Source organism: Salmo salar, chromosome 09 (assembly GCF_965601325.2).
Source record: "Salmo salar chromosome 09, fSalSal1, whole genome shotgun sequence".
In the NCBI taxonomy this organism is placed as follows: Eukaryota; Metazoa; Chordata; class Actinopteri; order Salmoniformes; family Salmonidae; genus Salmo; species Salmo salar.
The window spans coordinates 31,986,309-32,130,487 of NC_138299.1; the positions used below are offsets into that span (position 1 = coordinate 31,986,309).

A 144,179-nucleotide genomic window follows, 5' to 3' on the forward strand; every position below is an offset into this window, starting at 1 on the left:
ACTGCTATACTCATTTCATATGTATATACTGTACTCTACTGTATTTTAGTCAATGCCACTCCGACATTGCTCATCCTAATATTTATATATTTCTTAATTCCATTCTTTTACTTTTAGACTTGTGTTTATTGTTGTGAATTGTTAGATACAACTGCACTGTTGGAGCTAGGAACACAAGCATTTCGAGACAGTTTGTGATGTTCTGTGAAGTGAGTAGTACACAGCGTTGTAAAAGATCTTCCCTTTCTTGGCAATTCTCGCATGAAATAGTCTTAATTTCTCAGAACCAGATTAGACTGACGAGTTTCAGAAGAAAGTCTTTGTTGTTGGCCATTTTGAGACTGATGCTCCAGATACTCGACTAGTCTAACGTACGCCAGTTTTATTGCTTCATTAATCGACAGATGTTCCGCTAGCGGAACCCCTAGCCAACAGCCAATGGCATCGCACGGTGCGAAATACAAAACCAACTAAAATACCACAATTCAATTTTCTCAAACAATCAACTATTTTACACCTTTTTAAAGATACGACTCTCGTTAATCTAACCACATTGTCCGATTTCCAAAAGGCTTTACAGCGAAAGCAAAACATTAGATTATGTCAGGAGAGTAGCCAGCCAAAAATACTCACACAGCCATTTTCAAAGCAAGCATATATGTCACAAAAACCCAAACCAAAGCTAAATGCAGCACTAACCTTTGATCTTCATCAGATGACACTCCTAGGACATTATGTTATACAATACATGCATGTTTTGTTCATTCAAGTTCATATTTATATCAAAAAACAGCTTTTTACATTAGTGATATGAATACAGTCTTTAATTGATATGAATACATTTGTAATGTTGTAAAGGACTATTGTAGCTGGAAATAGCTGCTATTTCCAGCTACAATAGTCCTTTACAACATTAAAAATGTCTACACTTGTAACGCCCTGGCCATAGAGAGGGGTTTTTTGTTCTTTATTTTGGTTAGGCCAGGGTGTTACATTGGGTGGGCGTTCTATGTTCCTTTCTCTGTGTTTTTGTATTTCTTTGTTTTGGGCCGTGTGTGGCTCCCAATCAGGCACAGCTGAAGCTCGTTGTTGCTGATTGGGAGTCACACATAAGGAGCATGTTTTTCCTTTGGGTTTTGTGGGTAATTGTTTCTGTTTAGTGTTTGCACCTGACAGGACTGTTTGGCTGTCGGTTTCTTGTTTTTTGTCTAACGTGTTCTTTCTTTAATAAATTCCTGAAGATGAACACATCCTCCGCTGCACCTTGGTCTCATTTGAACGACGGCCGTTACAACACTGTACTTATGATCAATTTGATGTTATTTTAATTGACAAAAAATTTGTTTTTCTTTGAAAAACAAGGACATTTCTAAGCGACCCCAAACTTTTTGAACAGTAGTGTGTGTATGTATGTATATACACACGTATGCATATATTCTTTTTTACACATACAGTATTTAAAAAAATTTTTTTTAGTTAGGCACAAAACTACTGACACACTTCCATACATGTTTTAAACCGGTACCGGTTACCTCCATGACACTTGTGAGAGCAATCTCCTCTTTCTATAGAGTGGTCATAGTAGTTTGTAGGTCAAACCGTTCGGACGCTACAGACGTTTTTGTTAGAAGAATAATTTTTGGGACGTCTCATGGTCTGACAAACACCGCTGTAGATCTACCACCTTACACCGCAGATGTGAAAGGCCAACAAAGGCAGATGTGGTGGATTGAAATGCAGCCCCCGCAAATCTATTATCTCTAGCTTGAATTGACGGATTTTGATTGGGATTTTTTAAATTATGTTACTTAGATTGACGCACCCATTTATTAATAGACTCTTAAGGATTAAACCACTAAGACAGAGCTGGCAATCAATACATTTCTGATGTTTTGCAACTGTCATTAGAATCTGGACGTGTGACTGTGTGGAGACTTTTTGGTCTAAATCCAGTCAGTCACTGTGTGGGTTTGCAGAATGTGATTTGTATTCAGAAGTGATGAGCACATCAAAGTTAAGTCCCAAGGTCTGCCGTTTCAGTGACGACGCCACTACTCCTGAGAGAACTGGCTTCATCACAAAACACTGTGTAATCAAAAGCTCAGTAATGTTGCTTAGATTGACGCACCGGTGCGTCAATTGACTCTTCGGGGTTAGTGTTGTTCAGCAAATCTAGGTTATATAATAGATTCAATTAAATGTGCCAATGAGGAAGACTGAGTATGTAGATAATCTAATACTGTATATTGCTTATGATATTTTGTTCATCTACAAAAAAATATAGCTTGAAAACCTCTTCTTGTACGGTCTAACAATGTTTTTACTGTTAAATAGCACCTTGTGTGCCCATGCAGCAATGCCTGTATATCTACTTCACTCCTTTTTTCCTTGTTAACTAACTCCAAGGTCAACTCCTGTCATAAAGAAGATATTAGCTAGCCCCCAGTCTTGCAGTAACACAGAACAATGTAGTAATCCCATTTTCTATGCTCTTTAAGCCCCTCAGAGACAAACAGAGCCTCCAGCTCCTAACTTGGAAACAAACCTGGCTGTTCTTTCTTGGAAATTCTGTTAAGAGACATTCAGAGCCGGTGTGCTGTGAACCACTGATAGATAAACCTTCAACCTTCCTTCTCAGAGGCAGCCCTGCTTTGAAGAAATCAAAATAGTTTGTCAGGCATTTGAACCAACCAATTCAAATGTCCCATATTGACAAGTGCTTTGGTTTTCTCGATGGACCACCCTGAGGATGTCCTTTGTGAACAAGAGAAAGGGGAGAAAGACCAAATATGGCTAACAGATAATATTTCACTCTTCAGAGGCTTAGGGTAGAGAATGACAGGCCTTTAATATCCTCCACGGAAAGTGTGTGGAGACATCCAGTCACTATTTCATCTCCCACAAATACTAGAATGCTGTTTGTTTTCTAATGACTCTGGACATTTAGCGAATACCAACGAAGCCGTCCTCTCCCAGCCTCTTCCAGGCGAAGGTTATATGAGTTAAGTACACTAATTATTTTTTCCATGCCAGAGTTTCAGAGCAAAACAAGTTGATCGTTGCTGCTGTTATTTCTGTTTGATTTCAAGGGACATCAATATGTAATTTGAAATAACATAGTTGCCAAATGTGAATACAAGGTAAAATCTTGTTACTTGATAACTTTGTGCATGACTTAGATTCCTCTGACATTTTTTCAAATCAAGTAGACATCAGAATGGTTATTTAATGGTTCCCATCACTCAAATATGAATTTACTTCCCACGGACAAAATTAACTCGCTAACTTATTTGAACTCGCTGGTCTCCAGTAAAGTCACCAAACTCAAAGTGGTAAGTTTGCAAGACTTTCTCATTGAATGTTACAAAATAGATACAGCATCCTACATTCACACTGAGTCAGTAGATACAGTTGAGAAGCAAGACTGTTATAATAACATTTCTGAAAATAGTGATAGGTCAAGTTTTGAGAAAGGCCACTTATTGTTCAGGTAGTGTGGAAACAGCACTTTTACTAGCACAGTCAGACAAATATTGCATGACATTAAGCGACTTTACATAGGGAAGCTATTGCAAAGGACAGTTGTGTCTGGCCCTACATTACACAGGAATGGAACAGCTATGGGATAAGCGATGGGAACAGCTATTGCTGCCAATGGATGGGTCCCACATGACTGATCTGTTCACAGCCTAATGTGTGTGTGCAAAGAACCTCACACATGCATGATTGCACATGCACACACAAACACACACATACACACACACAGACAAGAGAGAAGCACATAAGAGAGAAACACAGACAAGAGAGAAACATAGAGAGAAACACAGACAGATAGATACACAGACAGATAGATACACAGACAGATAGATACACAGTCAGAGAGAAACACACACTCACACACACTTCATAGAAACTAAACTCCATAAACAATGTTATTCCGGTAGTCCTGCCAAGCCAAATGCCAAGCTGCCTGCCTCCAACTGCAGGTTACTTACTGTATGTCACATCATGCTGTGCTCTATACACTCACACCCTTAACATTTAGCAGCATTTGTATAGTGTTCAGTTCAATGGCCCATTAAATGCAGAATTTACAGCTCAGTCATTGAAGGCATCATAATGTTCTTCTTCCAGGAATGGTATGGGGCTCTGACGGTTAGACATACAAACACAATCAATAGAATAGTCAAAGTAAGTTAATAAAAGTAAGTTGCATGATATGTCAGTACTTGTTGACTTTACAATGGCTACAAAAAGATGAGAAAATCCTTGTTGAAACATCCACTATCAAGCCCACTACCGCTGTCTGGAGAGAATACCCAGCACACCACTACACAAGATAAAGATGGTTTAACAACCATTCACTCCCCTCAGCATTGGTTTGCTAAGACACTAAACATTGACAAAATCCCACTAATTTGTTTGTGTTCGCTAAATGTGCAAATATTTCTGCATAAATGCACACATATTTCTGGCCAATTTATTTGTGTTTACATGTTTGTGTCACAAGCTATGTGTACAAAAGCCCTCAGAGCGAACCAGCATACTGCTGACTGAGACACTAGCGGTTCTGGGGGGGGGGGGGGGGGGGGGGGCAGTGCCCCTGTGACAACAATTTTGGACCCCCTTGTGGCCCCCCTAAATGTGGAATATGAAATAATTTTTACATAACAAATTTTTGCTATCATTCTTTTTTTACATCCGTTATTAGACAGTGGCAACGATGATATATGAACATGGTCTTTTGCCTGCTAATGCCTGCAATGCAGTGAAGAAAACGATATGACAACAATAACGTCTAATGTAACTGGCCCCTCTAACAGTACAACTGGTCCCAGCTTGGCCCCCCCAATTGAAATGGTCTAGAACCGCACTGGACTGAGATGGACTTGATCAAGCAAGTGGATTTCACCTTTTGACTCTTTCCTTGCAATCACACACCTGCCACTAATGATCAGGACTGCCCTGATAGGCTCATTCACACCTTTAGTTTGTATTTAAAGCCATTTCTCAGTTTCCCCCCATATTTCACTGTACTTGTGCACATTACATTACATCTTGAAGCTGAAAATTAACACCTTTTATGTTATGCAACTTGCTCATGTTGTCTCTCCTTTGTTGCAGAACCACACACCAACCTTTACCATGTCCAACTGCCAGTCCTAAATAAATATTTGAGTTTTGGCACTGTCTCTGTCGTCTGCTTGCTCTCTGACTGGAGCAGAGTACCCTGGTGGCATCTATCCAACCAGTTACCCATCTCGGTTCTTAAGCCTATTTTTAACTGTTTTGCTTTCTGCTGTAAACATTCCGGTTAATATGTAGGGAGCATTCCCCTGATGGATAAAGCACTTTATCGACCCTGAACACACCAATTAATAACAGTACTGTAAATACATGTTTGTGTGTATATTGTACTGCTGATTTGACATGGCTTTATTAAGGATTAGCAGTACTGTGTTGTGCCAGCTCCAGGATGCTAAATTGAATAACATACAAATCATAAAATCTGCACATCCTGTTATCGCATTAGTCAAAAATAGCAGTAGAAAGGCTATTGGGCACTGTATACAGTGTAAACTAATGAAACTCATGGGCTAAACAGCAGTTTATTTCCCCCCGAAATAGGGCCTTGTTAAACATTTATTCATTTGTTGGCCTAATACTTTGTGAAAAATAATTTGTGTTCAGCATTTTTCTGATATTCTCTATCTGGTTTAAGAATGCAATTTCCTGTTTGTATTGGCAACAGGCTTTCATCAATGAGCAACTTTGGTTCACTTTATCATTTGTAATTTAAATGTACTCTTAATGGATTTGTCAAACTGTTGATACCAAAAATACACTAGATGTCTCAACATTTTAATTAGCAGACCATTATTAGCTCACTAAAAATGTGAATGTTTACTGACATATTCAATCTCCCCCTATCCCAGTGTGCTGTCCTGACTTGCTTAAAGATGTCCACCATTGTCCCTGTACCCACGAAAGCAAAGTTAACTAAACTAGAAGACTATCGCCCTGTAGCACTCACTTCTGTCATCATGAAGTGCTTTGAGAGGCTAGTTAAGGATCATATCACCTCCACCTATACCTGACACCCTAGACCCACTTCAATTTGCATACCGCCCCAATAGATCCACAGATGATGCAATCTCACTGCACACTGCCCTATCCCATCTGGACAAGAGGAATACCTATGTAAGAATGCTGTTCATTGACTATAGCTCAGCCTTTAACACCATAGTGCCCTCCAAGCTCATCATTAATCTCGAGGTCCTGGGTCTGAACCCCGCCCTGTCTGAACCCCGCCCCCAGGTGGTGAAGGTAGGAAACAACACCTCCACTATGCTGATCTTCAACATAGGGGCCCCACAAGGATGTGTGCTCAGCCCCCTCCTGTACTCCTTGTTCACCCATGCCTGCATGTTGAAGATCAGCGTAGTGGAGGTGTTGTTTCCTACCTTTACCACCTGGAGGCGGGGTTCAGACAGGGCGGGGTTCAGACCAAGGGCCTCGAGCTTAATGATGAGCTTGGAGGGCACTATGTTGTTAAAGACTGAGCTATAGTCAATGGCCACGCATGCCTCCAACTCCATAATCAAGTTTGCAGACAACACAACAGTAGTAGGCCTGATTACCAATAAGGGAGGAGGTGAGGGTCCTGGCGGAGTGGTGCCAGGAAAATAACTTCTCCCTCAACGTCAACAAAACAAAGTGATCGTGGACTTCAGGAGACAGCAGAGGGAGCACGCCCCTATTCACATCAACGGGACAGCAGTGGAGAAGGTGAAAAGCTTCAAGCTCTTTAGCGTACACATCACTGAAAATCTGAAATGGTCCACCCACACAGACAGTGTTGTGAAGAATGCGCAACAGAGCCTCTTCAATCTCAGGATGCAGAAGAAATTTGGCTTGGCCCCTAAGACCCTCACAAACTTTTAGAGATGCACAATTGAGACCATCCTGTTGGGCTGTATCACCACCTAGTACAGCAACTGCACCATCCACAACCACAGAGCTCTCTAGATCTAAATTACCGGGGGCACACTGCCTTCCCTCCAGGACACCTACAGCACCCAATGTCACAGGAAGGCCAAAAGGATCATCAAGGACATCAAGCACCCGAGCCGGGTTCACCCTGCTATCATCCAGAAGGTGAGGTCAGTGCATCAAAGCTGGGACTGAGAAACTGAAAAACAGCTTCTATCTCAAGGCCACCTGATTACTCAACCCTGCACCTTAGAGGCTGCTGCCCTATATACATAGTTATGGAATCACTGGTCACTTTAATAAAGGAACACTAGTCACTTTAATAATGTTTACATACTGCTATACTCATTTCATATGTATAGACTGTATTCTACTGTATTTTAGTCAATGCCAATCCGCCATTGCTCATCCTAATGTTTCTTTCTTAATTCCATTAATTTACTTTTTAGATGTGTGTGTATTGTTGTGAATTGTTAGATACTACTGCACTGTTGGAGCTTGGAACACAAGCATTTAGTTACACCCGCAATAACATCTGCTAAATCTGTTTATGTGACCAATACATTTGATTTGTCTCAGTAAATTCACACTCCACTGGGAAGCATTGTGTCTCAACAATTTCACTTACTAAAGATCTGTCATTTCTTATGCACCATAAAGCTCATAAACAAAGGCTCATAGAGATACCTAAAATTGTTACTTTCTGTTATTTTTAAAACACCAGCAACCATTCCACCTACAACAGGAGAGTGTTGTCCTATACAGAGCTGATAAATGTTTATCACTCAACATATCTGCAGTATGGTTTGACTGAACTCCAAGCAGTTTACCTGCACGGCCAGATAATCCCTGCTCAATTACTCACTTGAAACTCCAGGCAAGCAATATCAAAGATCCACAAGGATTACATATGCAAATAAAACAAGAGTTTAGCTATAAGAGCTCCATCCCTCAATCTCCTCCCCCCATACCTACTTCCACACTGTGAATCCCATTGTGAGAAAAGCTTTGAACTGAACTCCATTTAGCTCTGTGAAAATGAAGATGTATCTGACTGACTTCAGCTGCAACCACCAGTACCTCATCTAGGTCACGGTGATAAGAGAACATGTTTGTTTAAAATAATAAAAGTAGAGTTATGGGATGAAAGAGAGCGAGGTGGATTGTTTGTGCAAATGTAAAGTTCAATTTAATTAGTAGGAGACAGGAGGTAGATACAAAATGTAATGGCTGGTAGACAACTACTGTTCCATAAAACCATACGTTTCCTGACCTGACTGTCAACCACAAAAAGCAGAACAAAAGGGAAATGCTAGAGAATTGTTATGTTTGGTTAAATGGAGTCAACACTGTGGACCGTGCAGAGACCCTTGTCGTTTTGGCCCCAGTGTGGCACCAAGGGACAGGCTGACAGCAGTGGCAGGTCTTCTGTTTCAGCTCAGTGAGGTAGCCTCTGCTGTGAACAGCTCAGAGCGCCTTACAATACTTGGCCCAGTTTTGTGGACCAATGAATTGCTCTGAGTGAAGTGTGTGACTAGTACATAATGAATACATTTTGGATGTCGGCATGCTTAAAAAAATATTTAAGGAAATAAGGGTCCATCAGTAATATGTCAATAATAAGTCAATAATATGTCCCTGTGATTATGTATGTATGTTATTTCTACATAAACAACATCTTTACAGAGTATACTTGCAGTGTGTAGTGGGGTGTGACTTGTGTGTATCTACTACTTAAATAACTACTTGCTATTCTTTCCTTTCTGCAGTTTGTGACACAATCACATTCTGGCGAAATCAAACCCAGTACAGGATGCAAAACTAATTTGAGGTTGTTTATTCTGTCAAAGTTTACATTTCAAATAGGGTAATGTAGGAGGAAAATCACTGCAAGGTGAAGTCACCATAAAGTAAAGTTCAGTCTGAATCACCATCAAGTGAAATAAACCTGTTAGTAAAGTGCATTAAACAATTTTTACAATAAGTTAAAAGTTAAATGCATAAACGGTAGTGGCTCTGCTTTCTATAAAATAAAACAGAAAATACAAAGACCACAATGTTCACAGTTAGAATAGACTTTCTAACATTTCAAACGTCTGAGTACAAGATGACAATAAACAAAATGACTTCTTGCATTAAGTCTAAATAAATGAAGTCATAAAACACAGCATGAATACTTACAAACACACTGTCCAGGAGATACCCTAACCCCACAGGGAACAGTAGATCCTCATCTCACCCATACAGCACTGAGGGAAATGACATTTCAACAATATAAATATGTTTATATTTTGAAAAAGAAACAAAATAATAAACACGGACGCTTCATTAATAGAATATGTAAATAGAATAATTACAAACCCTTCAAATAATATTATTAACTCAACAATGTGATTCCCGAGAGCACCAGTATTCAGCTAGCAAGAAGCTAACATCCTCATGTCAATCTGAAAGTATTAACATGACCATCTGGCATAAATATTAGAAAACAAACTCTTATACATTGCAGATGATTACAACAGCTCTCCAATTTAATTGCTTGATCTCACTCTTACACACTGTGCTGGCTCAATCCCATAACACTTTGCACACATTATTTACTGTTCTCTTAAAGGTACACTGCCATCTAGTGGATATAAATGAATACAGCTATGTGCTTTTACCACTTGGCTACATACACTATATATAAGAAAGTATGTGGACACCCCTTCAAATTAGTGGATTCGGCTATTTTAGCCACACCCGTTGCTGACAAGTGTATAAAATAAAGTACACAGCCATACAATCTCCATTAAAAAAAACATTGGCAGTAGAATGGCCTTACTAAAGAGCTCAGTGACTTTCAACATCATAGGATGTCACCATTCCAACAAGTCAGTTTGTCAAATGGAAATGTCTAGGAGCTACAACGGCTCAGACGCAGAGTGTTAGGCCACACAAGCTCACAGAACGGGTCCGCTGAAAATTGTCTGTCCTCAGTTGCAACACTCACTACCGAGTTCCAAACTGCCTCTGGAAGCAACGTCAGCACAATAACTGTTTTTCAGAAAGCATCATGGGTTTTCATGGCCGAGCAGCCACACACAAGCCTAAGATTACAATGCTCAATGCCATGCGTCGGGTGGAGTGGTGTAAAGCTCGCCGCCATTGGACTCTGGAGCAGTGGACAACATTCTCTGGAGTGATGAGAATGTGTTTCACGCTTCACCATCTGGCAGTCCGACGGATGAATCTGGATTTTGCAGATGCCAGGAGAATGCTACCTGCCCCAATGCATGGTGCCAACTGTAAAGTTTGGTGGAGGAGGAATAATGGTCTGGGGCTGTTTTTCATGGTTTGGGCTAAGCCCCTTAGTTCCAGTGAAGGAAAATGTTAACGCTACAGTATACAATGACATTTTAGATGATTCTTTGCTTCCAGCCTTGTGGCAACAGTTTGGGGGAAGGCCCTTTCCTATTTCAGCACGACAATGCCCCTGTGCACAAAGCGAGGTCGATACAGAAATGGTTTGTTGAGATCGGTGTAGAAGAACTTGACTGGCCTGTACAGAGCCCTGACCTCAACCCCATCGGACACCTTTGGGATGAATTGGATCTCCAACTGAGATCCAGGCCTAATCGCCCAAGATCGTCTGTGCCCGAAATCACTAATGCTCTTGCGGCTGAATGGAAGCAAGTCCCCGGCAGCAATGTTCCAACATCTAGTGGAAAGCCTTCCCAGAGGAGTGGATGCTGTTATAGCAGCAAAGGGGGGACCAAATCAATATTAATGCCCATGATTTTGCAGTGAGATGTTCAACATGCAGGTGTCCACATACTTTTGGTAATGTAGTGTATATAACCCTCTGTTTCTTCAAGTTATTAAATATGTATTCTCAGTAGGATGCCTCGCTCTTCCGGAATGCATCTCGATTAATATCAAAACACAGTGAGACCTTTTTCAAATTTCAAACTATATTAAATTATTTTAAGGGAAATTATATTTCTCTTTTGCAGACTGGTGGTATAATTACACTCCAAATTAAATCATGTTTTCTTAATCATGGTCTTAGTGGTGTGCAGGTGTATCATGCATGAGTTATTTCCCTGGACCAAGGAGTCTAGACTCCCTTGGTTCAAGTCAGACAACCAATGCTTATTACTGCTGTTCCCACCCTGTCTTAAAGGATCACTCTCATAAAGCTCAATGAAATGAGAGGAGAATTATAAGCCTTTAAACAAGATGGATGCTGGCCACAAAAGACCTTAACAGAGCTTGTATAAGAAAATGTTATACAGTAGGTTAGACATCATACCTGTGTTTGTGTGTAAATGAATACAAGCAAGTGACTGATGTGTTTTTGATCCCTGTAGCAGTTAGGAACTGGTACCATTCCTAGGACCCAATTAAAACAAAATAATAAGAATCACACTGTGCATATAACTGGTAAGGCCCTGATTTAAAATTAGCACATGTACCCACAAGACAGGGATGAGGAAATTAACCGATAATGTATGGCATTTTGAAAACAACTATGACAATTTCATGGAATGCACAATAGCCAATCAGCCAGTAGGAAAGGAAATGACAATTTAATGGATTTTTCAATATCTATAAATTGGCATAAAAGTGGTGGTCTCAACTACAGGTAACTGCCAAAATAAAGGAAATACCAACATAAAATGTCTTAATAGGGCATTGGGCCACCACAAGCCAGACCAGCGTTAATGCACTTTGGCATAGATTCTACAAGTGTCTTGAACTCTATTGGAGGCATGAGACAAGATTATTCAGCGAGAAATTCCATAATTTGGTTTTTTGTTGATGTTGGTGGATGTTTTGTTGATGTTGGTGTCTCTGGCACCGCTCCAGAATCTCCCATAAGTGTTCAATTGTGTTAAGATCTTGTGACTGAGACTGACATGGCATATGGTTTATGTTGTTTTCATGCTCACCAAACCATTCAGTAACCACTCTTGCCCTTTGGTTGGGAGCATTCTCATCCTATGAGGGCGTTGCCATTGTAGCCAAAATAATGGCCAGCCCAGCATTTTTATACATGACCCTAAGCATGATGGGATGTTAATTGCTTAAATACCTTAGGAATCACACCTGTGTGGAAACACCTGGTTTCAATATACTTTATATCCCTAATTTACTCAAGTGCTTCCATTATATTGGCAGTTACCTTTACATAATAAGTACTATTTTACAAACCACACACTTTGCTAACGTGATGTTCACAGAGGCTTGGTTGAATCACTTTGACGTCATGGCTTTAGCTAGTGTTTGGTGGCCTATAGTCCTGAACATTATTGATGAAATCTCGATTGAAAGTGTGTTTTAGTCCAGTACTACTTTTAATGTGGGTCCTTGAAACCTGACATATGATCCAAAGGTTTCTTGTTGAGCCTTCTCTTCTGACAGAGAGGAGAGAAGAAAACAGGGTGGCACTTTATTTGGACAGCCCCTAATAGATGGTCTATAGGGGACTTTCCAAATACAGTGGAACTGTAAACAGATATTTTGACCGAAGCAAGGACACCCTCTCATCAGAATCAGTGTTTGTTTTCTCTGTCAATTAGAACAGCCAGCACATGGATGCAGGCGTGTTAAAACAAAATCTCGTATCAGAATTCTTAGAACCTGTGGATATAGATACCCAGCCATGACTTTGTATCTAGACTCACTGATGTGTGATATCCCCAAGGGGAGAATCAAGATCTCCATTATGTTTGTGTGATTGTGTGTGCCACTATCACCACCAGTCGAAATGTGACCCGTTTCAGGAAACTAGACGTATGTCGTGAGTCACTACTTCACAGGAGAGCCGTTTGAAAGTAAACTTTTTTTTTTTATCAAAATGTGTTTTTTGCCAGAAATGCCTTCTCGAACATGTGAACTTTCATGTGCCTTAATAACAAACTTGTTTGCCATCTGTAAATACCAATAAAATTGTTAAATTACGAGCATAGTTGGTTTAGCCACAGAAAAAGTCAGCAACCTTCCTGCTAGCCATGATTGGCTGAGATAATGAGTGGGCTGGACATGCCGAGAGATGAATTTGTATTGGTCTGCCGTATAGGATGCTTCTGTCTATTTGAGCTGGTCAGTACATGTAAGTAATACTGTGTAACGCAGCTTTTTTTAAATGTGTTGCGTAGTAAAACTGCATAAACCTAATGTCAAGTTAAAGTGTACTGTTAGCTAGCTAACATTAGCTGGCTGGCTCGCTAGCTAACGTCACGTGTATGATCTCCACTTTCTGGAAGACCGAGTTTTGAAATCAGTGGAATTCGAGTATGATAGTTAAGGAGATGGAGAAAACACCTGTCTCCGGATTACTTCTTCAAGCTAAGGGGAAACATGGCATCTGACAGGAGGCGTGTCCATCCATGATCTATATGGGTAAGATAGTCTAGCTAGCTATATTTTCAGATATTACACTTTTCTAATTTTGACAGAAAGTGGTTTCATTTCAAGTTAAAGTTTACTGTTAGCTAACGCTAGCTGGCTGGCTCGCTAGCTAATGTTATGTGTATGATCTTATTATTTGTATCTCAGAACCATTTGCTGGACTAGTTATAGCCTAATGTTAGCTAGCTAACATTGAACCTGGTTGGTTAGATACCTGCAGATTCCTGCAGGGTAGTAACATCATGAGTTGGGATTATGGTTTAGCTAGCTAGCTAGCTAGCTAAACATGAGTTGTGATTATGGTTCATTGTTTACCTACCTAGCTAGCTAGCTACATGTCTTAACAAAATACTCTGGTCTGAGTGTGCCAGAACGCAGAATAGCTGATGAATTTACGAATGCTCAACACCCATTGAATCTGGCCAGTGTTTGTAAACGTCATGAAACAAACGTAATTAAATTGTTGCCAGCAGCACAGTTACAGTCACCAACGCTCTGGATAACATGAAAACAGCCTATGTTCAGTGAGCATTTGTGTCTGGAAGTAGCTAGCAAGTTAGCTTGGGTGCTTGACTGTTTTTTTATTATTATGAACAAAACAAATACAAAAACAGACATATACAAACAACAGTACATAGACAGGGGTATTACATATTGAGATACATTTTCAATTTGTCAAAGTTTAATGGTATGTATTGCTTTTTTGTTTTTACACTTACTGATCATTTCAAAATATGATTTAAATTCTATCTTAAACTGTGTGAAGAGGATTTTATTCTCCACCCACTTTTTTACAACGAACGTTAAATCAGGATCAATATAATTTGGATAAAAATAAAAACATAAATATCAGAGTCTTTCAATTTAACATTAATAGTAGATTCTTGACTTTTAACTCACTCCAAAATCTTCTGACATAAGAACTCCCAAAATAAATGGCCAAGAGTCTCTGGGTCACAACCACAAAATACACATTTGTTATCAATAGCTATTTTGAATCTGTGTATAATAAAGGTCTTTACAGGGGTGCTTGACTGCTGTTGTTAGTACAGAATGCTCAGATCAACCCTTAAAGAGATGGGTGGGGCTAAAGCTTAAGAGTGTGTGAACAATGTTGAATGGGTGTAGAGAAAGGGCTCTCCAGCAGCAGTACCAAAACATTCAAAGGCCATTTTCTCAAAAGTGAGTTTACAAGTTTATCAACTTTAAAAGCAAAATTTCTTTCCCATTGTTCCTCAACTGTAGTGTATAATATACCATTTTGTTGCTCTGAGTCTCTACTTTTATCCAATGTTAAAGACACATTTCAAATGTTGCTACATAAGACAGATTAGAGCCGGTCGGTCACAAATATGGTGTCACCTTAGCCAGAAATGCAGGCACTGCTACCCAAACTATACCAACCATAAATGGAACTCATATAAGGTCATTCAGTATGTCACTTTATTAAGATGTCTTCAATACTGTTGTAACGTTGTAGGTATAGATAACCCTGAAGCAGATCTAGCACACTAATCCTACAGAAATCACTCAAAGCACTTTGCTGTAACATTGAACCCTGTGGCTCAGTTGGTAGAGCATGGTGTTTGCAACGCCAGCATGGTGTGTGCAACACCAGGGTTGTGGGTTTGATTCCCAAGGTGAGGCCAGTACAAACATTTTATTTTTTTAAATGCATGTAATGAAATGTATGCATTCACTACTGTAAGTCACTCTGGATAAGAGAGTCTGCTAAATGACTAAAATGTAATGAATGAACATGTCCACTGGACATTACAAGCATACATGGGATTGGGGAGATAATGTTCCTCATGACCTTTTGAAGGTGATCCTCATAGAAACTAACCTATCCACAGAGCTTCCATGCCTCCTAACAGATGTTTAATGCAGTAATAACATACAGTACCAGTTAAGATTTTGGACACACCTACTAATTCAACGGTTTTTCTTTATTTTTACATTACTGAATAATTGTGAATACATCCAAACTATGAAAGAACACATATGGAATCATGTTGTAATCAAAAAAAGTGTAAAGCAAATCAAAATATATGTATATTTTAGATTCTTCAAAGTAGCCACCTTTTGTCTTGATGACAGCTTTGCACACTCTTGGCATTCTCTCAACCAGCTTAACCTGCAATGCCTTTCCAACAGTCTTGAAGGAGTTCCCACATATGCTGAGCACTTGTTGGCTGCTCTTCCTTCACTCTGTGGTCCAACTCATCCCAAACCATCTCAATTGGGTTGAGGTCAGGTGATTGTGAAGGCCAGGTCATCTGACGCAGCACTCCATCACTCTCCTTCTTGGTCAAATAGCCCTTACAAATCCTGGAGGTGTGTTGAGTCATTGTCCTGTTGATAAACGAATGATGGTCACACTAAGTGAAAACCAGATGGGAGGGTGTAATGCTGCAGAATGCTGTGGTAGCCATGCTGGTTAAGTGTGCCTTGAATTCTAAATAAATCATTGACAGTGTCACCAGCAAAGCACCCACACACCATCACACCTCCTCCTCCATGCTTCACATTGGGAACCACACATGCGGAGATCATCCGTTCACCTACTCTGCGTCTCACAAAGACACGGCGGTTGGAAACAAAAATCTCAAAGTTGGACTCATCAGATCAAAGGACAGATTTCCACTGGTCTAATGTCCGTTGCTCGTGTTTTTGTTGGCCCAAGCATGTCTCTTCTTCTTACTGGTGTCCTTTTGTAGTGATTTGACCATGAAGTTCTGATTCCCGCAGTCTCCTCTGAACAGTTGATGTTGAGATGTGTCTGTTTTTTGAACTCTGTGAAGCATTTATTTGGGCTGCAATTTCTGAGGACAATTAACTTAACTCTGGGTCTTCCTTTCCTGTGTCAGTCCTCATGAGAGCCAGTTTCATCATAGCGCTTAATGATTTTTGCAACTGTACTTGAAATGTTCCATATTGACTGACCTTCATGTCTTAAAGTAATGATGGACTGTCGTTTCTCTTTGCTTATTTGAGATGTTCTTGCCATAATATTGACTTGGTCTTTTACCAAATAGGGCTATCTTCTGTATACCATCCCTACCTTGTCACAACACAACTGACTGGCTGAAATGCATTAAGAAGACAATAAATTCTACAAATTAACAAGGCACACCTGCTAATTTAGATGTATTATGATCCTGTGTGGCTCAGTAGGTAGAGCATGGTGTTTGCAACGCCAGGGTTGTGGGTTTGAGTCCCACGGGGGACCTGTACGGGAAAACATTTTTATGAAATGTATTCACTACTGTAAGTCGCTCTGGATAAGAGCGTCTGCTAAATGACAAAAAATCCAAGTGACTACCTCATGAAGCTGGTTGAGAGAATGCCTAGAGTGTGAAAAGCTGTCATCAAGGCAAAGGGTGGCTACTTTGAAGATTCTGAAATATAAAATATATTTGTTTAACACATTTTTGGTTGATTGAAATCAAATAAATTGCAAATCAATTTATAACATTTTTGACCTGCGTTTTTCTGGATATTTTTGTTGTTATTCTGTCTCTCACTGTTCAAATAAACCTACCATTAAAATTATAGACTGATCCTTTCTTTATCAGTGGGCAAACGTACAAAATCAGCAGGGGATCAAATACTTTTTTCCCCCACTGTATAACACAGGGTAGACTCACCTTTCCCTTCCACTGCTGTACCTACAGTATATGTCGCTTCAGTACTGTGGGCCTTCATCTCCTATCACTATGTCCTTCAGTGAGGAAATCTACTGAAACTCCCATGAAAATTTTTAATTCTGGCCCTTAACTTCAAAGCTCCATGTGTTCCTAGACAGAGGAGGTCCAAGCCTAATGTTAAACAGCACTCGGTTAAATGTTCACACAGCAGACAGGCTATGTGAACTATGTATGCCATATTCACATTGACAGAGCATTGTAAATGTGCTCATTTATTTTTGTCACTGCAGGGTGCTAGTAGGTAAAATATTTTGTTTTCCCGCTTCAGATGGGCAGAATACATTATGGTGCATCATTCACTATGCTTGGGCGAGCCCCTTGCCTCAATATAGTCTTAAAACTGAGTGGCAATGGTCTTCACATTATGCATTCCTCAATAAAACTCTCCAGCAGCCAGGAAAACTGTGGAAGACTTGAGAAATGTGGACCATGTGGAGATATTGTTATTTCTAAGCATGTCTGTCTGCATTTGAAAAAGTATTGGCTAAAATAAAGACAAGTACTAGAGAAAATCTGTACCTACCTTCAGTTTTCTTTGAGCTCTTGGATAGATTTCTTACATTTCATCTCTCACACCCAAAATTAAAAAATAATTGGAAATGTGAATGTCATTGTTCTAAGTGCAAAAATATGCTGGAGGTGAACAATAAAATATGTATTTCAAATCTGGTTTAAATAAATGCATTAACTTCCCAAAAGGCACAAAAAAGAGCTGTCTCTTCTTTGATGGGTTAGTAATGAATGTTACCGCTTGGCAGGGGTACGGCATGTACTGTTCCTCTGTGAATATACTATTTACACTTTGATTCTTGATGTCATTTTGAAAATGAAAGAAATAAATCTTGATTGGACCTTGATATGGAGGAAATTTCTTAGACCTCTAACAACAGCATTAGGTGTAACTGAAAAGTCTGACCTCTAAAATGTGCTGGTTATGTTCAACATAAGTTTAAAGGGATAATTATGTATTTTGGCAATGAAGCCCTTTATTTTCTTCCCCAGAGTTAGATGAACTCGGATATCATTTTTATGTCTCTGCGTTTAGCTTGAACTCACAAAACTACCTCCAACTTCCTTCATACTGGACGCAGAGACATAAACATGGTATCCACGAGTTCATCTCACTCTGGGGAAGTAGATAAAGGGCTTCATTACCAATTTCCCGAACTATCCCTTTAACAAAAAGAAATCCTTCTCTGTAGTAAAACACAAACTCCTTGAGGGCAAAGGAACCTTCAGAAACAGTGAGTCATTCTGACAACACCTGGGACACCTCGTTCACTTTCACATCAAGCCAGTAAATGTAATTCCTTTATGTGATACTGGGAACTGTACTGTGAGGAAATGCAACAGTCGTGTAGGTGTTAATCTACAGAAGACAATGTAAAAGTTTCTGTATTTCCCTCTGGTGTGCGTGTGCATTTGTGTGTGTACATGCTTGCATGCGAGGCCCCCCTGTACCTTGCATTATTCGCTAGTATCCCCAGATCCATCAAAGTGTGAAAAGGCACCAGATGGGACCTAACCACCTTAATTGTATCTGAGTTTTTGAAGTTTTAAATTAAACCCTGAGAGTCACACACAGGCTGTTGAGTGATTGTTTAGATGGCCTGCTTAATTTAGCATGGCTGATTAAGTGCATACATCAGGGAAAAGGCAGGAAGGAGCGCAGTGTGAGAGGTGGATGCAGCATTAAACAACGCCTCTGCTCTCTGCTCCCAATGGCACGTCAACAGACCAGAGTTTCCCCCGACAACATCTCTCAGAATAGATCCCCATTGATGATGATGACTCTGTGGTCCAGCTTTTCTCAGTGAGAGACTCAGAGAGCCACGTACAAAGAAAGGTGTTATGAGGAAAGATGCATCCTACACCTTGTGTTAAATTTCCATCAAAGTCCTCTCTGTCTACATTCAGAGGTCTACAGGGCTGTACATATGAAAGATGAGTAACACATTATTATATACTGCTTTTGAATGTGAGGTGTATATCTTATGAATGTGTTATGAAGTACCGAAGATAGCCTTCAAATGAAGTGTTATCGAAAGCTACACCAGGCATCTTGTATCCAATTCACATACAAATAACCCTTAAATTGTTTTTAATAATGGCAACACTGATATTATCCACATTCACGCCTCTTCACAGAGAGATCTACACTTAAAAGAAATATAAATGCAACATGTAAAGTGTTGGTCCCATGTTTCATGAGCTGAAATAAAAGATCCCAGAAATGTTCCATATGCACCAAAACCTTTTTCTCTCAAATTAGGTGCACAAATTTGTTTACATCCCTGTTAGTGAGCATTTCACCTTTGCCAAGATAATCCATCCACCTGACAGATGTGGTATATCAAGAACCTGATTAAACAGCATGATCATTACACAGGTGCACCTTGTGCTGGGGACAATAAAATGCACCTCTAAACACACAACACAATGCCTCAGATGTCTAAAGTTTTGAAGGAGCATGCAATTGGCATGCTGACTGCAGGAATGCCCACCAGAGCTGTTGCCAGAGAATTTAATTTAATTTCTCTAACATAATTCTCAAAGTCATTTTAGAGAATTTGGCAGTAAATCCAATCAGCCTCACAATTGCAGACCACGTGTAACCACGCCAGCCCCGGACCTCCACACCCAGCTTCTTCACCAGCGGGATTGTTTGAGACCAGCCACCCGCACAGCTGATGAAACTGTGGGTTTGCACAACAAAGAATTTCTGCACAAACTGTCAGAAACCATCTTAGTGAAGCTCATCTGCGTGCTCGTTGTCCTCACCAGGGTCTTGACCTGACTGTAGTTCGTTGTTGTGACCAACTTCAGTGGGCAAATGCTCACCTTCGATGGCCATCAAGGATGTCATCTGCGCCTGGACCGGGTGTCGTGTGTGTGCAAGCGGTTTGCTGATTTCAACGTGTGCCCCATGGTGGTGGCGGGGTTATGGTATAGGCAAGCATAAGCTACAGACAACGAAAACAATTGCATTTGTCATTGGCAATTTGAATTGTCAGAGATACTGCGACGAAATCCGGAGGCCCATTGTCGTGCCATTCATCCACCACCATCACCTAATTTTTCAGCATGAATATGCACGGCCTCATGTCGCAAGGATCTGTACACAATTCCTGGAAGCTGAAAATGTCCCAGTTCTTCCATGGCCTGCATAATCACCAGACATGTCACCCATTGAGCATGTTTTTGGGATGCTCTGGATTGACGTGTACAACAGCAATTTCCAGTTCCCGCCAATATCCATCAACTTCCCACAGCCATTAAAGAGGAGTGGGACAACATTCCACAGGCCACAATTAACAGCCTGATCAACTATGTGAAGGAGATGTGTTGAGCTGCATGAGGCAAATGGTGGTCACACCAGACACTGACTGGTTTTCAGATCCATGCCCCTAAATCTTTTAAGGTATCTGTGACCAACAAATGCATATCTGCAGTGGTGGAAAAAGTACCCAATTGTCATACTTAAGTAAAAGTGAAGATACCTTAAAACCTGTTTGGGATAGGGGGCAGTATTTTCACGGCCGGATAAAAAACGTACCCGATTTAATCTAGTTACTACTCCTGCCCAGAAACTAGAATATGCATATAATTAGTAGATTTGGATAGAAACCACTCTAAAGTTTCTAAAACTGTTTGAATGGTGTCTGTGAGTATAACAGAACTCATATGGCAGGCCAAAACCTGAGAAGATTCTATACAGGAAGTGCCCTGTCTGACCATTTCTTGTCCTTCTAGGGCATCTCTATCAAAAATACAGCATCTCTGCTGTAACGTGACATTTTCTAAGGCTTTCATTGGCTCTAGGAAGGCGCCAGAAAGTGGAATGAGAGCTCTGCAGTCTCTGGGCGAAAAACAGCAGGGGTTTTTGTGAGTGGTCCTTCTGGGAACAATGACAGTGAGGCGCGTGTGCACGAGACGACTCCATTTTTTTCTTTCAGTGTTTGAACGAATACATCGTCGCCCGGTTGGAATATTATCGCTATTTTATGAGAAAAATAGCATAAAAATGTATTTTAAACAGCGTTTGACATGCTTCGAAGTACAGTAATGGAATATTTTGAAATTTTTTGTCACAAAATGCGCCGGCGCGTCACCCTTCGGATAGTGACTTGAACGCACGAACAAAACGGAGCTATTTGGATATAACTATGGATTATTTCGAACCAAAACAACATTTGTTGTTGAAGTAGAACTCCTGGGAGTGCATTCTGACGAAGAACAGCAAAGGTAATCCAATTGTTCTTATAGTAAATCTGAGTTTGGTGAGGGCCAAACTTGGTGGGTGTCAAATTAGCTAGCCGTGATGGCCGGGCTATCTACTCAGAATATTGCAAAATGTGCTTTCACCGAAAAGCTATTTTAAAATCTGACACCGCGATTGCATAAAGGAGTTCTGTATCTATAATTCTTAAAATAATTATGTATTTTGTGAACGTTAATCGTGAGTAATTTAGTAAATTCACCGGAAGTTTTCAGTGGGTATGCTAGTTCTGAACAAAACATGCTAATGTAAAAAGCTGGTTTTTGATATAAATATGAACTTGATTGAAGAAACCATGCATGTATTGTATAACATAATGTCCTAGGAGTGTCATCTGATGAAGATCAAAGGTTAGTGCTGCATTTAGCTGTGGTTTTAGTTTTTGTGACATATATGCTAGCTTGAAAAATGGGTGTGTGATTATTTCTGGCTGGGTACTCTGACAATGTAATGTTTTGCTTTCGCTGTAAAGCCTTTTTGAAATCGGACAATGTGGTTAGATAAAAGGAGAGTCTTATCTTTCAAATGGTGTAAAATAGTCATATGTTTGAGAAATTGAAATTATAGCATTTTTAAGGTTTTTCGTATTACGCGCCAGGCGCTACCATTGGATATTGGTGAGGCGTTCCGCTAGCGGAATGTCTGTCCATAAGAGGTTAATAAAAAAAATGACTCAAGTAAAAGTCAACCTGTAAAATACTACTTGAGTAAATGTCAGAAAGTATTTGGTTTTAAATATACCGAAGTATCAAAAGTATATGTAATTGCTAAAATATACTTGTGTCAAAAGTAAAAGTATAAATCATTTCAAATTCCTTATATTAACCTCTCTTGGGGAGGTGGGACGCCCACGGTTCACACTATTCAACAGCCAGTGCAAAATCAGAGCGCCAAATTCAAAACCACAAAATGTCATAATTCAAAGTTCTCAAACATACGACTATTTTACACCATTTTAAAGATACACGTCTCCTTAATGTAACCACATTGTCCGATTTCAAAAAGGCTTTACGGCGAAAGCATAAAGTTAGATTATGTTAGGACAGTTCCAACACAAGAAAAACCACACAGCCATTTTCCTAGCAAGGACAGGTGTCACCAAAACCAGAAAACCAGCTAAAATTATGCTCTAACCTTTGACGATTTTCATCAGATGACACTCCTAGGACATCATGTTACACAATACATGCATTTTTTGTTCGATCAAGTTCATATTTATATCCAAAAACAGCATTTTACATTGCCGCGTGATGTTTAGAAAATATTTTGCCTCCAATACTACCGGTGAATCAGCACAACAATTTACAAAAATACTCACCATAAATGTTGATAAAATATTAAAACTGTTATTCAAAGAATTATAGATGAACATCTCCTTTATGCAACTGCTGTGACAGATTTCAAAAAAGCTTCACGGGGAAAGCACACTTTGCAATAATCTGAGTACTGCGCTTAGAAAAAGACATCAAGCAATACAGATACCCGCCATTTTGGAGTCATCTAAAATCATAAATAGCATTAGAAATATTCACTTACCTTTGAGTGCCTTCATCAGAAGGCACTTCCAGGAATCCCAGGTCCACAATAAATGTTGTTTTGTTCGATAAAGTCCACAATTTATGTCCAAATATCTCCTTGTTGTTTGCGCGTTCAGTAAGCTACTCCAAATGTAGGAAGCGCGGCCCAAATGTCACGACGAAAAGTTTTAAAAAGTTGTATTTACGTTTGTTGAAACATGTCAAACGTTGTATAGCATCAATCTTTAGGGCCTTTTTAACATAACACTTCAATAATATTCCAACCGGACGATTCCAATGTCTTGAAAAATGTTTTGGAACACAGCTACCTCCTATCGTGAATGCGCGCCACAAAACTCATGTCCTTCCCTGAGTCACCAACTTCCCGGCCTTCTTGTTCGCTCTCTGTTCACTGCAAAAGCCTGAAACAAGGTTCTAAAGACTGTTGACATCTAGTGGAAGCCTTGGGAAGTGTAAAATGAACCCTAAGTCACTGTGTTAGATAGGCAAAGACTTGAATAGACAACCAGCATCAGATTTCCCACTTCCTGGTAGGATTTTCCTCAGGTTTTTGCCTGCCATATGAGTTCTGTTATACTCACAGACATCATTCAAACAGTTTTAGAAACGTCAGAGTGTTTTCTATCCAAAACTACTAATAATATTCTAGTTCCTGGGCCCGAGTAGTAGGCCGTTTAATTTGGGTACGTTTTTCAACCGGCCATGAAAATACGGCCCCCTACCCAAGAGAGCAAACCAGACAACATGATTTTCTTGTTTCCTAAATGTACAGCTAGTCAGGTACAGCTAGCTCCAACACTCAGACATCATTTACAAACAAAGAGGCTGTAGGAATGACCAGGGATGTTCTTTTGATAAGTGTGTGAATTGGACCATTTTCCTGTCCTGCTAAGCATTCAAAATGTAACAAGTACTTTTGGGGGTCAGGGGAAAAGTATATTATTATTATATTATTTTCTGTAGGAATGTAGTAGAGTAAAACTATAATCTGTCAAAAATATCAATGGTAGAGTAAAGTACAGATTAGGGCTGTCACGAATCATTATGGCAGTCAAATTCCATGTGACCGTTTTGTCACGGTAATTAGGCTTCTCCAAGCTCTGATGGTCATTAGTAGCCTACCAAACGTGCTAACTGCCTGGTACTCCGCACTCTATTGTCCCTCTAATCACACTGACATCAATGCAAATGTGATCAAACACTTCATGAGCTCATGCTGCGCCACATTTCTATAGGCCATGCAATTGAGTGAGAAAACAGAGTGATGGCCACTAATAAAAATAGGAGGATCCCATCAGCATTCTACAGGCTAGGCCTACTATATTTATTTCTCAACCTTCCTAATATTAAGCACATCACTTCTCTTTAAAACAGGAGTATAGCCTACCTGGCTGGCATGAAAATGAACCATGGGAAAACGTCTTCAATTCACTATTTAAGTGCATAGATGACATGTATTTTTTTCCTCTGGCCCTGCTTCGAGACAGGTGTATAATAATGGTGCATTCTAAATCAAAACAAATTTCACACATATTATTTAGTATATGTCACGACTTCCGCCGAAGTCGGTCCCTCTCCTTGTTCGGGCAGCGTTTTCATTTTCCATTTGTTTTGTCTTTGTCTTACACACCTGGTTTCAATCCCCCACTTACTTGTTCATTATTTAACCCTCTGTTCCCCCATGTTTGGAGAAAATCAGGACAGAAGAAAAAGGATATCAAAGTGAAACAGTTCTCTAAAGACACAAGAGACAATAATACAAGAAACAACACTTCTGTAGCTTGTCAACTATGTGTCTGTCTATCCCTGTTCTCTCCTCTCTGCACAGGCCATACAAACGCTTCACACCGCGTGGCCGCTGCCACTCTAACCTGGTGGTCCCAGCGCGCACGACCCACGTGGAGTTCCAGGTCTCCGGCAGCCTCTGGAACTGCAGGTCTGCAGCCAACAAGGCTGAGTTCATCTCAGCCTATGCTACCCTCCAGTCCCTAGACTTCCTGGCGCTGACGGAAACATGGATTACCACAGATAACACTGCTACTCCTACTGCTCTCTCTTCGTCTGCCCACGTGTTCTCGCATACCCATAGAGCATCGAGCCAGCGGGGTGGTGGCACTGGAATCCTCATCTCTCCCAATTGGACATTCTCTCTTTCTCCCCTGACCCATCTGTCTATCTCCTCATTTGAATTCCATGCTGTCACAGTTACCAGCCCTTTCAAGCTTAACATCCTTATCATTTATCGCCCTCCAGGTTCCCTTGGAGAGTTCATCAATGAGCTTGACGCCTTGATAAGTTCCTTTCCTGAGGATGGCTCAACTCTCACAGTTCTGGGTGACTTTAACCTCCCCACGTCTACCTTTAACTCATTCCTCTCTGCCTCCTTCTTTCCACTCCTCTCCTCTTTTGACCTCACCCTCTCACCTTCCCCCCCTACTCACAAGGCAGGCAATACGCTTGACCTCATCTTTACTAGATGCTGTTCTTCCACTAATCTCATTGCAACTCCCCTCCAAATCTCCGACCACTACCTTGTATCCTTTTCCCTCTTGCTCTCATCCAACACTTCTCACTCTGCCCCTACTCGGATGGTATTGCACCGTCCCAACCTTCGCTCTCTCTCTCCCGCTACTCTCTCCTCTTCCATCCTATCAACTCTTCCCTCTGCTCAAACCTTCTCCAACCTATCTCCTGATTCTGCCTCCTCAACCCTCCTCTCCTCCCTTTCTGCATCCTTTGATTTTCTCTGTCCCCTATCCTCCAGGCCGGCTCGGTCCTCCCCTCCAGCTCCGTGGCTCGACGACTCACTACGAGCTCACAGAACAGGGCTCCGGGCAGCCGAGCGGAAATGGAGGAAAACTCGCCTCCCTGCGGACCTGGCATCCTTTCACTCCCTCCTCTCTACATTCTCCTCTTCTGTCTCTGCTGCTAAAGCCACTTTCTACCACTCTAAATTCCAAGCATCTGCCTCTAACCCTAGGAAGCTCTTTGCTACCTTCTCCTCCCTCCTGAATCCTCCTCCCCCTCCCCCCCTCCTCCCTCTCTGCGGATGACTTCGTCAACCATTTTGAAAAGAAGGTCGACGATATCCGATCCTCGTTTGCTAAGTCAAACGACACCGCTGGTCCTGCTCACACTGCCCTACCCTGTGCTTTGACCTCTTTCTCCCCTCTCTCTCCAGATGAAATCTCGCGTCTTGTGACGGCCGGCCGCCCAACAACCTGCCCACTTGACCCTATCCCCTCCTCTCTTCTCCAGACCATTTCCGGAGACCTTCTCACCTCGCTCATCAACTCATCCTTGACCGCTGGCTACGTCCCTTCCGTCTTCAAGAGAGCGAGAGTTGCACCCCTTCTGAAAAAACCTACACTCGATCCCTCCGATGTCAACAACTACAGACCAGTATCCCTTCTTTCTTTTCTCTCCAAAACTCTTGAACGTGCCGTCCTTGGCCAGCTCTCCTGCTATCTCTCTCAGAATGACCTTCTTGATCCTAATCAGTCAGGTTTCAAGACTGGGCATTCAACTGAGACTGCTCTTCTCTGTGTCACGGAGGCTCTCCGCACTGCTAAAGCTAACTCTCTCTCCTCTGCTCTCATCCTTCTAGACCTATCTGCTGCCTTTGATATTGTGAACCATCAGATCCTCCTCTCCACCCTCTCCGAGTTGGGCATCTCCGGCGCGGCCCACGCTTGGATTGCGTCCTACCTGACAGGTCGCTCCTACCAGGTGGCGTGGCGAGAATCTGTCTCTGCACCATGCGCTCTCACCACTGGTGTCCCCCAGGGCTCTGTTCTAGGCCCTCTCCTATTCTCGCTATACACCAAGTCACTTGGCTCTGTCATATCCTCACATGGTCTCTCCTATCATTGCTATGCAGACGACACACAATTAATCTTCTCCTTTCCCCCTTCTGATAACCAGGCAGCGAATCACATCTCTGCATGTCTGTCAGACATATCAGTGTGGATGACGGATCACCAGCTCAAGCTGAACCTCGGCAAGACGGAGCTGCTCTTCCTCCCGGGGAAGGACTGCCCGTTCCATGATCTCGCCATCACGGTTGACAACTCCCTTGTGTCCTCCTCCCAGAGTGCTAAGAACCTTGGCGTGATCCTGGACAACACCCTGTCGTTCTCCACTAACATCAAGGCGGTGACCCGATCCTGTAGGTTCATGCTCTACAATATTCGCAGAGTACGACCCTGCCTCACACAGGAAGCGGCGCAGGTCCTAATCCAGGCACTTGTCATCTCCCGTCTGGATTACTGCAACTCGCTGTTGGCTGGGCTCCCTGCCTGTGCCATTAAACCCCTACAACTCATCCAGAACGCCGCAGCCCGTCTGGTGTTCAACCTTCCCAAGTTCTCTCACGTCACCCCGCTCCTCCGCTCTCTCCACTGGCTTCCAGTTGAAGCTCGCATCCGCTACAAGACCATGGTGATTGCCTACGGAGCTGTGAAGGGAACGGCACCTCCATACCTTCAGGCTCTGATCAGGCCCTACACCCAAACAAGGGCACTGCGTTCATCCACCTCTGGCCTGCTGGCCCCCCTCCCTCTGAGGAAGCACAGTTCCCGCTCAGCCCAGTCAAAACTGTTCGCTGCTCTGGCACCCCAATGGTGGAACAAGCTCCCTCACGACGCCAGGACAGCGGAGTCAATCACCACCTTCCGGAGACACCTGAAACCCCACCTCTTTAAGGAATACCTATGATAGGATAAAGTAATCCTTCTAACCCCCCCCCCCCTTAAAAGATTTAGATGCACTATTGTAAAGTGGTTGTTCCACTGGATATCATAAGGTGAATGCACCAATTTGTAAGTCGCTCTGGATAAGATCGTCTGCTAAATGACTTAAATGTAATGTAAATGTAATGTTTGTTTGTGAGTAATTGTTTGTATGTAAGACGGTCCGTTATGTGGGCTCGCTTTATTGTATTTTATTTGTCTATTTTGAGTAAATTACGTTTATTTACTCATATATGCTGTCCTGCGCCTGACTCCTCTACACAAGCTACACACAGACCACATTACAGAATTACTCACCAAGAATGGAGTCAGCAGGAGCAGACGCCCTCCCTGTGGCGATAGAGGAGTGCGTCCAGCAGCACGCGACCATATTGCAACATCTGGGCAAGCCATGGATCGCGTGCTGCAGACGATGGATCGTTGGGAGAGAGGAGGAAGTCGTCCAGCGCCTCCACCAGGCCCACTACAGCAGGCCCCACTGTCCACTCCTCCTTCACCCGGTCCCAGCTCGCAATCCCGAGGGAGTATGATGGGACGGCTGCCGGATGCCAGGGGTTCCTCCTCCAGCTTGAGCTCTACTTGGCGACCGTCCACCTGGCCTGCCTCTCAGGCAAAGCCCTGGAGTGGGCCAACGCCGTATGGAGTGAAGGAGATGCGGCGTTGGACCATTACGCAGAGGTCACCCGCCGCTTTCAGGCAGGTTTCGACCACCCGCCTGAGGGTCGAGCGGCAGGTGAACATCTGTTCCACCTGAGGCAGGGGACGAGGAGCGCGTAGGATTTCGCTTTGGACTTCCGGACCCTGGCCGCCAGCACAGGATGGAATGACAGGGCCCTGATCGATCACTGCCGCTGCAGTCTGCGCGTAGACGTCCATTGGGAGTTGGCCTGCCAAGACACCACCCTCATGTTGGACCAGTGCTATCTAGAACCTAAAAGGGTTCTTCAGCTGTCCCCATAGGAGAACCCTTTGAAGAACCCTTTTTCGATCTAAGTAGAACCTTTTTGGTTCCAAGTAGAGCCCTTTTGGGTTCCATGTAAAACCGGAAAACAAAAATGTTTTTTTAAAGGGTTCTCCTATGTGGACAGTCGAAGAACCCTTTTGGATCCCTTTTTTCTACGAGCGTACACAGATATACACTTGTATGATCTACACTAATGCAAGTGATGCACAGCATCAATGACAATAACTAATCATTGCTGATAATGGATTATGATGCACCAATCAAACCTGTGGCAGCCTCCTCTGATTACGAGATGTGTTTGTGGATAGTGCTGATAACTATGGAAATCAACTCATTGTTATTCTCTCTGACGAATGGCATGTGTCATTGAGCAAGGTGAACAGAAAATAATTTTAAAAGAATTATGCATTCATACTTGTGTGCAGCGCATTGTATAGCTATTTGTTGGCTTGGCTTTGTTGTTTATGGGATATAGAGAATCGCTGGCTGCATAGCCACAGGTAATAACACCACCATCCCACTGTATTATGATGACTAATGAGCTTCTTTTAAAAGCTCTAACTATTACAGGTAATTTTGTCTGCGCTCGGATGTTCTTTGGTTTGTTTTGCGGAAGGCAGCTGTCCAGTCTGTGCATTGGGCTTGAATTTACTAACAGTTTGCTAGATTGCACTAACTCCTAAGAAAGGAATTTGATCCAGGGGGTTTATTTCCTTGATAAAAAAAAAATATGTTTCATTTGTTTGGAGGCTGCTAACCTGGCATAGCAGGAGTAAAATACAATTCTGAAAGTAGATCCCCTACATACTGGTCTTGACGAGAAGAAAAAAAACTGTCTAGGGAGGTTCTCTTCTGCACTGTTCAACCATCCAATAAATGTGGAGGAGGAGTTAAGATGGAGTGTTGCCTTGCTAATGTCCAAAAGTGGAAGTCGTGTTGCGTCACAGGCTCTTTTCCCATTTCCCCTGAAAATCGTGACATCTGGTTGTTGGAGACTCAGTATCCAAGATTAAACACATTCTGGTGCCTGGTGATGGAAAGATACAAACCAGTAGTCCTATGAAGTCATAGTTTAATTTTGTGTGTTATTGAAGTTCAAACACACCCTCCTCTAAAGTGTTCTTGTAACTTTTGACACATTCTATTTTAATGGATGGTATAACAGTGTGCAGTGCAGCCAATCTCAAACACCCTCTCTCTGTGAAATGGAAAACAGATAATGCATTGTTCCTCTTCTGCCTACATTAACATTTTATTCTTATTCCAGAAACGAAAGGGGGATTTATTGTGGATTCTTTCACTTTTTTTAGTCACATCTCTTCATTTTCCTCCAAACAAGAAAAATAATCTTTATGCAAGAGCTGGAACACAACAACAAAGGTAAATTGAAATGTCATTTTTTTATTCATGTGAAGCCGCTGTATGAGGATATTGCAGCACAAATGAAGGCTGACAGTACCAGCCGTCCCTGGCATCCATGCAAGGTCTTGTGAGGCTTTTTTGTTAGATGAATATATACACTGAGTATATAAAACATTAAGAACACCTGCTCTCCATGACAAACTGACCATGTGAATCCAGGTGAAAGAAGATCCCTTATTGATGGCACCTGTTAAATCCACTTCAATTAGTGTAGATGAAGGGGAGGAGACAGGTTAAAGAAGGGTTTTTAAGCCTTGAGACATATACGTAGATTGTCTGTGTGTGTGTCATTCAGAGGGTCAATGGGAAAGACAAAAGATTGAAGTACCTTTGAACGGGGTGTGGTAATAGGTGCCAGGCGCACTGGTTTGAGTGTGTCAATAACTGTTCTGAGGACAGAAGGGGGTGCAACTCAATAATAGGAAGGTGTTCAAATGCTTGCAAATCAAATAACATTTCATTGGTCGCATACACATATTTAGCAGATGTTATTGAGGGTGTAGCTAAATGCTTGTGTTCCTAGCTCCAGCAGTGCAGTAATATCTAACAATTCACAACAATACACACAGATCTAAAAGTAAAAGAATGGAATTAAGAAATATATAAATATCAGGATGAGCAATGTCAGAGTCCGGAGTATAAATATACACAATCATTCAAATTTTGGGGTCACATAGAAATGTCCTTGTTTTTGAAAGAAAAGCAAAAATGTTTGTCCATTAAAATAACATCAAATTGATCAGAAATACAGTGTAGACATTGTTAATGTTGTAAATGACTGTTGTAGCTGGAAACTGAAGATTTGTTATGGAATATCTACATAGGCGTACAGAGGCCTATTATCAGGAACCATGACCCCTGTGTTCCAATGACGTGTTGTGTTAGCTAATCCAAGTTTATAAATTTTAAAAAGGCTAATTGATCATTAGAAAGCCCCTTTGTAATTATGTTAGCACAGCTGAAAACTGTGGCCCTGATTAAATAAGCAATAAAACTGTCCTACTTTAGACTAGTTCAGTATCTGGAACATCAGCATTTGTGGGTTCAATTACAGACTCAAAATGGTAAGAAACAAAGAACTTTCTTCTGAAACTCATCAGTCTATTCTTGTTCTGAGAAATTATGGATATTCCATGCGAGAAATTGCCAAGAAACTGAAGATCTCATACAATGCTGTGTACTACTCCCTTCACAGAACAGCGCAAACTGGCTCTAACCAGAATAGAAAGAGGAATGGGAGGCACAGGTACACAACTGAGCAAGAGGATAAGCAGATTGGAGTGCCTAGTTTGAGAAACAGACGCCTCACAAGTCCTCAACTGGCAGCTTCATTAAATAGTACCCACAAAACGCCAGTCTCAACGTAAACAGCCAAGTGGCGACTCCGGGATGCTGGCCTTCTAGGCAGAGTTCCCCTGTCCAGTGTCTGTGTTCTTTTGCCCATCTCAATCTTTTATTTTTATTGGCCATTCTGAGATATGGCTTTTTCTTTGCAACTCTGCCTAGAAGGCCAGCATCCCGGCCTTCTAAAAAAATTTTTTTCTTTCCAAAACAAGGACATTTCTATCTGACCCCAAACTTTTGAACGATATAGATATATATATATATATATATATATATATGATGTATAGAAATTATAGACATTATGAACAGTATGTGGATAAAATATTTAATATATAACATATATATGTATGTGGATCGAATACTATATATATGCACTAAAATTTGAATAGGTTGGCATTGACTAGAATACAGTATATACATATAAAATGAATAAAACAGTATGTAAACATTATTAAAGTGACCAGTGTTCCTTTATTAAAGTGACCATTGATACCATGTCAACGTATATAGGGCAGCAGCCTCTAAGGTACAGGGTTGAGTAACCGGGTGCTAGCCGGCTATTGACTTAGTTTAGGGCAGGGTACTGGGTGGAGGCCGGGTAGTGATGGCTATTTAAGAGTGTGTGTGTGCGCTTGGGTGCGTGTGTGTGTGTCTGCGCTTGTGTGAATGTACCTGGTGTTGGCATTATGTATGACAGAGACACAAACACTCACAAAGGGATGCATGCAAACAACCACACCCAATGATGAAGTGGTAAAACAAATCGGTGGGTAAACTGTCGCGCAAAATAAAAGTGGGGAAACTGCGTCTACTTGCGCTTATCCTCCACTATACACCACTGCTCACACACACACACACACACACACACACACACACACACACACACACACACCACACACACACACACACACACACACACACCACAGGACAACAACCTCTCCACATCACCAACAAATGGTTCTACAGCTGCACCATCGAGAGCATCCTGACTGGTTGCATCACTGCCTGGTATGGCAACTGCTAGGCCTTCGACCGCAAGGCACTACAGAGGGTAGTGTGAATGGCCCAGTAAATCCCTGGGGCCACCCCCCACCCCCTCTTTACACCACTGCTACTCTCTGTTGTCATCTATGCATAGTCACTTTAATTACTCTACCTACTACCTTAAATAACCGGTTCCCCCGCACATTGACTCTGTATCGGTACCCCCTTGTACTATTGAAGTCGGAAGTTTACGTACACCTTAGCCAAATAAACTGAGTTTAAATGTTTCACAATTCCTGACATTTAATCCTACTAAAAATTCCCTGTCTTAGGTCAGTTAGGATCACCACTTTATTTTAAGAATGTGAAATGTCAGAATAATAGTAGAGCAAATTATTTATTTCAGCACATTCCCAGTGGGTCAAAAGTTTACATACACTCAATTAGTATTTGGTAGCATTGCCTTTAAATTGTTTAACCCCCGTGCTTTACGGTTGGGATGGTGTTCTTCGGCTTGCAAGCATCCCCCTTTTTCCTCCAAACATAACGATGGTCATTATGGCCAAACAGTTCTGTTTTTGTTTCATCAGACCAGAGGACATTTCTCCAAAAAGTACGATCTTTGTCCACATGTGCAGTTGCAAACCTTAGTCTGGCTTTTTTTATGGCGATTTTGGAGCAGTGGCTTCTTCCTTGCTGAGCTGCCTTTCAGATTACGTCGATATAGGACTCGTTTTATTGTGGATATAAATACTTTTGCACCGGTTTCCTCCAGCATCTTCACACGGTCCTTTGCTGTTGTTCTGGCATTGATTTGCACTTTTCGCACCAAAGTACCCCTCATCTCTAGGAGACAGAACGCGTCTCCTTCCTGAGCAGTATGACGGCTGCGTGGTCCCATGGTGTTTATACTTGCGTACTATTGTTTGTACAGATGAACGTGGTACCTTCAGGCATTTGGAAATTGCTCCCAAGGATGAACCAGACTTGTGGAGGCCTTCAATTTTCTTTCTGAGGTCTTGGCTGATTTCTTTTGATTTTCCCATGATGTCATCAGAGGCGCTGAGTTTGAAGGTAGGCCTTGAAATACATCCACAGGTACACCTCCAATTGACTCAAATGATGTCAATTAGCCTATCAGAAGCTTCTGAAGTCATATCATTTTCTGGAATTTTCCAAGCTGTTTAAAGGCACAGTCAAATTAGCGTATGTAAATTTCTGACCCACTGGAATTGTGATACAGTGAATTTTATGTGAAAAAAATCTGTCTGTAAACAATTGTTGGAAAAATGACTTATAAACTAAATAAAGTAGATGTCCTAACCGACTTGACAAAACTATAGTTTGTTCATTAAGAAATGTGTGGTGTGGTTGAAAACGAGTTTTAATGACTCCAACCTAAGTGTATGTAAACTTCAGACTTCAACTGTACATAGTCTCACTATTTTTACTTCACTGTTGCTCTTTAATTACTTGTTACTTTTCTCTTATTCTTATCTGTATTTTTTTAAACTGCATTGTTGGTTAGGTGCTCATAAGTAAGCATTTCACTGTAAGGTCTACACCTGTTGTATTCGGTGCATGTGACTAATGAAATTTGATTTAACTACTACCAGGCATTCCATCTCAATCTTGGCATGAAGTTCAAAGCTTAGAATTCTAAACACAGATAATCCACCAAATACCAAATATTTCTCAGCAACTGGCAGACTAATAAAAGAGATGAAATTATAAAACATATTGATAATTCATTCATTTATCCATTCTGATGTAGAATTTCTGTCATTCTGTCACAAACGTAGAGAGTTTTAACCTTCATTTGCAAGCATTTTAGAGAGCTGTGATGTTTAGAAAATGTCTGAGGCGACTGTGCCACACTGTGATCCACCAGCATGGTCTGCCTGACAGCTCATGCTTGGTCAGGACATCAGCTCCAGGAGACCTCACCACTTCAGCCAACCCCCTGCCAATTACCCGTGTAGGAAGCTACCCTGGATCGCCTACAGGCAGAAGGACGGACATCAACTAAAAGGCAGAGGAGATTGTGTCTCTAATCCTGTTTATACGTGGTGGGAACATGTTTCCTGTGTCTGGGTTATGGCCATATTCTGGAATTTGCCCACATTTTCAGGTATAGATGACGCAGAGTTTAATCAGAGTTTACCCAGACTCATTGTGAACTGATTTTGATCAGATCCTATAAATGTAAACGCACACGATCAGGACAAGATCAGCGCCAAGGACGCATGTTACCGCCAGGTATAAACGGGGCTTCTGTGAGCGTGTCTGGCTAAACTCAAAAGCATTCAGGCATCAGTCGCACCAGGTGAAGAGAAAGAAACAGCAGGCAGGCGGGTCGCAGAGGGAGGGGTCCAGGAAGTGCCAAGTGGCAGGCTGATCTGACTGACAAACAGTCTGCAACTCACTGATATTCCTTTTTATCTCTGTCAGTTTGCAGCACAAAAGATACTTAAAAATGTCATACTATTTGAAATAATGATAATTTGATTTGTCATTGTTGATAGAGGCAGGTTTTATGTGGAATTGATTCTGATCTATCACAGAGCAATAACAGTGGAACTTTCAAGAGTACTCAAATTACTGTAGCCCTTGCTGTACTGTAAATTCATGGGATTGGCATTTCCGTGTGCAGGGTTGGTAGGTTCCCCTCTTATCACCCCTTGCCTTCTTCGACTCAAGTCCAGTCATGCACTCGATATTCACCAATTAAAGCCATCTGATAAAAACTGTTTATAATGGCAGCGGCCGCACCAGTGTGTGCTGGACTCAGACTCACAGAGCAAAACCAATAGAGATAAGCCCCATTAATTAAACAACAATGTTTGCCCAGGCACTGATCTATACACTTCTGACTGCTGACCTTTAAAAGTTTGACGGCAGGAGCTTGCTCTTTATTTATTTTTTGACTGCCTCAAAGCTATTATGCCAGGATAAACCCTCACATCCTCCAGAGGGGTGGAATTATCGCTTGTCACAGCAGCATATGGAGCCCGGTGTGTTCACTGAGAATTCTTACTTAGGGCTGGGCAGCTGCTGTGTATATCCAGGGTTGGGTAGGTTACCTTCTAAATGTAATTCATTAAAGTTACTAGTTACCTATCCAAAATGATAATCAGTAAAGTAACTTTTGAATTACCCGAACTCAGTAACGTAATCTGATTACATTCAGTTACTTTTAGATTACTTTCCCCTTAAGAGGCATTAGAAGAAGACAAAAATGTGTGTTACCAATTGAACAACATTTACATAGCTGGCCATATATGGATGTTAAATGTTACTTTATTGGTTGGTTATGTAGGCTTCTTCTAACTCATTGCTTTCTACTACATATAATAACACGATTAAACTATCTTTATATTAATATATATATAATTTATAAGTAAAAAAAGGGATGTAGCAACTACAGATTGCCCATTTAAGTCAATCAAAAGTGTGTGAGTTTGAGCATGTGTCCATTAGGCCTATGGATGAATAAATGTTTTATCAGCATGAATTAGATTGAGCAATAAAAGCCCCACTTCTATTCCATAGGCAGGGATCCGCACTATGTAGATGTTGCAAGAGCACGTTTTTCACTGGCTGTCCACTAGTTTCAAAAAACAATGATTGACAGGCAGCTTAAACTTCTTGAATTCGGCCGTTATTGTGTTCAAATACACATTTAGATTTGTGAACAGCCATAATCTATAAGGCGCAAATAGCTAAGTGAGAAAGCAGCAGTGTGATTCTCATGTAAATATCAATAAATGGTATCCGTATTGCCGCAGACTACACCACTGATGTCATCCTTACCTCCAAGCGTTTATTCAAGTTGGATAATCTTTGGATGCCGACAGCAGTCACAACATTGGAAGACATAGCTTGGACTGTAGCCTACAAAAGCCTATTCCTGCTCTTTTTCGCAATCCATCAAAACACATTTGGTGTGTCATCATACTGGTCTCGGACTTGTGGTTAAACTCGCTCAGGTGGAACCATCTTAAACTTGCGCCTTTTTTCAATACTGATTTGAATGTCATTGAGAAAACAGTGTCCATTTTTTTTCTTCCCGCCAGCATCCTTTCTGAATTTAAAAGTAATCCTCGAAGTAATCATCTAGTTTTTCAAAAGCATCTGTAATCTGATTACAATATTTTTACTGTTTTAAAAAAAATCCTTTACATGTAACGGATATGTAATCCGTTACTCCACAACCCTGTGTATAACTTAATTAAAAGCTGAGGCAAAGCAGAGCATTGAGAGCAAAAAAATAAACACCTGTTGTCAGCAATTATATATATTTCACTGTTTCTGAACCATCAGTAGCAAAGTGCTAGCCGGCCTGACAACAAATGAGTGCATCAGCGAGCAAAGCATCAAGCAGCGAGCTAGCTCACCAATGATAATTTAGTGTTTTGCTTTAATTATGTATTAGTAGTTATTTTCCAACTAGCGAGCAGTTGTAATTAATTTTCTTGATTTATTCATTCTGAAGGTAAATGCTGTAATGGGTGGAGAGGTATGAGTGAATGGAGGATGTTTTCTAATGGAGGGAATCATTTAGCTTCACCTGCTGTTTCTCTACAAAAACTGTCAGCCCTTGGCTAGGCAGGATACAGATGAAACCATTATGGCTTTTGTGGGCAATGATACATAGGTAATCACTGCCTCTGATTGGAAACCATACTCGGCCAAACATGGAAAACGAAGCATAGAAAATGAAAACTAGAACAAATTCCCCTTGAACCAAAAAACCCCAAAACACACAAAACAACCCCCCCCGCCACGCCCTGACCATTCTGTGGCAAATGACCCTTTTCACTGGTCAGGACGTGACAGTACCCCCCCCCCCGAAAGGTGCAGACCCCGACTGCACCCCAAACAAAAACCCACAAAAACAACCCCAAACCAAAACAGAGGGAAGGGAGGGTGGCCACCGTCTACGACGGTTCCTGTGCTACACCCCAAGCCCTTCCGCCAATCCTCCAGCTACGGAGGTGGCTCTGGCTCCGGGCGTAGCCCCTGTTCTGTGCTGCAGACTGTCGCCGGAGGCCCCGGGCTGAGAGGCGTCGCCGGAGGCCCCGGGCTGAGAGGCGTCGCCGGAGGCCCCGGGCTGAGAGGCGTCGCCGGAGGCCCCGGGCTGAGAGGCGTCGCCGGAGGCCCCGGGCTGAGAGGCGTCGCCGGAGGCTCCAGACTGGAGAGCGTTGCTGGAGGGTCCAGACTGGGGACCTTCGCTGCAGGCTCCGTGACATGGATCATCACTACTGGTTCCGTGCCATGGATCGTCACTGGAGGCTCCGGGCCATGGGTTATCACTGGAGGCTTCGTGCCATGGATCATCCCTACAGGCCATGGATCATCACTGGAGGCTTCGTGCCATGGATCCGGGCCATGGATCATCACTGGAGGCTTCGTGCCATGGATTATCGCTGGAGGCTTCGGACCGTTGATCATTACTGGAGGCCTCCTACGGGGGGCTGGAACCGGTCTCACCAGACTGGGGAGACGCACAGGAGACTGGGTGCGCAGAGCAGGCACAAGGCACACTGGGCCATGGAGGCGCACCGGAGGTCTGGCGCTCAGGGCTGCCACACCCCGTCCTGGCTGGATGGTCACTGAAGCCCGGCACGGGCGGAGTGCTGGCACAGGGTGAACTGGGCTGTGCTGGGGAATGAGGGCTGCCATGCGTAGAGCAGGCGCAGGATAAACTGGGCTGAGGAGACGCACTGGAGACCAGATGTGGTGAGCCGGCACACTTCTTCCTGCCAACTCTCGCATGGCAATGCTGCGGAGCCCGTACTGACCGCACCGGACTGTGCGTGCGGATAAGCGAGAGTACGCATCACACCGTAATGCATTTCTCGCCCCTCTGCACGCCCGCTCCGCAGTGCCCATTCCACCAGTACCATTTCCCGGAATCTCGCGTCGAACTCAGCGCTTGACTCCTTAACTGGCTCCGGTTTGCTCCACGGCTCTCTCCTATACGCCCTGGAAGTTAGGTCAGGGCTCCCCCCTGACCTAGCCAAACTACCCGTATGCCGCCCCACATTTTTTTGGGGGGGGGGCTGCCTCTCAGCCTCCTCTTGCCGTTCCAGCCATTCCTCCCAGTAACGCCGTTCCGCCTTCGCTGCCTCTATCTCCTCCGGCGGGCGGCGATACTCTCCCGACCTTGTCCACAGTCCTGCCCCATCCAGGATTTCCTCCCAGGACCATGACTACACGTACCTCCTCCCACGCTGCTTGGTTTTCTTTTGGTCGGTGGTTCTGTCACAGGCGTCGAAAGGATTAGACCAAGGCGCAGCGTGTTGAGTACTCATTCTTAAATCTTTAATGAGTAACACTAACAAATAACAAACACGGCCGACAGTTCCGTCAGGTACAATAACTAAAACGGAAAACAACCACCCACAAAACCCAAAGGAAAACAGGCTGCCTAAGAATGGCTTCCAATCAGAGACAACGAAAGACACTTGCCTCTGATTGGAAACCATACTCGGCCAAACATGGAAAACGAAGCATAGAAAATGAAAACTAGAACATATTCCCCTTGAACCAAAAAAACCCAAAACAATCCCCCCTGCCACGCCCTGACCATTCTATTATGGCAAATGACCCTTTTCACTGGTCAGGACATGACAGATTATTTCACTGTATAACAATTCCAGTGGGTCAGAAGTTTACATACACCAAGTCGACTGTGCCTTTAAACAGCTTGGAAAATTCCAGAAATGTATATCATGTCAATTTTCTTATCAGAAGCTTCTAAAGACATCATTTGTGCCAATTGGAGGTGTACCTGTGGATGTATTTCAAGGCCTACCTTCAAAGTCAGTGCTTCCTTGCTTGACATCATGGGAAAATCAAAAGAAATCAGCCAAGACCTCAGAAAATAAATTGTAGACCTCCACAAGTCTGGTTCATCCTTGGGAGCAATTTCCAAACGCCTGAAGGTACCACGTTCATCTGTACAAACAATAGTACACAAGTATAAACACCATGGGACCACGCAGCCGTCAAACAGCTCAAGAATCGGTCTCCTAGAGATGAACGTACTTTGGTGCAAAAAGTGCAAATCAATCTCAGAACAACAGCAAAGGACCTTGTGAAGATGCTGGAGGAAACTGGTACAAAAGTATCTATGTCCACAGTAAAAACAAGTCCTATGTCGACATAACCTGAAAAGGTCAGCAAGGATGAAGGAAGAAGCCACTGCTCCAAAACCGCCATAAAAAAAGCCAGACTGTGTTTGCAACTGAACATGGGGACAAAGATCGTACTTTTTGGAGAAATGTCCTCTGGTCTGATGAAACAAAAATAGAACTGTTTGGTCATAATGATCATCGTTATGTTTGGAGGAAAAAGGGGGAGGTTTGCAAGCTGAAGAACACCATCGCAACTGTGAAGCACAGGGGTGGCAGCATCATGTTGTGGGGGTGCTTTGCTGCAGGAGGGACGGGTGCACTTCACAAAATAGATGGCCTCATGAGATAGGAAAATGATGTGGGTATATTGAAGCAACATCTCAAGGCATCAGTCAGGAAGTTAAAGTTTGGTCGCAAATGAGTCTTCCAAATGGACAATGACCCCAAGCATACTTCCAAAATTGTGGCAAAATGGCTTAAGGACAACAAAGTCAAGGTATTGGAGTGGTCATCACAAAGCCCTGACCTCAATCCTATAGAACATTTGTGGGCAGAACTGAAAAAGCGTGTGCGAGCAAGGAGGCCTACAAACCGGACTCAGTTACACCAGCTCTATCAGGAGGAATGGGTCAAAATTCACCCAACTTATTGTGGGAAGCTTGTGGAAGGCTACCCGAAACGTTTGACCCAAGTTAAACAATTTAACCCCTGTGCGGCCTCCGTCCCGTAACAAAATTTAATATTTTATTTTTTTCAAATATAGGACTATGTTATATCGTTTTATAGATACACCTCTCCTGAATCGAACCACGCTGTCCGATTTCAAAAAGGCTTTATAGCAAAAGCAAAACATTAGATTATGTTAGAGGAGTATATCGTAAAAGTAGCCACATAGCCATTTTCCGACCAACCACATGCATCACAAATAACCAAAAAACTGCTAAATGCAGCACTAACCTTTGACAATCTTCATCAGATGACACACCTAGGACATCATGTTACACAATACATGCATTCTTTTGTTCGATAAAGTTCATATATATATATATATATATATATATATATATATATATATAAACAGCATTTTACATCGGTGCATAACGTTGACTAACTATTTTTCCTCAAATGCATCTGATGAAACAGCGCTACAATTTACTAAATTACTATTCGAAAACATTTTAAAAATGTAATATTGTCATTCTAAGATTTAGAGATGAATATCTCTTGAAAGCACCTGTAATGCCAGATTTAAAAATAACTTTACTGGGTAATCACACTTTGCGATAAAAGGGGATGCGATACTCAGAACAATAGGCTACCGTTACAGGTCAGCGCCATCTTGGAACAATCGCATATCAAATCAAATCAAATTTATTTATATAGCCCTTCGTACATCAGCTGATATTCTCAAAGTGCTGTACAGAAACCCAGCCTAAAACCCCAAACAGCAAGCAAAGCATGTGAAAGAAGCACGGTGGCTAGGAAAAACTCCCTAGGAAAAACTCCCTAGAAAGGCCAAAAACCTAGGAAGAAACCTAGAGAGGAACCAGGCTATGAGGGGTGGCCAGTCCTCTTCTGGCTGTGCAGGGTGGATATTATAACAGAACATGGTCAAAATGTTAAAATGTTCATAAATGACCAGCATGGTCAAATAATAATAATCATAGTAGTTGTCGAGGGTGCAACAAGCACGTCCGGTGAACAGGTCAGGGTTCCATAGCCGCAGGCAGAACAGTTGAAACTGGAGCAGCAGCACGGCCAGGTGGACTGGGGACAGCAAGGAGTCATCATACCAGGTAGTCCTGAGGCATGGTCCTAGGGCTCAGGTCCTCCGAGAGAAAGACAGAAAGAGAGAAAGAGAGAATTAGAGAGAGCATATTTAAATACACACAGGACACCGGATAAGACAAGAGAAATACTCCAGATGTAACAGACTGACCCTAGCCCCCCGACACAAACTACTGCAGCATAAATACTGGAGGCTGAGACAGGAGGGATCAGAAGACACTGTGGCCCCATCCGATGATACCCCCGGACAGGGTTAAACAGGCAGGATATAACCCCACCCACTTTGCCAAAGCACAGCCCCCACACCACTAGAGGGATGTCTCCAGCCACCAACTTACCGTCCTAAGACAAGGCCAAGTATAGCCCACAACGATCTCCGCCATGGCACAACCCAAGGGGGGGGCGCCAACCCAGACAGGAAGACCACGTCAGTGACTCAACCCACTCAAGTGACGCACCCCTCCCATGGACGGCATGGAAGAACATCAGTAGGCCAGTGACTCAGCCCCTGTAAAAGGGTTAGAGGCAGAGAATCCCAGTGGAAAGAGGGGAACCAGCAAGGCAGAGACAGCAAGGGCGGTTCGTTGCTCCATATCAAATCTACTCTTGTATACTATTGTCAATAATCCCTTACCTTTGATTATCTTCATCCTTAGGCACTTCCAGGAATCCCAGGTCCACAACAAATGTATTTTCGTTCGAAAAAGTTCATCCTTTATGTTCCATTAGCTTGTTGTTGTTAGCGCGTTCTGAAGGCTGCACCAAAAGTTCCGACATGCGCGGGGCTACTCTTTCAACAAAATGCATTTTTTTCCTATTTAGGTTCGTTCAAACATGTCAAACGTTGTATAACATAAATCTTTAGGGCCTTTTTCAACCAGAGCTCCAATAAGATTCGAGGGGGACGATTGCATTGTGTTTCAAAACGTTTCGAAAGGGGAGGGTAGCTAGGGGCGCCGGCGTCATAATGGTGATGGCCCTCTCCGTGTGACCACGTTCCACAGCGTGTCATTCTGTCAATTTTCACAGTAGGAGACTCAAATCACTTTGTAAAGACTAGGGACATCTAGTGGAAGCAATAGGAAGTGCTCAATGAACCATAGCTCACGGTGTGATTAATAGGCAACGTGATGAAGTTGAGTCCGCAATTCAGAATTCCACTTCCTGTTTCGATCTGTCTCGGGGTTTTGAATGCCATATGAGTTCTGTTATACTCACAGACACCATTCAAACACTTTTAGGAACTTTAGGGTGTTTTCTATCCACAAGTATTAATTATATGCATATCCTAGCTTCTGAGTTTGAGTAGTAGGCCGTTTAAAATGGGCACAATTTTTTTTCAAAATGCGCTGTGGCGCCCCCTATCCTAGGCGACCGTCAAGAGGTTAAAGGCAATGCTACCAAATACTAATTGAGTGTATGTAAACTTCTGACCCACAGGGAATGTGATTAAAGAAATAAAAGCTGAAATAAATCATTTGCTCTACTATTATTCTGACATTTCACATTCTTAAAATAAAGTGGTGATCCTAACTGACCGAAGACAGGGAATCTTTACTAGGATTAAATGTCAAGAATTGTGAAAAACTGAGTTTAAATGTATTTGGCTAAGGTGTATGTAAACTTCCGACTTCAACTGCATACAGTTATACAAAGCTAGATAGATAGCCAATGAGCTGGGCTTTACAGGAATATCCAGAAACCCCGTATCTGTCACAATATGTAGCTGCTAACCTTGTGCGACAACAAGACTTTTCCTTTTGGGCAAAAATTATAAGAATATGGAGAGTTATGAAGTTAATGAAACTGGTTGTTTTGCAAATGTTGAACTTACAATATGGCTACTAATAATGGAAAAGCTAAATCAATGTCCAAGTATACAGATTTGACACTTTTCTTGCAAAAAAAATGTAATGTACCAAATCGTACCTGGGTGACTTCACACTAAATGTCATGTAGTTTGCTCATACTTCAAGTTATCCGTCTGAAACTTTGCACATACACTGCTGCCATCTTGTGGACACCATCGAAATTGCAAGCAGAGTGATGGCTAGACGTCGAACCTTTCTGTTGCATTTCAAAGATGAAAAAAATATATATTTATTTCTTCTTTGTATTTTCGTCTACCAGATCTATTGTGTTATATTCTCCTACATTCAATTCACATTTCCACAAACTTCAAAGTGTTTCCCTCCAAATGGTACCAAGAATATGCATATCCCTGCTTCAGGGCCTGAGCTACAGGCAGTTAGATTTGTGTATGTCATTTTAGGCAAAAATTGAAAAAAAGAGGGCTATCCCTAAGAAGATGGGTATAGGCTGCAGTAGAACAGTCAGAACAGTAGGTGAAATGAAGAGGGGTAAATAGACCAAATTATTAGGGTGGCACATGGGCTACTAACATCTTACTACACAACATACACTTAGTATTACTTTCTTAGCTACAGTATACATATCTCCCTGGCATGTTACGTAATTTATGAAGCATCATAGAATACATTTTTGGACTCACATTGTTTATGCTGTTCCTCACTTGAACAGGAAGGTGGCTCGGCGGTCCCCTGAGTGGACAGTTGTCTTGGGCATGGTACAAATCATGCTTTATGACAGCATGGCCAATGTTGAATGTTTATCAGATTTGGGACCACACAGCTGTCACTGATTCCTTCCAAACCACTCGTTGAATTTGCGATTTCCAACTTGTTGTGTAATGTTTATGTCCAATTGCCAATGAGCAACGAAATATTTTCTCTTATCTCTCTACATTATTTCTCTTCATATGACAAGGATTAAAAACGATTTGCCAGTAGATTGTCGACTTGATTCATGATGATGACTGCTAGCTAAGATTATGAAAGTATGATGTTGACATGATCAGTCCAATCAAAGCTACTGTACATATAACGTGATTTTACAATTTTATCTGTGGCCAATGACCTTGAACCTTCTTGAATGGGCACTTCTATCGCAGCAGCCGAAGGGCAAAAATGTTCAAGGTCTCAGCTTACACTTGGCAGTGATGTGAAGTCCCCATGAGTGACAGAACACTGAGCCAATCACAGTGCAATGCTCCATATTTTCTGCTGGCTTGCCCCACCTCCACAAAAAGCACTGATCTAGGCTGAAACACCTGTATTTTGGAGCTGCTTTACTCAAGAAAACAAATAAGAGACCATGTTTGTATGCGGCTTTATTAACTCAATTGTCACGTCCTGACCCTAGTAAGATTACATTTTTTATAGTAGAGTAGGGCAGGGCGTGACAGGGGTGTTTTTGGGTTGTTCTATGTTTTCTATTTCTATGTTGAATTCTATTTTATTTTTTTTCTATGTTGGGATTGTTTTTGTTGATCTCTAATTGGAGGCAGCTGTTCCTCGTTGCCTCTGATTAGAGATCATATTTAAGTAGGGGTTTTTCTCTTCCTGTTTTCTGGGTTATTATCTTTTGAGTAGTGTGTTTTCCTCTCTGCGTCATGGTTTGTTGTTTTTGTGTATTCAAGTATTTTTCGTGTATTGCATTTAGTTTCACAATAAAGAAAATATGTGGAACTACCAACACGCTGCATTTTGGTCTGATCCTTAAGACAACCGTGACAGAATAACCCACCACCAAAGGACCAAGCAGCGTGGAATGGAGCAGCAGGACAAATGGACTTGGGAGGAGATATTGGATGGGAAAGGACCCTGGAGGCAGGCTGGGGAGTATCGCCGTCCGAAGGAGAAGATCGAGGCAGCAAGAGCGGAGCGGCGATACTACGAGGCGCTACATCCACCAAGAGGCAAGGACGAGAGGCAGCACCAAAAAACTTTTTTTGGGGGGGGGGCACACGGGCAGATTGGCTAAGGCGGTTTTAAGACCTGAGCCAACTCCCCGTGCTTACCGCGGGGAGTGAGTGACCGAGCAAGCACCGTGTTATGCGGTGAGGCACACTGTGTCGCCAGTGCGCACTCACAGCCCGGTGCGCTCGGTGCAAGCTCCTCCCCGTTGCCGTGCAAGAGTTGGCTGTCAGCCAGGAAGAAGTGCGCCGGCTCAGCGTATCTGGTCTCCAGTGCGTCTCTTCGGTCCAGGTTATCCTGCGCCTGCTCTACGCACGGTACCCCCCGTTCACCAGCACAGCCCAGTGCGTCCTGTGCCGGCGCTCCGCCCTTGCTGGGCTCAAATAACCATCCAGCCAGGACAGGGTGTGCCAGCCCTAAGCTCCAGACCTCCGGTGTGCCTCCGGAGCCCAGTACGTCCTGTGCCTCCTCCTGGCACTCGCCCTGAGGTGCGTGTTATTAGTCTGGCGCCTCCTATGCCAGCTCCACGCATCAGGCCTCCAGTGCGCCTGCCCAGTCGGGGGTGTCCTGTTCCTGCTCCCCGCACTCGACCTGAGGTGCGTGTTACCAGGCTGGTGCCACCTATGCCAGTCCCACGCATCGAACCTTCAGTGCGCATCCCTAGTCCGGAGCCTCCGGCGGCGGCCCGTGGTCCGAAGCCTCCGGCGGCGGCCCGCGGTCCGAAGCCTCTGGCGATGATCCATGGTCTGGTTCCTCCGGACACACAGAAGCGGGGGGATTGGCAGGCGGTGGGGGTACTACGCCTGGAAACAGAGCCGCCGCCATAGACATTAGTCACCCACCCTACCCTCCCTGTGTTTTGTGGTTGTTTTTTTTTGTTTTTTTGCATTCGGAGTCTGCACCTTTTGGGGGGGGGGGGGGTACTGTCACGTCCTGACCTTAGTAAGATGTCATTTTCTATAGTAGAGTAGGGCAGGTCGTGACAGGTGTTTTTGGGTTGTTCTGTTGAATTCTAGTTTTTCTATTTCTATGTTGGGATTGTTTGGGTTGATCTCTAATTGGAGGCAGCTGTTCCTCGTTGCCTCTGATTAGAGATCATATTTAAGTAGGGGTTTCTCTTCCTGTTTTGTGGGTTATTATCTTTTGAGTAGTGCGTTTTCCTCTCTGCGTCACGGTTTGTTTTTTGTGTATTCAAGTATTTTTTGTGTATTGCATTTAGTTTCACAATGAAAGAAAATGTGGAACTACGAATACGCTGCATTTTGGTCCGATCCTTCAGACAACCGTGACATCAATGATATTATTTTTACATCATTTGCAAACTGATAAGTGACACGTCTTAATGCCAAAATAACATGCAAAACCGTCAAGCCCAAAATATATATATTTAGATATATATTATTTTTATTCTAAAAATGTGGGGCTTAAAACAGGTGGGGCTCTGCCGTGAATAATGGTCGCCACTGGTCTCAGCCAAAAACAAATATGCTTTTAAATATTAAATGCTCTATTCTTTCGGATTCACGTGTGCTGTCACCTGGATGAGCTATTTGTATCAAAGGTCAACGCATGAGTCAGTTACATTTCGAATCATAAAAACCTAAATATGTTTCAAATGTTATAATACTCGATTTTTATCTCAAAACTAAATTCAGTATTTTAAGCTTGACATATCAGGGCTACCTCTCTACTACTTTGAAAAGCCATGTTTTCTGATCTCTCCCTCTGCTAAAACTCTGTTTTGACAGTTTCTCCTATTCTCTCAGCAGACACACACACAGAGTTCTGTATCACTGCTGTAAAACAGTTTTGGTTCTGCATTACAGTGCCTTGCAAAAGTATTCATCCCCTTGGCATTGTTCCTATTTTGTTGCATTACAATGTGTAATTTATGTGGAATTTTATTTGGATTTTGTCACGTCCTGGCCAGTATATAAAGTTAATTGTTTTGTAGTTTGGTCAGGGCGTGGCAGAGGGTATTTGTTTTATGTGGTTCGGGGTGGTGTGTTTGTTAAAAGGGTGTTTGGTTTAGTATTTCCGGGTTTTGGTTTATGTCTAGGTAGTTCTATGTGGAGTCTAGTGAGTGTATGTCTATGTTTGGTTAATTGGGGTTGGGACTCTCAGTTGAAGGCAGGTGTTGTCTATCTGCCTTTGATTGAGAGTCCCATATATTAGGGTGTGTTTGTGTTTGTGATTTGTGGGTGATTGTTCTGTGTTGAGCTTTGCTTTGCCAGACTGTTTGTTAGTTGTTCGTGTTTTCGGTTTTGTTATTTTGTATGTTCATTTTTGAAGATAATTAAAAATCAAGATGAGCATTCACGTACCTGCTGCGTTTTGGTCCTCATTCACCGACAACAACTGTGACAGAATCACCCACCACTCAAGGACCAAGCAGCAGAAGAAGGAGCAGAGGGAATTCGAGTTGGACTGGCGGGAGAAATGGACCTGGGAGGAAGTTCTGGACGGGGCCGGACCTTGGCACCAGGCTGGGGATTATCGACGCCCGCAGTGGGAAATTGAGGCAGCCAAGGCAGAGAGGCGGTGGTACGAGGCCAAGTACGCGCTGAAGGAGAAGCACGAGAGGCACCCCCAAGAAAATTTTTTTGGGGGGGCACACGGGTAGTTTGGCTAGGCGTAAGAAGAGCCGGAAGCCAGCTACCCGTGGTTATATGGAGGAGCGTATGGGGTGGAGAGCGCTATGTTTCGCTGAGGAGCGCACTATCTCACCCATACGCACGCACAGTACGGTGCGCGTTATTCCAGCCCCTTGCAGGTGCCGTGCTAGAGCGGGCATCCAGCCTGGTAGGAGGATGCCTGCGCAGCGCATCTGGTCGCCGGTACGCCTCCGAGGACCAGGCTACCCAACTCCCGCTCTACGCACGGCTACCATCAGGCCCCTGCACAGCCCAGTCTGCCCTGTACGAGCACCCCGCTCGTACAGGGCTACTAGTTCCATCCAGCCAAGGCGGGTTGTGCAGGAGGTAAGATCTAGACCGGCTGTGCGCCTCCATAGCCCTGGGTTTCCAGCTCCTGTCTCTCGTGCGGACCCGGAAGTGCGTCAACCCAGTCCGACTCGTCCTGTTCCCGCTCCCCGCACTAGCCTAGAGGTGCGTGTTCATAAACTGGTATATCCGGTACCAGCACCACGCACCAGGATTATAGTGCGTCAGCCCGCCAGTCAACAGTCATCATCAGAGCTGCCCGCCAGTCAACAGTCATCATCAGAGCTGCCCGCCAGTCAACAGTCATCATCAGAGCTGCCCGCCAGTCAACAGTCTTCATCAGAGCTGCCCGCCAGTCAACAGTCATCGTCAGAGCTGCCCGCCAGTCAACGTCATCGTCAGAGCGGCCCGCCAGTCAACAGTCATCGTCAGAGCTGCCCGCCAGTCAACAGTCATCGTCAGAGCTGCCCGCCAGTCAACAGTCATCGTCAGAGCTGCCCGCCAGTCAACAGTCATCGTCAGAGCTGCCCGCCAGTCAACAGTCATCGTCAGAGCTGCCCGCCAGTCAACAGTCATCGTCAGAGCTGCCCGCCAGTCAACAGTCGCCGGAGCTGCCCGCCAGTCAACAGTCGCCGGAGCTGCCAGACTGCGCTGAACTGCCGGAGTGGCCAGACTGCGCTGAACTGCCGGAGTGGCCAGACTGCGCTGAACTGCCGGAGTGGCCAGACTGCGCTGAACTGCCGGAGTGGCCAGACTGCCCTGAACTGCCGGAGTGGCCAGACTGCCCTGAACTGCCGGAGTGGCCAGACTGCCCTGAACTGCCGGAGTGGCCAGACTGCCCTGAACTGCCGGAGTGGCCTGAACTGCCGGAGTGGCCAGACTGCCCTGAACTGCCAGAGTGGCCAGACTGCCCTGAACTGCCGGAGTGGCCAGACTGCCCTGAACTGCCGGAGTGGCCAGACTGCCCAGACGGTCCCGAGTTGCCAGACGGTCCCGAGTTGCCAGACTGTCCAGACTGTCCCGAGCTGCCAGACTGCCCAGACTGTCCCGAGCTGCCAGACTGCCCAGACTGTCCCGAGCTGCCAGACTGCCCAGACAGCCTGGAACGGCCTGAGCCGGAGCCACCTCCAAAAAATAGGTGGGTTGGGGAGGGGGGGTGTAGCACAGTGCCGTCGTTGACGACAGCCACCCTCCCTTCCCTCCCTTTAGTAAGGGGGAATTTTTCTTTTGGGTATTGTTTGGGGTTATTTTTTTTTGTTAAGGTGCTTCCGGGGTAGCACCTTTAAGGGGGGGGGGGGGGGGTACTGTCACGTCCTGGCCAGTATATAAAGTTAATTGTTTTGTAGTTTGGTCAGGGCGTGGCAGAGGGTATTTGTTTTATGTGGTTCGGGGTGGTGTGTTTGTTAAAAGGGTGTTTGGTTTAGTATTTCCGGGTTTTGGTTTATGTCTAGGTAGTTCTATGTGGAGTCTAGTGAGTGTATGTCTATGTTTGGTTAATTGGGGTTGGGACTCTCAGTTGAAGGCAGGTGTTGTCTATCTGCCTTTGATTGAGAGTCCCATATATTAGGGTGTGTTTGTGTTTGTGATTTGTGGGTGATTGTTCTGTGTTGAGCTTTGCTTTGCCAGACTGTTTGTTAGTTGTTCGTTTTTTCGGTTTTGTTATTTTGTATGTTCATTTTTGAAGATAATTAAAAATCAAGATGAGCATTCACGTACCTGCTGCGTTTTGGTCCTCATTCACCGACAACAACTGTGACAGATTTCATGTAATGAACACACACAAAATAGTCCAAATTGGTGAAGTGAAATTAAAAAAATTACTTGTTTCAAAAAATTTTACGGAAAAGTGGTGTGTGCATAGTATCTATTCACCCCCTTTGCTATGAAGCCCCTAAATAACATCTGGTGCAACCAATTACCTTCAGAAGTCACATTATTTAACAAATAAAGTCCACCTGTGTGCAATCTAAGTGTCACATGATCTCAGTATATATATATATACACACACACACACACACCCCTGTTCTGAAAGGCCCCAGAGTCTGCAACACCACTAAGCAAGGGGCACCACCAAGCTAGTGGCACCATGAAGACCAAGGAGCTCTCCAAACAGGTCAGGGATGAAGTTGTGGAGAAGTACAGATCAGGGTTGGGTTATAAAAAAATATCAGAAACTTTGAACATCCCACAGAGCACCATTAAATCCCTTATTAAAAAAATTGAAAGAATATGGCACCACAACAAACCTGCCAAGAAAGGGCCGCCCACCAGAACTCACAGACCAGGCAAGGAGGGCATTAATCAGAGAGGCAACAAAGAGACCAAAGATAAAACTGAAGGAGCTGCAAAGCTCCACAGTGGAGAATGGAGTATCTGTTCATAGGACCACTTTAAGCCGTACACTCCACAGAGCTGGGCTTTACAGAAGAGTGGCCAGAAAAAAGCCATTGCTTAAAGAAAAAAATAAGCAAACATGTTTGGTGTTCGCCAAAAGGCATGTGGGAGACTCCCCAAACATATGGAAGAAGGTACTCTGGTCAGATGAGACAAAACTGTAGCTTTTTGGCCATCAAGGAAAACGCTATGTCTGGTGCAAACCCAACACCTCTCATTGCCCAAAGAACACCATCCCCACAGTGAAGCATGGTGGTGGCAGCATCATGCTGTGGGGATGTTTTTCTGGTCAGAATTGAAGGAATGATGGATGGCGCTAAATACAGGGAAATTCTTGAGGGAAACCTGTTTCAGTCTTCCAGAGATTTGAGACTGGATCAGGGGTTCACCTTCCAGCAGGACAATGACCCTAAGCATACTGCTAAAGCAATACTCAAGTGGTTTAAGGGGAAACATTTAAATGTCTTGGAATGGCCTAGTCAAAGCCCAGAACTCAATCCAATTGAGAATCTGTGGTATGACTTAAAGATTTCTGTACACCAGCGGAAGCTGGAGCAGTTTTGCCTTGAAGAATGGGTAAAAATCTCAGTGGCTAGATCTGCCAGGCTTATATAGACATATCACAAGAGACTTGCAGCTGTAATTGCTGCAAAAGGTGGCTCTACAAAGTATTGACTTTGGGGGGGTGAATAGTTATGCATGCTCGTTTATTTCTTTTGTCTTATTTCACAAGAAAAAATATTTTGCATCTTCAAAGTTGTAGGCATGTTGTGTAAATCAAATGATACAAATCCCCCCAAAATCTATTTTAATTGCAGGTTGTAAGGCAACAAAATAGGAAAAATGCCAAGGTGGTAAATACTTTCGCAAGCCACTGTACACATGGAAGGTGAACTATGACATTAAAGCTTCCTCTCAAATTCCTCTGGTGATTATTCTTCCCCTGCAGGTAGGTAGATGCATCTGTATTCCACATACCCCTCCTCTCCAGGCATAAGTAATCACAGTAATAACAGTGGTAGTAAAATGACGTGTGCTTGTTCTCAAAGGGAAGAAATAAAACATTCACTGTTCACTTCACGCATCACAGCATCCTCTCTCTCACAGACCACCCTAGGTGTAGAATACAAAAGCAGGTAGGTTCTTTAATCTGAAGATTACGCGTTTGTGCGCGTGTGCATGTGTGGCGCAACAGCCTCATCCAGATCAGCTGTCCAGTCTAAAACAGCATGTAACTCATCTCCCAACCCTGGGAACTTTACCTGAGTGTATTCTACCTGTTCACAAGGGAGAGGAATACCAAATATGTGAAACATGTACCTTGACTCTGTGGGGGAGGATCTGACAACCACACGTCATTAGCCTATAGCGACAAATGTCAAATAGGCTGTCTTAGTTAAGCCCTCACACTGACAGACAGGCCGTCAACACACACACACACACACACACACACACACGCACGCCAGGGACTGACTGATATTACAGAGATTCTTTGCCAATCCAGAGTTATTACCTTTGGTATGCCCTGAAGGCAGCGTTTGACCCCACAGTAAATTAAATGTTATTTTAACTCCTAAGAGAAAGTTCACCCCCACCAATAAATAATACATTACATTTAGCAGACATTTACATTTTACGTATGGGTGGCCCTGGGAATCAAACCCATAACCCTGGAATTGCTAACGCCATGCTTTACCAACTGAGGCATACAGAACCAGAAATAGTAAGTACATTACCCCCTTATTTCAATGCATTACTTGTCTAATATGACAAATTTTTTAGGCTTAGATCCAATAAGATCAAGCGTTAACCTGCGATGTCAGAGGTGGAACTGCATTGGAGCCATCATGTCATATCAGTGAGAACCTGCTCTTGCAATCATTTGTTACAATCCACACCTACCCACTCCTGTTAAAAGTTCAAAATGAGAAAGTGTAGGCTATATAGAAATAATTACGCTCAAATTGAAAAATCATCCTTATTGAGGTGTAGATTACATCTTGCATTCCAGTGTTCGAACTTGTAAACAAGGCAGTATGGGATTTCTGTTAATGCTACTCTGTGCAGCTAATGGCAATGTCCGCTTTAGGTATAATACCGGGAGGCATTTGTGGATTTGACAGCTCTAACAACACTATCAAACAATCGCTATGCGCATGTTGACTAAAGCGGATCTGATTGAATCTAGCCCTTAGTCTAACTGAGACAAGAATAGAAGAGGTAGTTGACTGAAGAGAGTGTCTGTTTCCACAGCTTCCCCCGTCATTTGGTGCATTTCATTACAGGATTTACTCCATAGTTTTCAGGCAAAAGGCTCAGACTTTTCTGTTACCATCTACGCGGGATGGCACACTTGTCTCACTGGACCTGCTCTTACTTGGCACCAAAGCTGTCATTTACATAACAATGGCTGTGAACTTCAACACCTTTTCACAAAGCAACTGTTTTGATAATGCAGAGGTTGTTGATTCTGCGCTTCACAAGTCCTCACTGTCAGCCCTAGCTATGGAAACACAAGTTCCCTAGTATAACATTTATTTTATTTTACCAGTTAGGTCAGTTGAGAACAAGTTCTCATTTACAACTGCGACCTGGCCAAGATAAAGCAAAGCAGTGCGACCCAAACAACAACACAGAATTACACATGGGATAAACAAAACGTACAGTCAATAATAAGATAGATTTTTCTATGTATAGTGTGTGCAAATGTAGTAAGATTAGGGAGGTGAGGCAATACAATAGGCCATAGAGGCGATATAATTACAATTTAGTAATAACACTGGAGTGAAAGATGTGCAGATGATGGCCTCCCCTGTGGCTCAGTTGGTAGAGCATGGTGTTTGCAACGCCAGGGTTGTGGGTTCGATTCCCACGGGGGGCCAGAATGGGAAGAAAAAAAAAATGTATAAATTGAAATATATGCATTCACTACTGTAAGTTGCTCTGGGTAAGAGCGTCTGCTAAATGACTAAAATGTAATGATGATGTGCAAGTAGAGATGCTGGAGTGCAAGTAGAGCAAAAAAACTAAAACAATATGGTGATGAGGTAGTTGGGTGTGCTATTTACAGATGGGCTGTGTACAGGTACAGTGATCAGTAAGCTGCTCTGACAGCTGATGCTTAAAGTTAGAGAGGGAGATATAAGTCTCCAGCTTCCGTGATTTTTGCAATTCGTTCCAGTCATTGGCAGCAGAGAACTGGAAGGAAAGGTGGCCAAAGGAGGTGTTGGCTTTGGGGATGACCAGTGAAATATACCTGCTGGAGCGTGTGCTACGGGTGGGTGCTGCTATGGTGACCAGTGAGCTGAGATAAGGTGGGGCTTTACCTAGCAAAGACTTATAGATGACCTGGAGCCAGTGGGTTTGGCGACGAATATATAGCGAGGGCCAGCCAACGAGAGCATACAGGTTTCAGTGGTGGGTAGCATATGGGGCTTTGGTGACAAAACGGATGGCACTGTGATAGACTACATCCAGTTTGCTGAGTAGAGTGTTGGGGGCTATTTTGTAAATTACATCGCCGAAGTCAAGGATCGGTAGGATAGTCAGTTTTACGAGGGTATGTTTGGCAGCATGAGTGAAGGAGGCTTTGTTGCGAAATAGGATTGGTGATGCTTAATGTGAGTCTGGAAGGAGAGTTTACAGTCTAACCAGACACCTAGGTATTTGTAGTTGTCCACAGATTCTCAATCAGAACCGTGCAGAGCAGTGATGCTGGACACGCGGGCAGGTAAGGGCAGCGATCGGTTAAAGAGCATGCATTTAGGTGGAAAGCATGGCCAGCCGTAGAGAAATGCTTATTGAAATTATCGATTATCGTAGATTTACCGTTGGTGACAATGTTTCCTAGCCGCAGTGCAGTGGGCAGCTGGGAGGAGATGCTCTTATTCTCCATGGACTTTACAGTGTCCCACAACTTTTTGGAATTAGTGCTGCAGGATGCAAATTTCTGTTTGAAAAAGGTAGCCTTAGCTTTCCTAACTGACTATGTATATTGGTTCCTGACTTCCCTGAAAAGTTGCATTTCGCGGGGGCTATTCGATGCAAATGCAGTACGCCACAAGATGTTTGTGCTGGTCAAGGGCAGTCAGGTCTGGGGTGAACCAAGGGCTGTATCTGTTCTTAGTTCTACATTTCTTTAAAATGGGGCATACTTACTTAAGATGGTGAGGAAAACACTTAAAGAGCAACCAGGCATCCTCTCCTGACAGGATGAGGTCAATATCCTTCCAGGATGTAGGTGAGTGATCATAGGTTCCAATGAGCAGCAATAGGTGAGTCAGGGAGCCATTTGGTAGTTGCTATTACGATAGGCGAGCTGGAGACATGGCGATTCAGAAAGCTAGGGGGCCAGGGCTAGCAGATGGGTCTTTGGCGACGTCGCAACGGAAAAGCCTGTTGAAACCACCTCGGACGATTACGTTGGCAGACCAGTTGTGATGGATCGGCGGGGCTCCGTGTCAGCAATAAAGGGTCCAGGCCAATTGGCAAAAGAGGTATTGTAGCCCAATAATTAGCTGGTAGACCTTTTCAGCTAGCCAGGAGATGGGCCTAGCTTGAGGCTAGCTCAAGGCTAACTGGTGCTTGCTTCGGGATAGAGGTGTTAGCCAGCAGTAGCCACTTGGTTGCAGCTAGCTAGCTGCGATCATCCGGCGTAATGGTCCAGAGCTTGCGGCAGGAATCCGATGATGTGCTAAATGACTAAAATGTAGTGAAAAAGCAGTCCGATATTCTCTGGGTTGATATCGCGTTGTGCAGACTGGCAGGTATTGACTGAGATGATACTGGCTGGTGTCTGAGTTAACGGTGAAGACAACTAGCAGTGGCTAACTGACTACTAGCTAGTTAGCTGGCTAGCTCCTGATGGAGGTTCTGGTTCGAAAGTATAAAAATAGCAGATCCGTACCACATTGGGTGAGGCGGATTGCAGGAAAGTATATTCAGTTCATAGATGGAAAGTGAGATTAAAATAGATACAAAATATATACAAAAGAAACGTGGAAAGCGACTATTTACATGAGACAAGACAAACACACGTCCGACTGCTACGCCATCTTGGGTTCTGGCCCAAGGTGTATACATAAAGGTGTATACAAGAGATCACCATGATGTCCCAATAGCAAGAAAATGTTGTTCCGGGTGGAGAAAGTTGCATTCTGTGCATGGTTCTCTGCATGGCTGTGCTCTGTATTTGCAAATCAGTAATTATGTAATGTAGTTGAAAGTACAGTAAGGAGCTGGCAAAATCAACTTTCCAATAACATGATTCATTGTCAGTGTCGTGGTGCTATCTCAATTATCCAGCAGGTGACGGTAGTGAGCCACTACCTACATTACCTGCCTTTGTGAGGTTAGTGCGGCATGTCAAACGGTTTGTTCACAATAAATGTTCTGTTTAACATTAACTCTCAAATTGCAATGATTAACTTTACATGTTGACATGTAGGCTATGGCTTATGCCAAACAAGTAGCTAGCTAGTACACTTCCTGATCACTTCATTGCTCCAGCTCAGCAACTAACACATGGCAGTGTATGGAATCAACGCTATCAGGTGAGGAAATATTTGTGTGCAGTTGTAGCTACCAAGCCAGCTTATTCATTGAAAATGAGGGTTGTCTTTGCCTGCTAATGTGACATGACCGACATCCGCATTCATCCATGCCTGCAAGATAGTCAAGGTAATGCCAATGGTTGAGGTAGGGATAGCCAGGTAGCGCACCCACTGGCAGGCAGCTTGTGGTCATTCAGTGTTCAAACAAGATAGCTGAAAATCATTTGGGGGCTACATAAATGGAACAGAATAGCTGTCTATCCAACGTTGCAATTAGAGCTAGCTGGCTACAGTACTAGTTTGGACACACCTACTCATTCAAGGGTTTTTCTTTATTTTTACTATTTTCTACATTGTAGAAAAATAGTGAAGACATCAAAACTATGAAATAACATATGAAATCATGTAGTAACAAAACAAATCAAAATGTATTTCATATTCTTCAAAGTAGCCACCCTTTGCCTTTGACAGCTTTGCACACCCTTGGCATTCCCTCAACCAGCTTCACCTGGAATGCTTTTCCAACCATCTTGAAGGAGTTCCCACATATGCTGAGCACTTGTTGGCTGATTTTTCTACACTCTGCAGTCCAACTCATCCCAAACCATCTGAATTGGGTTGAGGTCGGGTGATTGTGGAGTCCAGGTCATCTGATGCAGCACTCCATCACTCCCCTTCTTGGTCAAATAGCCCTTACACAGCCTGGAGGTGTGTTGGGTAATTGTTCTGTTAACAAAAAAAAAAGTTAGTCCCACTAAGCGCAAACCAGATAGGTTGGCGTATCACTGCAGAATGCTGTGATAACCGTGTTGGTTAAGTGTGCCTTGAATTAAAAATAATAATTACAGACAGTGTCACCAGCAAAGCACCCCCACACCTCCTCCATGCTTCACGGGGGGAACCACACATGCAGAGATCATCTGTTCACCTACTCTGCGTCTCACAAAGACACGGCGGTTGGAACCAGAAATCTCAAAGTTGGACTCATCAGATCAAAGGACAGATTTCCACCGGTCTAATGTCCATTGCTCATGTTTCTTGGCCCAAGCAAGTCTCTTCTTATTATTGTTGTCCTTTATTAGTGGTTTCTTTGCACCAATTCGACCATGAAGGCCTGATTCACGCAGTCTCCTCTGAACAGTTCATGTTGAGATGTGTCTGTTACTTGAACTCTGAAGCATTTATTTGGGCTGCAATTTCTGAAGCTGGTAACTATAATGAATTCATCCTCAGCAAGAGAGCTAGTTCCATCATAGTGCTTGATGGTTTTTGCGACTGCACTTGAAGAAACTTTCAAAGTTCTTGACATTCGTATTGACTGACCTTCATGTCTTAATGTAATGAGAAATTGTCGTTTCTCTTTCCTTATTTTGGCCTGTACTTGGCATAATATGGACTTGGTCTTTTACGAAAAAGGGCTATCTTCTGTATACCACCCCTACCTTGTCACAACACAACTGATTGGCTCAAAAGCAAGGAAAGAAATTCCACAAATGATCTATTGACAAAGCACACCTGTTAATTTAAATGCATTCCAGGTGACTACCTCGAATCTGGTTGAGAGAATGCCAAGAGTGTGCAAAAATATATTTTGATTTGTTTAACACTTTTTTGGTTACTGCATGATTCCATATGTGCTATTTCATAGTTTTGATGTCTTCCCTTGTCACGTCCTGGCCAGTATAAGGGTTAATTATTATTGTAGTTTGGTCAGGACGTGGCAGAGGGTATTTGTTTTATGTGGCTCGGGGTGGTGTTTTTTCTAAAAAGGGCATTTGATTTAGTATTCCGGGGTTTTTGGGCACTGTTCCTTGTCTACGTATTTCTATGTTGATCTAGTTGGTTGTATGTCTATGTTTGGTTAATTGGGGTGGACTTCCAATTGAAGGCAGCTGTGTGGTGTTGCCTTTGATTGGAAGTCCTATATTAGTTGGGTGTGTTTGTCTGTGTATTTGTGGGAGATTGTTTCTTGTCTAGCATGTATGAGCCTGAGAAGACTGTCGGTATATCGTGAGTTCGTTTTGTTGTTTTTGTGTTCATTTTGTTGTTTTTGTGTTCATTTTGTTGTTTTTGTGTTCATTTTGTTGTTTTTGTGTTCATTTTGTTGTTTTTGTGTTCATTTTGATTTAATAAATGTTCAAAATGAACAAACACAGTCCTGCTGCATGTTGGTCCTCCTTCACCGACGATAACCGTGACATCCCTATTATTCTACAACGTAGAAAATAGTAAAAATAAAAACCCTTGAATGAGTAGGTGTCCAAACTTTTGACTTGTACTGTATATATCATTTATAAGTACAAAAATGGATGTAGCAACTACAGATTGCCCCTTTAACTATATCAAAAGTGTGCGAGTTTGAGCATGTGTCCATTAGGCCTATGGATTTGTACTTTTTATCAGCATGAATTAGATTGAGCAATAAAAGCCGCACTTTTATTCCATAGGCTGGGATCCACACAATGCAACTGTTGCAAGAGCACATTTTTCATTTGCCAGCCACTGTTTTCAAAAACATTGATTGAAAGGCAGCTTAAACTTCTTGAATTCAACAATCATTGGGTTCAAATACACATTTAGATTTGTGAACAGCCATCCACAACAACCACAATCCGTAAGGCGCAAACAGCTAAATTAGACAGCAGCAGTGTGATTCACTCCAATGCGCTATGTAAACTCAGCAAAAAAAGAAACGTCCCTTTTTCAGGACCCTGTCTTTCAAAGATAATTCGTAAAAATCCAAATAACTTCACAGATCTTCATTGCAAAGGGTTTAAACACTGTTTAAAGGCAGGGGGACTGCAGATATGGCCAGGGCAATAAATTGTTATGTCCGTACTGTGAGATGCTTCAGACAGCGCTACAGGGACAGCTGATAATCCTTGCAGTGGCAGACCACGTGTAACAACACCTGCACAGGATCAGTACATCCGAACATCACACCTGCAGGACAGGTACAGGATGGCAACAACAACTGCCCGAGTTACACCAGGAACACACAATCCCTCCATCAGTGCTCAGACTGTCCGCAATAGGCTGAGAGAGGCTGGACTGAGGGCTTGTAGGCCTGTTGTAAGGCAGGTCCTCACCAGACATCACCGGCAACAACATCGCCTATGGGCACAAACCCACCATCACTGGACCAGACAGGACTGGCAAAAAAGTTCTCTTCACTGACGAGTCGCAGTTTTGTCTCACCAGGGGTGATGGTCGGATTCACTTTTATCGTCGAAGGAATGAGTGTTACACCGAGGCCTGTACTCTGGAGCGGGATCGATATGGAGGTGGAGGGTCCGTCATGGTCTGGGGCGGTGTGTCACAGCATCATCGGACTGAGCTTGTTGTCATTGCAGGCAATCTTAACACTGTGTTACAGGGAAGATATCCTCTTCCCTCATGTGGTAGCCTTCCTGCAGGCTCATCCTGACATGACCCTCCAGCATGACCATGCCACCAGCCATACTGCTCGTTCTGTGTGTGATTTCCTGCAAGACAGGAATGTCAGTGTTCTGCCATGGCCAGCAAAGAGCCCAGATCTCAATCCCATTGAGCACGTCTGGGACCTATTGGATCGGAGGGTGAGGGCTAGGGCCATTCCCCCCAGAAATGTCCGGTAACTTGCAGGTGCCTTGGTGGAAGAGTGGGGTAACATCTCATAGCAAGAACTGGCAAATCTGGTGCAGTACATGAGGAGATGCACTGCAGTACTTAATGCAGCTGGTGGCCACACCAGATACTGACTGTTACGTTTGATTTTGACCCCCCCCCCCCCCTCCCAGTTAGAGGACGTTTCTTTTTTTGCTGAGTTTAGATATCATTAAAAGTGATATCCGTATCACAGTAGACTACACTGCCTACTGTCATCCTTACCTCCAAGTTTGTTTTCAAGTTGGATAATCTTTGGATTCCGACAGCAGTCGCACCATTGGAAGACATAGCTTGGACTGTAGGCTACAAAAGCCTATCCTGCTCCTTTCCCACGATCCATCAAACATATTTGGTGTGTCATCATAGTTGTCTCTGACTTGTGGTCAGACTCGCTCAGCTGGAACAAACTTAAACCTGCTGTAACGAGGGTCGTCTAAAGGAGACCAAGGCGCATGTAGAGTGCTCATATTTACTTTTTAATGAAACACGTAACAAAAACAACAAACTGACCGACAACAGTTCCATCATACACTAAACAGAAAACAACTACCCACAAAACCCAGGAAGAAAAACCCCTACTTAATAAATATGATCTCTAATCAGAGGCAACGAGGATCAGCTGCCTCCAATTAGAGATCAACCCAAACAATCCCAACATAGAAATAGAAAAACTAGAACTAAAACATAGAAATAGAAAACATAGAACAACCCAAAAACACCCCCTGTCACACCCTGACCTACTCTACTATAGAAAATGACATCTTACTAGGGTCAGGACGTGACACCTGCTTCTTTTTTCAATGCTGATTTGAATGTCATTGAGAAAACAGAGATTTTTTTTCACAATCATCCTTTCTGAATTTAAAAGTAATCATATCGTTTTTCAAAAGCATCTGTAATCTGATTTTTGAAATCCTTACATGTAACAGATTACATGTAATCCGTTACTCCCCAAGCCAGTGTCACATCAAGCCTCTCGCCACGATGACTGGATAACTGATAGCTGTCTCTCAACTGATAGGCTATTTGTAGATAGCCTCTCCCTGGTTTAGCACTGCATGGCCTGGGCTCTGGAATAGCATTGAGACAGCTAGCTGGCACTGTTCTTCAGTATTGAGGAGTAGTGAACTACATGTAGTTCAACTGGTAATACATTTTGCAGGAGCTTGGTGGTAGTTGAACAAATCTAGGTACTGTTTTCAGTAGTTAAATACTTTTTTGCCAGGTAGAGTTGAAGCTAACTACTGGAACTACACACAATCCTTTTTTTTGTAATTTTTTTTATTAAATATGAGACAAGTATGCAATAATTTCCTGACATACTGTTGGCCTTTTTGTCAAGCCCCTGTTGAGACGGGAAGGCATCTTTACCGGCCCTCTGAGCCCTCTGTCACGAATAGAAAATGCAGGCTGCTAACTTACCATGAAATAGGCATTAACAGGGAGCTGAGGGAGGAAGTGGACAAATAGGAGTTTGATCCATGTAAATAGAAGCTATACAACCATACACTCTTAGAAAAAAGTGGGGTCTAAAAAAGGTTCCTTGGCTGTCCCCATAGGAAAACCCTTTTTGGTTCCAGGTAAAACTATTTTGGGTTCCGTGTAGACCCCTCTATAAAGGGTTCTACATGGAACTCAAAAGGGTTCTTCTACATGGAATTCAAAGGGTTCTACGTGGAACCAAAAGGGTTTTACCTGGAACCAATCTAGATAACACCTTTGTTTTCTGAATGTAGTGTATCGGTCAGTTCCAGGAACTGGCCTCCCACTGGTTGAATCAAATCAAACTTGATTTGTCACATGCGCTAAATACAACAAGTGTAGACCTTACCGTGAAATGCTTACTTACAAGCCCTTAACCAATAGTGCAGTTCAAGAAGAGTTAAGAAAATATTTACCAAATAAACTAAAGTAAAAAATAATAAAAAGTAACACAATAACATAACAATAACGAGGCTATATACAGGGAGTACCGGTAACGTGTGAGGGGATACAGGTTAGAGGTAATTTGTACATGTAGGTAGGGGTAAAGTGACTATTCATAGATAATAAACAGCGAGTGTACAAAACAAATGGGGGGGGGGGGGGGGGTCAATGTAATAGTCCGGTGGCCATTTGATTAATTGTTCAGCAGTCTTATGGCTTGGGGGTAGAAGCTGTTAAGGAAACTTTTGGTCCTAGAGTTGGCGCTCCGGTACCGCTTGCCGTGCGGTAGCAGAGAAAATAGCGACTGGAGTCTGACAATTTTATGGGCTTTCCTCTGACACTGTCTATTATATTAGGTCCTGGATTGCAGGAAGCTTGGCCCCAGTGATGTACTGGGTCGTACGCATTACCCTCTGTAGCGCCCTTATGGTCAGATGCCGAGCAGTTGCCATACCAGGCGGTGACGTTACCGGTCAAGATGCTCTCGATGGTGCAGCTGTGTAACTTTTTTTAAAGTGGCAGCTCAACATCTGCTCGATGTGGATGTTGCCTGTAATCCATGGTCACTGCGGGGAAAACATCGTCGATGCACTTATTTATGAAGCCGATGACTGAGGTGATGTACTCCTAGATGCCATTGGATGAATCCCAGAACATATTCCAGCCTGTACTAGCAAAACAGTCCTGTAGTGTAGCATCCGCGCCATCTGACCATTTCCATACTGAGCGAGTCACTGGTACTTCCTGCTTTAGTTTTTGCTTGTAAGCAGGAATCAGGAGGATAGAATTATCTCAAGCGAGCAATACCTCAAGACTTTTTTAATAATAAACATCGTGCACCAGCTGTTATTGACAAAAAGACACACCCCCACCCCTCGTCTTACCAGATGTAGCTTCTCTGTTCTGCCGGTGCATTGAAAATCCCTCCAGCTCTATATTGTCCGTGTCGTCGTTTAGCTACTACTCTGTGAGATATAGGATATTACAGATGGTAGGATAATTCAGTTAGTAGGATAATTCTAATCGTTGTTCATCCATTTTATTTTCCAATGATTGCATGTTAGCAAGTACATATGATGGCAATGGGAGTTTACTCGCTCCCCTACGGATTCTCAAAAGGCAGCTTGATCTGCATCCTCTTTTCCTCTGTCTTTTCTTCACGCAAATGACATGGATCTGTTTCCTGGAGAGCAGTATATCTTTCTCGTCGGACTCGTTAATGGAAAAAGCTTCTTTCAGTCCGTGGTGTGTAATCCCAGTTCTGATGTCCAAAAGTTATTTTCAGTCATAAGAGACGGTAGCAGCAACATTATGTACAAAGTAAGTTCAAAAATAATAATAAAACAAACAAAATGGCACAATTGATTATTGACGTCTGTGCCCAGTGGGTTGATTCCATGAGGGTGCAGTGTATCATCACCATTCCAACCGTGAGCCATCGTAATCATTGCCATGGCATCCAGTATATAATGTACTTAATGTTCTAATCTAATTAGAATAAGTTGCCATGAGTCTCTGAAGGTATCAAGACACAAGGCGAGACCCAAATGCAGACACAGGAGGCAGATGGTTGGAGTCTTACAATGTTTATTAATCCAAAGAGGTAGGCAAGAGAATGGTAGTGGACAGGCAAAAAGGTCAAAACCAGATCAGAGTCCAGGAGGTACAGAGTGGCAGACAGGCTCGTGGTCAAGACAGGCAGAATGGTCAGGCAGGCGAGTACAAATTCCAGAAAACAAGCAAGGGCCAAAACCGGGAGGCCTAGAAAAAGGAGAATGCACAAAGCAGGAGAACGGGAAAAACGCTGGTTGACGAACTGGCACAGAGAGACAGGAAGCAGGGATAAATACACTGGGGAAAACAAGCGACACCTGGAGGGGGTGGAGACAATAACCAGGACAGGTGAAACTGATCAGGGTGTGACAGAAGGATTAAGTTTTGAGCTTAATTTAATATTCAAAGCCACACAGTATCTGCCCATCTTTATTATTTAGGGAGCCTGGTTATTGTCAGAGGCATATTCAGTAAAATCAACAGAAAATATCTGTTCTATAAATGGAGCGACATCATAGGAGCCAAACACCTAGATAACGGCTGAGCTAGCTGGTAATGCCACACCTGAAACACAACAAGGGTTTGTGTGTGTGTGTGTGCGTGTGTGTGTGTGTGAGCGTGTGTGTACTCATGGTTTGTGTGGGAGAGGAGAGCTCACTGTATTCAAGGGTCCAGCTGGAGAGGGTGATAGGAACAGTGATGATGCTGACCTCTGACATTATAGTCCATACTGAGCCATCTTGCTCTCTGCCGCCCTGACTGCACACAACTCCTACTCCCACTCCCTGCGTGCCAATGGACGTGACACAGCCCTGTGAGGCTCTAACCTTTAGGAGCATCTGCTTTGACGAACCCTGACTCTGGCATTGCGTTCTCAGCCCTAACACGGCCCACCAGGCTGGTAGAGCAGATCAGAACAAAGGGGGACAGCCTTGAGTGTCTGTGCCCTCTGCAATCTGGTTGAACTTTGACCTGGCACCTTACACTCCACTTGGTTCAGTGCCTCCAGCCTGGCCTTGAACAAACTCCCTGTTAACGAGTCTGCAGCGCTGCACATGATGTGGGTCCGCCGCCCGCACGAGCCTATTGTCATACAAACAGATCTGTTTAAGCTGTTCAAAGCATTGTTTAATTGCACCCAGTTAAGTGGCTAGGGAAGGTCTCTGTAGTAGAGAAGCCTCCTACAAATAGAGTGTGTGTGTGTGTGTGTGTGTGTGTGTGTGTGTGTGTGTGTGTGTGTGTGTGTGTGTGTGTGTGTGTGTGTGTGTGTGTGTGTGTGTGTGTGTGTGTGTATTTGCATGTGTGTGCATATGTGGGAGGCCAGATGTCCAGAGCATCTGAATTAACAGTGGACAGTTAATTCAGTGAGGAGAATAATCTGAGAGATGAGGGGCTGATCGCACTGGGAAGCCTATCGACTGGCTTTGGCTTAGAAGTAGAAAAGGGGATTTGCGGTGCAGTTCAGTGCCTGTGTGCCAAAGCCCTAAGATAGACACGGCTCAGTGGAAATATCATTGCATTAAACACCCTGAGTGGAGTGTCCGATCTCTGGTTTTAATGAAATTCTCTGAATTATTTGGCCACATTATAATGGTATAACTGGAAGCTGTTACAACAGCTGTTACTGGTGCACATAACAATGTCAACATGGTGAATTCTATTAAATGCTAGATCACCTTGCAGATGCTTTGAAGGCTGAGGCAGCCCAGCATATACTAAATGGTTATCTTAAAACTGTTCTTAGAATTGTTTTCTATACGTCAATTGACCTCTCTTGTTAATCAATATGGTACTACTGTTAATGGTCAGACAAAGCTCTTGTTATATAGCCTATAGTCTATTGGCCATATGTCAGATGACTTGAGGCTGGTAATAAACTCACTAAACCATGCCCTTCATTGTGTCCACACAGGTCTGTTTTAATATTTAGAGACCACCCGTTTATGATGATGCTATGATCAGATGAATGATCTGCCGTGATATCTGCTGCATCTCTTTCTCAGTGGCGTTCTCAGTGCATCTCAGTGGTGGCTAATGGGCCAACAGGCTACAGTCATTATCACGCTGGGTTCTCAGGGTTTCGGTACTTAGTATCAGAAATTCTGCTCCAGATCATATCTGTCTGACCACAACGGATTCATCACCAAACCACTCGACCGGAAAAGCCAGCGGTGAAGGTTTGTTTCAGATGTACCATCAGTACCGGCTGTTTCAGGCTGTTCCTGGTACCCATCCTCACCCTGAAAGGCATGCGCCAGGCTAGCAGTGCCACAGCAGTGTATCTGCCTGCCTTCCTTCCAGTACATATGCCAGTATGGACCTCAGCAGGCATAGACACACACAGCCTACTGCACAAACCAAATGGCTGGGAGACAGATTGGGATTAAACGCTCCATTAACTCCATAATATTGCATATTTCTCTCTCTCACTGTGAAGGCGGTAGGCGAGGGAGGGCAACATTGTGTTGTGGTGCATATGCAAAGGAGAGAAAATGTTTTTGTCACCATAATCATTCCCCACATTGACAAGCCAATAACATGACCTCAATAGCTATATCCAATTGCATAGTTTTTTATATTTCTACTGAGGGGCCAAATGAGAATGGGGTTAAATCCCATTATGATAGAGCAAAACCAAAATGGCAGCACTTCATGGCACAGTGACTTGTAACATTTGTTTTGCTATTTTTCATAAAATGTCCTCAAAGGCTTGCGATTCCGGCATTCTTTAAGCTGTTCCCTTTCATTTATTGTTTCTGATGTTTTCCTTTCTTCCTTTCACTCCTATTTTAGAGTCTGTTTCTGTATATGCAGACAGGGAAACAACAACTGCCATTTTATCTTTGATGAGCCTTGGCTAAAGCCAAGAAGCTGTGCTCCTTGACAGTCTGAGGGCAAGCCGGTTGTTTTATCTTCCACCCTTAGAGAGACCAGCCCACTAAACAACACTAAGACTAAAATACAGGGAGTCAGTGGAGGGGCTGTGGGATGCCCTCTTCTTTCAGAGGTTTAGGGGCAGTGAACAGATACACTCCAAAGGCGACAGAACATTTCAGAATGATGAATAATACAGGCTCAGCTCCAGAGGAGAGAAGGGACTTTGCTTGACATTCTCCATGAGACTAGCTTGGAGCAAATGGCCTATTCACCATCCTTAAGTTGACGATTCAAATGTAATTAGAGGGAATCGAAACATCTCGACAACAAGAGGTTGAGTCGACTGTAGGCCTAAGCAGCAGGCTGCCACTGACCTCGGTTGATTTCTTTGTTTTCAGACAACAATGTTTCCCATTAGCCTTAAGTCTTGTTTTTAACTCAACACACTGAACTATGCAAATGGGATACACAAGGGTCCATGGTTAAAATAAGCACAATATTCATCAGCAAAACAAATGCACTTTCTTTATAATTTATAAGAAACAGTGGCCAGTTCTGAAAAATGCAGAACTATAGGGACAGTGTGTGTCTTTAGTGGGAGCACAGAGTAGTCAGAACCACAAAGACATGAGGAACGCAACTGAGATAATGGATCAATTCTCAGAGGAACTGTAAGATGAACATGCTTACGACAGAGCCCATTATAAACCCACTTGTACTTTCATGTTTATCCAACAATGCAGTCGTATATTAGAAGTTTGAAAAGCATCTAACATTCTCTAACTGTCGACATGATTTGTAAACACCAATGCTTTTGAACCCAAACTTTTCTGATCAATAAAGCAATTGGTTGCGTGCTATTTTTCATTCAATTCAATATTTTCCCTTTTCAGACAGCAGTGCAATGAATCCTAAAGTACCATGACACCATAATCAGTTTTAACTGAATATATAAAGCAAGACTGCATATTTTCTTAGACCTATTCACTGCACGTTGGCCATCACTTTAATGTGTTCCAATTAGATCTGCATTTAGAGTTGCCCTGACCTAAGAAGTCATTGAAAAAGCCTAAATACTGAGATTTTGAGGACATTTACTGAACTAATTCCATTAAATTATGTATCTGGATTACAGTGTATTCATTTTGGGCAGACCTTTGAATGGAAGTTGGAATTGAATTTAGCATCTTCTCCTCTGAAAAGTTCATGATGTCAGAAGGGGAGGAATTTGTTTTGAGTCTGTGCAAGAAACCCATAGGGATGAAAGAAGTCTCCTTTCAACAACACGTTTTGTGATAGGCCAGGATACAAACATAGCAATAACAACAATTCAGAAAATACGCTGGAAAGAAAGTATGGTGGCTCTAATGAGCAAACTAAGAAAGGCCTATCAAGCAGACAAGTCATTACTCATCTTGAAGACAAGATAGAACTATTTGTTTTACTTAGAAAGATAAGTCAAAAGGGATAATGTAGCCAGTATTATTTCTACAAAATGGCATCACTAAGTACATAAATGTCTTGCTTTGAGGCTTATTTAAATAGACAAAACAAACACCACACAGCTAAGCAACACTGTATTATTAATACTGCTTATCTTATTCTGAGCCGTTAGTCACCCACCACGGCATTACCATCGTTTTGTCTCATTTAGCTAGTAAGAGGGGCACAGCAGTGTTTTCCATTGTTGATAAGGTCACAGCCTTTATAAATCCTTCAGTGTTGGCAGGAACAGAGAGTTGATGAGTGCCAGAGAGAGCTAGCATCGACACGGCATCGACACGGGACAACCTAAAAACAAGCCACTTCAATACAGCAACTAACCAAAATGCGTTTTTTGTCAAAAATGCCTTCTTGAACATGTGAACTTTCATGTGCCTTAATATCAAACGTGTATGTCATCTGTAAATACAAATACAATTGTTAAATTATGAGCCTAGTTGGTTTAGCCACAGAAAAAGTAAGCAAACCTTCCCGCAAGTCATGATTGGCTGAGATAATGAGTGGGCTGGACATGCCGAGAGATTAGTTTGGATTGGTCTGCAGTGTTGCATCTTGTGTCTATAAAATGAGCTGCTCATAATGCCTCAATAATCCTTTCTACTGCAGTTTTTTTCAAACGATACTATGTTAGCCATGGAGGACTGCAAATATGTTGCTATTGCTCTCAATAACATTGCTGCCTTGAATTTATCAGGCGCTATCCACAAAGGTCAGTGGGAAAAAGTTGTGATGGACTACTTTCTGGACGAAGATCGTGCCATGCAATGCTGACTCTCTCATTTCATAACACGTTTTGAAATCAGTGGAACACAACGGGCCAAACAAGCTGTGCAAACTAAACGGAAACAGCACAGGATGTCTTATAAAAGGGGTTGCAGTCTGCCGTGAAGCTTTCATCCATGTATACGGGTGGGAATCATTTGTGGAACGTTCCAACAGGAATCTGTTCCAAAAACTTTGTAAATAACAAGGATGCCAACAAACGCATACAACTTAGCATGATCAATTCACCTAGATAACTAGCTGCCGAATAGGCATAAACTCACCACGTAGCTTATTCTTAATGTTTGTCCATAGGCTACCTGGGTGAGGACAGACATTTTTCAGAATAAACGTGGTGAGTGAAAAATTTAACAAAATTGCCCACTCCCTATCCGGTGTCTTACTCTGCCGCTATACAACATTTTATGCGTTGTTTGTTGGCAACCTTGTTATTTATGAAGTTTTGGAACAGATTCCTGTTGGAACGTTCCACAAATTATGCCCACCCCATGTATACAGCCAGGTAAGAATCTAGCTACAGATTAAGATATTATACGTTTCTAATTGTCAGAAAGTTTTTTTCATTGCAAGCTAAAGCTTGCTAGCTGGAGTTTGATAGGTGGTTTGCTAACTAACAATGAAGTAACTAACAATTAACCTAATGTGAAGCTTTCATCCATGTATACAGGTAAGAATCTAGCTACAGATTCAGATATTATGTTTCTAAAGCTTGCTGTTAGCTAGCAAGCTGGAGTTTGATGGCTGGCTTGCTAACTAACAATGAAGCTAACATTATTTGTTTAACTCTAGCTTGCTTTGACAATCGGTCTGCATTGCTAGTAACTTTACTCTATGGATTGGGATAGCTAGCTAACATTGTGACATGTCTAAACAAAAGATCCCAAGTTAAAGCTTGCTGTTAGCTAGCTAACGTTAGGTGAGGTTAGGTGGCTGGCTTGCTTGCTAGCTAACATTAACTTATGTGTATAAAGTGTGTGTAATGTTAGTGAGGTTTTCTCAGAATGCCATTTTGCATTGCTAGTTATAGCCTAATGTTAGCCAGTTAACACTGAACTTTTTGGTTAACTTTAGCTAGCTGTGACAATCGGTTTGTACTGCTCGTTAAAGCTTGCAGTTAGCTAGCCAGCTGACGTTAGATGGCTGGCTAGCTACAGTAGCTAACATTACCTGTATGAAGTGATGTGAAATGACATGAGATAACATCTATTGTATAATAATGTTAAAATGTTGTCGTCAAGGAGCGTTCGGACTGTCGGGACCAGGTTTAAGCTGCTGCGCAACGCTGACATCCTTCCTCCCATAGATGCTCTGCCTGTAAAGCACCACCTGGACTGGGCACAGCTAGACAACATATTTATGACAAGATCAGAGTTTTGTGACGAAGAGGCTATAGACATCACATGACCTGCACCAATGTCAAGGGCAGGACAGAAACAGGTTCTCCGAATATAGATCCCCTTGTTTACATTTTAGTCATTTAGCAGACACTCTTATCCAGAGCAACTTACAGTAGTGAATGCATACATTTCATACATTTAATTCCATGCATTTTTTTTGTTTTATACTGGCCCCCCATGGGAATTGAACCCACAACCCTGGTGTTGCACACACTATGCTGGCGTTGCAAACACCATGCTCTACCATGCTCTGAGCCACAGGGAAGGCTTGTTCATGCGTGGTTTGGACGGACCAGTCATCTGCACTATCTGCAGTGTCTCTATTCACATGACTCTCTCCTAACACATATGCTGCTGCAATTTTTTTTTATCCTGCTGGTCAGCCACTTTACCCCTGATTGTATGCATATAACTGCCTCGTCTATCACTGATATTGTTATTGATATTGTTCTTGTACGTACTGTATATGTTATATTTACACTATCTATATCTGATATTGCTACTATGCAAGTAACCATTTGGCTTTACACCTTCTGTAGATACCATCCACTTAGCAAAATATTGATATGTGTCTTCGTAATATGATTTTGTGACATACCACAACAATATCATGTGACCGTATCACGTGCCCACCACTTAAATATATGGCGCATGCATCTGTTTATGTACTGTACTTGTGGACCTCAATCAGGTTGCATGGCCTTATCACATAGTATTCTATACATAAGTTAAGTGCATGTGTAACTCTTGTGGCTCAGTTGGTAGAGCATAGTGTTTGCAACGCCAGGGTTGTGGGTTTGATTCCCACGGGGGACCAGTACGGGAAAAAAAAAAAAAAAAAATGTATGAACTGTATGCATTCACTACTGTAAGTCGCTCTGGATAAGAGCGTCTGCTAAATGACGTAAATGTAAAATATGCTAATTTTTACTCCATACATTTTCCTTGACACCAAAAACTACTTGTTACATTTTGACAGGTAAAATGTCCAATTCAAACACTTATCAAGAGAACATCCCTAGTCATCCCTACTGCCTCTGATCTGGCAGACTCACTAAACACAAATGCTTCGTTTGTAAATTATGTCTGAGTGTTGGAGTGTGCCCCTGGCTATCCATCAATAAAATTGTGCCGTCTGGTTTGCTTAATATAAGGAAGTTGAAATGGTTTATATTTTTACTTTTGATACTTAAGTACATTGTGCCCCTGGCTATTCGTCAATACATTATTTTTTTTATATATATACAATTGTGCCTTCCCTGTGGCTCAGTTGGTAGAGCATGGTGTTTGCAACGCCAGCATGGTGTGTGCAACACCAGGGTTGTGGGTTCAATTCCCACGGGGGGCCAGTACAAAAGAGAAAAAAAAAGAAAATGTATGAAATGTATGCATTCACTACTGTAAGTCGCTCTGGATAAGAGTGTCTGCTAAATGACTAAAATCTAAAATGTGCCGTCTGATTTAATGTAAGGAATTTGAAATTATTTATACTATTACTCAAGTATGACAATTTAGTACTTTTCCACCACTGGATGTGGCTGGGGGTTATAGCATTTCTTTCACATGACCCATCAATTTAGACAAGTGTATTTTGTAAGCGTCATCTAATATTTATTAAATATTTTTATCTGGACACTTTCTGTATACCTGGAATTTTTCCTTATTGTAGGCTACTAACACTTTTAGTCTTTAGCACGTGACCTCATGTGAATCCTTAAAGAGATGGGTGGGGCTGGGTTAAGAGGGTGTGAACAATGCTGTATGGGTGTAGACAAAGGAGAGCTCTCTAGTAGGTACCAAAACATTCAAAGGCCTTTTTCTCAAAAGTGAGTTTAGAAATGTATCAACTTTCAAAGTAGAATTACTTTGCCATTGTTCCTCAAAACTGCCTTGTATGGTATACCATTTTGTACCCCTGAGTTTCTACATTCATCCAATGTAAAAAAACATTTGCTACATAAGACTGAGTCCAGGTGGTGAGTCATAAATTGGATCTGTCCTAAGGACCTAAATTATTTAATGACCTACATGAGGCTCAGTTGTTGATTGGGGTTGGTTATGTTTTCACTTGCCACTGCAGAAATATGTATTCAATGTTTATGTATTCCTATTGGTTGGTTATGTCATTGGCTACACTTGCAGATAGGGGGAGATCGCGATTGGCTTCCTTGTATGTGCTTCTCGATGAGCAGCAAGATGGCGCTGACAGAGAGGGTCACCTCGCTTCTAGTCCTTAAGAAACTTTGCAGGTTTTTTTATGTATTATTTCTTACAGTGTTAGCCCAGAAAATCTTAAGTGTTATTACATACAGCCATGAAGACCTATTGGATATCAGAGCGATGTCCAGCACTACGACCAGGAATACGATTTTCCCGAAGCAGATCCTTTGTTCGAACCACCCAAAGCATTCGAACTGATTCCAGTAGACGGTAGACGGAGCGGCTTTCTTGTCAGACTTCGGAGGCGCACACACCACCCACCGCTTCTGAGTATATTACTCACTAGTGTCCAGTCTCTAGATAAGAAGGTAGACGAAATCAGGGCAACGGTTGCTTTCCAGAGAGACATCTGGGATTGTAACGTACTCTTTTTCTCAGGGGACATGCTGTCGGAGTCGGTACAGCCACCGGGATTCTTTGAGCGTCGTGCCGACAGTAATAAACATCTCTCTGGGAAGAAGAAGGGCAGGGGTGTATGTGTCATGATTAACGACTAATGGTGTAATTGTAACAACATACAGGAACTCAAATCCTTCTGTTCACCTGACCTAGAATTCCTCACAATCAAAGGCTGACTGTATTATGTGAGGAATTCTAGGTCAGGTGAAGAGGACTTGAGTTCCTGTATGTTGTTACAATTACACCTAGAGTCATGAATCATGAAACATACACCCAAGCCCTTCTTCTTCCAGGAGAGATGTTTATTCCTGTCAGCGCGACACAGAAAAGCCTGGTGGCTCTACCGACAATTACACCATGAGTCGTTAATCATCAGTTATTGTCACAGCCATGTACGTATATACCACGACGGCCCTCAAGGAACTCCACTGGACTCTATGCATACTGAAAACCATATATCCTGAGGCTGCATTTATTATAGCTGGGGAATTTAACAAAGCAAATTTGAGAACAAGGCTACCTAAATTCTATCAGCATATTGATGGTAGTACCCGGGCTGGCAAAACACTGGATCACTGCTACTCTAACTTCCGCGATGCATACAAGGCCCTCTCCCGACCCGCCCTCCGTTCAACAAATCTGACCATGACTCCATTTTGCTTCTCCCCTCCTATAGGCAGAAACTCAAACAGCATGTACCTGTGACAAGGACCATTCAACGCTGGTCTGACCGATCAGAATCCACGCTTCAAGATTGTTTTGATCAATGCGGACTGGGACATGTTCTGGGTAGCCTCAGAGAATAATATAGATTTATACGCTGATACGGTGAGTGAGTTTATAAAGAAGTGCATAGGAGATATTGTACCCACTGTGACTATTAAAACCTACCCTAACCAGAAACCGTGGATAGATGGCGGCATTCGAGCAAAATTGAAAGTGCAAACCACCGCATTTAACCATGGAAAGGTGACCGGAAATATGGCCGAATACAAACAGTGAAGGTATTCCCTCCACAAGGCAATCAAACAAGTGAAGTGTCAGCATAGGGGCAAAGTGGAGTCGCAATTAAATAGCTCAGACATGAGACGTAGGTGGCAGGGTCTACAGACCATCACGGACTACAAAAAGAAAACCAGCCACATCACGGACAACGACGTCTTGCTTATAGACAAACTAAACACCTTCTTTGCCCGCTTTGAGGATAACACAGTGCAACCGACGCGGCCCACTACCAAGGACTGTGGGCTATCCTTCCTCGTGGCCGACGTGAGTAAGACATTTAAACATGTTAACCCTCGCAAGGCTACCAGCCCAGACGGCATCCCTAGCTGCGTCCTCAGAGCATGTGCAGACCAGCTAGCTGGTGTGTTTATGGATATATTCAATCTTTATCTATCCCAGTCTGCTGTCCCCACATGCTTCAAGATGGCCACCATTGTTCCTGTACCTAAGAAGGCAAACGTAAATGAATTGAATGACTATCGCCCTGTAGCACTCACTTCTGTCATCATGAAGTGCTTTGAGAGACGAGTCAAGTATCATATCACCTCCACCTTACCTGTCACCCTGGACCCACTGCAATTTACATACCGCCCCAATAGGTCCACAGACGATGCAATCGCCATCACACTGCACACTGCCATATCCCATCTGGACAAGAGGAATACCTATGTAAGAATGTTGTTAATTGACTACAGCTCAGCATTCAACACCATAGCACTCTCCAAGCTCATCATTAAGCTTGAGGCCCTAGGTCTCAACCCCGCCCTGTGCAATTGGGTCCTGGACGTCCTGACGGGCCGCCCCCAGGTGGTGAAGGTCGTAAAAAACATCTCCACTTCACTGATCCTCAACACTGGGGCCCCACAAGGGTGTGTGCTCAGCCCCCTCTTGTACTCCTGTTCACCCATGACTGCATGGCCATGCACGCCTCCAACTCGATCATCAAGTTTGCAGATGACACAACAGTAGAAGGCTTGATCACCAACAATGACGAGACAGCCAATAGGGAGGAGGTGAGGGTACTCGGAGTGTGGTGTCAGGTAAACAACCTCTCACTCAACATCAGCAAAACAAAGGAGATGATCGTGGACTTCAGGAAACAGCAAAGGGAGCACCCCCATATCCACATCGACGGGAAGCAGTGGAGAAAGTGGAAAGTTTTAAGTTCCTCGGCGTATACATCAATGACAAACCGAAATGGTCCACCCACACAGACAGTGTAGTGAAGAAGGCGCAACAGCGCAACAGTGCCTCTTCAACCTCAGGAGGCTGAAGAAATTTGGCTTGTCACCTAAAACCCTCACTAACTTTTACAGATGCAAAATTGAGAACAGCCTGTCGGGCTGTATCACCGCCTGGTACGGCAACTGCACCGCCCACAACCGTAGGGCTTTTCAGAGGGTGGTGCGTTCTACACAACGCACCACCGGGGGCAAACCACCTGCCCTCCAGGACACCTACAGCACCCAATGTCACAGGAAGGCCAAAAAGATCATCAAGGACAACAACCACCTGAGCCATTGCCTGTTCACCCCGCTACCATCCATAAGGCGAGATCAGTACAGTTGCATGAAAGCTGGGACCAAGAGACTGAAAGATATCTTCTATCTCAAGGCCATCAGACTGCTAAACAGCCATCACTAACACATAGAGGCTGCTGCCTACATACAGACTTCAAATCATTGGCCGCTCTAACAAATGAACACTAGTCACTTTGTTAATACCACTTTAATAATGATGTTTACATATCTTGCATTACTCATCTCATATGTATATGTGTATATATACTGTATTTTATACCGTCTATTGCATCTTGCCTATGCCGCTCGGTCATTGCTCATCCATATATTTATATGTATATATTCTTATTCCATCCCCTTGCTTAGATTTGTGTGTATTAGGTAGTTGTTTTGGAATTGTTAGATTACCTGTTGATATTGCTGCACTGTCGGAACTAGAAGCACAAGCATTTCGCTACACTCGCAATAACATCTGCTAAACATGTGTATGTGAACAATACAATTGGATTTGATTTGGTTTGATATGTTATTGTTGTAAGAGCGAGTTAACTAGAATGCTCTAATTCTAATGGTCGCACTAGTTCCCTGCTAATTCACAGTTATTTCCATGCTAACAGACGACTCACAAACCTACAGCCATCAACATACCGTTTTCCTACACATCTAATGTGCTTCCTTATGTCTATCCTCAGGTACTTACATTTACTGCATTATGTACTATTCCTTTCATTGTTATCATAATTTATTACAAAATACCCAGTCTGATATTGACATACTAAGAATCATGAATCTACAGCCATCAACATACTAGCACATTTCATGTGCAACATCTTGCACATTTAATGTGTTTCCTTGTGTCTATGATCAGAAAATAAACTACAGATCAACTTGGATTGCTGGTTGGCATTGCTTTCTACAGTTGAAGTCGGAAGTTTACATACACCTTAGCCAAATACATTTAAACTCAATTTTCACAATTCTTGACATTTAATCCTAGTAAAAATTCCCTGTCTTAGGTCAGTTAAGATCACCACTTCATTTTAAGAATGTGAAATGTCAGAATAATAGTAGAGAGAATTATTTATTTCATATTTTATTTCTTTCATCACATTCCCAGTGGGTCAGAAGTTTACATACACTCAATTAGTATTTGGTAGCATTGCCTTTAAATTGTTTAACTTGGGTCAAATGTTTCGGGTAGCATTCCACAAGCTTCCCACAATAAGTTGGCGAATTTTGGCCCATTCCTCCTGACAGAGCGGGTGTAACTGAGTCAGGTTTGTAGGCCTCCTTGCTTGTACACGGTTTTTCAGTTCTGCCCGCAAATTTTCTATGATATTGAGGTTAGGGCTTTGTGATGGCCACTCCAATACCTTGACTTTGTTGTCCTTAAGCCATTTTGCCACAACTTTGGAAGTATGCTTGGGGTCATTGTCCATTTGGAAGACCCATTTGCAATCAAGCTTTAACTTCCTGACTGATGTCTTGAGATGTTGCTTCAATTTATCCATGTAATTTTCCTCCTCATGATGCCATCTATTTTGTGAAGTGCACCCGTCCCTCCTGCAGCAAAGCACCCCCACAACATGATGCTGCCACCCCCATGCTTCACGGCTGGGATGGTGTTCTTCGGCTTGCAAGCATCCCCCTTTTTCCTCCAAACATAACAATTGTCATTATTGCCAAACAGTTCTATTGTTGTTTCATCAGACCAGAGGACATTTCTCCTAAAAGTACGATCTTTGTCCACATGTGCAGTTGCTAACTGTAGTCTGGCTTTTTTATGGCGGTTTTGGAGCACTGGCTTCTTCCTTGCTGAGCAGCCTTTCAGGTTATGTAGATAGAGGACTCGTTTTACTGTGGATATAGATACTTTTGTATCTGTTTCCTCCAGCATCTTCACAAGGTCCTTTGCTGTTGTTCTGGGATTGATTTGCACTTTTCGCACCAAAGTACGTTCATCTCTAGGAGACAGAACGCGTCTCCTTCCTGAGCGGTATGACGGCTGCGTGGTCCCATGGTGTTTATACTTGCGTGCTATTGTTTGTACAGATCAACGTGGTACCTTCAGGTGTTTGGAAATTGCTCCCAAGGCTGAACCAGACTTGTGGAGGTCTACAAATTTTTTCTGAGGTCTTGGCTGATTTCTTTTGATTTTCCCATGATGTCAAGCAATGCGGCACTGAGTTTGAAAGTAGGTCTTGAAATACATCCACAGGTACACCTCCAATTGAATCAAATTATGTCAATTAGTCTATCAGAAGCTTCTACAGCCATGACGTCATTTTCTGGAATTTTCCAAGCTGTTTAAAGGCACAGTCAGCTTAGTGTATGTAAACTTCTGACCCACTGGAATTGTGATACAGAGAATTAAAAGTGAAATAATTTGTCCGTTAGCAATTGTTGGAAAAATGACTTGTGTCATGCACAAAGTAGATGTCCTAACCGACTTGCCAAAACGATGTAAACTTCCGACACACAACGCAAGAGAGCGTATAGATCACATCTGTTACACTGGTGCCCAGACTTGTCTTCTTGTCTTTGCTGTACATTTGTTACACTGGTGACCAGACCAGTCTTCTTGTCTTTGCTGTATAGTACATCTGTTACACTGGTGCCCAGACTAGTCTTGTCTTTGCTGTACATCTGTTACACTGGTGCCCAGACCAGTCTTCTTGTCTTTGTTGTATAACTGTTACACTAGTAATGCCAAGGTTGCGGGTTCAATTCCTGCAGGGTTCACAAACGCATACGAAAACGTTCATGCACTCACTGTACTGCAAGTCTCTTTGGACTGAAGTGTCTGCTAAGTGACATACATTAATATGATAGTTTCCCTGCTACGAACCTCAATGTTGTTGCTGGGTAAACTTTGCCCAACTTTTCTCTTCCTGCCGTAGAAGTGGAATGCACTCATTGGAGCCTCTCAGTTAGAATGAGGTGTGGAGGATATGCAAACTGGAGGAAAGAGATTGGATGCACCATTGCTCCCCTCTCTGAACCTCTACACAAGGCTGTTATACAGCTTTCGTTAATTAATGTGTCAGTCCTGTGTGTTTATCTGTTCATAAGTATGACCAATCCTCAATCTTCTCAAGGTGACTTTGACCAATAAAATGAATATGTAGCTCATGACATAGTTATTAAATAGGTAATAGTCAACTGTTAATAAACTAGCTAGTAATGCCTCTCTGTTGCCAAAACCTTGATCAATATTTAAAAAAAATGAATATTCTAATGTCCTGGAATTTCCTGTTAAAAGTAATCCTGTGCAATTTGTGAAAACAATTCCAAAGCCAACCCAATGCATGTCAAAACATCACACACGGCCACTGGCAAGATACTGTAAACAACACATTATTAAGCTTCACAAAAGGCAACTGCAACCAACTGTGGTCTTGGGTCAGTGACTCGCAGAAAATAATTGATGTGTTACTACTGCTATCACAAAGCAGAGCAGCTGGAAAGGGAGTATAGAGTCGGTGTGTTCATTAGCAGTCATTGTATGAGGTTTATTAGTGCTTGTGAACTGCTTATTTGTATATCATTGCCCTGAAATACATCAGAAAGGCTTCCATAACAACCACAGTGTAGACCTTTGAAATTAATTTCCATGTGGAAGAGGTATAACTGTGACACATCAATCCCCTGGTGAGATGACATCATCAATTACATAAAAAGGAAATGTTTCATCGTTGTTTTTGTATACGTGTTCATTTTTGTTTTCCTTCTTCAATAAAAAAGAAGATGAGTATACAAATTCCCGCTGCGTTTTGGTCCAATCCCTACGACATCCGTGACAATTCCGAATTCTAGCTGGTCTGATCTTGGCTGGGGCAAGTAACCAAATAAATAACCCAAAGTGGCAGGACTTTCATTTGAAGTCTAAGAATGTAATGACCCCATTGGATCTGGATAATGTCCCCTAAACTCATGGCCTCTACCACTGGGTGTAATTACTGTGCATGTACCACTCCTATTGCTTTGAAGTTGTTGTCGTCTTTCAATGTGAAACCAATCTCTTCCATTATTGAACTTTTTTCATTAGCAAAAGGCAAGTTTGGGAAGCAATGTTTGAGCAGTATCCAGACAAGCATAGGATACAGCACATTACCTGTATCCTTTCTCATCTTGCATAGAGTTCCCTGAGGCAAATCCAGGAGATGCTAAGGTACCAGACCTGTAATTGCTTATGAATCAATATCAATAAAAAGCACACTTCTCTTTCTGCTCCAAAACCAGCAATTCAGGCACACACCAACACACAGCTGCAAACTGAGATGTGGGTTTCTCAGTCAAGATGGCTCTATCCTTTCATACACAATAAGTGCAGTCAGTTATTATAATCATTTTAGCATAGATTAGAACTGAGAGTTCAATATCAATTTTTATGGATAATCTAGCAGTGTGCTTTGTAGCATAGCATTTAAGTAACCATTTCCATGCTCATGTGGAGTCTTATTGGCCTATGTTTTACAGTTGAGCGGTCAGGTCAAATTTGAAGCCAGGGAATCAGTATTGCTCAAGGTTGGACCATTAGACTCTATCCCAGTCTAACGCATAAATCACCTGGGCCCAGTTTTTCAAAAGTTATCTATCTGGTTTTCGCCTATCTGATAGCATTAAATGCATAGAAGTAGAATGAATAGAACGGACAAATCATAGACTTGAATGGGGACTCCCGTTCTATTTATTCTACTTCTATGCATTTAATCCTATCCGATAGGCTAAATGCAGATAGATAACGTTTGCAAAACTGGACCCTCGGCATACAAATAGCAATAAGCCCCAAAATGTCCATTCCCATATTATCGACTAACACAGGTAGGCCTATTGTATGAACTATGATTTTAGTAGAGCACATTCGGTCAACTCCTGATAGGAACAGTGACTTTTTTAGTGAATAGCTCGCTGGCTTCCCAGGAACTGTACTTATCTGATTGTACACTTATCATGATGTGTGTGTGTGTGTGTGTGTGTGTGTGTGTGTGTGTGTGTGTGTGTGTGTTTGCGTGTTTTTAACCTTGGAATCAAGAGAGTGGTCAAACAGTTTGGTAAGAGAGATACACTGTAACTGTGACAAAAATTACATTATTCTAGATAGTTTATTTTCCTATTTCAGTCGAGATTACATTTTGTTGTCTTCACATATCCTCTCATTCAGTGGTTCATTATGTCAAAAATGCCCTCCCTTTGATCAGTTAATAGATTTCATATAAAACAAATTTTATTCCTAAGGCAAGACATGTTTTACATATTTCTGTTGGGAGAATTATTATGTCTCCTTTTCAAAACAATCTAACTGTTTGTACATTCTGATATTGATAACGTTACTCCATTTTATATGTTGACAAATTGTTTTATTGTCCAGTTCAGTTGGTTTTGTTCTATTTGAAATGTCAGTTGAAACATTCAAAAGTCTGCATGCACTGAATCACTTTCCTCATTTCTGTTACCATGGCAACATATGTCAGAGAGAAAACAGAGCAGCACCGACTAAACAGTACATTTCTTTCACTAATCAAAATGTCTAAAATGAAATATCATCAAATCAAATATATTATGTGGGTGAATGTGGATATTAATATTTGCATATCAGAATTGCTTTTTATTAGGGAACAAATACTTTGATTTAATTTGTGACAGATCATGAATGGGACTGTAGAGTATTACGTTGATGGCCCTAGATGTAAAATCAGCTCAGCATTCAAGAATCTAACCAACACAACCACTAAACACAACAGAGTAAATGTGATCACTAATAGCACAGAGAAAACAGGTCACATAGCCATGGTGTGAGAGGTGAGGAGTGTCCCAGCAGGTCAGGTCATGGGGTTCCTGGCCCTCCGTGGCCCTCTGTGTCTAGCGGAAAATGCATGGTCTGTCCGATAATTACACTCCATCTGTGGACCGTGTGTGTGTGTGTGACTGTTGCTCCTTCCCCTCTGCTCCATCCTCTCCTCACCCCGACCCTCACCTCCTCCTTCCTCCTCCACTCACCTCCTCCCACGTCCCACTCCCATGCCACCGCTCTCTGTTCTGCCCTCTGGCTTTCCATTAAATATGGCATTAAAAGCCCTGGTTTCACCTCAGAGACGGCTCCATCATGCCCTGTCTGCACTGTAATAACACGGCACAAAAGAGATTGATGGGTTGCATTAAACCCTGTGTGTTGTGAGCACATTTAACTAGTAGGTGAGAGAAGAGGGGAATGCAGTTTCCCGGTCAAGTCACTTGGCTCCCTGCTGCCGCCAATGGCCGCTGCTGGCAACTTTCTCTGTTCCAACCTCAGAATCTAGAAGCCTCAGAACTCAGAACCTTCAGAACTCAGGATTTTTCTTTTGTTCGTATTCATAGGTAACAATGAGTTAGACAGCACCTGCTGCTTAAGTGCAAAGTGAATGGAAGGGCCACGATTACAACCAGGATACAATGCAGCGTGAGTTAGACATACAGTAGACTGTACAAACTGGTAGATGATGGCTGTACTCTGTGTGTGATGACTGTGTACTGAGAGATCATATTAATATAAGAAAGATTTTCTTACATAGACTACTGAACTGTACTGTGATGACTGTGTTTCCAGAGAGATCATATGAGAGATCGGATACTTGCTGGTTCTGCACTGTTGTATTTATGAAAGAAGAGCTGTCATGTCGTAATGATGGCTGTGTTTGTATTTCCGGATTCCCTCTAGTATCCCACGTCTCCTGGGCTGTATCGACAAACACTTGAATTTGCTCTGTACAGCCTGCAGAGAGAATGCAGACAAAGCTGGCAATTACAAGTGCTTAGTTTATCATCAGTACACAAATAAAACAGCAAGTAAGCATTCACCACGCTGCACTCTCGGACTGTGCCTCCGAACGCTAATTAACAGGCAAACGTGTGTAATAAAAAAGCCCCCTCGCTCTTCGCGCCATGATAATGGTCCCAGAAGAGAGACTGACAGATAGACAGACAGGCAGCAATTCCTGCAGATCTGTGTAACCTTGGCTTAACACAACAGTGGTAGGCCTTTCTGATTCATATGACGTCAATGCATTGAATTCTGAGCCACGGCATGAACGGCACTGCGTGAAGAAACAAGGCTTTAATGTTTGCTCTTAAAGGGATTAGCCTGGCTAATACATAAAGCTAAACCCACTTCTTTCAGACTGAAATGTCTTCCTCCATGTTTTATTCATGCTGCTCATCTAGACAAGGACAGACAGGTGGGGTGGGTGAGGAGGGACTATAGGGGCTGGTAGAAGGAGTGGAGGGAGTGGAGCTGTGACACGGGCATTCCAGCTATAGATGTAGGATCTTAACTTTAACTATATTGAAACAGCAAAATAATCCTGCAGCAACAGGATTTAAATGTTTAGTCCATAATGTTCTACATGAAAAGTGCAATACTGATAATATGTGTGTTAGTGTGGACTTTTAGTGAATTTTTGTTAAATCAAAAACCCCTTACATGAAAATTATCAGCAACAAAGGGGTGATGACATCTGTATCATTATTGGATATGAAGGGCCTTAAAAGTCCATCGTCTGATAGACAGACCACTGTCAGAATCCTCTCCTTTGTTCCTCTGATACTAGACAGTAGATCTCCCTTTTAACCAGTGCTGTGTTTGTTTTATACCGCTTGCTAAAGCTTACACAGGGAGTCATGCGTTGGGGTTTGATCAATTGAACACATGAAAGACATGGTTGCTATGGTGCCTAGTGGCAGCCTTAGTAGTTTATTCCAGCAAATGTATCCTTAAACTAGTTAATTGTTTAGATTCGAAAACCAGCCCAAATCTTCATAGAGCCTTTTGTCCTGAATCCTCATCTCAACCTCATCTTTTCCCATCTCCTGACCAAAGGCTGGACAAAGATTCAGAAATGGTAGGAACCCTCATTCACTATTGTTAGGTTCTAATTCTCAGAGTAAAAACTCTACGGACACTATGAAAGCTCAAACCAAGTGTATTCTTCCCAGAGGGTCAATACAGCTGCATAGAAATCCAAACCTATCACTACAAAGAAGGATTCCTCAGAAGTTTGGAAATAATTAAAACCACCCTGTGTGAAGAGCTCAAGAACTGCTTTATTCAAAATGGGATCCTACAGAAAAAATGCAGACGGCGAGGACAACTAGGGGTTAGGAGATTATTAAACAAACTAGAGTGTTTCGTGTACACTCCCAATGAGAGCACTACTCTCTATAGAGACTTGATGCAGTTCCAATTTAATCTACAACACCCTTGCCTATCAGCATGGAACTATTTAATGCCCAGTCTGTAACAAATAACCCCTTCCTGCTGCTCGACCACATACAGTGTATTCAGAAATTATTCAGACCCCTTGACTTTTTCCACATTTTGTAACGTCACAGCCTCATTCTAAAATTGAATGAATTGATTTTTTCCCCCATCAATCTACACACCCGATAATGACAATGGAAAACAGGTTTTTAGATTTTTTTGAAAATATTACATTTACATAAATATTCAGATCCTTTGCTATGAGACTCGAAATTGAGCTCAGGTGCATCCTGTGTCCATTCCACAACTTCATTGGAGTCCACCTGAGGTAAATTCAATTGATTGTACATGATTTGGAAAGGCACACACATGTCTATATAAGGTCCCACAGTTCACAGTGTATGTCAGAGCAAAAACCAAGCCATGAGGTCAAAGGAATTGTCTGAGCTTCGAGACAGGTTTGTGTCGAGGCACAGATCTGGGGAAGGGTACAAAAAAAATGATGCAGCATTGAAATTCCCCAAGAACACAGTGGCCTCCATCATTCTTAAATGGAAGAAGTTTGGAACCACCATGACTCTTCCTAGAGCATTCCGCCCGGACAAACTGAGCAATCGGGGGAGAAGGGCCTTGGTCAGGGAGGTGACCAAGAACCCGATGGTCCCTCTGTCAGAATTCCAGACTTCCTCTTTGGAGATGGAAGAACCATCCAGAAGGACAACCATCTCTGCAGCACTCCACCAATCAGGCCTTTATGGTAGAGTGGCCAGACGGAAGCCACTCCTCAGTAAAATGCACATGACTGCCCACTTGGAATTTTCCAGAAGGCAACTAAAGGACTCTCAGACCATGAGAAACAAAATTCTCTGGTCTGATGAAACCAAGATTGAACTCTTTGGCCTGAATGCCAAGCATCACGTCTGGAGGAAACCTGGCACCATCCCTACGGTGAAGCATGGTGGTGGCAGCATCATGCTGTGGGGATGTTTTTCAGCGGCAGGGACTGGGAGTATAGTCCAGATAGAGAGAAAGATCAATGGGGCAAAGTACATAGAGATCCTAGATGAAAACATGCTCCAGAGATCTCAGGACCTCAGACTGGGGCGAAGGTTTACCTTCCAACGGGACAACAACCCTAAGCACACAGCCAAGCACAACGCAGGAGTGGTTTCGGGACAGGTCTCTGAATTTCCTTGAGTGGCCCAGCCAGAGCCCGGACTTGAACCCGATCGAACATCTCTGGAGAGACCTGAAAATAGCTGTGCAGCGACGCTCCCCATCCAACCTGACAGAGAGGATCTGCAGAGAAGAATGGGAGAAACACCCCAAATACAGGTGTGCCAAGCTTATAGCATCATACCCAAGAAGACTCGAAGCTGTAATCGCTGCCAAAGGTACTTCAACAAAGTACTGAATAAAGGGTCTGAATACTTATGTAAATGTGATATTTCAGAAAGTATTCAGATCCCTTGACTTTTCCACATTTTGTTACACTACGTTCTTATTTTGAAATGGATTAAATTGTTTTTGTCCCTCGTCAATGTACACACCATGCATTATAATGACAAAGCAAAAACAGGTCTGTAGATTGTTCTTGCACATTTCTAAAAAATAAAATATAACATTTACTGGAGTGCTGCAGCGATTGTTGTCCTTCTGGAAGGTTCTCCCATCTACACAGAGGAACTCTTGAGCTCTGTCACAGTGACCATTGGGTTCTTGGTCACCTCCCCGACCAAGGCCCTTCTCCCCCAATTTCTCAGTTTGGCCAGGCGGCCAGCTCTAGAAAGAGTCTTGGTGATTCCAAATTTCTTCCATTTAAGAATGATTGAGGCCACTGTGTTCTTGGCAACCTTTAAGGCAGAAATATTTGGCCTCTACACAATCCTGTCTCGGAGCTCTACGGACAATTCCTTTGACCTCATGGCTTGGTTTTTGCTCTGACATGCACTGTCGATTTTGGGACATTATATAGACAGGTGTGTTCCTTTCCAAATCATGTCCTTTCGAGTCTCATAGCAAGGGGTTCGAATACTTATGTCAATAGGGTGTTTCTGTTTTTTGTCAAGGGGTCTGAATACTTTCCAAATGCACTGTACCTCAAGCTGAATGGAATTAAAACTGTCCCCCCTGTCTAATGCCTGAACTGTACTCTTTTGAATGTTTCACCACAAAATCCAAACCCCAATACTTCATGACTGTGCTTCTAGTTTATCGGCCTCCTAAGCCTAACTCATTCTTTATCCCTAAAATCACTGATCTGCTCATATTACTCTGCTCCACCTCAACCAACATTGTGCTCCTAGGAGATTTCAATATCCAAGTTGAGTCTCCCTCATGTCAATCTCCTGCTGAGTTTCTGAGTTTGATTGACTGTCTTGACCTGAAGTAACTTGTTAATGCCCCCACACACACCCGTGGGCACATACTTGACCTGGTCATCGCTGACTCCACCCCCATCAACAACATGCAGTTCAATGACCTCGGTGTATCTGACAACAAGGTTGTCACACTAGACTTGAAAGTCCTACCCCCTCTAACCAAGTCCAAGCGTTGTATGTGTGTCCAGAACTGGAAAATCATCGACCCAGCCAGCCTGTCAGATGACATCTGGAACCTGTCTCCTCCAGCTTCTTCGTCAGTTGATGAAACTGTGGAGTTTTACAACCAATCCCTGAGCAGTGTGCTTGACCTTTACGCCCCCATAAAAGTACAGGACATCGCATTCGTTCGCTCAGCTCCCTGATTTACTCCAGAACTGAGAAACATGAAATCCACTGGACGCATCCTGGAGCGGCGTTTCAGAAACTCAGGCCTCAATGTCCAAAAACTGGCCGTTCAAGGGCACCAAAGGGCCTATTCCAAGGCCCTGGAAGAGGCACAGTCGACATTCTACTCTCATCTCCAGCTCTATTACTCTGCCTCCTCCCGCCTTCGACCATCCACCAGGTGTTGGAAAAAGTGGTTGCTGTACAGCTCCAGGACTATCTAAATCAGAACCACCTATTTGAAAAGTTCCAGTCAAGTTTCCAGCCTGCCCACAGCACTGAAACAGCCCTACTCAGGGTCACCAATGACCTGCTGATGGCGGCTGATGCAGGCTCTCCCTATCTTCTGATCCTCCTGGACTTGATCACAGTGTTTGACACTGTTGACCACCCAATCTTCCTGGAACACCTCTGGGACACCATCGGACTGTCTGGACCTGCTCTGAGCTGGTTCCACTCCTACCTTTGAGACAGGACTGAGTATGTGTCGCTAGGTGGGTACTGGTGCTGGACCCACAACGTCACCTGCGGTGTCCCACCAGGATCTGTTCTTGGACCCATCCTGCTTGTCCTGTACATGCTCACCCTCTGTCGTGTCATCCCACTGCTATGCTGGTGACACCCAAATGAATTGCAAATAGATGTAATAGAATAGTTTTCAGTGAAAATATTTTTAATGATAACTCATTTTAATAAAATGCCTCCCTCTTTCCTGCAATTTTCCGTATCTTTGGTTATGTTACCCTGGCCTTTGCTTTTGCAGACTTTTTTCCAGATGCAAGTTTCATTCCAGCAACATAGCACCCTAGATCCCACTGCTGGTTTTGTTCTGAAACTTAACAAGGTTGGTCCCTGGTAGGGAGACCAGATGTAGCTGGAAGTGGTGAAACATCCCACGTGTTCAAAAACTACGTGTCTGACTCATGAACAAATGTTTTCTTTTTTTGAAAAGCACGTTTTTTGCACATGGGACTTTTCATGTTTATTTTTTGTAAGGGAAGTAAATATACATACCTGAAAAAGGATACCTACCGTAGTCAGTTTTTATTTAACTAGGCAAGTCAGTTAAGAACAGATTTTTATTTACAATGACGCCTAGGTACAGTGGGTTAACTGCCTTGTTCAGGGGCAGAACAACAGATTTTTACCTTGTCAGCTCAGGGATTTGATCTAGCAACCTTTCAGTTACTGGCCCAACAATCTAACCACTAGGCTACCTCCTGCCCCAGTTGCACAAGTGAATGCATTAAACCAAAATGTGTCTTCTGCATAGTGTGTGTGTGTGTGTGTGTGTGTGTGTGTGTGTGTGTGTGTGTGTGTGTGTGTGTGTGTGTGTGTGTGTGTGTGTGTGTGTGTGTGTGTGTGTGTGTGTGTGTGTTTATAAGATGACATGATGGAGGGAGTTGAGTTCAGGTGAGCAGATTAGGTGGGCAGAGTCTAAGTAAATACTGTAGTGTAGACCTGGGGTTCCAGGTCATCTGCATCAGTGAATAACCTCCTCTCTCTGTGGGGATGAAGACATGCTTAATAATACAAATTCTAATAATATTTGTAAAAAAAAATATATATATAGCTATTTTCATTACAGACAAAATCTCAAAGTGCTTGTTAAGCAAAATAAACAACAGGTAATTTAAAAAGAAATATAGGCTACAACAGTAGCTAAATCAGCTAGATCAAGTCTGTTTGATTGCTTCTTGAAGCCTCCAGATGGACAGTTGCGGCCATGAGAGGATCAGGAAGCTCAGCTAGATGGTCAGCGGAGGTCAACAGGTCATTTTTTTGTGCAGTTATGAACGTGTTATCAAATGATGTATTTTACATTCTGACATGTATTCTTTTAATTCTTTTAGATTTTTTTTTTTTACCCCATTTTCTCCCCAATTGCTAGTTACGACCTTGTCTCATCGCTGCAACTCCTCAATGGGCTCCTCATGCTTTTTGTACAGTGTAAAGGAACTCCCGTCGCCTTTGGAAAAATACATAAATTATACACATATACATATTTGACAAGAAAGTTTTTGCTGCTATAATGAATGGGAATATGCAGTTAATATTTGAAGGGAAAGACCTCATGGCAACATCCAAAGAAAACATATATTGTGATTAACGATGCATGAATAGGTTTCCAGTAAGGATAATTATTTTTGCTGCTTTCATGAATGAAGTGATTATTTCAGACAGAAGAATGTATCTTCTTTCTCCCTCGACCTGACTGTTGCAGATGACAAATAGAACGTGTTCTCTGCAGTGAAACATGGTGAAGGACAAGGTACTGTATAAGAAGCTTTGAAATACAATTTACAAAAGCAGCGAGACGCAAAACCGTGGAAAGCCAAATTCACACTTCCCCCTAGAATGTCGATGCCTGTTAGTGTTGTAAGGCCAAGCCAAGCTGCTCTGTAAAACTATGGCCAAATGTGCACCGGGGTTCACCCCAAAAACATAGGGTTAGCTGTGTGAGATTAGACAATCATCCAGTTGAACTGACAGGTAAATTCCTCAAGCTTCTGCCACCACTAAGCTTTGTGAGTGACAGCCCAGGAAAAACAGCCATGTTATTTATGCCAGTAAAGAAGTCTACTCCACAAATGTCATTTTCAGATAGTGTATGCATTTATTCAGGTGGGAAGAGTCACGTTTTTGCCACAAGCTGTTCTCTCCATCCTAGGACAGTTGTTATAAGAGGAGGAATATAAAGTGTCATTACAAATTAAAGTGGTGAATAGGTGGAAAGAGGTCCTGAGGAAAAAAATGGTTAGATTCCTACAGTGTAGTTAATGTGCCAATCATCTTAAATGCATCCAGTCTGAGTAGGGAGGGAAAAACCACAGGTATTATTGGAATAAATAAACTCGGGACTGGTGCTCTTTCACCTGGAACTACACTAGCTGTCACATATGTTATAGCAATGCTGTTCATTGGTGTATCTGTATTGATTTGATGAGCATAATGAGGGATAATAATTATTATAATAGCCTATTGTAAAACAATCTTCTCTAAACAATCCATTTCCATAACATTACCAAACATGTTTACCTGAGTAATGTTTTGTCAATATTTCGCCATTGGGAAATTTCCCTCACAACATGACTAATTAATTGGTGAATATTTAGAGTAGACTTATAGAATCAATTAGAACAGCAGGGAGCATGATAGCTTTTACAGATGCTATTATACAACAGCAGGTTGATGTTTGTTGTCATGAGTCTTGTCCTGGAGGCAGAACTGAACTGCTTCCGCTAGATTGTCCAGCTGCAGAGTCAAAATTGAGTAGATCGTAAAAATGTACGTATGAAAACAAAAATGTGCTTTTTGGTCTTAATTTAAGGTTAGGGTTAGGCATTATGGTTAGCAGTGTGGTTAAGGTTAGGGTTTGGTTTAAAATCAGTTTATGACTGTGGAAGTACCACTCTGCAGAGCTGAGTTTGGGAAACCCTGGTGTAAGGCCATCCCTGTACAACTGTAAAGGGCACCTTGCTTCAATGTATGTTCTTGTCATATTATCAGTAGTCACTATGTGGTTTAGCTGCCCCACCAACCACCGCGACATGAGGTAATAGGCAACGTGCTCTCTCATAAGTTAAATAGTTATTGTGCTGAATCCTCATTCAGTAAAGTCCATTGAGAATGACAGCATTAAAAAAAGATGATCATCAGTAATTCATATATTACCCAGCTAAAACCACCAACACACACTGTCTGAGTAGTGTACAGATTTTATTCACCATTCCAGCCTACCTCTACCCTAAAGCATTGTTTTGACTCTTTTCATCTTTGGAGGGAAACACACTCCTAAAAGACAATTTAAACATTTTTTGTCAAACGCAAAGAACCAAAGGCCTTGCTCTTTCTCAGCCAGGTCAAGCTGTCCGCCTGGGTTTACCTCTCAACCGTAAGCCAAAACAGGAAAACATATCAAAGCGATTAATATGGAGAGAAAGTCGTCTTTGACCTTTACCAGACCAGCAACGTCAAGACACATACACACACACACAGAGAGTCTTGGTGGGGATCTGGACATGTCGTCTGCAGTGTTCTGACAGGGCTGGTATTTAGGTGGAGAACGTACCACTTTGGGCTGACCTGATCTGCTGGGAGCAATAAGAAGAGTTCCTGACTGTAGGTTACTATGATCTGCTGAGAGTAATAAGAAGAGTTCCTGACTGTAGGTTACTATGATCTGCTGGGAGTAATAAGAAGAGTTCCTGACTGTAGGTTACTATGCTCTGCTGGGAGTAATAAGAAGAGTTCCTGACTGTAGGTTACTATGATCTGCTGGGAGTAATAAGAAGAGTTCCTGCCTGTAGGTTACTATGATCTGCTGGGAGCAATAAGAAGAGTTCCTGACTGTAGGTTACTATGATCTGCTGGGAGTAATAAGAAGAGTTCCTGACTGTAGGTTACTATGATCTGCTGGGAGTAATAAGAAGAGTTCCTGACTGTAGCTTACTATGATCTGCTGGGAGTAATAAGAAGAGTTCCTGACTGTAGCTTACTATGATCTGCTGGGAGCAATAAGAAGAGTTCCTGACTGTAGGTTACTATGATCTGCTGGGAGCAATAAGAAGAGTTCCTGACTGTAGGTTACTATGATCTGCTGGGAGCAATAAGAAGAGTTCCTGACTGTAGGTTACTATGATCTGCTGGGAGTAATAAGAAGAGTTCCTGACTGTAGGTTACTATGATCTGCTGGGAGTAATAAGAAGAGTTCCTGACTGTGCCAGAATGAGCCCACAGGGAAGATGTTACTAGACATACTACCTCTTCTATTACTTGTTATTTTTTATTTGACTCTTTATTATTGATTATTGTACTGCAATGTTGAGGAAGCTAACACAAGCACTCACTTTTTTCACTGCACTTTTTAAAATTGCTGTAAACTGTGTACGTGACAAATACAATTTGATTAGATTTTTTATCTATGGTATCTGTGGTACTATCTGTATCTGCACTTGAGGCGGCAATGGAACAGCACTTTGATTACAAGTGGGTTGAGTGAGTTAGCACCTGGCAATATGACTGTATTGACTGAATTGTTGTACTTTTTAAATGTAACCTTTATTTAACTAGGCAAGTCAGTCAGGAACAAATTCTTATTTACAATGACGGCCTACCCCGGTCAAACCTTAACCAGGACGACGCTGGGACAATTGTGCGCCGCCCTATGGGACTCCTAATCTCAGCCGGTTGTAATACAGCCCAGGATTGAACCAGGGTCTGTAGTGACGCCTCTAGCACTAAGATGCAGTGCCTTAGACCACTGCACCACTCGGGAACGTTCTGTCAGTTTATCTGCCGGTTTGCCTGTCCGCCTGTCTTTCAGTCCCTCCGTCTCTCAATAAGTCAGGTAAGACTGGTATACAGTTGGTGCAGGATATCACCCCATGTACTAACTTCCCTATTATTTTGTCTTTGTATAATTGGATAATTTCAACTCCTTGAGTTAATGGGTGTTACATAAGTGTGAGAACAGCATGACAAGAACAAGCTGTTTTTCTCCTTGCATTCAAGTTCATGATATTTATATCAAGGTTGCTAAAGAAACACATGCCATTCTGCCAGATGTGGTGATGAGGTTATGTTTTCATTTTGCTCAAGTGTTTATTCCATCTGCAATTTCATAATGAAGTCTAATGTATGTGCATTGGCAAGACATAGCTGTCTTTATACCCTACAGGAATGTTATACAATTGATTATCTTTCAATACCTCTTAAGCCAGACATACTTATCTTAGTCTTTTATTCAATTCTATAATTGCCAAGAAGATATGTAATGTATACTCGGTATGCGTATAATGAGATCAAGATTACTCTTACTATTTCAGAGCCAGTATTCCTATTGCTGATGCATTTAGTGCAATTCTTAGTCTGAGATGACAACATAATGTCTGTGCTGGGAGTGTCAACTTCTGTTGAACATAATACCTCATCAGCAGTTATTAACTACATTGGCATTTTAGAAAGCACACTGTTAATTGATCACATTACGAGACGTAAAAAGAAATTGTGTTTGGTCCAGTGGTAAAAAACAGTGACTTTTTGTCATCATAGTTGTATAGCCTACCACCAGTGTCCTTCCACTGGCCACTTACATGGCTTTCACCATGTAGGATTGATCATGTAAAACTTTTTCGTGCAGACTTTTATTTTGCAAAAGTGAAGCATACTGTACCACAGCACATCATAAAGTATTCTCCCCTGGCCAGATTCTGCGTGTAGACCGAATAATCTGCCGGGACTGAATGGGATGCATGAGAGTTGACTTTTGCGAGGGTGGAGACTTCGCAAACCACCGGAACTCTCCATTTCTAACACGTAAAGTGCCTTCAGAAAGTATGTACACCTCTTGTCGTTTTACACATTTTGTTATGTTACAGCATGAATTTAAAATTGATTACATTTTTATTTTGTTTCACTAGCCTACACACAATACCCCATAATGTCAAAGTGGAATGATGTTTTTAGACATTTTTAAAAATGAAAAAAGCATGAAAAGCTGAAATGGCTTGTTACGGCAAGCCTAAATAACTCCAAGAGTAAAAATGTCCTTAAGAAGTCAGATAAAAAGTTGCATGGACTAACTCTGTGTGCAATAATGGTGTTTAACATGATTTTTTAATGATTACCCCATCTCTGAACCCCAGACATACAATTACAGTGTATTCGGAAAGTATTTAGACCCCTTCCCGTTTTCCACATTTCTGCAGCATTGACGGTCCCCAAGAACACAGTGGCCTCCATCATTCTTAAATGGAAGACGTTTGGAACCACCAAGACTCTTCCTAGAGCTGGCCGCCCGGCCAAACTGAGCAATCGGCAGAGAAGGGCCTTGGTCAGGAAGGTGACCAAGAACCCGATGCTCACCCTGACAGAGCTCCAGAGTTCCTCTGTGGAGATGGAAGAACCTTCCAGAAGGACAACCATCTCTACAGAACTCCACCAATCAGGCCTTTATGGAAGAGTGGCCAGACGGAAGCCACTCGTCAGTAAATGCATATGACAGCCCTCTTGGAGTTTGCCAAAAGGCACCTAAAGGACTCTCAGACCATGAGAAACAAGATTCTCCGGTCTGATGAAACCAAGATTGAACACTTTGGCCTGAATGCCAAGCGTCACGTCTGGAGGAAACCAGGCACCATCCCTATTGTGAAGCATGGTGGTGGCAGCATCATGCTGTGGGGATGTTTTTCAGCGGCAGGGACTGGGAGACTAGTCAGGATCGAGTTACTACAAAGATAAGAGGCGTCCTTCCTAACTCCGTTAACGGAGAGGAAGGAAACCGCTCAGGGCGAGATGGTGAGATAAATGGCTGTGATAGGAGATAATTGAGGAAGGATTAACAACAGAGACTGCATGTCAAGCCTGAATGAAGGAAAGAAGAATTATAAGTCCAGTGCCTTCAGAAAATATTCACTCCTAGGGCTGTTATGGTGACCGTATTACCGCCACACCGGCGAACTCGAGTCATGATGGCAGTCAAAATCCACATGACCGTTTAATCAGGTAATTAGACTTCTCCAAGCTCTGATGCTGCTGAAGGTCATTAGTAGCCTACCAAACTTGCTAACTGCCTGGCACTCAACATTTTGAGTACCAGGCAGGGGCATGATAATGGTCCATTCCAAATCAGAACTAATTTCACACATATATTATCTAGTATATATAAAGACAACATTAAATTAAGAATATGATGGGTGACAATATTAGCCTATCACGTGGATTATGTACTGTATTATCACCTGTGAATGATACCCAGCTTGTGCAGTAAGGCAAGGAATAGTGCATGCCTTTTTTTGCGACTTTTTCAAGTCAGTCGCACACCTCATGTAGCCTAGCCCATAGGCCTATATGTTTTGATAAAGCTGTTATCACAACTAAAGTGGCCAAATAACTCCTTAAAATGAAGCACATTAATCTGCTTTATAACCGGTGTAGAGCCTAACAGGCATACATGAGTTCCAAGTTTGGGGAAGAAGATTTTTACCATAAATATGCATTACATGCATAATCGCATTTGTATTCACTTTCGAGAACAGTGTTTTCCCGCTAATGGATTGCATTTTTCAACATTCGCGCCTACTGCTGTGTGATTTGAAAAAGTTGCAAAAGCACAGGCAAAATCCTAGAGGAAAACCTGGTTCAGTCTGCTTTCCAACAGTCCCTGGGAGTCCTTTCAGCAGGACAATAACCTAAAACACAAAGCCAAATCTACGCTGGAGTTTCTTGGCAAGACCTGAAAATAGTTGTCTAGCTATGATCAACAACCAATTTGACAGAGCTTGAAGATTGTTTTAAATAAAAATTGGCAAATGTTGCACAATGCAGGTCTGGAAGAGACTTACCCAAAAAGACTCACAGCTGTAATCGCTACTACAGGTGCTTCTAAAAAGTATTGACTCAGGGGTGTGAATACTTGTGTAAATTAGATATGTGGATTAAGTCAAGTGGTATGAATACTTTCTGAAGGCACTGTATGTCCCTCTTTCATAGGAAAGAAGGATTACAAAGGAAGTCTGTATGAAAGCGGGAAAAGGAACTATGCATGTTGCAAAAATCACTTAAAGTGGAACTGATAGCGTTTTAACTACTTTGCAGATATGAAACAAACAGACACTCGTAATATAATTCAAAAATATCTAATTCCTAGTATATACTTCAAAACCAACTTCATAAGAGGTTTTAAAAATAGTTATATTTGACTCATAATGCCATGATGTACAGTAGGTCATTTCTGGCAGAATAGATGGATGCAGTTCAATGCATGATTAATATAATTCACCAATACATTTCTTGGAAGTCCAAAAAATATTGTTATCAGGTTGTAAATCACAGATGGGCTGATACATTGTTTGCTGCCTCCACCCATTCGGGATGCACTGTTTCAGTTTCAATTACTTAATATTTTTACAAAAATGGACGACTGTAGCTAAGGCTGGGGATGTCAATACGATCAAACTAGCAAGGATAATTATATGTCAGTCATAATGTGGCTAATAGGCTAGAGCACATGTGTCAAATACGAGGCCTGTTGGCCAAATAGGACACACAAGCAAGTATAAGTGAGTTAACAGTTGAGTCATCTACTTCCTGAAATTACAGCCTGATGCACTGCCATTGGTGAATTCAACTTCAATTGCGCTGCTTTTGTGTGTCCCATTTACAGCGCACAACAGAGGGAAAGTGTACAGACAGACACATGCCACAGTCCTAGCAAGGCAAATAAAATGTTGCAGTCTTGCTTCGGTTTTAAAGCTTGAAAATGAATAACCAAACAACAAAACCTGCAACAAAACACCATGCACAAGTTTAAATGTTACAATAACCTATAGATAGTGTTTTGTTATTTGGAGTTATTAAATACTTTTTGATTAGGGTCGCAGCATATTATGCACATCTGCAAGCATAACAGCAAAAGCTGGACAAATATTATTTATCTATTTTGTTTTAATATGTTAACATGCTATATACAGCATCCTATGTGCATAAGTGGACAGTATATCAGGCCATATTCTTTCTAATAAAGCAATTGTCACGACTTCCACCGAAGGTGGCTCCTCTCCCTGTTCGGGCGGTGCTCGGCGGTCGTCGTCGCCGGCCTACTAGCTGCCACCGATCCCATTTTCCCTTTTCGTTTAGTACCGTCTTGTTTTACACACCTGTGTCTTGTTGTACTGATTCGGTGGGTTTATAATTCCCCGCTGCAGGTTAGGCTGTGTGCGGGATTGTTGCGGTTTAGTACTGTAAGGCCTGCCTGCCTGCCTGCCTGCCTGCCTGCCTGCCTGCCTGCCTGCCTGCCTGCCTGCCTGCCTGCCTGCCTGCCTGCCTGCCTGCACCACGGGCTTTTGTTTCGTTTTCTGCGATATGTGTTTTACCGTGGACATTTTTGCACGATAGTACGGAGTCGAGATTTCTCCTCTGTGTGCACTAAATTCCTTCCCTGTGGGTGGATGCTACATTTTGTGCGGTTACCCTTTGTGTTTGTGCTGTGCCTTTGGGACCGCCTGTAATAAACATTTGTTTTCCTGGAACCCATCTGCTCTCCTGCTCCTGATTCCACACACCCCCCTCTTGCCAGAGGCGTGTCACAGCAATAGCCAGTTTGGGTCGCAGTTACACGATTTCTATCAAATCAAATAGGCTATGTCTGGCCCGCAAAATCTGTGTTTTTTTTCAATATGGCCTGTGCGTGGATTGAGTTTGACACCGCTGGGCTAGCATATCTATTTATGTAGCTAGCTATTTATTTAGCAAGCTAAAAATACAGAGCCTAACGCTATGTATTTGACATCGATCAAATGAGCAGGCAGGCAGGCAACTTCCCATTCACTTGTAAAAGCATGGGTTGCGACAAGCAGAAGGATGAGCAGGCTACTATTCCCCATCTTCATCAGTGCAATTTTAACGGCCAACTAGCTGAAAAAGTTTGAAAGGGTTTATCTAATGTTCCCTCGTTAGATTTTAGCTCATCTCACTCTGGCTAGCATTCGTTGTTGATCTTGCTGATGTGCATAGGCAACTGAGGAAGAGTCTACCTTTTCATGGTTGTTTGATCAATAGGACTGTGAAGTTCCCAAATGTAAGAGGACTCCCGTGGTATTTACATATTTGCCTAAATCCATTCAGGTGTATTTTGTGGCTTTTGGCAAATGTGTTCTAATGATCTAAAGTCACGCTGCTGCTATTGCCTGTAAACACAGTCCAGTTCAAAGTGAATGATGGCAGGCCCCTGTCTTCATTGTCCGAATGCACGGCCGCCTTCCCACTCTATATCGCTTTAGAATTTTCACAAATGTCTTAAGTCATTCCCAAACAGAATTGATGAAAACGCGAAGATGAACATATCTAAATGCTCGCTTGTCAGAAAATGTTAAAAAGTGTAATATTCTTCAAGGAGTGTATATGAACAGATTTGAATAAGATTCCATGTTGCTATGGATCTAAATTTGACCCTAGAAAAAGTATTATTGGAAGATCTGGAGAGACAGGGTCAGTCAATTACTAATATACTAATACTCTTAGTAAAAGTATTTATCTTCAACTCAATCTGTAGATTCTATTCAATTAGATAGATTCAAACTGTATGTTAAACATCACAGCATAGTTGAAAGATATATGGTGCATAGAAATCCGAAGAGGGTGGCCAGCAGAGATAGGTGTAATGAGCTGAGGGAAGCTGAGGGTTCGGATGTGGAATTGGAGACAAGTGGGAATAGAGTTGCTGGGTGGGGGATAGAATGATGGTCAAAGTAAAAAAATAAAGTCAAAATAAAACATAACAAATAGTAAGTTTGACTCTGAGGGGCAGTGTTGTCTAATGCCTGTTTGCCTGCAGGTGTTTTGACACATGCATATACACACACTCTCATTCAAATGCACACGTGCGCATACACGGACACACACATGTAAATAGTGCCACACATGCACTCAAACATATTCAGTTGGCCTTGCTGTTATGATTTTTGTAGTCCTTGATGTCTTTAGTTTTTTGCATTGTTCTTTTCTGTTTTCCTTTGTCGTTCTCTTTTTTGTCTTTTGTTCATTTTGATGGATGTTTGTGCATTGGGGGACAGGGGCTTGGGGGATGGGCTCTTGGGGTTGGGGAATGGAATTATAAAAAAATTCTTGGGTGGGAAGGGGGGGCTGTGGGGGTGGGTCTCGTGTTTAGGAGCTTGTGCCAGTATCTGATGGGTTGCTGGTTCGGGTCCACGTTTTTGACCTTGTGGGAGATCTGTCGATGTGCCCTTGAGCAGGGTGTTGACCCTGGTTGCTTCTGTGTGTCGCTCTGGATGGGAATCTGTTAGATGACTAATGTGATGTAGATGTTGAGCGGCTTCACTGCAAGTAGATTGTTTTAAAAAAAATTAAATACATTTTTCTGTCAGTTCCACTTTAAAGGTTCAATCTACCTATTTTATCTCAATATCAAAAAAAATTCTGGGTAACAATTAAGTGTGATTGTTTTCAATTAATTCTTAGCAAAGACCAATTTCTCAAGCAAGAATGAGTGGGCAGGGGAAAACTAGATGTCATTGGCAGAGAGGTTTGGAACTCTCTTTCTTATTAGATCTATGAACTAATTTATTGCCTAGTGATGTCTCCAGGCAGGCCAAAACTCCATCATACCAAAACAGGCTGAAATGTCACCCTTTTCAAACAGCTGTTACACTACAATGGCATTCTTATCAGTATTATTACAACCTCATAGTGTGGAAATATACAATTAAAGTCGGAAGTTTACATACACCTTAGCCAAATACATTTAAACTCAGTTTTTCACAATTCCTGACATTTAATCCTAGTAACAATTCCCTGTCTTAGGTCAGTTAGGATCACCACTTTATTTTAAGAATGTGAAATGTCAGAATAATAGTAGAGAGAAATATTTCTTTCAGCTTTTATTTCTTTCATCACATTCCCAATGGGTCAGAAGTTTACATACACTCAATTAGTATTTGGTCCCATTTCCTTTAAATAGTTTAACTTGGGTCAAACGTTTTGGGTAGCCTTCCACAAGCTTCCCACAATAAGTTGGGTGAATTTTGGCCCATTCCTCCTGACAGAGCTGGAGTAACTGAGTCAGGTTTGTAGGCCTCCTTGCTCGCACACACTTTTTCAGTTCTGCCCACAAATTTTCTATGGGATTGAGGTCAAGGCTTTGTGATGGCCACTCCAATACCTTGACTTTGTTGTCCTTAAGCCATTTTGCCACAACTTTGGAAGTAAGCTTGGGGTCATTGTCCATTTGGAAGACCCATTTGTGACCAAGCTTTAACTTCCTGACTGATGTCTTGAGATGTTGCTTCAATTTATTCACACAATTTTCCTCCTCATGATGCCATCTATTTTGTGAAGTGCACCAGTCCCTCCTGCAGCAAAGCACCCCCACAATATGATGCTGCCACCCCCGTGCTTCACGGTTGGGATGGTGTTCTTTAGCTTGCAAGCCTCCCCCTTTTTCCTCCGAACATAACAATGGTCATTATGGCCAAACAGTTCTATTTTTGTTTCATCAGACCAGAGGACATTTCTCCAAAAAGTATGATCTTTGTCCCCATGTGCAGTTGCATACCTTAGTCTGGCTTTTTTATGTCGATTTTGGAGCAGTGGCTTCTTCCTTGCTGAGTGGCCCTTAAGGTTATGTCGATATAGTTCTTGTTTTACTGTGGATATAAATACTTTTGTACCAGTTTCCTCCAGCATCTTCACAAGGTCCTTTGCTGTTGTTCTGGGATTGATTTGCACTTTTCGCACCAAAGTATGTTCATCTCTAGGAGACAGATTGCGTCTCCTTCCTGAGCGGTCTGACGGCTGCGTGGTCCCATGGTGTTTATACTTGCGTACTATTGTTTGTACAGATGAACGTGGTACCTTCAGGGGTTTGGAAATTGCTCCCAAGGATGAACCAGACTTGTGGAGGTTTACAATTTCTTTCTGGGGTCTTGGCTGAATTCTTTTGATTTTCCCATGATGTCAAGCAAAGAGGCACTGAGTTTGAAGGTAGGCCTTGAAATACATCCACAGGTACACCTCCAATTGACTGAAATGATGTCAATTATCTTATCAGAAGCTTCTAAAGCCATGACATAATTTTCGGGAATTTTCCAAGCTGTTTAAAGGCACAGTCAACTTAGTGTATGTAAACCTCTGACCCACTGGAATTGTGATACAGTGAATTATAAGATAAATAATCTGTCTGTAAACAATTGTTGTAAAAATTACTTGTGTCATGCACAAAGTAGATGTCCTAACCAACTTGCCAAAACTATAGTTTGTTAACAAGAAATTTGTGGTGTGGTTGAAAAACAAGTTTTAATGACTCCAACCTAAGTGTATGTAAACTTCCGACTTCAAATGTATATAAAACACAGGAAAATCAAGTTATTTTACTGTACTGGGCCTTTAACCATTGAGTCAGTCCCTCAAGGAGGGAAATTAATGATATATTAATAAAGTTCATTGAACATCGTCAAGGCCATCTATAGATGAGCTGCACCATCATTGGAGTGAAAGATGAGTGTCATACCTCTTGTGTGTTCATTAATTTGGTAGGAAGAGAGAAGGAGGGTCTGTTTTGTTGTCAGCCACAGGCAGGCAACTAGCTAACACTCTCAGTCAAAAGGGAGGAGGACAGGACTTATTTCAGACCTGACCTTTTCCTTCCTTACATAAACAACAAACACGTCTTTACTCCACAAGCAGCAACACTTACTCCCTCCCTCGCCTATCTCTGCTCCCTCCTTCTTTGACACTGCTATCAGCTACTCTTTGAAACAAACCAGTCACATTTTAAGGCTCCTATTACCCCTGTGTTATTGCTGTTTGATAAGGAAAGCCCCCCCAGGTAAGAATAAAAATAAAGATATCAAAAAATGACTGCCACACACAGAAACGTCATCCCGTCCTAATTTAAATGTTATGCTTGTCAAGATTATATTTGAATATTTTTATAACCCATTCTCCATGGTGTTAAAATCAGTAGGTAAGCAGCAGACGTCTGTGGGAGATGGTAGAAGCTACAGTAGGAGGTGTGTGTACTGTGTAGTCCTTTTCTTCCTGGATTTAGCTGAGAATGAATGGCATTTGTCTTTCATATCTTTAATATCCACTAAGTCTCGCCTCCCCTGGATTGTGTTGGTGTTGTTTGAGGCAACGGTCATCCTCCCTCACTTCCTGTTCCCCTGTATGAGAACGTTTCAGTTCCGGTCAAACTATCCAAACAGGTGAGGCCTTTCAGCACATCATCCCCCCAAGTGTTTCTCCCATTTCTGGTCCAGTCAATCAAGTTTTTACTAAAGGAAGGTGAGACGATATTATTTGATGTTACATGTAATTAGGTCAGTACTGTAATATGAACAAGTCCAATACATGTGGTGATTGGCCATTGAGGATGTGACTTCCCCACTGGGCTTGGTGAAAACAGACCTGCTGTGGGACAGACAGCTAGATATATAAGGAGAGAGGCTGCCTTAAGAGACTGTACAAGGCATGAATAATGCAGAGGGCATTTCCATTTTGCTTTTCAGATGACTTGCAGGGGGACTTGTGTTTTAACTACAATCAGCACACGTCTCTAGCACAGTGCAAAGACATAGCTTTGATTCAAACTCTCTCTCTCTCACACACACACACACACACACATATATACACACATACACAAACATACACACACACACATACCAACACACACACTGCCTTGATACAACACCTCTCATAACCCAAATGTCCCCCCTCTGAAGCTGCTGCTTTCATCTTGCACAGAAAGGAGCCAGAGACTCTGCTAAGGATACTTCAATGACAGCGAACCCGTCACACACAGACGCATGTTCACACAAAGAAAACTAACACACACACAGGGATTAACACAAGCACACTTTGTCTCACACACCAACACGTGCACGCATGCATGGATGTACACACACTCACACAATTACAAACATGTGCACGCAGGCATGTGTGCACACACACACACGCCTATTAAGTCATTACGTTCCCCTGCATGGTCTTTGTTTGGAGCAGGATCAATTGCTCCTCTTATCAGTCACAGTTAGCTGGCGGAGCATGTAAAGAGGCAGATGTAGGGGGAGGAGTAAAGAGCTGTTTGTCTGCTGAGACTTTTTTTCTCCTTTCAGATCACTGCTCAGTGAGGAGGATTCTCACCCGGTCACTCACTGCTCTGTCTGTCTGTCTGTCTGTCTGTCTGTCTGTCTGTCTGTCTGTCTGTCTGTCTGTCTGTCTGTCTGTCTGTCTGTCTGTCTGTCTGTCTGTCTGTCTGTCTGTCTGTCTGTCTGTCTGTCTGTCTGTCTGTCTGTCTGTCTGTCTGTCTGTCTGTCTCTCTTCCTCTTTCCCTCTCTACCTCTCTCCCTCCCTTCCTTTTACTGGGTGGGAGAGTGAATATGTCCATGCACTGCAATGTCAGAAAAGGGCAGTTAAATACGAGATAGAGATGATTGTCTCGATACGCATGCCAGATCTTCCTGATCTACATTTTAGTGACACTTTTGGCTCCTTGTCATTGTCCTCTGTCCTCCTGTCTCTGTGTGGCTGTAGTTCCATTCACAGCTCACAACTCACTGGTCCTTGTCTGAATATGTAATGTGTTATTGATGGGGTGCAGCGTGATTAGGGTTATCCAACCAAAGATGCTTGGCTTTGATTATACACCAGGGAGGGGAGGGAGGGAGGCAGGGATGGGAGGGGCCAGAAGGACAATTAAAATGTCACCTGTGTAAAAGGGAGGTTTGGGGTTGGATGAGCCATAGCGTGATTACCAATCAGACGAAACGAGGCGAGCTGACTGGCAAGCCAACAGACAGCGACCTTTCTCATCAGACACTATTCTTCTCCGGCTCCGATCTTTCTTCCAGACTTAAAAATGACTCAGTAATGAAATCTGGCAGCAGGCCGAGGACTTTGTATGCAGACAGATGTAGGTAGAACCGTAGAACTCCCTAAAATGGATGGCACATCTGGTTGAATGGCAGCATTGCGCCAAAAAGGCACAACCGCTGCCTGACGACTGGGCAAGATATTGTACCACGGCAACCTGTCATTACTCATTACCCAATTAAAACAGGTATTGTTTCGGTCCATACCCTGTCCATCTCTTTCTCTTCATCCTTCTTCTCCTCCTTTTCTTCCTTCTTTTCCTTCTTGCTCCCCAATCCCCCCTTCCCTGATACACATGTAAATATTTTACTTTAAATTGTGCCTTCCTGTATTATACTTATACTAACATGTTTATTCTATTCTACTGAGCCATTTACTTTATGTTTGTATTCTTATCTTGTATTATTTATTATTGTTGTTGCATTGTCGAGAAGGAACCTGCAAGTAAGCATTTGGTTGGACAGTGTAAACCATGTGTATCCTGTACATACAACTTGAAACTTCTCTTTCTCTTTCTCTTGCTTCTCTTTCAGATAGTGTGTGTACTCTGGCTTTAGCTAGCTAACTGGCATCTTGGTGTCAGCCAGAGACACACAGCACACACACTCCCTACCTGGAGCAATCTCCTGTTGAGATGCAAATTCATTGGTTAACAGTGGATTTTCTCTGCATGACCAGTCCCTAAATCTATTCGCTGGTTTTCAATCTTTTTCTCTATCAAATGTTCAGTTTCCTCCCCCAAAAATATTTCTGGTTTTATGAGTAATGATGACAAACCTGTAAAGCCTTTACTAAAATATGGCTTGGAAGTCACGAATTGCACTCATACTTTTTGTAACGGCGGTCCTCTGAGATTTAAATCCTCTAAAGCATGAATATGTTAATAGGAGGTTTGGATGGTGTTGTGAATGAAATGCAGGAAGCATTTTTCATATGTACTAGATGTTAATGTGTATCTATTGTGAACTTATATATTTGCGCATATGTATTTGCATATGCAGCTGTCTAGATTCGAAATGTGTAGGAATCCCCTGATAATACAGTACTTGACTATCCTTTCTAGCAAGAGTGGTCAGTGATAGTCAGGTAATTCAGAAGACAGATGAGGGGGAAACAGAAACTCAGTGATGGGGAGAGGGACACCATGGGGAAGCAATGGAGTGTGAGAGGTGAGAGAGAAAGAGATGTGCAAGGAGCAAAATAGAACATCGTGAGGGGGTGGAGAGGAACTGGTGGGAGCTAGAGAGAAAAAGAGATGATTGACAGACAGTGGGTAGTAAAGGATCGACAGATAGTTGAGAGACTGAGACATGGAGCAGAGTTTGTTAGAAGAGCATAGAGTCACAGTAGAAAACAGTGAGAAATAAAATAAGTAAAACATTCAAATAGAGAGAAGGATGATAGAATAACGAAAGGGCAAACAAGAGAGAGAGAACTAGATGGGAGGGTAGATGAGAAAGACAGGCAGCAAACGGCAGCAGGTAGAGGAGTGAAATTAAGAGATTAAATGTTATATTTGAGTGACAGACAGACAGACAGACAGACAGACAGACAGACAGACAGACAGACAGACAGACAGACAGACAGACAGACAGACAGACAGACAGACAGACAGACAGACAGACAGACAGACAGACAGACAGACAGACAGACAGACAGACAGACAGACAGACAGACAGGAGAGAGGGAAGAGAAGCAGAAAGTGCAGATGGGAGGTTAACAGATGGGAGGTTAAGGTATGGAGAATGAAGTAATGCAGCATGGGTACCATTTGATTTAGCTAACATTCCTCTATCCTGGGTACTGTCTGTTTAGCAATCATTCCACTAGCATGGGTACCATCTGATTAGCTAAGATTCTTCTAGCCTGGGTACCGTCTTTTTAGCTAATATTCCTCTAGCCTGGGTACTATCTGTTTAGCTAACATTCCTCTATCCTGGGTACCATCTGTTTAGCTAATATTCCACTCCTTGTACTTTGTGTCTGTTCAGCATAACAAGGACTGGCAAGGAGTGGAATGATAGCTAAACAGACTGGTACCCAGACTAGAGGTAATGATAGCTAAACAGACTGGCACCCAAACTAGAGGTAATGATAGCTAAATAGACTGGCACCCAAACTAGAGGTAATGATAGCTAAACAGACTGGTACCCAGACTAGAGGTAATGATAGCTAAACAGACTGGTACCCAGACTAGAGGTAATGATAGCTAAACAGACTGGTACCCAAACTAGAGGTAATGATAGCTAAACAGACTGGCACCCAAACTAGAGGTAATGATAGCTAAACAGACTGGTACCCAGACTAGAGGTAATGATAGCTAAACAGACTGGCACCCAAACTAGAGGTAATGATGGCTAAACAGACTGGTACTCAGACTAGAGGTAATGATAGCTAAACAGACTGGCACCCAAACTAGAGGTAATGATAGCTAAACAGACTGGTACCCAGACTACAGGTAATGATAGCTAAACAGACTGGTAACCAGACTAGAGGTAATAATAGCTAAAAAGACTGGTACCCAGACTAGAGGTAATGATAGCTAAACAGACTGGTACCCAGACTAGAGGTAATGATAGCTAAACAGACTGGTACCCAGACTAGAGGTAATGATAGCTAAACAGACTGGTACCCAGACTAGAGGTAATGATAGCTAAACAGACTGGGGGGAGAGAAAGAGGAGGGGGGTGGCATATGAGAAATCATGGCCAATCTAACCCCAGGATTTCTTCTCTAACCGACACTACGAAGATGAGATTAATCTCACTGCTACCAGCATGCCTGCCTGTCTGTCTGCCCACTAAATGCTAAGCATGATCATAATAATATTAATAATACGAATTATTACATTATTATACAACCATCGAATAAAGACCAAAGGAAAAAATTGCCCTCATTCAGTTCACAAAAGACAGAAACACATGAACCATGACGAATCTGTACAATTATTTGAATGAGTGATCATTTCAGAGGATTGGTACATTATATGACAAGATAAAAAGCAAGGCACCCCATACGGCACTGCATATGACAGAGAGGCTTGGGAACATATCAGATGATTAACTTAATCTAATTGTTAATAAGGAAAAACACAGATGTCAAATTGTTGCCTTTGGCTTAGACAGCACTCAAGGGAGTGACTGAAAAAGCTTCTTCTACATTCCCCAACGCACAAGTGGTTATCTCCATCCTGCTACCACATAAAGACTTCCACCCTGCTACCATACAGCGGGTAAACACAAGTATTTCCCATGACTGTGCCTCAAAACCAAATGTCTACCTGGCCCACCACTCCACCCTGTATGAACAGCCTTTATGCCCAGGTCCACCTATACAAGGTGGCAGTGCCCACCTTCGCCCGGACCCTAAAGGACATCGCCCTCAACCGCAGCACCAACATCTTGGGGCGGCAGGGTAGCCTAGTGGTTAGAGCATTGGGCTAGTAACTGAAAGGTTGCAAGTTCAAATCCCCAACCTGACAAGGTACAAATCTGTCGTTCTGCTCCTGAACAAGGCAGTGATTGCATGGTACAGAAACATGGATAGGCTTTGAGGTCCAACATGCAGGACTAAATTAAATAATACAAATGGTAATAAAACAAAAATACAAATATATGCAATACCAGTCCAAAGTTTGGACACACTTACTCATTCCAGGGTTTTTCTTTGTTTTTACTAATTTCAACTTTGTAAAATAATAGTGAAGACATCCTGTGGTGGTCGTCATGAGAGCCATTTTCATCATAGCTCTTGATGGTTTTTGCGACTGCACTTTTTTTCCCCGTATTGACTGACCTTCTGTCATAATCTTCGTCTTCTGAGGAGTAAGAAATATCGGACCAAAACGCAGCGTGGTAAGTGTCCATACTTATACTTTTATTTTTTAAACGTGAACACTAAACAAAACAAGAAAACGAACGACAGTCCTGTAAGGCTACACAGCTATACAAAGAAACAACCACCCACAAACACAAGAGAAAATAAACCCACTTAAATATGGCCTCCAATTAGAAGCAACGACATCTAGCTGCTTCTAATTGGAGGTCATTCCCAAAACTAACATAGAAATAGACAAACTAGAAAACCCACATAGAAATAGAAAACATACAACATAAAACAAAATCCCCGAAACACACAAAACAAACACACCCCTGCCACGTCCTGACCAATTACAATAACAAAATGACCCCTTTACTGGTCAGGACATGACAGTACCCCCCCAAAGGTGCAGACCCCGAATGCACCTGAAACAAAAAATTACCAAAACAATAAACCCAAACTAAAGGGAGGGAAGGGAGGGTGGCCACCGTCACCGGCGGTTCCTGTGCTACACCCCCCCTTCCCAAACCTCCCCCCATGGAGGTGGCTCTGGCTCTGGGCTTAATCCCCACTCTAACCTTTCCACCCCCGCTGAAGGCTTAGGGCTGTAGTGCGTCGCTGGAGACCTCGGGCTGAGGTGCGTCTCTGGAGACCTCGGGCTGAGGTGCGTCTCTGGAGACCTCGGGCTGAGGCGCGACTCTGGCTGCGCCGGACTGGCGGGCGACTCTGGTTGCGCCGGACTGGCGGGCGACTCTGGCTGCGCCGGACTGGCGGACGACTCTGGCTGCGCCGGACTGGCGGGCGACTCTGGCTACGCCGGACTGGCGGGTGTCTCTGGCTGCGCCGGACTTGGGGGCTGTCTCTGTCGGTCCCGGACTGGCGGGCCGTCTCTGTCGGTTCCGTGCTGTGGGCCGTCTCTGTCGGTTCCGTACTGTGGGCCGTCTCTGTCGGTTCCGGACTGTGGGCCGTCTCTGTCGGTTCCGGACTGTGGGCCGTCTCTGTCGGTTCCGGACTGTAGGACGTCACCAGAAGCACTGGAGAGGGCACTGTCGCCGGAAGCTCTAGACGGGGCACTGCACCGGAAGCTCTAGACGGGGCACTGCACCGGAAGCTCTAGACGGGGCACTGCCGCCGGAAGCTCTAGATGGGGCACTGTCGCCGGAAGCTCTAGACGGGGCACTGTCGCCGGAAGCTCTAGACGGGGACTGCGCACTATAGGCCTGGTGCGTGGGGCTGGCTTTGGAGGCGCCAGACTAGGGACGCTCACCACAGGGCTAGTGCGAGTAGCAGGAACAGGACGTACTGGACTGGGCAGGCGCACTAAAGGCCACACCCCTGCCACGTCCTGACCAACTACAATAACAAAATGACCCCTTTACTGGTCAGGACGTGACACCTTCATGTCTTAAAGTAATCTTTGCTTATTTGAGCTGTTCTTGCCACAACATGGACTTGGTCTTTTACAAAATAGGGCTATCTTCTGTATACCAACCCTACCTTGTCACAACACAACTGATTGGCTCAAACGCATTAAGAAGGAAAGAAATTCCACTATTTAGCTTTTAACAAGGCACTCCTGTTAATTGAAATGCATTTCTGGTGACAACCTCATGAAGCTGTTTGAGAGAATGCCAAGAGTGTGCAAAGGTGTCATCAAGTCAAAGGGTGGCTACTTTGAAGAATCTCAAATATAAAATATATAAAAAACACTTTTTTGATTCCATATGTTTTATTTCATTGTTTTGATGTCTTCACTATCACTCTACAATATAGACCATGGAATGAGTAGGTGTGTCTAAACTTTTGACTGGTACTGTAAAACTGTGGCAGTGATGAATAAATAAATGTCCATTGGGGTGGAGGCAGAGTAAAGACGGTTAAGGGGGTGGGGGGGAATGACCATAGGGGGAGCAGCATGACCATTGAAGGGGGAGAGGAGACCCAGTGAAATAGCTCTCTGGCTAGGTAGACATTCACCTGAAGCAGTGCTCTAGTAGTAGGTTTCATCCCACATCTTGGTTAAGATCCATCTAAGGAAATCTGACCAACAAGTAATGCTAAAGGTTAACTTTCTCATAAGCAAAATTGAAATATGAGACAAATGACAATACAGTCAGACTTGATAACTATTTAACTGAATGTCCATTCTGATGCTAAGGATGAATCAAGGTGAAATATAAACCCTGCATCAATATTACAAACCTAATAATAGCTGTGAATGCTGGAACTGAAGAGTACCTCCTCCTCCCACAAATTAGCAGAGACTCAACTAGTGTTATGAATGTAAAGTCTTTATCTGACTCCATAGGTCAGGCACTATAATATCACTATAATGTAATAATACCAAGCAAACAACACCACAGTCTATGAACTCCTATAGAAAACCATCTTTGAAAAACAGCAGAATTGGTGTCTTTTCCTCATCTCTCCACCTATTGAGCCTTACGTTGACCAGGGTTGGTGTGAATGGCGGACGGTTGGGCACGTGAGAGGTGATGGCAATGGAAACATTTTGTCCACCGCCTTCAGCTGGAAAATGGTAGAGGAGAGGAGAGTGGTGAAGATTAGCACTGGATAACTGAGCAGATGGTGAAAGCAGTGGTCAGCTGCCTGATTGTGAACACACACACACACACACACACAAACACACGCAAGCAGTCACACATCCACACACAAGCACACAATTGCGTGCACACATGCTTAAATACACAATGGACACACAACACTTCTGTGATATAGTTCATTTAAGGAAATACACTGTGATACACTATATCCAGGGGAAATCTAGCTAGTATTGCACAGTATAGAGTGGCTATTTAAGATGCCCTGAAGCGCATGGGGAATACAATCTACCTCAACTAGCCTGTAACCCTGCACACTGACTTGGTACCGGTGCGCCCTGTATTTAGCCTCGTTATTGTTATTCTTTTATACAACCTATGACCTACTGGATTAAAGTCAAATGCAATAAACAGCCCGCTGCAGGGACACAATATATTATTTTCACTACCATTGATAATGGCAGACCCTGGCCGTGACCCCACTCTCCGAGGGGGTCAGAGAATTGGGATATGCAAAAAACACATTTCCAATTCCTTATTAATACACACTTGTAATTGTGGGAAATAGGACAAAAATAGAATGATTATTATTATTATTATTATTATTATTGCTGTAGACTAGACTATTATAAACTAAACTCCACTTTCCTTCCAGCTGGGCAGAGATGAAATTAACAGAAAAACAAAAAAAACACAAAAATAAATCAGAAAAACACAGTCAGTTGCACACCATAGACTCTGCCAGCAAAATGCTCATAGTTCAAGCATAAGCCATTGCATGGCAATCACAACAACAACATGACTATATTCTAATTGCAATGCATGTTACATCTTTTAGTTTTTCCTTTGTTTCTAATAGCAATGTCCTGCCCTGCTGTAGTGGAGCTTTACTGACTCCTATAGGAGGGTCCCACCTCACTCTACAGCACTGACCTCAAACACTCGTGCTCCCTCTCTCTCCCTCTCCCTCTCCCTCTCCCTCTCACTCACTCACTCACTGGTTATCTCTCTCTTTTTCTCTCTTATTACTGTCTCTCGTTCTCTCTCGTTCTTCGTTCTCACTCTCTCTCACACAATCACACACACCATCACTATGATTCTACACTCTTGTTACAAATGAACTTCTAAAAATGTATTATTTTTGTGGAGCACGTATCTCTGTGCTGATTTTCCATACAATCTAGTGGATACAGATTTGACTTGACTCTATTACAGCATAAATAATGTGAGAAAACACAAATGGAAGATCAATGGAAATGACTCCCAAAAGTGTTATTAAATTACATGTCAGAACTGTTACTGATGCTACATCTGAGTCACTATACATCGAAAAAGTCACTGGTCTCACTTTGAGGATGCCAAAGTAAAGGGGAATGTTTTTTGTTGTTGTTTTGTTTCCCACAGTCATCGATCAAGACTTAATTCAGCTCATTATTGTGTGGTTCATGTCCTTACTGATGGAGTAATGTCCTGTGCTGACCCTGCAGAGTACACAGCTGTTTAAACACAATAATACCAGAGTTGTTTAAATACAATAATACCAGTGTTGTTTAAACACAATAATACCAGAGCTGTTTAAACACAATAATACCAGAGCTGTTTAAATACAATAATACCAGTGTTGTTTAAACACAATAATACCAGAGCTGTTTAAACACAATAATACCAGAGCTGTTTAAACACAATAATACCAGAGCTGTTTAAATACAATAATACCAGTGTTGTTTAAACACAATAATACCAGAGCTGTTTAAATACAATAATACCAGTGTTGTTTAAACACAATAATACCAGAGCTGTTTAAACACAATAATACCAGAGCTGTTTAAATACAATAATACCAGTGTTGTTTAAACACAATAATACCAGGGTAGTTTAAACACAATAATACCAGGGTAGTTTAAACACAATAATACCAGGGTAGTTTAAACACAATAATACCAGGGTAGTTTAAATACAATAATACCAGAGCTGTTTAAATACAATAATACCAGGGTAGTTTAAACACAATAATACCAGAGCTGTTTAAACACAATAATACCAGGGTAGTTTAAACACAATAATACCAGGGTAGTTTAAACACAATAATACCAGAGTTGTTTAAATACAATAATACCAGAGTTGTTTAAATACAACAATACCAGGGTAGTTTAAACACAATAATACCAGGGTAGTTTAAACACAATAATACCAGGGTAGTTTAAAAACACAATAATACCAGGGTAGTTTAAACACAATAATACCAGGGTAGTTTAAATACAATAATACCAGAGCTGTTTAAATACAATAATACCAGGGTAGTTTAAACACAATAATACCAGAGCTGTTTAAACACAATAATACCAGGGTAGTTTAAACACAATAATACCAGGGTAGTTTAAACACAATAATACCAGAGTTGTTTAAATACAATAATACCAGAGTTGTTTAAATACAACAATACCAGGGTAGTTTAAACACAATAATACCAGGGTAGTTTAGACACAATAATACCAGGGTAGTTTAAACACAATAATACCAGGGTAGTTTAAACACAATAATACCAGGGTAGTTTAAATACAATAATACCAGAGTTGTGTACCAGCCTTGCGTTCATCCATCTACAATTTACGATTATTAGACTGAAACCTTGAGTTGCAGTTTTACAGACAATATTAAGCCCTAATTAAGTATTATGTTCAGATAAATGTTAAATTCCTAAATTAAACCAGCCTGATTGCCCCTACTATTAAACACTAATGAAGGCCAGCATGAATACTGATACGGCTAATCATTTTGTAATATGACGGTTAACGCGGGTGGGTTTTTCCATAAATGCACATGACAGGGTTTCATATTCAAATATGAATGTGCGAGAACATTATGAGATAATGGTTAGTGGTTGGCCCCTATCACCCAGCCACCCACGCAGCTCTGCTGTAGGCAGACAAGTAATGAAGAAATATACACACACGTACTGACGCATGCACGTATATTCACACACACACACACACACACACACACACACACACACACACACACACACACACACACACACACACACACACACACACACACACACACACTTCCGGTATACGTTTGAATATGTCCAGATGACTGCATGTCTTGTTGTATAATCATTGTTGCTGTCCCCCTCCCACAAGCACCACTCCTCTCCTGTCTCCTGACATGTCCATCCATCTGCATTTCCAGATCCCCCATCCCTTTAACAACGCTTGTCATCCCAGCATCACACACACCTCCCAGACTCTAACTCATTGTGCTGTGTTCCCCTGCTCAACACATCTGTGTGTGTCCCAACTGACTCTTGCTGCTATAACCTGAATCTCACGGCTAGAGTGCAATGCAACGCAACGGCCATAATGAAGGTATTTGCATTTTAAGTGTTTCTATAGTTAGACAATTTTTCCTGTTTTGATGTCTGAGGATCTCATTGCAAATGGCCAGTGGCACTACAATATTTCATATAAGCCGGAAATGTTATTTTGTAAGACTATTGTACATTTTTCATCATACATTATCCATGTGGAAGATAAGCCTAACAACATTGCAGCTGTACACTGTATTACTTAGTTTGTGCAAGGCTGTTGTTTTCTTTTCGATGGCCTCACTGGACAATATATTCACCCATGGAGCAATAAGCTCCACATTTAATATGCTGGAAAAGGAGAATTAAAACATTCTATTTGGGATTCATTGTTATTGTGCCAGAGGAAAGAGCGTTCAATATGAATTCTTCTAAATTAATTTGGGTTTTTAACGAGACAGTGTTTGGCTATGAGGAGAAGAACGAAGTTCACAGCAGTTTGAGCTTATTGCTTTGTGTCCCCATTAAAACATTGCCCCGGACCACGAAACAAAATGTCACGATTCACTCATCTCTGAGTCACTTCGTTTTGAAGACTTGGGATTTCTCATTTATCCTCTTTCCATATTCTTTCCTCTATCCTACGTACCGTTATGCCAATGACTGAGCTATTCTGTAACGCTGTATAGTGACGTTCAGTAACAAACCATGGCTTAATATACACACAAATGCCTGACCTAGTATTCCCAACAGAAATTAAACGTTGTAAGGTTGTTCCACAATGCCCTGTTCTTTGTAACGAGTTATAGCAGCAACTGATCACATCGCAGGTGAAAACAAATATTTTAATGATTGTTGTACCGTTCTCGCATGAATTTAGAAAATAACGCCTCTAGGCCTAAAGTATCAAAAAGAAGCTATTCTCTAGTATTTTGACTCTTCCAAGCAAGTAAAAGTCCTCTTTAGGGCCCAACGTGTAGTATAGTACATTGGTTCCATGGAGTGCACCATGACACAAGAATCTCTGGAGGATAGCGAGGTCAACCGGTGAGCATCGCCTGTTAGACTTCAGATGGAGGAACACTGTGGGCTAAATACACACCAGGGACCCTGCTGTAGCCTTGGACACAGCTGCTCTTTCTCTTTTTCCACCCTGGTTGTGCCACCGACACCGGTTTGGCCTGCGAAGCTCACTGTTAGCCTACCACCATCATCATCATCATCATCATCTGTGTGATCTAACCCAACATGGCTCAACACGGCTCCCTGGCAAGCCCAAATGAAGCCATTACCATCAAGCATGGCTGGACTGCATGATTTTGTAGAGCAAAGCAGGGGAATGCCTGTGTGCATGGAGCAGGTTGGCTGCTCTTCAGTCGACTGGCTTCCCTATGACGCTGATGGTCAAATGTTAGCTGAATCACTGCATCAATCTCTCTTACAGTGGCTTGCGAAAGTATTCAACCCCCGTAGCATTTTTCCTATTTTGTTGCCTTACAACCTGTAATTAAATTGGTTTTGGGGGGGATTTTGTAACGCCCTGGCCATAGAGAGGGTTTTTTGTTCTCTATTTTTGGTTAGGCCAGGGTGTGACATGGGTGGGCGTTCTAGGTTTCTTTTTCTATGTTGGTGGTTTTCTTTGTTTCGGCCGTGTATGGCTCTCAGTCAGGAACAGGTGTAGATCGTTGTTGCTGATTGAGAGTCATACATAGGCAGCCTGTTTTTCCTTTGGGGTTTGTGGGTGAATGTTTTCTGTTTAGAGTTTGTTCCTGACAGAACTGTTGCTGGTCGTTCTTTTGGTTTCTTTTTTGTATAGTGTTCATTCGGTCATTAAAACCTTTCCCTGTAGCTCAGTTGGTAGAGCATGGTGTTTGCAACGCCAGGGTTGTGGGTTCGATTCCCACGGGGGGCCAGCACAGAAAAAAAATGTATGAAATTGTATGAAATGTATGCATTCACTACTGTAAGTCGCTCTGGATAAGAGCGTCTGCTAAATGACTAAAATGTAAATGTAAATGTTTCTTTTTTGTATAGTGTTCATTCGGTCATTAAAACCTTTCAAGATGAACACATCCTCCGCTGCACCTTGGTCTCATTTCAACGACAGCGGTTACAGATTCACCCAACAACAACGGACCAAGCAGCGGAGGAAGGAGCAGCGCCAGGAGAGGAGCATTCAGGATTCTTGGCAGTGGGAGGAATTACTGGACGGAAAGGGACCATGGGCTCAAGCTGGGGAGTATCGGCGCCCGCAGTGGGAGATCGAGGCAGCGAAAGCTGAGAGGCGGTGGTATGAGGCAAGGGAGCGCAACAGGTACGAGAGGCAGCCCCCCCAAAAAAATTGGGGGGGCACACGGGGAGTGTGGCAGAGCCAGGATCTAATTCTGGGCCAACTCCCCGTGCTTACCGGAAGCAGCGTGGTACTGGTCAGGCACCGTGTTATGCTGTGAAGCGCACGGTGTCTCCAGTGCGCGCTCATAGCCCGGTGCGCTATAGACCAGCCCCCCGCAAGTGCCATGCGAGTGTGGGCATCGAGCCAGGACGGATTGTGCCAGCTCAGCGCGTCTGGTTGCCAGTGCGCTGTTTCAGTCCAGGCTATCCTGCGCCGGCGCTGCGCACTGTGTCTCCAGGGCGCTGGGAGGGTTCAGTTCGTCCTATGCCTGCGCTCCGCCCGTGCCGGGCAAGAGTGGGCATTCAGCCTGGAGTATGGGTGGCAAGCCTACGCACCAGAACTCCAGTGCTCCCCCACAGCCCGGTTTATCCTGTGCCTCATCCTCGGACCAGGCCTCCAGTGGGTCTCTCCAGCCTGGTGAGTCCTGTGCTTGCGCCCAGAGCCAGGCCTCCTGCATGTCTCCCCAGCCTGGAGAATCCTGGGCCAGAGCCGCCAGAGCCGCCTGCCTGTCCGGAGCCGCCAGAGCCGCCCGCCTGTCCGGAGTCGCCAGAGCCGCCCGCCTGTCCGGAGCCGCCAGAGTCGCCCTCCAGCCGGGCGCAGCCAGAGTCGCCTGCCAGCCGGGCGCACCCAGAGTCACCGCCAGCCGGGCGCAGCCAGGGTCGCTCGCCAGTCCTCCGGCGCAGCCAGGGACACCACCTAAGTGGGCTAAGCTGAGGGTGGAGCGGGGTCCACGTCCCGCACCAGAGCCGCTGCCGTAGGAAGGCCCACCCGGACCCTCCCCTTTAGAGTCAGGTTTTGAGGCCGGAGTTTTTGTTCTCTATTTTTGGTTAGGCCAGGGTGTGACATGGGTGGGCGTTCTAGGTTTCTTTTTCTATGTTGGTGGTTTTCTTTGTTTCGGCCATGTATGTCTCTCAATCAGGAACAGGTAGATCGTTTTTGCTGATTGAGAGTCATACATAGGCAGCCTGTTTTTCCTTTGGGGTTTGTGGGTGAATGTTTTCTTATTAGAGTTTGTTCCTGACAGAACTGTTGCTGGTCGTTCTTTTGGTTTCTTTTTTGTATAGTGTTCATTCGGTCATTAAAACCTTTCAAGATGAACACATCCTCCGCTGCACCTTGGTCTCATTTCAACGACAGCCGTTACAGATTTGTATCATTTGATTTACACAACCTGACTACCACTTGAAGATGCAAAATATTTTTTATTGTGAAATAAATAAGAAATAAGACAAAAAAAATGAAAACTTGAGCATGCATAACTATTCACCCCCCAAAGTCAATACTTTGTAGAGCCACCTTTTGCAGCAATTACATCTGCAAGTCTCTTGGGGTATGTCTCTATAAGCTTGGCACATCTAGCAAGGCAAACTGCTCCAGCTTCTTCAAGGCAAACTGCTCTAGCTCCTTCAAGTTGGATTGGTTCCACTGGTGTACAGCAAGTCATACCACAGATTCTCAATTAGATTGAGGTCTGGGCTTTGACTAGGCCATTCCAAGACATTTAAATGTTTCCCCTTAAACCACTCGAGTGTTGCTTTAGCAGTATGGATAGGGTCATTGTCCTGCTAGAAGTTGAACCTCTGTCACAGTCTCAAATCTCTGGAAGACTGAAACAGGTTTCCCTCAAGAATTTCCCTGTATTTAGCGCCATCCATCATTCTTTCAATTCTGACCAGTTTCCCAGTCCATGATGATAAAAAACATCCCTGTGACATGATGCTGCCACAACAATGCTTCACTGTGGGGATGGTAATCTCGGGGTGATGGAAGGTGTTGGGTTTGCACCAGACATAGCGTTTTCCTTGATGGCCAAAAAGCTACATTTTAGTCTCATCTGACCAGAGTACCTTCTTCCATATGTTTGGGGAGTCTCCCAAATGCCTTTTGGCGAACACCAAACATGTTTGCTTATTTTTTTCTTTAAGCAATGCCTTTTTTCTGGCCACTCTTCCGTAAAGCCCAGCTCTGTGGAGTGTACGGCTTAAAGTGGTCCTATGGACAGATACTCCAATCTCCGCTGTGGAGCTTTGCAGCTCCTTCAGGGTTATCTTTGGTCTCTTTGTTGCCTCTCTGATTAATACCCTCCTTGCCTGGTCCGTGATTTTTGGTGGGCGGCCCTCTCTTGGCAGGTTTGTTGTGGTGCCATATTCTTTCTATTTTTTTTGGAATGGATTTAATGGTGCTCCGTGGGATTTTCAAAGTTTCGGATATGTTTTTATAACCCAACGCTGATCTGTACTTCGCCACAACTTTGTCCCTGACATGTTTGGAGAGCTCCTTGGTCTTCATAGTGCCGCTTGCTTGGTGGTTCCCCTTGCTTAGTGGTGTGGCAGACTCTGGGACCTTTCAGAACAGGTGTATATATACTGAGATCATGTGACAGATCATGTGACACTTAGATTGCACACAGGTAGACTTTATGTAACTAATTATGTGACTTCTGAAGGTAATTGGTTGCACCAGATCTTATTTAGGGGCTTCATAGCAAAGGGGTGAATACACCACTTTCAGTTTTATGGTTTCTAGAATTATTTTGAAACAAGTAATTTTTTTCATTTCACTTCACGGATTTTGACTATTTTGTGTATGTCCATTACATGAAATCCAAATAAAAATCAATTTAAATTACAGGTTGTAAAGAAACAAAATAGGAAAAAGGCCAAGGGGGTGAATACTTCTGCAAGGCACTGTATCCATGGTACACCTCACAAATGGCTTTTGTTGTTATTCTAGTAAACAAAATCAACTAGGAAAAATATATCCGTGTTGGTGTCATGACCACTTCAAAATTACCTTTCAGAAAAAAATCTTTAACTATTTCCCAGATTATGCCTAATCATCTAACTATGTATCTGTTACAGTGATATACTGTATATTTCTGGTGTGTTGGATTTATCAGTGGTAGAATTTAAAGAGGAAGAGGTAGAATCTCGCTGAATGTTGGAAGGTTCAACAACAGGTGCCTAGAGGGTATCACTGGAGGCAGAGGACTCTCAGTAATAAATTGACACATGAGTTGAACAATTAAGGCAGCCCCCCGCACCTCTCTGATTCAGAGGGTTTGGGTTAAATGTGGAAAACACATTTTGGTTGAATGAATTCAGTTGTACAACTGACTAGGTGCCCCCCTTTCCATTTCCCTCCTTTCCCCCCTAACTCTCTGAAATGAGGAAAGCGACATACTGTACCACCAACTAAATATTGCTCTGTCCAGAGTACCCCTGAAGTACCCCCTCGTGTGCATTTTACCAGTAAGCCTATGGTCTCACAAGTCTTCTCAAGTAACCCCTATGTATAGGCCAAGTACCCCCAGGGGTCCTAGTACCCCTGGCTGGGAACCACTGGGCTAGTGCACAAGAGGCAAGAATTTAATGGGATAAATGTAGAAGGAGGGGACGAGGTGGAGATCTGTAGCTTAGCTTGTGACCGAAGGAGGCCTGAGCCTTTGGCTGTGCATTATCAAGCAGATAAATTACCAGCTAGAGGAATGTGACTCCCAAAGTGGCCAGCTCGATCATACTTAAAGAGTCTGTCCTCTCCTCACCTGGGAAGATTCTCTGTTCTCTCATTCTCTTTACTTTCTTTATTTCCTTCTCTCTCTCTCTCTCTCTCTCTCTCTCTCTCTCTCTCTCTCTCTCTCTCTCTCTCTCTCTCTCTCACATACACTCTGTATCTCTCTCTCACTCCTCTGTTATTGTCCTGTGGGGAATCTCTTCCCAATTTGTGTGAAACAAAATATCCATCATTTAGAGACTGGAGAGCAGACAGACAGACACAGCTGGGGCATCCCTCTGTCCACATGCACAGAGCAGCACACATATTAACTCAATCGAACAGTGTCAACACCAACACCACTGAGTCCTACCACCTCCTCATGCACACCCCTCGCCCACCCAGGCAACCACAGAGCATTGACCATATTAACACAGCTAAACACCCTCCACCATTAACACCTGCATTGTCTCCAATGGCAGCCATTGTAACAGTCCTGTTGTTCTGATGTAATGAAGGGTTATTAAATACTGGCTGTGAGGGGAAGCGGAGGGATTCTCTTAGCGTGGCAAAGCAGTCGTAATCAAATCCATCTACAGTTGAAGTGGGAAGTTCACATACACTTAGGTTGGAGTCATTAAAGCTCATTTTTCAACCACTACACAAATTTCTTGTTAACAAACTATAGTTTTGGCAAGTCGGTTAGGACATCTACTTTGTGCATGACACAACTCATTTTTCCAACAATTGTTTACAGACAGATTATTTCACTTATAATTCACTGTATCACAATTCCAGTGGGTCAGAGGTTTACATACACTAAGTTGACTGCGCCTTTAAACAGCTTGGAAAATTCCAGAAAATGATGTCATGGCTTTCGAAGCTTCTGATAGACTAATTGACATTATTTGAGTCAATTGGAGGTGTACCTGTGGATGTATTTCAAGGCCTACCTTCAAACTCAGTGCCTCTTTGCATGACCTCATGGGAAAATTAAAAGAAATCAGCCAATAAATCAGCCAATTGTAGACCTCCACAAGTCTGGTTCATCCTTGGGAGCAATTTCCAAACGCCTGAAGATACCACGTTAATTTGTGCAAACAACAGTACGCAAGTATAAACACCATGGGACCACGCAGCCGTCAGACCGCTCAGGAAGGAGATGCGTTCTGTCTCCTAGAGATGAATGTACTTTGGTGCAAAAAGTGCAAATCAATCCCAGAACAACAGCAAAGGACCTTGTGAAGATGCTGGAGGAAACAGGTACAAAAGTATCTATATCCACAGTAAAACGAGTCCTATATCGACATAACCTGAAAGGCCGATCAGCAAGGAAGAAGCCACTGCTCCAAAACCACCATACAAAAGCTAGACTACAGTTTGCAACTGCACATGGGGACAAAGATTGTACTTTTTGGTGAAATGTCCTCTGTTCTGATTAAACAAAAATAGAACTGTTTGGCCATAATGACTATCGTTATGTTCGGATGAAAAATGGAGAGGCTTGCGAGCTGAAGAACACCATCCCAACCGTGAAGCACGGGGGTGGCAGCATCATGTTGTGGGGGTGTTTTGCTGCAGGAGGGACTGGTGCACTTCACAAAATAGATGTCATGTCACGACTGTCAGAATGATCGGACCAATACGCAGCGTGATCGTAGTTCCACATCTTTTATTTAATCGTGAATCTAAATGCCATATACAATAAACTTGAAAATACAAAACAATAAAGCCACGACGCAGAGCAGGCATACACTACTCACAAAATTAACAACCCACGGCATACAATTGGAAAACCCCCTACATAAATATGATCTCCAATCAGAGGCACCAAGAAGCAGCTGCCTCCAATTGGACATCAACCCAAACAAAACCCGACATAGAAACAGAAAACCTAGAACCCAAAACATAGAAATAACAACCCAGACTGTCAACCAAACACCCCCTGTCACGCCCTGACCATCTACTATAGAAAATGACCTCTTACACTGGTCAGGACGTGACATGTCATCATGAGGCAGGAAAATGATGTGGATATATTGAAGCAGCATCTCAAGACATCAGTCAGGAAGTTAAAGCTTGGTCACAAATGGGTCTTCCAAATGGACATTAACCCTAAGCATACTTCCAAACTTGTGGCAAAATGGTTTAAGGACAACAAAGGGCCAAAATTCACCCAACTTATTGTGGGAAGCTTATGGAAGGCTACCCGAAACGTTTGACCTAAGTTAAACAATTTAAAGGCAATGGGACCAAATACTAATTGAGTGTATGTAAACTTCTGACCCATTGGGAATATGATGAAAGAAATAAACGCTGAAATAAATAATTCTCTCTACTATTATTCTGACATTTCACATTCTTCAAATAAAGTGGTGATCCTAACTGACCTAAGACAGGGAATTTTTACTAGGATTAAATGTCAGGAATTGTGAAAAACTGAGTTTAAATGTATTTGGCTAAGGTGTATGTAAACTTCCAACCTCAACTGTATGTCTGGATGGATGGAAAGACCATTAGAAAGATACAGGGACATTTCCATTCCAACAAAACGCTATTGTGCATACTTTGGGTAATTCATGATAAACTATGGGACCTATTTCTGACCTACATTGTGGAAAACCATAAAAAAAAGTTATCGATAGTGTAATTAAAAATATTCTGTTTGAATTCACTGATAGATTAGATTTTGAAATGAATATAAGAAAACTTTTCCATTTCAGCCCTACTCTTGATCGAGACCCTGGACATTTATGCAATGTTCTTGAAGATATTTTCGTAAAAACATAATGTAAATTGGGGTCAAGTTCTCTCTATAGTATTGGCTTCATTAAAGGGCCAATCAGAAGATGAAATAATAACAAAGTGCAACTGTTTCGGTAAAAAGCTGCGGGATGGGGCTGGAGAAATGTAATCACTCTCAAATTCACAGACAGAGCTATGGATGCATGGACTGACCATCCATGATAATTTTAATGTTTTGAAGTTATATAGTGTTTGCTTACATTTACTTTGTTTACGAACATTGGTGAACAATACTAAGGGGCTGATCCAGGAGGACCATGAATAACAGTCACTAGTAAAGAGCTATTAGGTGCCAGTGGATACGGTTAAGCCACCACAGGTGTCCAAGTCCAAGATATCTTCAGACAGGTTTATTCAGATACTGTGTTTCACCACACCAAACTCCACATCAAACTTCAGTACTGACTGCTCACATAGAAAGTGAGACTGCATAAAAGTGTTTTTGAAATTTTATTTAAGTAGGCAAGTGTCACGCCCTGACCTGAGAGAGTCGTTTTTCTCTGTTTGGTTAGGTCAGGGTGTGACATGGGGTGGGCATTCTATGTGTTGTATATCTATGTTGTTTTTGTATTTCTTTGTTTTGGGCCGAGTATGGTTCCTAATCAGAGGCAGCTGTCTATCGTTGTCTCTGATTAGGAATCATACTTAGGCAGCCTGTTCCCCAACTGTGTTTGTGGGTTACTGTATTTTCTGTGTGTGTACGGCACAGTGCGTTACATTCTTACTGCGTACCTGTTTATTGTTTTGGTTTTGGTTTCCCTAAATAAAGATGTGGAATTACCGGCATGCTGTGCCTTGGCTCCTTTATGACAGGGAATTTGAGGATTCAGAACGTGACAGCAAGTCAGTTAAGAACCAATTCTTATTGTCAATGACGGCCTCATTACATTACAACGGAACGATTTGATTAGTGTAATGTTAGCTGATAATGTTAGCTAGCTACATAGTTGTCTTTGCTGTCTTTGCATCAAAGATAGAGGTGTAGCTTTGAGAAACTGACAAGGTTAGCTAGCCAGCTGTACTCGTTCGCAGCGACGCCGTTTTACAAACAAAGCCAACACCACAGCCACTGCTAGCTAGCCAGCTTTACCAACTAGCAGTACAGTAGAAACTAAATACATTACAACGGAACGATTTGATTAGTGTAATGTTAGCTAGCTAAATAGTTGTCTTTGTATCATAGATAAAGGTGTCGTACAGAGTAGCTATCGAGGTTAGCTAGCCAGCTACATTTTCAAACAAAGTCAACAACGCAGCCACTGCTAGCTAGCCAACTCTACCAGTGAGCAGTACTGTATCATTTTAGTCAACAAGATTTTTGCAACGTAAGCTTAACTTTCTGAACATTTGAGATGTGTAGTCCACTTGTGTAGCTAGCAGGACTGACTTTGTGTTAGCTAGCCAATGTTTAATCACTTCTGCGTTATGAAAGGTACCAGACACGGACACGAATGATCCATTGGTAGTTTGTTGTAACCAAGCATTGGTGCTAACCGTGTGTTATTGGATGCTAGCATGCTAGTTAGCTACGGCGTCATAGGACACGGTGCACTGGAAGAAGCTGGAAGAATACTGTACCAAGTTATCTAGCTGAATATACTAAGTTTGAGCCTATTCCTGGTAACATTGAACCACTGTAGTTTACATCAATTATAATTTCTAAAGTGGAAGTTGGAAAATTATATTTGAGTGTCATTGAGTGTCATTGAGTGTTCATTCCAATCTCCTTTGCATTAGCGTAGCCTCTCCTGTAGCCTGTCAACAATGTGTCTGTCTATCCCTGTTCTCTCCTCTCTGCACAGGCCACACAAACGCTTCACACCGCGTGGCCGCTGCCACTCTAACCTGGTGGTCCCAGCGTGCACGACCCACGTGGAGTTCCAGGTCTCCGGCAGCCTCTGGAACTGCCGGTCTGCGGCCAACAAGGCAGAGTTCATCTCAGCCTATGCTACCCTCCAGTCCCTCGACTTCTTGGTGCTGACGGAAACATGGATTACCACAGAAAACACTGCTACTCCTAATGCTCTCTCCTCGTCTGACCACGTGTTCTCGCATACCCCGAGAGCATCTGGTCAGTGGGGTGGTGGCACTGGAATCCTCATCTCTCCCAAGTGGACATTCTCTCTTTCTCCCCTGACTCATCTGTCTATCTCCTCATTTGAATTCCATGCTGTCACAGTCACTAGCCCATTCAAGCTTAACATCCTTATCATTTATCGCCCTCCAGGTTCCCTTGGAGAGTTCATCAATGAGCTTGACGCCTTGATAAGTTCCTTTCCTGAGGATGGCTCACCCTTCACAGTTCTGGGTGACTTTAACCTCCCTACATCTACCTTTGACTCATTTCTCTCTGCCTCCTTCTTTCCACTCCTCTCCTCTTTTGACCTCACCCTCTCACTGTCCCCCCCTACTCACAAGGCAGGCAATACGCTTGACCTCATCTTTACTAGATGCTGTTCTTCTACTAATCTCACTGCAACTCCCCTCCAAGTCTCCACTACCTTGTATCCTTTTCCCTCTCGCTCTCCTCCAACACTTCTCACTCTGCCCCTACTCAGATGGTATTGCGCCGTCGCAACCTTCGCTCTCTCTTTCCTGCTACTCTCTCCTCTTCCATCCTATCATCTCTTCCCTCTGCTCAATCCTTCTCCAACCAATCTCCTGATTCTGCTTCCTCAACCCTCCTCTCCTCCCTTTCTGCATCCTTTGACTCTCTATGTCCCCTATCCTCCCGGCCGGCTCGGTCCTCCCCTCCTGCTCTGTGGCTTGACGACTCATTGCAAGCTCACAGAACAGGGCTCCGGGCAGCCGAGCGGAAATGGAGGAAAACTAGTCTCCCTGCGGACCTGGCATATTTTCCCTCCCTCCTCTCTACATTTTCTTCCTCTGTTTCTGCTGCTAAAGCCACTTTCTACCACTCTAAATTCCAAGCATCTGCCTCTAACCCTAGGAAGCTCTTTGCCACCTTCTCCTCCGTCCTGAATCCTCCTCCCCCTCCCCCCTCTCCTCCCTCTCTGCGGATGACTTCGTCAACCATTTTGGAAAGAAGGTTGACGACATTCGATCCTCGTTTGTTAACCTGTTGGGGATAGGGGGCAGTATTTGCACGGCCGGATAAAAAACGTACCCGATTTAATCTGGTTACTACTCCTGCCCAGTAACTACAATATGCATATAATTGTTTGATTTGGATAGAAAACACCCTAAAGTTTCTAAAACTGTTTGAATGGTGTCTGTGAGTATAACAGAACTCATTTGGCAGGCCAAAACCTGAGAAGATTCCAAACAGGAAGCGCCCTCTCTGACCATTTCTTGGCCTTTTTTGTCATCTCTATCCAAAACAGGGGATCTCTGGCATAACGTGACATTTTCTAACGCTCCCATAGGCTCTCAGAAGGCGCCAGAATGTTGAATGATGACTTTGCAGGCCATGGCTGAAAAACAGTAGCGCATTTGGATAGTGGTCAATCTGAGAACAATGAGACTGGCACGCGCGTGCACGAGACGACTCCATGTTTACATTTTCAGTCTTTGAACAAAAACAACGACTCCCGGTCGGAATATTATCATTTTTTTACGAGGAAAATTGCATCAAAATTGATTTTAACCTGTTGGGGATAGGGGGCAGTATTTGCACGGCCGGATAAAAAAACGTACCCGATTTAATCTGGTTACTACTCCTGCCCAGTGACTAGAATATGCATATAATTGTTTGATTTGGATAGAAATAACCCTAAAGTTTCTAAAACAGTTTGAATGGTGTCTGTGAGTATAACAGAACTCATTTGGCAGGCCAAAACCTGAGAAGATTCCAAACAGGAAGCGCTCTCTCTGACTATTTCTTGGCCTTCTTGATCATCTCTAACCAAAACAGGGGATCTCTGGCATAACGTGACATTTTCTAACGCTCCCATAGGCTCTCAGAAGGCGCCAGAACGATGAATGGTGACTTTGCAGGCCATGGCTGAAAAACAGTAGCGCATTTGGATAGTGGTCGATCTGAGGACAATGAGACTGGAGGCGCGTGCACGAGCCGACACCATGTTTACTTTCTCTCTCTTTGAACGAAAACAACGACTCCCGGTCGGAATATTATCGCTTTTTTACGAGAAAAATCGCATAAAAATTGATTTTAAACAGCGTTTGACATGCTTCGAAGTACGGTAATGGAATATTTTGAATTATTTTGTCACGAAACGCGGCGGGCGTGTCACCCTTCTTTACCCTTCGGATAGTGTCTTGAACGCACGAACAAAACGCCGCTATTTGGATATAACTATGGATTATTTGGAACCAAACCAATATTTGTTATTGAAGTAGAAGTCCTGGGAGTGCATTCTGACGAAGAACAGCAAAGGTAATCCAATTTTTCTTATAGTAAATCTGAGTTTGGTGAGTACCAAACTTGGTGGGTGTCAAAATAGCTAGCCTGTGATGGCCGGGCTATCTACTCAGAATATTGCAAAATGTGCTTTCACAGAAAAGCTATTATAAAATCGGACACCGCGATTGCATAAAGGAGTTCTGTATCTATAATTCTTAAAATAATTGTTATGTTTTTTGTGAACGTTTATCGTGAGTAATTTAGTAAATTCACCGGAAGTGTTCGGTGGGAATGCTAGTCACATGCTAGTCACATGCTAATGTGAAAAGCTGTTTTTTGATATAAATATGAACTTGATTGAACAAAACATGCATGTATTGTATAACATAATGTCCTAGGAGTGTCATCTGATGAAGATCATCAAAGGTTAGTGCTGCATTTAGCTGTGGTTTTGGTTTTTGTGACATATGCTAGCTTGAAAAATGGGTGTCTGATTATTTCTGGCTGGTTACTCTGCTGACATAATCTAATGTTTTGCTTTCGTTGTAAAGCCTTTTTGAAATCGGACAGTGCAACTCGCTGCTGGCGGGGCTCCCTGCCTATGCCATTAAACCCTTACAACTCATCCAGAACGCCGCAGCCCGTCTGGTGTTCAACCTTCCCAAGTTCTCGCACGTCACCCCGCTCCACACTCCACTGGCTTCCAGTTGAAGCTCGCATCTGCTACAAGACCATGGTGCTTGCCTACAGAGCTGTGAGGGGAATGGCACCTCTGTACCTCCAGGCTATGATCAGTCCCTACACCCAAAGAAGGGCACTGCATTCATCCACCTCTGGCCTGCTCGCCTCCCTACCTCTGCGGAAGCACAGTTCCCGCTCAGCCCAGTCAAAACTGTTCGCTGCTCTGGCACCCCAATGGTGGGGTGCCAGAGCAACCCCTCCCCCCCCCCCCCCAGAGCAGAGCACCCCCCCCCCAAAAAAATATATATATAGATGTACTATTGTAAAGTGGTTGTTCCACTGGATATCATAAGGTGAATGCACCAATTTGTAAGTCGCTCTGGATAAGAGCGTCTGCTAAATGACGTAAATGTAAATGTTGTTCAGGGGCAGAACAACAGATTTTTACCTTGTCAGCTCGGGGATTCGATCTTGCAAACTTTCCGTTACTAGTCCAACTAGGCTACCTGCCTCAGTTAATTAGATACACAACCTAAACACAGGTCAAATACAATAAACATGAGGAATAGTCCAGTGAGTCCATTCTCTTCTGACTGCGATCTCACCCTGAAGACAGGAGAGGGGTAAAGTGAGGTGCACAGGGAATGGGAATTGTGATTGGCTGATACAAGTGGGGGGACTTGTAGGTAACACTAAGGAGAAAACTAACAACTAGATTAGATGTGATGTAACAGCCACCCTCAGATTTACTGTGTAACTCTAAACTAAAGGCTCTAACTTACGAGGGATGACAGAAGGCCACTGGTGTGTGTTCATCCACCTGGACAGGGAGGCAGAGCTGTACAGGAAGCAGACAAGGGAAAATCCTTGAGTGTGTCTGGCCACCCCATCAGAATCGTAGGGCATAGGACTCTGGCCAAACAGGGTTTCTGTTGTTTGTGCATCTGGCCACCCCATCAAGAAGGTGCTTGAGATCACCAAACCAGAGTGAGTGATGTGGCGGGGACCAGTGCAGGCTGTGCAGCAGTTCTGGAAGAGGGGAGCCAACCGGACACAGTGGTGGACCTGATGGTGGTCACCCCCTCTGCCCAGAAAAAGGCAACATGAGGACCTCGGCAGTGAGGGCAGGTTAGGACCCCAGCGGATGAGCAGGAGTCATCTTGACCCCCGGCACAGCTGAGGACACCAGGACTGGAGACATCAGGGCCACAGCGGCAAAGCTCGAACAAGGATCTCAGGACTGGAGACCGCAGACCTGCAGCAGCAGATCTCAAGATCTCAACAAGGACCCTGGGACTGGATACTCTGGAGGTTGGACCCACGAAGCACCAATGGGCAGTAGCCACCGGAAAGGCCAGATCCAGGCAGGGGGACCAGGTGAGGGCCTTGGATCAGGAGACCAGGCCATAACAGGATGACCAGACGAAGGCCCCAGATCAGGAGGCCAGGCCACAGCGGGAGGACTCAGCTGGGCCCCCGCAGCGATGACTGGTGAGGACTCCGAGATCGAAGCTGAGGTCGGCTGGATCTCCACAGAAGCAACGGGATCTTCTGACCGTGGGTTTTTTGAAGGTGCACAGGGAATGGCGGACTGTGATTGGCTGATACAACTAACTACTAGTAAGGGGTGATGCAACTGCAAAATAAGAGCTGGCCTTTTAGCAATTGGAGCAAAACATGCTTATATTTTAGGTTCTGATGGGATATGACAGTAAAACTTAGCTCATGAGTTATTTATAAGTCATATACCTCTAGAATCAATGGGTACATATCATTCATTTATAGGTCTAAAAACGGATGTGGCAACTGCTGATTTCAACTTTAAAAACAGTTCAATATGATTGATTCTAATCGTATGTTTTCCAGTGGAGCCAGAAAATGTACAAAGAACCGTAACACCAACAGGCTTTTTGTCACGTCCTGACCAGTATAAGGGTTATTTGTTATTGTAGTTTGGTCAGGACGTGGCAGAGGGTATTTTGTTTATGTGGTTCGGGGTGGTGATTTTTGTAGTAGGGTGTTTGATTTATTATTTCCGGGTTTTGGTCTATGTTCTATGTTTTGTATCTCTATGTTCTTTCTGGTTTGTGGTATTTCTATGTGTAGGTTAATGGGGGGTTGGACTCTCAATTGGAGGCAGGTGCTTTCTCGTTGCCTCTGATTGAGAGTCCTATATATGGGTAAGTGTTTGGTGTAGTGTTGTGGGAGATTGTTTCTTGTTTTGCATGTGTGAGCCTGACAAGACTGTTTTGTTGTTTGTGCGTTCTTTGTTTGTTATTTTGGTGTTCTCTTAACTTAAAATAAATACTAGATGAGCATCCACATTCCTGCTGCGTTTTGGTCCTCCATTCCCGATGACAACCGTTACAGAATCTCCCACCAAATAAGGACCAAGCAGCGGAAGGAGAGGAGGAACGCTGAGAAAATGCACTTTGATATGGACGATCGTGAGAAGTGGACGTGGGAGGAGATTATGGCCGGAGAAGGTCCATGGAGGAAGTGGTGTGAAGACAGGGAACGCTACAGGGGAACACGACTGGCATTTAAGCCCGAGAGGCAGCCCCAATAATTTTTTTGGGGGGGGCACACGGGTAGTTTGGCTGGGCGAGGATTGAGCCCCAGGCCAAATCCCCGTACCTTTTCTGGGCAACCAGTGACTGGACAGGTCCCGTGCTTCGGGGTAATGGGTACTGTGGCGAGGCCAAGTATTTTTAGGCCGGTACGCGCCATACCAGTGACCCGTATTTGCCAGGGGGAAGTGAGCATCCAGCCAGTAAGAGCGATGCCAGTTCTGCGCTCGAGATCCGCCAGTACGCCTCTACGGTCCAGTACGTCAGCCCTGTCTGACTTGTCCTGTTCCTGCTCCCCGCACTAGCCCTGAGGTGCGTGTTCCCAGGCTGATACCTCCAGTACCAGCACCACGCATCAGGCTTCCAGTGCGTCAACCCAGTCCGACTCGGCCTGTTCCCGCTCCCCGCACTAGCCCTGAGGTGCGTGTTCCCAGGCTGATACCTCCAGTACCAGCACCACACATCAAGCTACCAGTGCGTCAACCCAGTCCGACTCGGCCTGTTCCCGCTCCCCGCACTAGCCCTGAGGTGCGTGTTCCCAGGCTGATACCTCCAGTACCAGCACCACGCATCAAGCTACCAGTGCGTCAACCCAGTCCGACTCGGCCTGTTCCCGCTCCCCGCACTAGCCCTGAGGTGCGTGTTCCCAGGCTGATACCTCCAGTACCAGCACCACGCATTAATCTACCAGTGCGTCAACCCAGTCCGACTCGGCCTGTTCCCGCTCCCCGCACTAGCCCTGAGGTGCGTGTTCCCAGGCTGATACCTCCAGTACCAGCACCACTCATCAGGCTTCTAGTGCGTCAACCCAGTCTGACTCGGCCTGTTCCCGCTCCCCGCACTAGCCCTGAGGTGCGTGTCCCCAGACTGGCACATCCAGTTCCAGTACCACGCATCAGGCTTCCAGTGCGTCAGCCCAGCCTCGAGAGTTCGGCAATAGTATGCAGTCCAGAGTATCCGGCAATAGTGTGCAGTCCAGAGTATCCGGCAACAGTGTGCAGTCCAGAGTATCCGGCAACAGTGTGCAGTCCAGAGTATCCGGCAACAGTGTGCAGTCCAGAGTATCCGGCAACAGTGTGCAGTCCAGAGTATCCGGCAACAGTGTGCAGTCCAGAGTATCCGGCAACAGTGTGCAGTCCAGAGTATCCGGCAACAGTGTCTAGTCCGGAACCGAGGAAGACTGCCTGTGATCCGGAACCAAGGGAGTCTGCCTGCGACCCGGAACCGAGGGAATCTGCCTCCGACCCGGAACCGAGGGAGTCTGCCTGCGACCCGGAACCGAGGGAGTCTGCCTGCGACCCGGAACTGAGTAAGTCTGTTGACGTTCCGGAACTTAATATGATTAACTATGTATCAAATGAGTCTGCCTACAGTGTGGAACGGAAGAGGTCTGCCTACGATCCGGAACGATGGGAGTCTGCCTACGGCCCGAAACTGAGCAAGTCTGTCTGCATTCTGGAGGACAGTAGGCCAGAGCCAGAACCACCTCCTGTATAGGTGGGTTGGGGAGGGGGGGTGTAGCACAAGTGCCGTCGGTGACGGCAGCCACCCTCCCTTTAGTTCAGGGGGATTGTTTTTGTTGTTGTTGTTGTTTTTTTGGTTATTTTTGTTATGAGGTGCATCTGGGGTCTGCACCTTTAGGGGGGGTGCTGTCACGTCCTGACCAGTATAAGGGTTATTTGTTATTGTAGTTTGGTCAGGACGTGGCAGAGGGTATTTTGTTTATGTGGTTCGGGGTGGTGATGTTTGTAGTAGGGTGTTTGATTTATTATTTCCGGGTTTTGGTCTATGTTCTATGTTTTGTATCTCTATGTGTAGGTTAATGGGGGGGTTGGACTCTCAATTGGAGGCAGGTGCTTTCTCGTTGCCTCTGAGAGTCCTATATATGGGTAAGTGTTTGGTGTAGTGTTGTGGGAGATTGTTTCTTGTTTTGCATGTGTGAGCATGACAAGACTGTTTTGTTGTTCATGCTTTCTTTGTTTGTTATTTTGGTGTTCTCTTGACTTAAAATAAATACAAGATGAGCATCCACATTCCTGCTGCGTTTTGGTCCTCTATTCCCGACGACAACCGTTACACTTTTTGTCTCAGTGACTTGCTACAGTCATCATTTTCCATTGTTTTCCACCTTCCCACCATTATGGACCAACTTCCAGTCCCTTGAGAAACCACATGGCTATAGCAATCGATGAAATCATCAGAGCAATAAAAATTATCTCAAGCGATGATATAGTATTTTGTAGTAAGATACATGTACAGGAAATTAACATGACTGATGCTACTGTAATATTAACATTTACATAAACATGTTATATTTACATTAATGGCATCTCAAATCACAACTACTGTTACTCTATCCATACAAAGATCTGATTTACAGTATAACCTCAACTTCCACTCGTTTGCCAGGCAACATCTGGGAAATTTCAATATCCCTGCTTCAATGTAACATGTAACAGCTGGTAGGAGAGAATCTGCATTGCTTTGGGGTTACTTTTTTTGCTGACGACGTGCATGTGTGATTCCCACCATATGGGAAGTTTTTTTTTAACTGTCCCTCCAGCGTTTAGAAACCCAAATGTAATCAAATCAGCAAACATTGAACACTCGCCACTTTATAATTCTGTGTTCTGTGTGACCACAAATATTACATTTGTAGGAACAATTTAATGAGAAAAAGAAAGAAAGACAAGTGAATCGATTTGAGAGAAAGAAAATCACCAGTGTGCATATTTCCCTAAACAATAGCATGGCTCTTAGACAATGTAAGAGAGACCCCAATTAATCCTGTTCTTCATTTGGAGTCATTAGAATGTTAGTGGAAGTGTTCCCCCTTCTGATTCTTACTCCTTGGTGTATTTGTATAAACTATACTTACATCAAGGTGATTGGGTTTATGTGAAGTTTTATGACAGTACTGTACACTGAGTATACAAAACATTAGGAACACCTTCCTAATATTGAGTTTTACCCCCCACCCCCCTCAAAACAGCCTCAATTCGTCGGGGCATGGACTCTACAAGGTGTCGGAAGCGTTCCATAGGGATAGTGGCCCATGTTGACTCCAATGCGTCCCACAGTTGTGTCAAGTTGGCTGGATGTCATTTGGGTGGTGGACCATTCTTGATACACATAGGAAATGTTGAGCGTGAAAACCCCAGCAGTGTTGCATTTCTTGACACATTCAAAGGTACTTAAATCTTTTGTCTTGCCCATTCACCCTCTGAATGGCACACATACAAAATTGTCAATTGACAATTGTCTCAAGACTTAAAAATCCTTCTTTAACCTGTCTCCTTCCCTTCGTCTACACTGATTGAAGTGGATTAAATAAGTGACATCAATTAGGGATCATAGCTTTAGTTGTCTCTGTCATGGAGAGAGCAGGGGTTCTAAATGTTTTGTACACTCAATGTATGTTATAGAAATGTTAAAGAAAAAATTACAAGAGGATTACTCCAGCATTTTTAAAGATTAGCATACAAAATGTAAAAATGTAAATTGTTAGAATCCACAGTCTGGCCTTCTGCTTGAATTTACAAATCATTGAATGTGTCTAACAAGGAGGAGAACATTTGCTTAGCTCCCTTGGGGGGAGTAGGGGTTCTGTCAGTAGGGGTAGAGAAGATTAAGGCTTCTTGAAATAGCGCTCTAGTGATATTGTCTGGTTGCTTCTTAGCATAACCCAAGGCTTTATACCATAGTGAAGGCAGCGTAAATGAGCCCCACTTAGGGTTGAATAGTTGATGGCATACTGTATCTATTCTCACTCTGCAGCTACTGTACATGCCATAGAAAAAACCCTGTAGCCTGAGATCAAAGGAAGGAAATAATTGTCATGTTCTGCTGCTACTGTGAAAAGAGTTAGATATAAATTAGGCAATTTAAGTAAGTTATGTATGTGAATCAATACACTGTAGAGTGGGATAATTTACTGCCAATGTGTTATCTTTTAGACACAGTGTCCAGCAGTGGTACTGTAGTCTACTGGGGCTGAGGGGCACAGGTTAAGATGAAACTGAATAGGGGTTTGATGATGTTCTTGCTTCTGAGAACTAAGGTAGAAAGACATGCCTTTAGTTGTTTCTGGGAATAAGTCATGCCTATCAGTGGAATAAGTGCCTCAGAGGGCTGTGGTGGTACACATCAGGCATTCAGTAAGATCACAGCAAGCCTCCGCCGTGCCACGGCTCATTTACATGGTGACACTGTAAGACTTATAGTTGAGCTCCAGTCCTTTGGACCGCTTCCGCCTGAGGACCTGGCTGCTGTGCCTCACCAGGCAGTGGGGTGTGGAGGGAGGAGAGCTGCCCAGCCATGGCGGACGCTGTTGCCATGGTGCTTCTGGAGCCTGGATCTCTTCTGCTCCACTGACTACCTTGGTCTGCAAACCAAAATGGCACCCTATTCCCTATGTAGTGTACTACTTTTGACCAGGGCCCATAGTGCACTATATAGGGAATGGAGTGCCATTTGGGACACAGTCTCAGTCTTTGGACCCAGCAGATGTTGATCCTGTATGGCTCAGTTGGTAGAGAATGGTCCTTGCAATGCCGTGATTGTGGTTTTGAATCCCAGGGCCACCCATATGTAAAATGTGTGTTAGACTATATGTCGCTTTGGATAAAAGCACCTGCTAATGGCATATTTTATGGTGAACCCTGGTTGGGTTGGTGTGGAGGAATGCTACTGTAGTGGAGGTGAATGGATGCCAGGGGCTGTGGCTATGCATGGACAAGCTTTCCAATCTGCTCCTATTAAAAAGGCATATGAAAGTTTGGATAGAAAAGCTGTGATTAAATGACGACAGAAAACTCTTGGAAAAAAGATCCAGGGTTGCGTGCAGTGGAGTCAGTTCAGCTAAACCTAGGGTATGATAAATTCCAAGACATTATTGGGAAATTGAAATTCATTTACTGCATTTCTACACAATTTAAAAACTCTCAAATGGAGAAAAAAAATACAAAAATGACCCCATTAATTAATTACAGTGCTTTGCAAAAGTATTCATCCTCCTTGGCGTTTTTTCCTGTTTTGTTGCATAACAACCTGTAATTTAACTTCTTTGGGATCTGGGGGCAGTATTGAGTAGCTTGGATGAATAAGGTGCCCAGAGTAAACTGCCTGCTACTCAGGCCCAGAAGCTAAGATATACATATTATTAGTAGATTTGGATAGAAAACACTCTGAAGTTTCTAAAACTGTTTGAATGATGTCTGTGAGTATAACAGAACTCATATGGCAGGCAAAAACCTGAGAAAAAATCCAACTAGGAAGTGGGAAATCTGAGGTTTGCAGTTTTTCAAGTGATTGCACTTCCTAAGGCTTCCACTAGATGTCAACAGTCTTTAGAACCTTGTTTCATGCTTCTACTGTGAATGGGGCGAGAATAAGAGCTATTGGAATCAGGTGTCTGGAAAAATGGCATGAGCTCAGTCACGCGCGCCGCCCGTGAGAGTGAGCTGAGTTCCTTTTCATTTCTGAAGACAAAGGAATTGTCCGGTTGGAATATTATTGAAGATTTATGATAAAAACATCCTAAAGATTGATTCTATATATCATTTGACATGTTTCTACAAACTGTAATGCAACTTTTTTGACTTTTTGTCTGGACTTAGTGCATGCGCCTTCTGCATTTGGAATAGTGAACTGAACGCGCAAACAAAAAGGAGGTATTTGGACATAAATATGGACGTTATCGAAACAAAACTAACATTTATTGTGGAACTGGGATTCCTGGGAGTGCATACCGATGAAGATCATCAAAGGTAAGTGAATATTTATAATGCTATTTCTAACTTTTGTTGACTCCACAACATGGCGGGTATCTGTATGGCTTGTTTTGGTGGCTGAGCGCTGTACTCAGATTATCGCATGGTGTGCTTTTGCCGTAAAGCTTTTTTGAAATCTGACACCGCGGTTGCATTAAGGAGAAGTGTATCTTTAATTCTATGTAAAACACTTGTATCTTATATCAACGTTCATGATGAGTATTTCTGTAAATTGATATGGCTCCCTGCAAAATGTTTTAGAGACAAAACATTACTGAACATAACGCGCCAATGTAAACTGAGATTTTTGGATATAAATATGAACTTTATCGAACAAAACATACATGTATTGTGTAACATGAAGTCCTATGAGTGTCATCTGATGAAGATCATCAAAGGTTAGTGATTCATTTTATCTCTATTTCTGCTTTTTGTGACTCCTCTCTTTGGCTGGAAAATGGCTGTATGTTTTTTTGTGACTAGGCGCTGACCTAACAATCATATGGTATGCTTTCGCCGTAAAGCCTTTTTGAAATCAGACACTGTGGTTGGATTGTCAAGAAGTTAAGCTTTAATATGGACAGACGTTCCGCTAGCGGAACGCCTCACCAATATCCAATGGTAGCGCCTGGCGCGAAATACGAAAAACCTTAAAAATGCTATAATTTCAATTTCTCAAACATATGACTATTTTACACCATTTGAAAGATAAGACTCTCCTTTATCCTCTTACATCTAGACGTTCCGCTAGCGGAACACCTGCTCCAATATCCAATGATAGGCGTGGCGCGATTTACAAATTCCTCAAAAATACAAAAACGTCAATTTTTCAAACATATGACTATTTCACAGCCTTTTAAAGACAAGACTCTCCTTTATCTAACCACACTGTCCGATTTCAAAAAGGCTTTACAGCGAAAGCAAAACATTAGATTATGTCAGCAGAGTACCTAGCCAGAAATAATCAGACACCCATTTTTCAAGCTAGCATATAATGTCACAAAAACCCAGAAGACAGCTAAATGCAGCACTAACCTTTGATGATCTTCATCAGATGACACACCTAGGACATTATGTTATACAATACATGCATGTTTTGTTCAATCAAGTTCATATTTATATCAAAAAACAGCTTTTTACATTAGCATGTGACGTTCAGAACTAGCATACCCCCCGCAAACTTCCGGGGAATTTACTAACAATTTACTAAATTACTCACGATAAACGTTCACAAAAAGCATAACAATTATTTTAAGAATTATAGATACAGAACTCCTCTATGCACTCGATATGTCCGATTTTAAAATAACTTTTTGGTGAAAGCACATTTTGCAAAATTCTAAGTACATAGCCCAGCCATCACAGGCTAGCTATTTAGACACCCGGCAAGTTTAGCCTTCACCAAAATCAGATTTACTATAACAAAAATGTTCTTACCTTTGTTGTCTTCATCAGAATGCACTCCCAGGACTGCTACTTCAATAACAAATGTTGGTTTGGTCCAAAATAATCCATCGTTATATCCGAATAGCGGCGTTTTGTTCGTGCGTTCCAGAAACTATCCGAGATGGTAAATCAGGGTCGCGCGCATGGCGCAATTCGTGACAAAAAAATTCTAAATATTCCATTACCGTACTTCGAAGCATGTCAACCGCTGTTTAAAATAAATTTTTATGCAATTTATCTCATAAAAAAGCGATAATATTCCGACCGGGAATCTCCTTTTCGGCAAACAGGAAAAATCACAAAGACGGGGGCGGCCAGGGCACGCGCCTAAGCCCACAGTCCCTTGATCGGCCACTTGAGAAAGGCGATAATGTGTTCCAGCCTGGGGCTGGGATGACGACATTCAGGTTTTTCCCGGGCTCTGAGCGCACATGGAAGACGTAGGAAGTGTCACGTTAGAGCAGAGATCCTTTGTAAAAGATAGAGATGGCAAAGAAGTTCAAGAAATGGTCAGACAGGCCACTTCCTGTAAAGGAATCTCTCAGGTTTTGACCTGCCATTTGAGTTCTGTTATACTCACAGACACCATTCAAACAGTTTTAGAAACTTTGGAGTGTTTTCTATCCAAAGCCAATAATTATATGCATATTCTAGTTACTGGGCAGGAGTAGTAACCAGATTAAATCGGGTACGTTTTTTATCCAGCCGTGAAAATACTGCCCCCTAGCCATAACAGGTTAACTAACCACATTGTCCGATTTCAAAAAGGCTTTACAGCGAAAGCAAAACATTAGATTATGTCAGCAGAGTACCTAGCCAGAAATAATCAGACACCCATTTTTCAAGCTAGCATATAATGTCACAAAAACCCAGAAGACAGCTAAATGCAGCACTAACCTTTGATGATCTTCATCAGATGACACACCTAGGACATTATGTTATACAATACATGCATGTTTTGTTCAATCAAGTTCATATTTATATCAAAAAACAGCTTTTTACATTAGCATGTGACGTTCAGAACTAGCATACCCCCCGCAAACTTCCGGGGAATTTACTAACAATTTACTAAATTACTCACGATAAACGTTCACAAAAAGCATAACAATTATTTTAAGAATTATAGATACAGAACTCCTCTATGCACTCGATATGTCCGATTTTAAAATAACTTTTTGGTGAAAGCACATTTTGCAAAATTCTAAGTACATAGCCCAGCCATCACAGGCTAGCTATTTAGACACCCGGCAAGTTTAGCCTTCACCAAAATCAGATTTACTATAACAAAAATGTTCTTACCTTTGTTGTCTTCATCAGAATGCACTCCCAGGACTGCTACTTCAATAACAAATGTTGGTTTGGTCCAAAATAATCCATCGTTATATCCGAATAGCGGCGTTTTGTTCGTGCGTTCCAGAAACTATCCGAGATGGTAAATCAGGGTCGCGCGCATGGCGCAATTCGTGACAAAAAAATTCTAAATATTCCATTACCGTACTTCGAAGCATGTCAACCGCTGTTTAAAATAAATTTTTATGCAATTTATCTCATAAAAAAGCGATAATATTCCGACCGGGAATCTCCTTTTCGGCAAACAGGAAAAATCACAAAGACGGGGGCGGCCAGGGCACGCGCCTAAGCCCACAGTCCCTTGATCGGCCACTTGAGAAAGGCGATAATGTGTTCCAGCCTGGGGCTGGGATGACGACATTCAGGTTTTTCCCGGGCTCTGAGCGCACATGGAAGACGTAGGAAGTGTCACGTTAGAGCAGAGATCCTTTGTAAAAGATAGAGATGGCAAAGAAGTTCAAGAAATGGTCAGACAGGCCACTTCCTGTAAAGGAATCTCTCAGGTTTTGACCTGCCATTTGAGTTCTGTTATACTCACAGACACCATTCAAACAGTTTTAGAAACGTTGGAGTGTTTTCTATCCAAAGCCAATAATTATATGCATATTCTAGTTACTGGGCAGGAGTAGTAACCAGATTAAATCGGGTACGTTTTTTATCCAGCCGTGAAAATACTGCCCCCTAGCCATAACAGGTTAACTAACCTCATTGTCCGATTTCAAAAAGGCTTTTCATCAAAAGAAAAACATTAGATTATGTCAAGAGAGGACCCAGCCAGAAATAATCACACAGCCATTTTTCAAGCATGCATATATGTCACAAAAACCAAAACCACAGCTAAATGCAGCACTAACCTTTGATGATCTTCATCAGATGACACTCCTAGGACATTATGTTATACAATACTTGTATGTTTTGTTCAATCAAGTTCATATTTATATCAAAAACCAGCTTTTTACATTAGCATGTGATGTTCAGAACTAGCATTCCCACCGAAAACTTCCGGTGAATTTACTAAATTACTCACGATTAACGTTCACAAAATAAATAACAATTATTTTAAGAATTATAGATACAGAACTCCTTTATGCAATCGCGGTGTCAGATTTTAAAATAGCTTTTCGGTGAAAGCACATTTTGCAATATTCTGAGTACATAGCCCGGCCATCACGGCTAGCTAATTTGACACCCACCAAGTTTGGCACTCACCAAACTCAGATTTACTATAAGAAAAATTGGATTACCTTTGCTGTTCTTCGTCAGAATGCACTCCCAGGACTTCTAATTCAACAACAAATGTTGTTTTGGTTCGAAATAATCCATAGTTATATCCAAATAGCTCAGTTTTGTTTGTGCGTTCAAGTCACTATCCGAAGGGTGACGCGCCGGCGCATTTCGTGACAAAAAAATTCAAAATATTCCATTACCGTACTTCGAAGCATGTCAAACACTGTTTAAAATACATTTTGAAGCGATTTTTCTCGTTAAATAGCGATAATATTCCAACCGCGCGACGTTGTATTCGTTCAAACACTGAAAGAAAAAAAAGGAGTCGTCTCGTGCACGCGCGCCTCAGTGTCATTGTTCCCAGAAGGACCACTCACAAAAACCCCTGCTGTTTTTTGCCCAGAGACTGGAGAGCTCTCATTTCACTTTCTGGCGCCTTCCTAGAGCCAATGAAAGCCTTAGAAAATGTCACGTTACAGCAGAGATGCTGTATTTTTGATAGAGATGCCGTAGAAGGACAAGAAATGGTCAGACAGGGCACTTCCTGTATAGAATCTTCTCAGGTTTTGGCCTGCCATATGAGTTCTGTTATACTCACAGACACCATTCAAACAGTTTTAGAAACTTTAGAGTGGTTTCTATCCAAATCTACTAATTATATGCATATTCTAGTGTCTGGGCAGGAGTAGTAACCAGATTAAATCGGGTACGTTTTTTATCCGGCCGTAAAAATACTGCCCCCCATCCCAAACAGGTTAAAATGCTGTATAATACTTGTATGTTTGAGGAATTTTAATTATGAGATTTTTGTTGTTTGAATTTGGCGCCCTGCACTTTCACTGGCTGTTGTCAAATCAATCCCGTTGTCGGGATTTGAGCCCTAAGAAGTTTTAAATAGATTTATATTTGGATTTCATGTAATGGACATATACAAAATAGTTTAAATTGGTGAAGTGAAATTACAAAAATAACTTGTTTCAAAAAATTTAAAAACATTATGAACTGAAAAGTGGTGCGTGCATTTGTATTGACCCCCTTTACTATGAAGCCCCTTTGAACATCCCAAGGAGCACCGTTAAATCCATTACAAAAAAATAGAAAGAAAATGGCACCACAGCAAACCTGCCAATAGAGGGCCGCCCACCAAAAATCATGGACCATGCAAGGAGGGTATTAATCAGAGAGGCAACAAAGAGACCAAAGATAACCCTGAAGTAGCTGCAAAGCTCCACAGCGGAGATTGGAGTATCTGTCCATAGGACCACTTTAAGCCGTACATTCCACAGGGCTGGGCTTTACGGAAGAGTGGCCAGAAAAAAAGCCATTGCTTAAAGAAAAAAATAAGCACACACGTTTGGTGTTCACCAAAAGGCATGTGGGAGACTCCCCAAACAAATTTAGCTTTTTGGACATCAAGGAAAACTCTATTTCTGGCGCAAACCCAACACACTTCATCACCCAAAGAACACCATCCCCACAGTGAAGCATGGTGGTGGCAGCATCATGCTGTGGGGATGTTATTCATCGGCAGGGACTGGGAAACTGGTCAGAATTGAAGGAATGATGGATGGCACTAAATACAGGGAAATTCTTGAGGGGAAACCTGTTTCAGTCTTCAAGAGATTTGAGACTGGGATGGAGGTTCACCTTCCAGCAGGACAATGACCCTAAGCATTCTGCTAAAGCATCACTCGGATGGTTTAAGGGGAAATATTTAAATGTCTTGGAATGGCCTTGTCAAAGCCCAGACCTCAATCCAATTGAGAATCTGTGGTATGACTTAAAGATTGCTGTACACCAGCGGAACCCATCCAACTTGAAGGGGCTGGAGCAGTTTTGCCTTGAAGAATGGATAAAAATTCCAGTGGTTAGATGTGCCAAGCTTATAGAGACATACTCCAAGAGACTTGCAGCTGTAATTGCTGCAAAGGGTGGCTCTACAAAGTATTGACTTTACAAAATATTGACTTTAAAGGGGTGAATTGTTATGCACGCTCAAGTTTTCAGTTTTTTTGTCTTATTTCTTGTTTGTTTCACAATAAAAAATATTTTGCATCTTCAAAGTGTTAGGCATGTTGTGTAAATCAAATGATACGAACCCCCAAAAAATCTATTTTAATTCCAGGTTGTAAGGCAACAAAATAGGAAAAATGCCACAGGGGTGAATACTTTCGCAAGCTAACTGTATCACCACAATATTAGATTTAAAGGTCTGAGGAACAGCATATACAATGTTAACCACTACTCAAACTCATCTCAAATTGACTCATTTACTTGTGGAACGGTGCATACACCCACATAAAAAAATACTATAGTATTCACTGTAGTGTTTTTCCAGACTAAAGCCCTGAAAAACATTACTGTGAATACTGTAATATTTACTGTAGTATTTGCTTTAGTATACTATAGTATGTACAGTTAACTATAGTATAAATACTGTAGTAAAACAAAACTGTGGTATATACTATAGTAATTAATGTAGTGTTTTTGCAGATTGTAGTATAGTGTAGTATATACTGTAGTGTTTTTGCGGACATTACTGTAGTATTTACTATAGTGTTTTTTTTACCTTTGACATAGAAGTGGAGGCTTTCTCCTTCAGAAAACCTATTGAAATACTAAAAGAGCACATTCTCCATAACCTGTAGGTAGGTAGGACTGGGGTCTGAATGGATAGTTCAGCACTTCTGCTCGTTTCTATTACCTGTAGGGAACACAATATATGGTCTATACTTGGCATGTAGGTTTCTCAATAATGGGTGACACAAATTGCAATATGGTGGAGGACAATGGGCAGGGTATATGCAAATGAAATACCGTAGTATAGAATCTCAAATATAAAATATATTTTGATTTGTTTAACACTTTTTTGGTTACTACATGATTCCATATGTTATTTCATAGTTTTGATGTCTTCACTATTATTCTACAATGTAGAAAATAGCAAAAATAAAGAAAAACCTTTGAATGAGTAGGTGTGTCCAAACTTTTGACTGGTACTGTACATCAAAGGACTTACTTAGGTCTACAATCAACAAGGGTGCATGAACAAACTCGAACCAAAAATGACAAAAGTCACGAAATACAAAAATTAAATCTCCACATGTGGAAGCTAAGGCTGTGTCCGTGATTCAGCACCACTGAATGGACAGCACCTCGGTACAGGTAGACATAATGGAGGTCTGTGGCGTGGTGCTGAATTGTCTCTAACTTGTAGTAGGCTACAGAATTCTTCAGTTTGTAGGCAGCTAGAAATGTCTTGGCTGGCCTCCAGAGTGGCGCAGTGGTCTAAGGCACTGTGTCGCAGTGCTCGCTGTGCCATGAGAGATCCTGGTTCGAGTCCAGGCTCTGTTGCAGCCGTCCGCAACCGGGACACCCATGGGGCGGCACACAATTGGCTCAGCGCCTTCCGGGTTAGTGGAGGGTTTTTTCCCGGCCGGGATGTCCTTGTCCCATTGCGCTCTAGCGACTCCTGTGGCGGGCCAGGCGTGTGCACGCTGATGTAGTCGCCAGGTGTAGGGTGTTTCCTCCGACACATTGGTGCTTCCGGGTTAAGCGGGCATTGTGTCAAGGAGCAGTGCGGCTTGGCTGGGTCGTGTTTCGGAGGGTGCACTGCTCTCGACCTTCGCCTTTCCCAAGTCCGTACGGGAGTTGCAGCAATGGGACAAGACTGTAACTACCAATTGGATACCACGAAAAAATAAATAAATACATGTTTTGGACACAGTAAGGTGTCACAGTAAGGCTACAATGCGTATATGAAAATCATAACTAGCACACAGAACTTGAGAAATGGTAAGGTCAATTGTAAATTGGCACTTCACATGAAAGTGGTTGCCGACCCCCTGCTATAGGCTATATGAATCCACCCTTGTGGAAGGCCCATACAGTGTACTATGACAGTGTCATTGTCTCTCATTGCATTTCCAAACAACATTGTCTCGTGGCTTCCCGCTTCACACTTTGTATAAAGACCATTGGTGGGAAGCTACAGACAGCGCCATCAACTACATGGGAGGAGAGCACATGGCAGTAGTGCAATGATAACAGTTAGTAGCCTAGCTTTATAAAATTAGAATAAACAGGACATATATTTGGGGAAATTCTCTAAATAGCAAGTTGTTCAGTTGTGTTTATTTTCATACCAATACATGAAACCAAAACTGGCACTGTCTCTGCGCTCTGCTTTCTAAAAGTGAAATAAAAGGCGAGCAGGCTGGCAGCTGCTCTCCAAGCCATGGTCCTAAAGCCAGTCATTCAACCAATACGCTAAACAGACGTTGCATTTTAATCGGGATTGGAATGATTTAGCCTACTTTACAATTTTGGTCTTTAGCTATGGTATTCCCAACTGACGCCCATAGTGTGGTGATGTGTGATGCGGGAGCAGAGCAGAGTGGAGCAAAGGGGCCTGCCAGCCCAGACAGCCCTGCCTTCAGGAGCCTTTCTGCAGGTAGGCAGACGGTGGCGGTGGGGTGGTGGGAAGTGATGGAGGAGGCAGATTTCCTGGAGGTCCTCTCCAGTGGTGTACAGTAATTAACTTCTATGGGCTACGTGGGACGCAGCCAGCGAAATATCAGGGCGGCAAATTCAAAAACAACAAAATGTCATAATTCAACTTTCTCAAACATACAACTATTTTACACCATTTTAAAAATACACTTCTCCTTGATGTAACCACATTGTCCGATTTCAAAAAGGCTTTACAGCGAAAGCGAAACATTAGATTATGTTAGGAGAGTACATAGACAAAATTAATCACACAGCCATTTTCCAAGCAAGGACGTGTCAATAAAACCCAAAACACAGCTAAATGAAGCACTAACCTTTGACGATCTTCATCAGATGACAATCCTAGGACATTGTTACACAATACATGTATGTTTTGTTCAATAAAGTTCATATTTCTATCCAAAAACAGCATTTTACATTGGCGCGTGATGTTCAGAAAATGTATTCCCCCCAAAACGTTGAGTTTGAGTTGAGTTTATTTTATTTTTACAGGGACAGTGCACATTAATCAACGTTTCAGTAAAAGTGCCGGTTTTAGCCAGCCGGCTAATTTTCAACCGCAGTCCCTGGGCAGGTTATTAAAAACAATTACAATATAGACAATCATTGAACAGTGAGCACACGCAGAGTAACATAGGACAAGCAAGACATAGCATACAGACAGAGCAACATAGGACAAGCAAGATGTAGCATACAGACAGAGCAACATAGAACAAAAAGCAACAAGACAAAATCCATAAAAACAACAAAGTGTTTCCACACCTCACAAGCTACAGACAACAGACAACATGGAAAGCGGCAATACACAGCTAGGGATTATGTTCACAAGTCTGATTGACCTTTAGCCATGTCTTCATGCATTTTGTGAAAGTGTGATATGTGGTGCAGTTATGTGTGTCTGATGGCAGTGTATTCCAGACATGGGAAGCTCTCACAGAGAAAGCGGATTTACTAAAGGTGCTTTTCCTTAAGGGAACTATACAGTCACCTCTCATGGCAGACCTTGTGGATCTGCTGCCATATGTTTGGGTTTTCTGTTTAACAAAAATACTGAGTGGAGGGGGAGCTAGGCCATTTAGGATCTTGAATACAAGACATGCGTCAGTGAATTGCACAAGATTTTCCCAACTCAGGAGCTCATGCTTTCTGAGGATGTAACAGTGATGATGGCTATTGGGCTTCCTATCGAGCACTTTGAGAGCCTGTTTGTAGACAGACTGAATAGGTTTTAATGTTGTATAGCAAGCTTGGGTCCAACTAGTCAAGCAGTATGTTAAGTGGGGGAGTATCATCGATTTGAAATACAGTTTTGCTACCTCTGTGGTCAAACAATTTCGTATAAATCGGAAATTAGCTAGGTTGAATCCGGTGAATGTGCACATCAATTTACAAAAATACTCATCATAAATGTTGACAAAATATATAACAATTATTTAAAGAATTATAGATGGACTACCCCTGGATGCAACCGCTGTGTCAGATTTTATAATAGCTTTACGGAGAAAGCACATTTTTCAATATTCTGAGTACATAGCTCAGCCATCACGGCGAGCTATTCAGACACCCACCAAGTTCGGTGCAACCTAAACTCAGAATTAGTATTAGAAATATGCTCTTACCTTTGCTGATCTTCGTCAGAATGCACTCCCAGGACAGCTACTTCCACAAAAAATGTTGTTTTTGTTCCAAATAATCCATATTTATGTACAAATACCTCCTTTT

General features: G+C 42.9%; 1 non-coding gene across 1 annotated transcript; it reads left to right on the forward strand.

Annotated features, from left to right (window-relative positions):
- The first annotated feature begins 53,228 nt into the window (after window positions 1-53,228).
- On the forward strand, window positions 53,229-53,304 carry trnaa-ugc (transfer RNA alanine (anticodon UGC)). The gene has a single exon. It is a non-coding gene; the product is annotated as a tRNA-Ala (tRNA).
- The last annotated feature ends 90,875 nt before the right edge of the window (window positions 53,305-144,179 follow it).